The 120612-nt window shown below is 44.5% G+C and overlaps 5 protein-coding genes across 8 annotated transcripts; 2 read left to right on the top strand and 3 right to left on the bottom strand.

Moving 5' to 3' along the window:
* Positions 1-1737: 1737 nt before the first annotated feature.
* LOC141073557 (borealin-2-like) lies at positions 1738-6605 on the bottom strand. The gene is made up of 10 exons (XM_073560822.1): positions 6007-6605; positions 5003-5131; positions 3961-4004; positions 3818-3878; positions 3672-3748; positions 3157-3224; positions 2468-2551; positions 2262-2382; positions 1995-2081; positions 1738-1890 (listed from the first exon to the last, which is right to left on the bottom strand). The coding sequence occupies exons 1-10, from the start codon at positions 6272-6274 to the stop codon at positions 1831-1833; spliced, it is 999 nt and encodes a 332-aa protein (XP_073416923.1). The 5' UTR covers positions 6275-6605; the 3' UTR covers positions 1738-1830.
* Positions 6606-6742: 137 nt separating this feature from the next.
* GPT2 (glutamic--pyruvic transaminase 2) lies at positions 6743-19808 on the bottom strand. Its single transcript, XM_073560820.1, has 11 exons — positions 19559-19808; positions 14644-14733; positions 14451-14559; positions 13300-13433; positions 12869-13112; positions 12721-12800; positions 12383-12519; positions 11088-11262; positions 10856-11011; positions 10438-10550; positions 6743-9004 (listed from the first exon to the last, which is right to left on the bottom strand). The coding sequence occupies exons 1-11, from the start codon at positions 19751-19753 to the stop codon at positions 8914-8916; spliced, it is 1524 nt and encodes a 507-aa protein (XP_073416921.1). The 5' UTR covers positions 19754-19808; the 3' UTR covers positions 6743-8913.
* Positions 19809-22090: 2282 nt separating this feature from the next.
* CUNH16orf87 (chromosome unknown C16orf87 homolog) lies at positions 22091-35368 on the top strand. Of its 2 annotated transcripts, XM_073560825.1 has the most exons (5): positions 22091-22290; positions 32121-32217; positions 32388-32570; positions 33237-33350; positions 34878-35368. In XM_073560825.1, exons 1-5 carry the CDS (start codon positions 22225-22227, stop codon positions 34994-34996), a joined length of 579 nt encoding a protein of 192 aa, XP_073416926.1. In that variant the 5' UTR covers positions 22091-22224; the 3' UTR covers positions 34997-35368. The 2 variants fall into 2 exon arrangements, with proteins under 2 accessions (XP_073416926.1, XP_073416927.1); XM_073560826.1 differs by lacking the exon at positions 33237-33350 and having other exon boundaries at positions 22092-22290.
* A 7589-nt stretch (positions 35369-42957) lies between these two features.
* MYLK3 (myosin light chain kinase 3) lies at positions 42958-94187 on the top strand. Of its 2 annotated transcripts, none has more exons than XM_073560819.1 (13): positions 42958-43394; positions 76439-76529; positions 76667-77006; positions 77668-78020; positions 80749-80854; positions 84014-84107; positions 85848-85957; positions 86618-86759; positions 87169-87239; positions 87330-87458; positions 91631-91783; positions 92006-92138; positions 93614-94187. In XM_073560819.1, the coding sequence occupies exons 1-13, from the start codon at positions 43110-43112 to the stop codon at positions 93683-93685; spliced, it is 2079 nt and encodes a 692-aa protein (XP_073416920.1). In that variant the 5' UTR covers positions 42958-43109; the 3' UTR covers positions 93686-94187. The 2 variants fall into 2 exon arrangements, with proteins under 2 accessions (XP_073416920.1, XP_073416919.1); XM_073560818.1 differs by lacking the exon at positions 42958-43394 and adding an exon at positions 73945-74475.
* A 4254-nt stretch (positions 94188-98441) lies between these two features.
* Positions 98442-103130, bottom strand: ORC6 (origin recognition complex subunit 6). 2 transcript variants are annotated; one of them, XM_073560816.1, is made up of 7 exons: positions 102923-103130; positions 102180-102309; positions 101928-102091; positions 101526-101615; positions 101253-101365; positions 99254-99328; positions 98442-98854 (listed from the first exon to the last, which is right to left on the bottom strand). In XM_073560816.1, exons 1-7 carry the CDS (start codon positions 102985-102987, stop codon positions 98715-98717), a joined length of 777 nt encoding a protein of 258 aa, XP_073416917.1. In that variant the 5' UTR covers positions 102988-103130; the 3' UTR covers positions 98442-98714. The 2 variants fall into 2 exon arrangements, with proteins under 2 accessions (XP_073416917.1, XP_073416918.1); XM_073560817.1 differs by lacking the exon at positions 102923-103130 and adding an exon at positions 102485-102868.
* Between the last annotated feature and the right edge of the window lie 17482 nt (positions 103131-120612).

The raw sequence follows: 120612 nt of genomic DNA, 5'->3' as shown, positions 1-120612 counted from the left end.
AATAGTTTAGTAGACCGATGAGTAAAGAGATGCAACAGTCCAGATGAGAAGGAATGAGATTGACGGTTCGAAAAGGCCAAATCCTGGAGATGTTTGAAGTGCAGGTGATATGAGCGTACAGCTGTAGGGGCTGAAGTTAAGATCTGAGTCAAATGTGCCCCCCTCCTCCAAAGTCTGCTGCGGGTGAGTAACAGTGATATTGGGCTCAGGTAGGTTGAGGGAAGACATGTTAGAGACAGACAAGCCCTGGTATGCAAGATAATGCATGGGTGAGGGGCATAAGATGGTTTATAATTGGGTGTTATCAGCATGGAGATGGGACAGAAACCCAAATCTGCTCCATTAGTGGTTACACAGCACCAGCCCGAGCCATTTACTGCTGCATCAGAATGGAGAGCTCCTGAAAGCCGTATCTTAGCAAGCAGGCCCCGCACGTCTGGGAGAGTCATCAGCAGCACTAGTGATTACCTTTAGGGTGTGTGCACATGTTGCGGATCCTTCTGCCCAGAATCTGCAGGTCACAATGCTAGCTTTTTTTTTTTTTTTTTACACCTGTGGATTCTTAGAACAGAATCGGTGTAAAAATGCCACAGAATCTGCACAAAGAATTCAGATTTAGCAGTAAAAAAATGCTACTTTTCTGCAGCATGTGCACAGCAGTTTGTTTTCCATAAGATAACATGGTATTGTACACCTCGCGGAAAACTGCTGCAGATCAGCAACGTGTACCCTTAGTGTTCCCTGACACAGGAATGGGAGACTTCCCTGCTGCCCATGGAAATAACCAAGTGCTCAGAGAAAGTCCAATATGAGGCCAGAGTCATCATTCCTAACTAAGGGGGTCACACGCTAAGGGTTGTGTCTCCCAATTACCTGCAGAAGGGGTCAGACTACATTACCTCGTCCAATCTAGTTTGCATGCTGCTCTAGGATTTATTGGTAATTTCACCCTACAGTAAGTCTCCTTAATTCACCATTATGTTACAGGATGAGTAATGTATGTACACAGTGACTGCACCAGCAGAGTAGTGAGTGCAGCTCTGGGGTATAATACAGGATGTAACTCAGGATCAGTAATGTATGTACACAGTGACTGCACCAGCAGAATAGTGAGTGCAGCTCTGGGGTATAATACAGGATGTAACTCAGGATCAGTAATGTAATATATGTACACATTGACTACACCAGCAGAATAGTGAGTGCAGCTCTGGAGTATGATTGTTAACACTTGTTCCTTACCACCTCCTCCAGGTAGTAGCCCTCACACATGTGATAACACTCCGGGATCGCCTTTGCTGGGGTCAAAGGTCACGTGTGTTCAGCATGAAACTCAGGCGCAGAGCTGGGATTCGGGTATAACTGACCCTGGGTCAGGTTTATTAACGGTGAAAGCAATGCAAAAGGAAATAAAACAAATCCTTGCCAGTCCGGCACTAACTAAACAATGGACAACCTAACTACCAACTGGCGGGCTTCTCCCATCCAGCCAAACCACAGTTGCAGTGAGCACTGCTTCCACTCACGTGTGTCTCTCACACAGACAGGCTCTCTGTGTTCCCAGGCTGAGACACTCACACAACCACCTGGCATCCTTTTATATCCACCTCCCATTATTTATTAGTAAGCAGGTGCGATACTGACCAGACTAGGCCACATAGGAAAGGAATCTGGGCGAGATATACCTGCCCTCATCCACTATTCCCACATGATTCTCACACACAGATTAATGCTCAGTGATCAGATTAGTACATAGATTTATTAGAATTACAGAACTTGCATAAATAAGACATTTATAAAAATACTCTGAAGGACGCGGCTCTCCGGTCTCTATCACTCTTGGCCGCCCCCGAGATGCTGCGTGGCTTTGGCGCACAGGGTGGTGAGCTGACCCTGAGGAGACAAAGATGGAGATGGTGGAAGACACCTCACATTCCTCCTTGCAGCCAGTGGATGACTCCATGATCTCTGTCTAGTCCTCCATGTTTGCCTCTTACCACCAGTGTGTGTATGTGCTGCACTGTGTCTTGTCTCAGCAGCTCCACGTCCAGAGACTCCAGGTCGTCGTACGCCGATGACAACGTCTGCAGGGAAAGAATTACATGGTAAGAGGAGGCCAGGCAGACCCTGGAGGCTGCGCCACAAAGCACTTAGTCCGTGTCCCACGTTTTCATCCCACTTATGGGAACATACCAGGACGGCACCTTTAATGTTGGCAGGGGCATCAGAACACCCCCCCAGCCAGACCTGGTGTCCGCCATTACCTGCCCACCCACCAGTGGTATATGTACAAACGGAAGGCCTTCATGTAGCGTCGGGATGTCCGTCACCGATGAGCAGACGCGGCTTCTTGTGACGCGGGTAGGAGGAGGTGCCACCACATTTCTGCAAAAAAAAAAAAAAAGTTTGTTTCCACACAGTACTATAGCAAAGGGCAACCACATTGTGCAAGGCATAAAGTCAGCTGTACCTCGAGGCTCTGGATATAGTTCTGCAGGATGACGTGGACACCATCTTTTTAGGAGCTTTATTTAATGGCGTTGCCGATATGGACCTAAGTAATCAATGTCATTAATAACAAATCTCATGAAGCTTCCACCATTAAGATGTAATTAACCCTTTGCCCCCCACTAGGGGGAGCTCCCCACACAACCCCCATGAGCTGTACACAGTCAGCTCCCTCTAGTGGTGACTTCAGGAGCTGCTTCCTTCCACATACATCTGTATCTGGTTGGTTTAGTCCAAGAACTGGACTCCAAATAAGTGCTTGTTATTTTGCACATTTCCCCCCCACTATCCCTACAGCATCAGCATACTACAGCCAGGGGCACAACGATGGCAGAGCACACTCTTGAGGGGCCCGCCGACACGAGCTCAGGATGTCAGGACACATTCAGCTGAAGTTCATGTAGTCCAAATATTGCACTGTGCCCATCGGACTCTCGTTACACCACTGACTACAGCAGAGTACATCAAGATTCAGTCGCCCCTGTCCCCAATGGCAGGGGTAATAAACCATTACCATCATTGGAACATGATGGGGTCAGCAGCGTTTACCCCTCCGCTCCCTGGGGTTTAGGCCAATATTCCACAGTGGGGAAATAAGTATTAGATATTCTGCCAATGGTCACATTTCCACCCAGAGCCCCCACAAGTTACCTGGGTAAAGAGGCCGTTTTCTTCCCAGAATCATTAGTCAGAGAAACAAGAGATTTACTCTTCACAACCTGTGGGGAGAGAAAAGGTAGACGCAGGACGGGGCGCGGACGCAGGACGGGGCGCGGACGCAGGACGGGGCGCGGACGCAGGACGGGGCGCGGACGCAGGACGGGGCGCGGACGCAGGACGGGGCGCGGACGCAGGACGGGGCGCGGACGCAGGACGGGGCGCGGACGCAGGACGGGGCGCGGACGCAGGACGGGGCGCGGACGCAGGACGGGGCGCGGACTGTCCTGTTCCTCCAGCAGTTTGGCCACCACCATCCAGATGCCAGTAGGTCACCCTTGGACAGCACCCTCCTCTCTCTTCTTCCTTGACCCTAACAAGGACCCGTCACCGAGCGTCGCTCTGGAATTGTTCTGCTGTTCAGTGATATATTTATTGATTTAAACCACCAGATGGTTAAGATAAGAGCTACACCCCGGTGTCAGGTCCTCGGTGACCTCTGCGCTCACCTTCTGCACGGTCCGATTCTTCTGCGTCGTGGACATCACTTTAGGATCATGGGGTCCCTCAGTCGTGGTCACTTTAACTGAAGAGAGAATCTGCTGGTAACGCGACCATCACAGCGCGTGGCATCTAGCGCCAGACACACACTTACCCTTCTTGCTGTTCTTTCTTACTAGTTTGGCCTCTTGGAGTTCTTCATCCAGACTGTCAGCCTGCAACCGAGGAAGATGGAAAGTACAGAGCCATAAAGGAGCCAACACCAGAGAGAACTACAGGTATCAGCATGCCCCTCACCTTCACAAGGGAAGCAGAGTCCGCCTTGTTCAAGTCCATCAGCTCTAAAAACACAGATGAGAAGTGTGACTTCTCCTGGTGCAGTCACTGTGTACATACATTACATTACTGATCCTGAGTTACCTCCTGTATTATACCCCAGAGCTGCACTCACTATTCTGCTGGTGCAGTCACTGTGTACATACATTACATTACTGATCCTGAGTTATATCCTGTAATATACCCCAGAGCTGCACTCACTATTCTGCCGGTGCAGTCACTGTGTACATACATTACTGATCCTGAGTTACCTCCTGTATTATACTCCAGAGCTGCACTCACTATTCTGCCGGTGCAGTCACTGTGTACATACATTACATTACTGATCCTGAGTTACATCCTGTATTATACTCCAGAGCTGCACTCACTATTCTGCTGGTGCAGTCACTGTGTACATACATTACTGATCCTGAGTTACATCCTGTATTATACCCCAGAGCTGCACTCACTATTCTGCTGGTGCAGTCACTGTGTACATATATTACACTACTGATCCTGAGTTACCTCCTGCATTATCCTCCAGAGCTGCACTCACTATTCTGCTGGTGCAGTCACTGTGTACATACATTACTGATCCTGAGTTACATCTTGTATTATACTCTAGAGCTGCACTCACTATTCTGCTGGTGCAGTCACTGTGTACATACATTACATTACTGATCCTGAGTTACATCCTGTATTATACTCCAGAGCTGCACTCACTATTCTGCTGGTGTAGTCACTGTGTACATACATTACATTACTGATCCTGAGTTATCCTCCAGAGCTGCACTCACCATTTCACTTCCCAGGAGAGCTCTGAAGCACACAGAATTGTGAGTGCAGATAAACCAATTCTAGATCAGTACATAACAGTCTGTTACTCTCTCGTAAAGCTGGGAGACAACATACACGGCCTCCATACAGTCCGTCACAACCCCGCTCCCTTATAGGAGGAGGCATCAGCCAGTCAGGAGCTCCGCAGAGCTGGGTGTCCCCCATGTTACGCAGCATCACTACTCACTGTAATACTCGCCAACCTTCATCTGTCGTACGGACGTCGGCATCTTCAGGAGCTCCACCTCTAGGATCTGGTCCGGGAGCATGGACAGAACCTCCAGCTCCTTCTTCACCTCCGTCATGCGCTCCTTCTCTGCGTAAGACACGAAAATGGCAGCCATCACATCGGTGACCGAGGGCCCGGGACCCCTACCGACCTCTGCCCACCCCCTGCACAGACAGAGCGGCTGGGAGTAAAGGGCTGTCACACTAAGCGATATCGCTGTGTCTGATACCTCCGACCTCTCCCCCGCTGGTTATCGCTCATCGCGTGAGAACGTCCAGGACTGTTTCTCGTCGTCAGCTTCCTGTGGAGAGACGAGCGACGCGTGGAGCCGGGCGGGAGGACGCAGGATCGCCTGGTGTGACAGGTAAGTAGCGACCCCCGTCCCCAGCGATGTCGCTGGTGAGATCTGCCTGTGTGGCAGCTCACTAGCGACCACTTAGCGATGTACCAGCGATCCTGACCGCGTCATATCACTAGTCGGCATCGCTGGTGCATCGCTAAGTGTGACAGTACCTTTAGATACAATGTATCCAACCCACACAACTGAGTGGCCAGAGAGCCGCCGTGGGTGGGAATACACTGTAACAATCCCTCCGCCACAGTTGATCCATGATGACACTCAGGGTCCGGTCAGCGGGGGAACCCTTTACATCAGATATAACTACAGCTCCCACCATAGCCGGTGGCAGGGCACGCTCGGGGACGGTGGCAGGGGGGGGGCACGCTCGGGGACGGTGGCAGGGGGGGGGCACGCTCGGGGACGGTGGCAGGGGGGGGGCACGCTCGGGGACGGTGGCAGGGGGGGGGGCACGCTCGGGGACGGTGGCAGGGGGGGGGGCACGCTCGGGGACGGTGGCAGGGGGGGGGCACGCTCGGGGACGGTGGCAGGGGGGGGGCACGCTCGGGGACGGTGGCAGGGGGCACGCTCGGGGCCGTGCTCCCAGGCTGGGCTGGCCACTCACTTTGCTGGATGAAGTCCTGCATGAAGAGCCGGATCTTCTCATTCTTCTGTTCCTGCAGCGGATCTGCCATCCCCAGCCCGGAATCCCCACTCTCGCGGGACCCCAGCTTCTTCCTGGTCCTCTTTGGGGGCATAATTCCAAGCAGCAGCCACACACACCTGACACCTGCACAGACCTCCCCAAGAGCCGCCCTTATATAACGAGCAGGTGAGGCTGCAGCACCTGGCACAGGGGAGGAGCGCCCGTGCCAAACTACAACTCCCAGCATGCCTGGACGTCCTGTTAGGATCTCTGCTTGCTGTCAGTGTGCTCATGGCCAGTCGGCGTTTTATTCTGTAGATTACCTTAAAGATAGCGGTAGAATCATGGATTGTGATCCCTAGGATGACGCAGAACTTCTGCTCAACCCAGCATCTGTCCACCATGCTGGTCGAGTCTGCTAATAATGTGGTAATACCCCACTGCACAGCTAGGTGGCAGCAGAGAGACAGAGGCGATCACAACTGATTTGGGGGAGTTTTTCTCATTTTTTTTTCACCATTTTTGATTTTCATTGCATTATATGTTATTCCCGACTCTGCTACATCGGATCTTACAATGTGCGCGACTCACCATTCATTATAAGCCTCCCCGGCTGGGTCCGCACAACCGCCATCTCCGCCCACCACTGGCACGGTGGCATTTTCATTGTGTCACGGAGGCGATTGGTCAGTGAATGAATAACCCCTGCAGCCAATCAGAGTTCACCTTTTATTACTTAAAATTTTACTTTTAAGGCCCAGTTAGTACCAGTATGACCGTGTAAACATATGCAAAATGCATCCGGGGGATCAGAAGTCAGGAAATGCCCCCGTTACACTGCATCCGGGGGGGGGATCAAAAGTCAGGAAATGCCCCCGTTACACTGCAATCGGGGGGATCAGAAGTCAGGAAATGCCCCCGTTACACTGCATCCGGGGGGATCAGAAGTCAGGAAATGCTGTTACACTGCATCCGGGGGGATCAGAAGTCAGGAAATGCCCTCGTTACACTGCATCCGGGGGGATCAGAAGTCAGGAAATGCCCCCGTTACACTGCATCCGGGGGGATCAGAAGTCAGGGAATGCCCCCGTTACACTGCATCCGGGGGGATCAGAAGTCAGAAAATGCCCCCGTTACACTGCATCCGGGGGGATCAGAAGTCAAGAAATGCCCTCGTTACACTGCATCCGAGGGGATCAGAAGTCAAGAAATGCCCCGTTACACTGCATCCGGGGGGATCAGAAGTCAGGAAATGCTGTTACACTGCATCCGGGGGGATCAGAAGTCAGGAAATGCCCCCGTTACACTGCATCCGGGGGATCAGAAGTCAGGGAATGCCCCCGTTACACTGCATCCGGGGGGATCAGAAGTCAGAAAATGCCCCCGTTACACTGCATCCGGGGGGATCAGAAGTCAAGAAATGCCCTCGTTACACTGCATCCGAGGGGATCAGAAGTCAAGAAATGCCCCGTTACACTGCATCCGGGGGGATCAGAAGTCAAGAAATGCCCTCGTTACACTGCATCCGGGGGGATCAGAAGTCAGAAAATGCCCCCGTTACACTGCATCCGGGGGGATCAGAAGTCAGAAAATGCCCCCGTTACACTGCATCCGGGGGGATCAGAAGTCAGAAAATGCCCCCGTTACACTGCATCCGGGGAGATCAGAAGTCAGAAAATGCCCCCGTTACACTGCATCCGGGGGGATCAGAAGTCAGAAAATGCCCCCGTTACACTGCATCCGGGGGGATCAGAAGTCAGAAAATGCCCCCGTTACACTGCATCTGGGGGGATCAGAAGTCAGGAAATGCCGTTACACTGCATCCGGGGGGATCAGAAGTCAGGAAATGCCCCCGTTACACTGCATCCGGGGGGATCAGGAGTCAGGAAATGCCCCCGTTACACTGCATCCGGGGGGATCAGAAGTCAGGAAATGCCCTCGTTACACTGCATCCGGGGGGGGGGATCAGAAGTCAGGAAGTGCCCCCGTTACACTGCATCCGGGGGGATCAGAAGTCAGGAAATGCCCCCGTTACACTGCATCCGGGGGGATCAGAAGTCAGGAAATGCCCCCGTTACACTGCATCTGGGGGGATCAGAAGTCAGGAAATGCCCCCGTTACACTGCATCCGGGGGGATCAGAAGTCAGGAAATGCCCCCGTTACACTGCATCCGGGGGGATCAGAAGTCAGGAAATGCCCCCGTTACACTGCATCCGGGGGGAGAGCGTCAGCACAGGTAGCAGGTCTCATACAGTCCTGCAATCAGAGAGGGTTACAGGAAGCAATGAATGTTGCCTTAAAGGGGTAATTCCGCTGGGCTCACTTTGGCAGCGGCCGGGGCCTGAGTGTGATAGGAGCAGGATGGGAGCACCTGTAACTCGCGCCCCTTTAATTTCTTCCTGTGATAATCCGGCACGGATCGGGGGCCCCGGGGCCGGACTAGACGGGTTTAGAGGAGGGAATGGGGAACCGCTCACTTCTGCCTGTGGGAAGCGCACAATACTTATGCGTATGAGACCTGAGGACACGGCCGGAGCGTAATGATGGCGGGAGCGACCACTGGACTTACGCCATTTGGTGCCGGATTACCCCTTAATGAGTGTAGCAGGGTCCCGACTTCGCTCCCCCGGCACAGGCCGCTTGTCATCGTTACATATTATGGCTGAAAGATTCCAATGTTTTGTAAACAATTGTAACAAATAAGAAAAGTCTAAATACAAAGTAACAGTCCATCCACCGGAGGGCGCACCGTCCTCTGCAGACGACCCCCTCTGTCCTTGTGTTGCATCCCTGGACCCTCCACCAAAAAATAAATGCATTTTAACCCTTTCCCTGCTGTAAGGTGAATGCGGCGATTTCCATTCTCCGAGACTTTTTCCGGACGCTTAGGAGAAATCTTCCAGGAAACGAACGTGAAAATCCTTCACGCTCTGCAGTAAGAGCCGCAGCTTCTCCATCGGCGGAAGAATAGTCATCCTGTAAGAGAAAGGAGACGCCGTTATGGGGGAACGCGCCTGCAAGGAGATGCCGTTATGGGGGAACGCGCCTGCAAGGAGACGCCGTTATGGGGGAACGCACCTGCAAGGAGACGCCCTTATGGAGGAACGCGCCTGCAAGGAGACGCCGTTATGGAGGAATGCGCCTGCAAGGAGACGCCGTTATGGAGGAACGCGCCTGCAAGGAGATGCCGTTATGGGGGAATGCGCCTGCAAGGAGATGCCGTTATGGGGGAACGCGCCTGCAAGGAGATGCCGTTATGGGGGAACGCGCCTGCAAGGAGACGCCGTTATGGAGGAACGCGCCTGCAAGGAGATGCCGTTATGGAGGAACGCGCCTGCAAGGAGACGCCGTTATGGAGGAATGCGCCTGCAAGGAGACGCCGTTATGGAGGAACGCGCCTGCAAGGAGATGCCGTTATGGGGGAATGCGCCTGCAAGGAGATGCCGTTATGGGGGAACGCGCCTGCAAGGAGATGCCGTTATGGGGGAACGCGCCTGCAAGGAGACGCCGTTATGGAGGAACGCGCCTGCAAGGAGATGCCGTTATGGGGGAACGCGCCTGCAAGATGTCGTTATGGGGGAACACGCCTGCAAGGAGATGCCGTTATGGGGGAACGCGCCTGCAAGGAGACGCCCTTATGGAGGAACGCGCCTGCAAGGAGACGCCGTTATGGGGGAACGCGCCTGCAAGGAGATGCCGTTATGGAGGAACGCGCCTGCAAGATGCCGTTATGGAGGAACGCGCCTGCAAGGAGATGCCGTTATGGGGGAACGCGCCTGCAAGGAGATGCCGTTATGGGGGAACGCGCCTGCAAGGAGATGCCGTTATGGGGGAACATGCCTGCAAGGAGATGCCGTTATGGAGGAACGCGCCTGCAAGGAGATGCCGTTATGGGGGAACGCGCCTGCAAGGAGATGCCGTTATGGGGGAACATGCCTGCAAGGAGATGCCGTTATGGAGGAACGCGCCTGCAAGGAGATGTCGTTATGGGGGAACATGCCTGCAAGGAGATGCCGTTATGGGGGAACGCGCCTGCAAGGAGATGCCGTTATGGGGGAACGCGCCTGCAAGGAGATGCCGTTATGGGGGAACGCGCCTGCAAGGAGACGCCGTTATGGGGGAACGCGCCTGCAAGGAGATGCCGTTATGGGGGAACGCGCCTGCAAGGAGATGCCGTTATGGGGGAACGCACCTGCAAGGAGATGCCGTTATGGGGGAACGCACCTGCAAGGAGACACCCTTATGGAGGAACACGCCTGCACCATGCTCTATTGTTCCCTGCTATCAGCCAGCTGAGGAGACATTGACTGGAGCCCAGGAGACTTCAGGCTGCTGTTCTCTGTTATCAGCCATTTCTCCTGGACTTGGCTCTTTAAAGGCAATAATAAAAGTAAAAACTGAAACTTCACCTAAAGTGATACGTCCCCTCTCGCTGTCCGAATCCGCTACCAGGAACCACACAGATCCCGGTCTCCTCCAGTAACCGCATACAGTAAAACATGTCGGGGGCCATCTGCAATTCCTGGGGACATGGAAAATGCGCATTTATTCTTTACAGATCCATAAAACGCAGCCTCAAAGAATACAGCAAAGGAATTTACAGCATTTCCTTAAATGATGACGTTGTACAGTACAGACACATTTGTCACGCAGACAACAGCATGAAAAACCGGAAACACGATTTCCTTCTGTGAAGTTCCCTGCTGTGACCACCAGGTGGCGCACTGGGCACTGCCGGCTATGGCTCGTTGCAGCAGACACTTATTCCTCTGGATGATGAGAGTAGTAGTGCGGAGAACACATCAAGGCGCATTGTGTCACACTGACCTCGGCCTTATCCACGGCGCGAGGAGGGATGAAGATCCGGGGGAAGGCGTACATGGCCCCCTGCAGAGGATTACACTGAATGCCCGGAACCTGGTTAAACAATTCCTCCGTCAGCTTGGCCTTGTGAGCGAGGGTGGAGAGGACGGCCGCCTTCTCCTGTAAGGACACCATATGGTCAGGGGTCTTCATCTGCTCTATAATGAGCAGGTAGTGGGGGCTGCACTACACGTACCTGCATGAATTGCTGGTGGGACTCCTCGTCAGCCTGAGGGGGGTTCACCACGACATCCATGGCGGCCTGGCCGGACACCGGGGGGCACAGGCGCACAGACAGCATCTTCACCAGCTGCGCTTTAATGTCCGAGTGCAGGTTTACCACCTCCATGTACCCCCCGCGGTACCCACACCTGGAACACACGAGGGCACCGCTAAATAGAAGGGTGGTACCAGAAACACCTAGACCAGGGGTACTCACTGCGGACCACCACTAAGGGCAGACTGAGGTAAAGGGTCCGGTCTGGGGTCCCAGTGAGTCAGTTCAGGGGCCTGGTCTAGGGTCAGAGCAAGTTAGTTTAGGGGTCAAATATGGAGTCCCAGCGGGTTAGTTCAGGGGTCCAGTCTGGGGTCCAAGCATGTTAATTCACGAGTCCAGCCTGGCGTCCCAGTGAGTCAGTTCAGGGGTCCAGGAGTGTTAGTTTAGGGGTCCGGTCTGGCTTCCGAGCATGTAAGTTCAGTGGACCTGTCTTGTCTGGGGTTCCAGTGAGTCAGTTCATGGCGTCCGAGCGTGTTTGTTCAGGGGTCTGGTCTGGGATCTGAGTGTGTTAGTTCAGGGGTCCGATCTGGGATCTGAGTGTCTTAGTTCAGGCGTCCAGTCTGAGGTCTGAGTGTCTTAGTTCTGGGGTCCGGTCTGGGGTCCCAGTGTTTGCTCTGTAGTCCGTGCGTCTTTATTCAGGGGTCCGGTCTGGGGTCCCAGTGTTTGCTCTGTAGTCCGTGCGTCTTTGTTCAGGGGTCCGGTCTGGGGTCCCAGTGTTTGCTCTGTAGTCCGTGTGTCTTTGTTCAGGGGTCCGGTCTGGGGTCCCAGTGTTTGCTCTGTAGTCCGTGCGTCTTTGTTCAGGGGTCCGGTCTGGGGTCCCAGTGTTTGCTCTGTAGTCCGTGCGTCTTTGTTCAGGGGTCCGGTCTGGGGTCCCAGTGTTTGCTCTGTAGTCCGTGCGTCTTTGTTCAGGGGTCCGGTCTGGGGTCCCAGTGTTTGCTCTGTAGTCCGTGCGTCTTTGTTCAGGGGTCCGGTCTGGGGTCCCAGTGTTTGCTCTGTAGTCCGTGCGTTTTTGTTCAGGGGTCCGGTCTGGGGTCCCAGTGAGTTAGTCTTGTGCTCCAGCACAGTTAGACGTCCGATCTTAGGTCCAAGAGGATTTAAAAGTCTGAATTTTAGAGGTTCTTCCTATCTGGGGTCCACTCGAGTGTATGGGTCTGGTCGGAGGTCCGAGTGTGTTTAGGGTCTGCTCTGCCGTCCTTTGCTGGGGCCGCACTTACTCTCCCATGTACCCCTTGGACGTGGAGTGGAAGGAGGCGAGCTCCACCTGGCTGCTGTACTCTGGTCCCATCTCGTACAGGACTTTCTTGAAGGAATGGAACTGACAGTCCTCGGAGTAGACATTGTCCTGATAGACCTAGAAAGAGACAGAATATTCTAAAGACATACTAATATATAGAATTTAGATCGTGAGCCCCATCAGGGACAGTGATGATAATGTGAGCAAACTGTAAAGCGCTGCGGAATAGGTTAGTGCTATATAAAAATAAAGATTATTATTATCATGGCGGATGAGGGGTGCCCGGCGGAGCTTCTAATAAATGCAGTGTGTTCTCACCTCATCCGCCAGAAGAAACAGCCCCTCCTCCCAGGCGAAGTGAATGACGTCCTCTATGCAGCGGCGGCTTTGCACCTGTCCTGTACGAGCAGCGGTTTATTACCATATGATATGCACAGCAGAACCCCGGAGCCCCCCGAGCACTCACCTGTGGGGTTCCCTGGGTTTATAATGCACAGCACTTTGGGGTTGGAGTGCTCCCTGGCCTGGTATAGCGCCCTCTGCAGCTCAGTGACGTCCAGAGCCCAGCACTGCTCTTCGTCCAGGTAATAATTCACCTGCACCGCGTCCAGCTCAGATATGGCCGCCGAGTATAGAGGATACTGGGGGATAGGGATCATGACCCCCGTCCGGGACGTCCCCTCCCCCGACACCAGGATCTTCAGGATACTCTGGAACAGACACAGGGGACGGTCAGATGGTCCGCTCACGGCCGAGGAGCGGGGGGCCGCAGTGACAGTGGACAGGTCACATAGTGGAGACCCACGTGGATCTGCAGGGGCAGAAGCTGAACCAGCAGGAGATCCTCATACCACATCACATTGGGGTCCTGTATCCATCTACATCCGCAGAACTTACCGCGATGCCGTCACTGGCTCCAGTGGTGAGATATATATTGTCTGGATCTGCGGGGACCCCTCCGTCCCTCCGCTCGATATACCGGGCCACATCCTCCCGGATACAAGTGACCCCCTGACTGGCGCTGTAGGAACCTGGAAACGAGAGTGCAGTGGGTGAGAGGTGGCGGTCTGTAAGTGATCACCAGCGTGGGAGATCCACCATGACTGGGGGCTGAATGGAGAAGCAGTGTCATTTGTGCACCATCGCTCCCCTACATATGTCATCCCATCCCTGCGCGCGCCACCCCCTTCTGCGCGCGCCACCCCCTTCTGCGTGCGCCACCCCCTTCTGCGCGCGCCATCCCCTCCCTGCGCGCGCCATCCCCTCCCTGCGCGCGCCACCCCCTTCTGCGTGCGCCACCCCTTTCTGTGCGCGCCATCCCCTCCCTGCACGCGCCATCCCCTCCCGGGTGCGCTATCCCCTCCTTGCGTGCCATCCCCTCCCTGCGCGCGCCATCCCCTCCCGGGTGCGCTATCCCCTCCTTGCGTGCCATCCCCTCCCTGGTGCGCTATCCCCTTCTGCATGCGCCATCCCCTCCCTGGGCGCCATCCCCTCCCGGGTGCGCTATCCCCTCCCTGCGCGCCATCCCCTCCCGGGTGCGCTATCCCCTCCCGGGTGCACTATCCCCTCCTGCGTGCGCCACCCCTTTCTGTGCGCGCCATCCCCTCCCTGTGTGCGCTATCCCCTCCCTGCACACCATCCCCTCCCGGGTGCGCTATCCCCTTCTGCATGCTGCATCCCCTCCCTGCGTGCGGCATCCCCTCCCTGCGTGCGCCATCCCCTCCCTGTGTGCGCCATCCCCTCCTGCGTGCGCCATCCCCTCCCTGCGCGCCATCCCCTTCCGGGTGCGCCATCCCCTCCCTGGTGCGCCATCCCTTCCCTGCGTGCGCCATCCCCTCCCTGCATGCGCCATCCCCTCCCTGCGTGCCATCCCCTCCCGGGTGCGCTCTCCCCTCCCTGCGCGCCATCCCCTCCCGGGTGCGCCATCCCCTCCAGGGCGCGCTGTCCCCTTCTGCATGCGCCATTGCTAAGCGCTCCCTGCAGCTCCATGGCATTACAGTGCTGGGCTGTTGTTGCCGGATATATATATTTTAGTTCCCGCCACGCACCGAGGCTCTGTCCTCCGCATGACTCCAGGATGCGCCGAGCTCGGTCCTTGGCATCGTGTGGAAATCGCGGACTATCTAACAGATCCGGATATGTGCAGAGGGCGACGACCTGCAGAGCAAACACAAATAGAGACATTCAAGATGGATACGACGGCGCAAAAGTGGAAGTGGGGGGAGAAACGATGGCGTTTACCTGCCGGAGAAACGTGATTGGCTGCTGCCCCATGGCGTGCGCATCGCCGATGTTCGCCTTGATCACCTCGCTGAACGGTTTCTTGATCCCCTAAAAAAGAGAAAAAAAAAAAAGAGACCGAAAGAGAGACCGATCACTGTGACATATCTGAAGCAAGTATCGACCTAACCAGTGTTCATCCTGGGCCTCCTGGTTCATTGGTTCATGAATCTCAGCACCGGGCGTCTCTACCATTCAGAGTCTGTGGAAAGTTGGCTGACAACCTGAGCGGCCGCACTAATTACGATGGATACGGGTGTCAAGGCCTTGAGAAGGATAACCCCCATCCTCCACTTTTCCGTAGCCGCGAGGACGCAGGTGTTGCCGTGGTAACTGCCTCCCCCACAATGAGCCCTTTGTGAGCGGCAGAGATTTCCACAAATACTTCATTTCTCTAAAAATAAAATGTCTAAATCCTCTGAGAATGTCCCGAACCCGCAAAGGCCAAAATCCTGCAAAATCCTAGAAAATCCCGACCTTTATTCTCATTTAAAGCCGAAACATACAAGACGTCTTCTTGTTTTTGCACAAATTCCGAAGAGCGGCATGAGCGTCTTAAAGGGAAACGGTCACGTGCGATACCTGGCGGTGCGAATCACCTCTCTATTTTAGTGCGCTGTCTCTTTAAGTGTCAGTCTTCACTGCAGTTCTGGCCCTTGGAGGGGTCTCCACCATTCCAGTCCCTTGTCTACCAAGAGCGTCCCACGCTCTGGAGGACCCGTCGTGTCCTTACTTTACATGAACAGCCCATTCATTTCAATGAACCCAGTGCAATTCTTGCTCTCCCCTGCGGGGGAGCTATAGAGCTGACAGATGTTCCGCATGCGGCATTTTCAGGGGACAACTCTGGGCTTCTTTCCTTTCACTATGCCGGTATACGCTGTCTGAATGGGAGGTCACATGACACCGGGATGCCCGTTGTGCTCTGACATTCATTTAGGTGCAATCTTGACTTAAAGGGTTTTTTTCCCCATCTGTACATAAGGATATTGTAGGATAGAGCCGGCAAATACAAGCACTTTTCCAATTTACTGCCTGTTAAAATTTGCAGCCGTTCTTGAGATATTAACACTTTTCTTTTGGTTACAGCTCGTTGCCTAGGAGACCGACCACCGCTGCTGTCTAGCTTGTGAGCACTGCGCCGAAGCTAGCCGGGATTAAGAGGTAACGGCGCGCTCCTGAGATCTTCACCACCTTCAAAAGCAGCATTTCAAAGCTCAATAGAAAAGAGCCTGCAAGCGCTGCGCATGTTCTCCTGTTTAGCAACGGTGGTCGGTTTCCAAGGCAACAAGCTGTAAACAAAAGAAAAGTGTTAATAGCTCAAGAACGGCTGAGAATTTTGAGACGCAGTAAATTGCAAAATTGCTCTGATTTATAAGTACTATCCGACAAGCCCCATTTAGGAAGACCAGAAGACCTCCCCCCCTTTAACACTGCACACTGGCGGTTACTAGTGACGGGTTGGTGTTGTAGTGGGACGATCTGTGATTATTGTTCCATCCACAGTTACAGGAATGATTCGTGTCGGTATATATAGAATGAGGCGGAAGGCGTGCGATGAGACAAGAAACTGTCTGCAGCGCCAGAAATAGACCGCGGACAAGAGGCTACTCGTTCACCGAGAGGTTTACTTAACCCTCCCCTGAATTAAGAGGAAAAATGTCGTGCATGACAGAGTTCCAAGATGAAAACCACTGCTGAGCAATAAGAACATAAAGGCTCGTCTCAGTTTTGCCAGAAAACATCTTGATGACCCCCAAGACTTTTTGGAGAATACTCTATTGGCTGACGAGACAAAAGTTGAACTTTTTGGAAGGTTTTTGTTCCATTACATCTGGCGTAGAAGTAACACAGTATTTCAGAAAAGAAACATCATACCAACAGTAAAACATGGTGGTGGTAACGTGATGGTCTGGGGTTGTTTTGCTGCTTTAGGATCCAGAAGTCTTGCTGTGGTAAATGGAACCATGAATTCTGCCGTCTATCAAAAATTCCTGAAGGAGAACGTCCGGCCATCTGTTCGTGACCTCAAGCTGAAGCGCACTTGGGTTATGCAGCAGAGCAATGATCCAAAACACACCAGCAAGTCCACCTCTGAGTGGCTTAAGAACAAAATTAAGACTTTGGAGTGGCCTAGTCAAAGTCCTGACCTTAATACGATTGAGATGCTGTAATGACCTTAGAAAGACGGCTCATGCTCGGAAACCTCCAATGTGGCTGAATTACAACAATTCTGCAAAGATGAGCGGCCAAAATTCCTCCAGAGCATTGTAAAAGACTCATTACCAGTTATCACAAACGCTTGATTACAGTTGTTACTGCTAAGGGCGGTCCAACCAGTTATTAGGTTTAGGGAGCAATCACTTTTTCACGCAGGACCCTGTAGGTTTGGATTTCTTTTTCCTTTAAGGGGTTGTCCCCATCTCCAAGATCCTGTCCCAGTATGTAGTAGGTGTAATAATAATTGTATTAACAAATACCTCCAATTACAAATGTAGTGTAGTTCTCCTGATTCGCTACTTTTCTTTCCCTATGTGCAGGGCATTCTTAGGTATCCATGGTTACATCCACTGATATAGTGATAGTTAATTGCTAGTGGTCGTAAACATGGATACCTAAGGGGTCCTGCAATGCCCTGCACATAAGGAAAGAGACACAGTGAATCAGGAGAACTGAACTACTTTTCGAATTGGAGGTATTTGTTAATATTATTACACCTACTACATATTGGGATAAGATCTTGGAGACGGGAATATCCCTTTAATGAGAATCTGTCGCCCCCTTTAAGATACTGATCTACTACTATGGGCATACAGGTGACAGAATGGTTAAACAAGTATTACCGGTATGCGGTGTGGCTCCAGAGAAATGTTAGTGATTTCTTCCATGCTCCGGGGCATCAGAGGAGGAGGGGTATATATATTATTCCGGGGATCGCCCCATATTAACCCTGCGAGTGCTGCCAGCAGGTGTGAGACCCCCCCATGCCCTGTGTGACCCCATTAGGTGCAGTGTAAGCTGAGGTTGGGGGCAGTGGCAGCTTCAGGGGGTCTGTAGGGGGGGTGGGGGGCAGTGGCAGCTGGCGGGGGTCTGCAGGGGGCAGTGGCAGCTGTCGGGGGTCTGCAGGGGGCAGTGGCAGCTTCAGGGGGTCTGTAGGGGGGGTGGGGGGCAGTGGCAGCTGGCGGGGGTCTGCAGAGGGCAGTGGGATCTGTCGGGGGTCTGCCGGGGTTGGGGGGCAGTGGCAGCTGTTGGAGGTCTGCTGGGGGCAGTGGCATCTGTCGGAGGTCTGCAGGGGTTGGGGGGCAGTGGCATCTGTCGGGGGTCTGCAGGGGTCGGGGGGCAGTAGCAGCTGCTGATGGTCTGTACGGGGGTGGGGGGTCTGCAGGGGGGGTGGGGGCAGTGGCAGCTGTCGGGGGTCTGCAGGGGGCAGTGGCAGCTGTCGGGGGTCCGCAGGGGGCAGTGGCAGCTGTCGGGGGTCCGCAGGGGGCAGTGGCAGCTGTCGGGGGTCTGCAGGGGGCAGTGGCAGCTGTCGGGGGTCAGCAGGGGGCAGTGGCAGCTGTCGGGGGTCCGCAGGGGGCAGTGGCAGCTGTCGGGGGTCCGCAGGGGGCAGTGGCAGCTGTCGGGGGTCCGCAGGGGGCAGTGGCAGCTGTCGGGGGTCCGCAGGGGGCAGTGGCAGCTGTCGGGGGTCCGCAGGGGGCAGTGGCAGCTGTCGGGGGTCCGCAGGGGGCAGTGGCAGCTGTCGGGGGTCCGCAGGGGGCAGTGGCAGCTGTCGGGGGTCCGCAGGGGGCAGTGGCAGCTGTCGGGGGTCCGCAGGGGGCAGTGGCAGCTGTCGGGGGTCCGCAGGGGGCAGTGGCAGCTGTCGGGGGTCCGCAGGGGGCAGTGGCAGCTGTCGGGGGTCCGCAGGGGGCAGTGGCAGCTGTCGGGGGTCTGCAGGGGGCAGTGGCAGCTGTCGGGGGTCCGCAGGGGGCAGTGGCAGCTGTCGGGGGTCCGCAGGGGGCAGTGGCAGCTGTCGGGGGTCCGCAGGGGGCAGTGGCAGCTGTCGGGGGTCTGCAGGGGGCAGTGGCAGCTGTCGGGGGTCTGCAGGGGGCAGTGGCAGCTGTCGGGGGTCCGCAGGGGGCAGTGGCAGCTGTCGGGGGTCCGCAGGGGGCAGTGGCAGCTGTCGGGGGTCCGCAGGGGGCAGTGGCAGCTGTCGGGGGTCCGCAGGGGGCAGTGGCAGCTGTCGGGGGTCCGCAGGGGGCAGTGGCAGCTGTCGGGGGTCCGCAGGGGGCAGTGGCAGCTGTCGGGGGTCCGCAGGGGGCAGTGGCAGCTGTCGGGGGTCCGCAGGGGGCAGTGGCAGCTGTCGGGGGTCCGCAGGGGGCAGTGGCAGCTGTCGGGGGTCCGCAGGGGGCAGTGGCAGCTGTCGGGGGTCCGCAGGGGGCAGTGGCAGCTGTCGGGGGTCCGCAGGGGGCAGTGGCAGCTGTCGGGGGTCCGCAGGGGGCAGTGGCAGCTGTCGGGGGTCCGCAGGGGGCAGTGGCAGCTGTCGGGGGTCCTCAGGGGGCAGTGGCAGCTGTCGGGGGTCCGCAGGGGGCAGTGGCAGCTGTCGGGGGTCCGCAGGGGGCAGTGGCAGCTGTCGGGGGTCCGCAGGGGGCAGTGGCAGCTGTCGGGGGTCCGCAGGGGGCAGTGGCAGCTGTCGGGGGTCTGCAGGGGGCAGTGGCAGCTGTCGGGGGTCTGCAGGCGGCAGTGGCAGCTGTCGGGGGTCTGCAGGCGGCAGAGGATGATGCAGCAGAGCGGAGGCGGCCTCCCTGCACAGCTGGGCTCTGCTGCCCCCGTGTCCTCCCCCTGACGCCGGGTGCTCAGAGCCGCGCTGGGACCTGTAGTCCCCCCCGCGCCGTCTCACCTGCTGCAGCTCCTTCTCGATCTCCCCGGCTTTCAGCACGATGGGTCCCCGCACCGCGTACTCCACCGCCCGGACCTGCGGGTTCATGGACTGCAGGGTGAGGATCCTGGGCCGGGCCGGGCGGGCGGCGGGGGCCCCGGCGCTGCTGTGTGTGCGGCCCCGCAGGAGCTCCCGGAGCGCGGAGCGCAGCTTCATGGCAGCGCAGACGACTGCGGGGATCAGCAGTGCCACGCGATGACCCGGGCGCAGGCTCCGCCGCACCCTCTGCTGGTGACACGTGGGAACTGCAGGCAGTCACTGTCTGTGGCAGCCAATCACAGGCCAGCTTCATTGCGCCTCTTTGGGCGGTTGCTATGGGAACTGCTTCACTCAGTGTCTAGAACAGATGACTAAATAGAAATGTCACAATGAATGCGATATAAATATACTCAGCAAATGTAAATAACTCTAATATCCAAATATATAATATTATCATACATAAATAGTGGGGAAAATACTGGAAATGTCTCAGGTAAGAAGTGACATTACAGCTGGTAGAGAGTGATGCAGAATGTAATATCAGACTGTCAGCAGCGTGCCATCTCTCCTGCCAGCCTCCCATTGGGTCAGGATGGCGCGATTGGCAGCAGCGGTCACTGGAGAGGAGACCGGCAGCAGCGGTCCCGAGTGCCGGGTATTGAGACGCGAGACTCGTGCGAGTTTCTCCCAAGTGTGACCCCGGCCTCCTGCCGGATCCAGTGAAATGGCGCCCTCTGATGGAGCCACCCCTCAGCGCTCCTGACCACTGGCAGCCACCGCTCTGCTTCTAGGCCCCGTCAGTGATTGGTGGAAATGGCTCACGCGTCACTCCGGCCTTTCTTATAGTAGTGGATTCCTGTACGGTCGTCCTCATCCGTTCTCAGCGCCGCTCTTGTCGTCTTCTGCCGGATCCAGTGAAATGGCGCCCTCTGATGGAGCCACCCCTCAGCGCTCCTGACCACTGGCAGCCACCACTCTGCTTCTAGGCCCCGTCAGTGATTGGTGGAAATGGCTCACGCGTCACTCCGGCCTTTCTTATAGTAGTGGATTCCTGTACGGTCGTCCTCATCCGTTCTCAGCGCCGCTCTTGTCGTGTTCTGCCGGATCCAGTGAAATGGCGCCCTCTGATGGAGCCACCCCTCAGCGCTCCTGACCACTGGCAGCTGGCACCGCTCTGCTTATAGGCCCCGTCAGTGATTGGTGGAAATGGCTCACGCGTCACTCCGGCCTTTCTTATAGTAGTGGATTCCTGTACTGTCATCCTCATCCGTTCTCAGCGCCGCTCTTGTCGTCTTCTGCCGGATCCAGTGAAATGGCGCCCTCTGATGGAGCCACCCCTCAGCGCTCCTGACCACTGGCAGCCACCACTCTGCTTCTAGGCCCCGTCAGTGATTGGTGGAAATGGCTCACGCGTCACTCCGGCCTTTCTTATAGTAGTGGATTCCTGTACGGTCGTCCTCATCCGTTCTCAGCGCCGCTCTTGTCGTCTTCTGCCGGATCCAGTGAAATGGCGCCCTCTGATGGAGCCACCCCTCAGCGCTCCTGACCACTGGCAGCTGGCACCGCTCTGCTTATAGGCCCCGTCAATGATTGGTGGAAATGGCTCACGCGTCACTCTGGCCTTTCTTATAGTAGTGGATTCCTGTACGGTCATCCTCATCCGTTCTCAGCGCCGCTCTTGTCGTCTTCTGCGGGATCGCTGAAAACCCACAACTCAATACAAAAGTATGTGACCCCGGACGAGGCTCTCATAGACTTCCATTAGGAGCCGGGGACTTACGGTCAGTCACAACATGGCGGCGCAGAGCTGGAGCGGCGCTGGGAAGAGCGGAAGACGGCGACTGGTAAGTATAAGACAAGGGTCAGGGGACATAGAGTTACACGTCCGGATAGAGCGGTCAGCGCAAAATCACCGAGACCTGTCTGATATTGTTCCGATCAAAATCGTAAAGGGTCGCGTGAACAAAAAAAATCGAACGGCACTCAGATGGCATCCAAGCGAGTGACGTCCGGTTTACACACGCCGCTAGCTAGAAAAATAGATTTTTAATTTTTTTGTTTTGCTAAAACTGACGACACTCGGACCAAACTCTGAACAAAAAGATCTGTCCATTTTTCTGGTAGCTGGAAAACGCTGACGTGTGAATGAGCCCTTACGCACGGGTTTGTCAGGGTGCGCCGTGAAGGGGTTAAATCTGATTGGTAAAGTCGGTGTGGTTAGCAATGAAAATAGGCGAAAGCCGGATTTATTGGTTTGTGACTTAAAAAAAGAAAAAAAAAAGTCCCAATTCTCATCAATGAGTGATAAAAAGCCAGAGCCCTGAGAAAGTGTCAGTCAGGAGGTCACATGACTCCTCAGTGATACATTTGTAACGAAATGTATCAGCGCTTCTGATGCCAGCCAATCAGGTCCTGGCTAAGGAGGGTGTAAAAACAAAGCAGCAATCTGATTGGCTGCTGTGCCTACACTGAAACCCTGAAGGGCACACGCCCCCTCCATCCGCAGGACACGCCTATTCTACTTCGTCCTGAGCCAATGAGAGTTCGCCGTCCTACGTCCTCACAGAGGCGCGTCCACTAGCGGTGGGAGGCGCTGGCAGTTATGTAGTCGGGAACGAGCCTCGTGGACGCGCCCTGCGAGAGGGAGCATGTCCGCGGCCAGAGCCAAGAAAGTGAAGATGGCCACCAAGTCCTGCCCGCAGTGCGACCAACAGGTGAGGGGCGCGGAGGCCGGCGGGCACCCCTGGGAGCGGGCGCGGGTGGGCTGGCCCTGGGCTGTAGTGTGTGCTGTGTCACTGGCGGCAGGAGTGGGCGATACTATGTGTTATTACCCCGGGGGGGGGGGGATCTCCACATTGTTACCTGGCCCCAGGACTGAGGGACCGCCTTTATTTTGTCTTAACTAGAAACCAATTTTCTGGAGTATTTTTTTTTTTTTTTCCTTATGTGTTACTAATGGAAAATGCTATAAATGTTTCCTATATATAGATGGATCAGATGAGCTGCAGGAATGAGGGGGTTAATTATAGCAGGCGGTGAATGGGGGTACGGATTATGAGGGGTTAATGTGTGATATATATTGGGTTTTTTCTCTCCATATAATCTGTATTTTTGGTGACTTTCTCTGCTTTCCCCTCCGCGCTCCATGGTTGGGGGGTAATAAGTCCCGAGTCCATACGGCGACCGGGCACCGAGGGGTTAATGTGTGTAGAGGTATATGGCTGCTGATGGCCCACAGCGGTACTATAGATATATATCTCTTGTTCCCCTCTCCTCTGGGTCTTGGGTCTCCATAATATTTGTTTTTCAGTCCAGGTGATATTTTGTTTTCCCCTCTCCCAGACTCCAGTGCTGAGGGGGGGGCAGTAATTCCTGGGGTCCTGCCCCCTATACCTCCTGTGTGGTGTGGGGAGGGGGGCAGTAATTCCTGGGGTCCTGCCCCCTATACCTCCTGTGTGGTGTGGGGAGGGGGGCAGTAATTCCTGGGGTCCTGCCCCCTATACCTCCTGTGTGGTGTGGGGAGGGGGGCAGTAATTCCTGGGGTCCTGCCCCCTATACCTCCTGTGTGGTGTGGGGAGGGGGGCAGTAATTCCTGGGGTCCTGCCCCCTATACCTCCTGTGTGGTGTGGGGAGGGGGGGACAGTAATTCCTGGGGTCCTGCCCCCTATACCTCCTGTGTGGTGTGGGGAGGGGGGCAGTAATTCCTGGGGTCCTGCCCCCTATACCCCCTGTGTGGTGTGGGGAGGGGGGCAGTAATTCCTGGGGTCCTGCCCCCTATACCTCCTGTGTGGTGTGGGGAGGGGGGCAGTAATTCCTGGGGTCCTGCCCCCTATACCCCCTGTGTGGTGTGGGGAGGGGGGGACAGTAATTCCTGGGGTCCTGCCCCCTATACCTCCTGTGTGGTGTGGGGAGGGGGGCAGTAATTCCTGGGGTCCTGCCCCCTATACCCCCTGTGTGGTGTGGGGAGGGGGGGACAGTAATTCCTGGGGTCCTGCCCCCTATACCTCCTGTGTGGTGTGGGGAGGGGGGGACAGTAATTCCTGGGGTCCTGCCCCCTATACCTCCTGTGTGGTGTGGGGAGGGGGGGACAGTAATTCCTGGGGTCCTGCCCCCTATACCTCCTGTGTGGTGTGGGGAGGGGGGGACAGTAATTCCTGGGGTCCTGCCCCCTATACCTCCTGTGTGGTGTGGGGAGGGGGGGACAGTAATTCCTGGGGTCCTGCCCCCTATACCTCCTGTGTGGTGTGGGGAGGGGGGGGCAGTAATTCCTGGGGTCCTGCCCCCTATACCTCCTGTGTGGTGTGGGGAGGGGGGGGCAGTAATTCCTGGGGTCCTGCCCCCTATACCTCCTGTGTGGTGTGTGGGGGGGGGACAGTAATTCCTGGGGTCCTGCCCCCTATACCCCCTGTGTGGTGTGGGGAGGGGGAGGCAGTAATTCCTGGGGTCCTGCCCCCTATACCTCCTGTGTGGGGAGGGGGGGGCAGTAATTCCTGGGGTCCTGCCCCCTATACCTCCTGTGTGGTGTGTGGGGGGGGGACAGTAATTCCTGGGGTCCTGCCCCCTATACCTCCTGTGTGGTGTGGGGAGGGGGGGGCAGTAATTCCTGGGGTCCTGCCCCCTATACCTCCTGTGTGGTGTGGGGAGGGGGGGGCAGTAATTCCTGGGGTCCTGCCCCCTATACCTCCTGTGTGGTGTGTGGGGGGGGGACAGTAATTCCTGGGGTCCTGCCCCCTATACCCCCTGTGTGGTGTGGGGAGGGGGAGGCAGTAATTCCTGGGGTCCTGCCCCCTATACCTCCTGTGTGGGGAGGGGGGGGCAGTAATTCCTGGGGTCCTGCCCCCTATACCTCCTGTGTGGTGTGTGGGGGGGGGGACAGTAATTCCTGGGGTCCTGCCCCCTATACCTCCTGTGTGGTGTGGGGGGGGGGGGGGGCAGTAATTCCTGGGGTCCTGCCCCCTATACCTCCTGTGTGGGGAGGGGGGGCAGTAATTCCTGGGGTCCTGCCCCCTATACCTCCTGTGTGGTGTGTGGGGGGGGGACAGTAATTCCTGGGGTCCTGCCCCCTATACCCCCTGTGTGGTGTGGGGAGGGGGGGGCAGTAATTCCTGGGGTCCTGCCCCCTATACCTCCTGTGTGGTGTGGGGAGGGGGAGGCAGTAATTCCTGGGGTCCTGCCCCCTATACCTCCTGTGTGGTGTGTGGGGGGGGGGGCAGTAATTCCTGGGGTCCTGCCCCCTATACCTCCTGTGTGGTGTGTGGGGGGGGGGGCAGTAATTCCTGGGGTCCTGCCCCCTATACCTCCTGTGTGGTGTGGGGGGGGGGGGGGGCAGTAATTCCTGGGGTCCTGCCCCCTATACCTCCTGTGTGGGGAGGGGGGGCAGTAATTCCTGGGGTCCTGCCCCCTATACCTCCTGTGTGGTGTGTGTGGGGGGGGGCAGTAATTACTGGGGTCCTGCCCCCTATACCCCCTGTGTGGTGTGGGGAGGGGGGGGCAGTAATTCCTGGGGTCCTGCCCCCTATACCTCCTGTGTGGTGTGTGGGGGGGGGGGGGCAGTAATTACTGGGGTCCTGCCCCCTATACCTCCTGTGTGGTGTGTGGGGGGGGGGCAGTAATTACTGGGGTCCTGCCCCCTATACCTCCTGTGTGGTGTGGGGAGGGGGGGGCAGTAATTCCTGGGGTCCTGCCCCCTATACCTCCTGTGTGGTGTGGGGGGGCAGTAATTCCTGGGGTCCTGCCCCCTATACATCCTCCATGTGGTGTGTAGCTTGTGCTCAGGGTTCATGTCTTTGCACTGTGGTTATTTACTTCTGTTTTTTTTTTTTTTTGCTTGTTTTTGCCTGGAGGAGTCAGTCAGTGAAGAGGGGAAGTGAGAGCCCTGCAGGGAGGGAGGGGTTAACACGAGGCTCACATTGTGTTCAGCTGTTTGTAGGAGACACAAGTCTGGGCCTCATACTGTGCCCACCCATCAGAGGGGATATTAGAGGGTGGGTGGGTAAAGCTGCTTTTATTGCTATTTTTTTTTTCCTTTTGCAGTGTGAATATTCACTATAATATGTGTGTGTGTGTGTATATATATATATATATATATATATATATATATATACACACACACAGTGGGGCAAAAAAGTATTTAGTCAGTCAGCAATAGTGCAAGTTCCACCACTTAAAAAGATGAGAGGCGTCTGTAATTTACATCATAGGTAGACCTCAACTATGGGAGACAAACTGAGAAAAAAAAATCCAGAAAATCACATTGTCTATTTTTTTTTTCATTTTATTTGCATATTATGGTGGAAAATAAGTATTTGGTCAGAAACAAAATTTCATCTCAATACTTTGTGATATATCCTTTGTTGGCAATGACAGAGGTCAAACGTTTTCTGTAAGTCTTCACAAGGTTGCCACACACTGTTGTTGGTATGGCCCATTCCTCCATGCAGATCTCCTCTAGAGCAGTGATGTTTTTGGCTTTTCGCTTGGCAACACGGACTTTCAACTCCCTCCTAAGGTTTTATATAGGGTTGAGATCTGGAGACTGGCTAGGCCACTCCAGGACCTTGAAATGCTTCTTACGAAGCCACTCCTTCGTTGCCCTGGCGGTGTGCTTTGGATCATTGTCATGTTGAAAGACCCAGCCACGTTTCATCTTCAATGCCCTTGCTGATGGAAGGAGGTTTGCACTCAAAATCTCACGATACATGGCCCCATTCATTCTTTCATGTACCCGGATCAGTCGTCCTGGCCCCTTTGCAGAGAAACAGCCCCAAAACATGATGTTTCCACCACCATGCTTTACAGTAGGTATGGTGTTTGATGGATGCAACTCAGTATTCTTTTTCCTCCAAACACGACAAGTTGTGTTTCTACCAAACAGTTCCAGTTTGGTTTCATCAGACCATAGGACATTCTCCCAAAACTCCTCTGGATCATCCAAATGCTCTCTAGCAAACTTCAGACGGGCCCGGACATGTACAGGCTTAAGCAGTGGGACACGTCTGGCACTGCAGGATCTGAGTCCATGGTGGCGTAGTGTGTTACTTATGGTAGGCCTTGTTACATTGGTCCCAGCTCTCTGCAGTTCATTCACTAGGTCCCCCCGCGTGGTTCTGGGATTTTTGCTCACCGTTCTTGTGATCATTCTGACCCCACGGGGTGGGATTTTGCGTGGAGCACCAGATCGAGGGAGATTATCAGTGGTCTTGTATGTCTTCCATTTTCTAATTATTGCTCCCACAGTTGATTTCTTCACTCCAAGCTGGTTGGCTATTGCAGATTCAGTCTTCCCAGCCTGGTGCAGGGCTACAATTTTGTTTCTGGTGTCCTTTGACAGCTCTTTGGTCTTCACCATAGTGGAGTTTGGAGTCAGACTGTTTGAGGGTGTGCACAGGTGTCTTTTTATACTGATAACAAGTTTAAACAGGTGCCATTACTACAGGTAATGAGTGGAGGAAAGAGGAGACTCTTAAAGAAGAAGCTACAGGTCTGTGAGAGCCAGAAATCTTGATTGCTTGTTTCTGACCAAATACTTATTTTCCACCATAATATGCAAATAAAATGAAAAAAAAACAGACAATGTGATTTTCTGGATTTTTTTTTTCTCAGTTTGTCTCCCATAGTTGAGGTCTACCTATGATGTAAATTACAGACGCCTCTCATCTTTTTAAGTGGTGGAACTTGCACTATTGCTGACTGACTAAATACTTTTTTGCCCCACTGTGTGTGTGTATATGTGTGTGTGTATATATATATATATATATATATATATATATATATATATATATATATATATATATATATATATATATATATATATATATATATATATATATATTAGTGTAGTATTTATGTTTAAATATATTATATCTACACATGTACAGACAGGTTCCATCCTCCGTTCTTTTTTGCACATTTTTGCTTTTTTTTTTTTTTTATCCCTTGTGCTGTGAATATTATAGTGTATCCATTATTATATAAAGTGAATAATGTTTAATAATGGTTCTCATTGTCCTTTTCCCACCAGGAGAAGGTAGAATTCTGCCCAGAGCCGCAGATTGTATGATAATTCTGTATTTATGCTGTGCGCTCTGTTGTGCCCCCTGGACACATTTGGAATACTGGATGTCCAATTAAAGCAATGTGTCGTTCTCATCCACCTAATGGGCCACATATCTGATAAGGAGCCTAATGGGGAAAGTGTAGTGGATTCAGTGGATTCTCCTGGAGTATTGCACGTGGCTGACACAATGTAAGGCGCGGTGTCCACGTTGTTGCTGTTTGATCTGATCTGCCCACGTGACACATTATTCCTAATAAGTTTTTAAAACTTTTTAATTAAGGACTGAAAACTTCTATGTATGCAAATCCCATTCCGTATGTGTAATCCTTTATATCCTCACTAGGGGCAGAGTGCGGGTTCTGAATCCATAAATCTATTGTTTGGCTCCATTATGGCTGCAGGGAAATTTTCTGCTCTTGGTTTGTTGGAAATAATAGTTGAACCGGGAAACAAAGCGCGAGCTGTACTGTAATCACCGCTGGAATTTTGGACTCTGATCTCCTTAGGAATGGAAATCCCCCTGGAAGAGGTTGCACAAGTTCAGAAAAACATGGCTGCTGTAATGTATGTACAGTGACTGCACCAGCAGAATAGTGAGTGCAGCTCTGGAGTATAATACAGGCTGTAACTCAGGATCAGTAATGTAATGTATGTACACAGTGACTGCACCAGCAGAATAGTGAGTGCAGCTCTGGAGTATAATACAGGCTGTAACTCAGGATCAGTAATGTTATGTATGTACACAGTGACTGCACCAGCGGAATAGTGAGGGCAGCTCTGGGGTATAATACAGGATGTAACTCAGGATCATTATTGTAATGTATGTACACAGTGACTGCACCAGCAGAATAGTGAGTGCAGCTCTGGGGTATAATACAGGATGTAACTCAGGATCAGTAATGTAATGTATGTACACAGTGACTCCACCAGCAGATTAGTGAGTGCAGCTCTGGAGTATAAGGCTGGTTTCACATTAGCGCTTTTTAAGCGCATGCACGGCCGGGGGTAGCTCCGCCCCTTGCTTGTAGCGCCGCCTCCTAGCGCACAGCGGCGCCAGCGATCGGCGCACCCTATCTTTAGCATAGGGTGCGCAGGCCGTGCGCTAGTTGCGCTTTGACCTGCGCTGCGCACTTTTGACTGTGCGCCGTGCGCGCCAAAATCCGAAAAGTTTGATTTTGGCGCGCACGGCGCACCGTCAAAAGTGCGCAGCGCAGGTCAAAGCGCAACTAGCGCACGATCTGCGCACCCTATGCTAAAGATAGGGTGCGCCGATCGCAGACGCCGCTGTGCGCTAGGAGGCGGCGCTACAAGCAAGGGGCGGGCACGCCGGGCAGAGAGCCGGCTCGGGGGCAGAGCTACCCCCGGCCGTGCGTGCACTTAAAAAGCGCTAATGTGAAACCAGCCTTATACAGGATGTAACTCAGCATCAGTAATGTAATGTATGTATACAGTGACTGCATCAGCAGATTAGTGAGTGCAGCTCTGGAGTTTAATACAGGATGTAACTCAGGATCAGTAATGTAATGTATGTATACAGTGACTCCACCAGCAGAATAGTGAGTGCAGCTCTGGAGTATAATACAGGATGTAACTCAGGAGCAGTAATGTAATGTATGTACACAGTGACTGTACCAGCAGAATAGTGAGTGCAGCTCTGGAGGATAATACAGGAGGTAACTCAGGATCAGTAATGTATGTATACAGTGACTGCACCAGCAGAATAGTGAGTGCAGCTCTGGAGTATAATACAGGATGTAACTCCGGATCAGTAATGTAATGTATGTACACAGTGACAGCACCAGCAGAATAGTGAGTGCAGCTCTGGGGTATAATACAGGATGTAACTCAGGATCAGTAATGTAATGTATGTACACAGTGACTGCACCAGCAGAATAGTGAGTGCAGCTGTGGAGGATAATACAGGAGGTAACTCAGGATCAGTAATGTATGTACACAGTGACTGCACCAGCAGAATAGTGAGTGCAGATCTGGAGGATAATACAGGAGGTAACTCAGGATCAGTAATGTATGTACACAGTGACTGCACCAGCAGAATAGTGAGTGCAGCTCTGGAGTATAATACAGGATGTAACTTAGTTGCTAGTGATGTCTTATATAATCCTTAGTGCTGTCTGATTGCAGCATAATTAATGGCTACAGGCCACTGATGCTAATTCTTTCCTTGTCAGGGTTTGTTCACATTTTATAGTAAAGCTGCAATGTTTTTTTGCAGTTAATCAAAAGTGATCACAATTTCAACTTGACACAACTTATCTAAACCCAATCAGGAGGCCTCCGCCGGTGTACCGGTGATGTACTAGGACATTCCAGGTTACTAGCAGGAGGTCTCCTGGATCTGGTGAGGGGGGCGGTTTAGGGTCTTGTTCTCGCTGTGATCAGGCTGGTCTGGCGTCTGTCAGGATGGGGCGATACGGTGACTTGTGATGTGCGGCAGCAATTCTCAGACAAGTCGCACAACCAAAAACATTTGTGCAGTTTGTGTTCAGGCAACTACTTCAAAGTTGAGATAAAAACTCACCGCAGACAAGTTGCCGGCGCAGGTGACTTGCATTGAAGTCTATGGTAAGTGAGTTGTGTGCAACTAGAGACCAGAGGCAGAAAATGGAATGTTTTGAAAAAACGATTTGATGGTTGATTCCGCTGGTAATTTAGGTTCTCGCCGTAATGGGGGGCGCATGGCTGTCACGGCCGCGTCTCCTCCGGCTTCTCACCACGTTCCTGGCTCTTATGCAAGAACTTGTTCCATTTTTTTTTTTCCAGCTATGGAATATTTCCCGTCTGCTGTATTTGTTTTCCAGGATCTGTGTTTAGTCGTGATCCTCGGCCCACATTCCAAGAATTGAGGCCGAGCAAAATTACAGCAGGCGCCAGTCGCCGCAAAGTGAAGAGATTATCAGATACTTGCCATATACAAAAGTCGCAATATTTTTATTTTTTATTAAAAATAATAAAAAAATATATTTTATTTTCTTAAGCAGAAATCTGCCATTTATGTTGTGGATGATATATTCTGTGCTATGCTGGGAGTTGTAGTTCTCCAACCACTAAAATTGAGCATTGCAATTTCACTCTGTCTGCCAAGAATTTCCATTAATCCGGCATTTGAAAGTTTCTAAATCCCAATAAATCTGGGGCTTGTGCCGGATTTGTCAGAACTTCCGATAGTTTAAGAATTCTTTATATTCATTGCCTTTCAGGAACCTGAGAAAGCTGGGTGAGCAGTCAGGAGGGGGCTGCTGTGCCGGGTCCCAAAGCCAATCCCAGGTGACACCGCTCTGTCCTTGACTTATTTGGAGAAAGCCCCATTCTCTGCAGCGTCAGCCCCAGGGGGACGCAACGCCGTGAGCGCACAGGGTGCAATCGTTAGCAATCCTTGTGCGACGCTCAGCCCGGGCCTAGGGGGACGCTTCATCTTATTAATGCTGCCGTTTACTTAACCGTTCAGCTGCTGGGATGTGTGGCAATAATCACAGGTCATCTTGTGCTGCTTGTGAGTATAGTAATAGATTGGAGGCGTTACGGGGGTCTTTGAGGAATCGAGGGCACAGTCGCCCCTCTGAGAGCATATTTCAGCTTTTTTTTTTTTTTTCCTTAACCAGAAATGGGATCATGTGTGGAGAGGAGGAGAAACCTTCAGCTTCTTATTCCCTTGTCACATTTGCTAATTGCTCCTTTTAGGTGATGATACAATTGTCTCCTTTCAGATTGCATTGACAGTGGTGCCATCTAGTGGTCAGAAGCTGATATGGCGCCACGATAGAGAGAAACTCCAACCACATTGGACGTTTCCTATTTCATGTTTTTTGTTTAACACAAATGTTTGTAACTAACAAGTGTAAACCCTGGGGAAATAATAAATATTGAAATTATGGAAATGTATCCTGGTCATGTGAGTGATTCTCAGAGTTCACAGCCTTAGATACACTCGCTCAGCAGCCAGTATCACATATCAGGCTCAGACACAGCGCAGTGTTGCATGTCAAGCTTGGATACATCGGCTCAGCTCACGATAAGCTCCCAACACCTTGGCTTAGAAAGCAGGATCACATATGATGGGCGGCGATCCTGAGATGCAGCACACATGATGGGCTTAGATGCACGATGCTGAGTCTTAAGTCTATGTATCATAGGCTTAGATACATTGCCTTAGCAGCACACTGTCATATGATGAGTTTAAATACTCCCAACTCGGCATCACACACAAGCTTGGATACACTGGATCAGCAGCATACTGGCGCATGATGGGCTTAGATACATCGGTTTAGCAGTTGGTATCACATGCTTAGATACACTCTCAGCAGCCAATATCGCACGCCATAGTCTTGGATGCATTGGCGCAGCAGCACACTGTCATATGGTGGGCTTAGATACATTGGCTCCGCATGCAATATTGCACTTAATGTCTTGAGTTATGCTGGATCTTGTAGTTCTCCACGTTGCCCACTGCCTTTTTCTTGTGTCTTGCAGGTGCCCGTTGCCTGTAAGTCTTGTCCTTGTGGTTTTATCTTCATCAGCAGGAAACTTCTGCACGGGAGACAGACGGAGCGAGTGCCCCCCACCTCGGGTACGACAGGTTTTCGGCCGTCCTTGCCGTATCGTTCACCTTATCCGGCGTGTCCTCGGCGGAACTTGCTCCAATTTCCAGATGAGGCAGAAATTTAAATCTGCTTTATAATTTGGGGTCCCCCATGTAACACCCCCCCCCCCCCCCATTTGTTGACTCATTTCCTACAGAAAACCGCTCCGATCCCAAGAGGCGGCGGACAGAGAGGATTAAGAGGGAGCGGATAATCTCCACGGTCCGTAAAGACTTGGAAAACAGGAGACGCTCCCGATCCAACAGCCAGTCGGACCCCATCCGCCGCGGGAGGGGGCGGCCGAAGACTGCGGCCACCAAGAAACAGGAGGAAGAGAAAGGTAAATGGTTAAATTAAAGGAGCAAAATCTTAAAAAAAATAAATAAATAAATAAAAATAAAACTTTGCAGTTGAGAACTTTCACCACCATGGTCATGATGATTTTTTTTTTTGGTTTTTTTTCCAAATTTTTTTATTTTTTTTTATTTTATTTCTAGCATTAACTTTTTTGTAACTTTTAGGAAAAGTTTAGATGGGACTGGCAAAAATAATTTTCTCTTTTTTTTTTTTTTTTTTTTTTAAGTTGGGTTGATAAAGGCAACAACTCTCCATCAGTCCTCCATAATGAGCTCACTGAATGATTCCCAGTTAACTCATTCTGCACCAGCAATACAGTGCAGCACGGAGGCTGTAAAAAGCAGACGGTGCAACATTTTTAATAAAAACTTAATTACAAAAAAAAAATTGATTTTTAGCCAAAAATAAATACATCATAAAAAGCCCCCAAATGTGGAGAATCGCGTTAATGCCGCCTAACCATCGCTGTATCTAAATTGCGCCAATTCCTCCCCATGACCTTACCACCAGGGGGCACTATGCTTCCTCTTATCCCACCTTGATTTCCTCTTACGGCTCCCACCTTAGTCTAATTCCCGCCCCCCCATATCACCAACTACGCGCCCCCCCCCACGCAGCTTAACCCTAACCCATTAGTCTTGCTCGGCAGCATGGAGGAGCGGCAAGGACTCCGGAGCTGAAGGGATGGCGGCAAGATACAGTGAAGACGCGAGAGCGCAGCGGGTAGACCGCGGGAGCAGGAGGCAGCAGTGGATGGGAGAAGGTAATGTAACTGCTTGGGAGCAATTGTACTGGGGCGGCAATTGCTCGGGAAAGCATCAGTTGTTTTTTTTAATTATTTTCCTGATTATTTGTTTATGGTTCTCTAAAATTTAATGTTGATCTTAAGGGCTCTCCATATGCTACGCCACAGAAAAAAACTTGTACGGTGTGACAAATAGCTCCCTATATCTTAGCTTCCTGGGGACTGGGGATTTAGGGGTTCACTGAAGTCACTATTGATTTTTTTTTTTTTTTTTTTGGGGGGGGGGGGTGTGCAAGAGCAACTGAAGAATTCCCCCTGAAACGTACCGTCCCTTTAAATGTGCATCCTCTTGTAGCAGCGACGTTCACAGCCGTCCTCCTCCCCTTCGTGGCTGCGTTTTATCCATGTTTTGTGTTTTGCATAGAATCTTACATCTGTCTTATAAGATGTCCCTGTGCGTCACTTCTGTGTATGTCTTGGTCCGATAATAAATGTCGCCATATCATTCTGTGGCTGATTATATACAGTGGTTGGCGCAAAAAATCTGTAATTACTGCAGATTCTATAAGCGGCATCTTGTACTCTAGTCACATCCAGAGCTGCATTCAAAAATTCTGCTGCTTCCTTCTTAGAGAAGCTTAGAAATGAATATGCCCTTCACTGTCATGTGTCCTGACCACTAAGGGCAAAAATCAGAATTCGGCTGTGAATCACCTTATAGTCTGTCACCTACAGTATATATGTATTAACATAAATATAGTCTGTAGGTGACACAGACTACAAGGTGCTGATGGCGTCTGTATAAAGGGGTTTCAATATTATATATGTCTTGTGTTGTTACATCACTTTTTTTTTTTGTTTTCTTTTGACCATTTCCTTTTTAAATGGAGATTTCCAGGTCTGTAATATTGATGGCCCATCCTTAGGATATCAGGAGGGTGAAGTTCCAGCTCCAAGATCAGAGACATAAAGCGGGGCTGTGGTCTGGGGGCTGTGGGCTGGGGGCTGGGGGCTGTGGCTTTTGAATGAGCCTGAGCTGTAATACCAAGCGTGGCCAGTATAATATAAATGGCACTATTCCTGGCAAAAAAAAATATAAACAAAAAATCTGATCCTTCGAAGATGGTGGAGGTCCAACTGATATTGACAGGCCATCAATATTAAAACTTAGGAAAGTCCCCTTTTGTGTTGTATTTAACCCAGTTATAAAGTGGGAAACCCCATTTTAACTTTGCAGAATTATGATTGCTGCCTCGTATCAAATTTATTTTTGTGTGTTAAATTGGGGAAACTTGTTGCAATGCTGGGGAACTACATGGCCCCCACACTGCCTCCCAACTTTCCCAGACTTTTCAAAGTGTTACATCCCAGTGATAAGCTGCGTGACTGGAGGACTCGGCATTGCACGCACACCATTGATTTAATTAGGTTTCCTGTAATGCTTCATTTAACCTCTGGGGGTGCTTCAGGGAACATATACTGCTGGGTTTTTCTTTTGTCTTGGGTAACTGCATACTGAGTGGTCTCATTTCTTATATTTTGTAGAGAAACAGGAGAAGGAGGTGGACATGTACGCCAACCTCTCGGACGAAAAGGCTTTTGTGTTTTCAGTGGCGCTGGCAGAAATTAACAGAAAAATAATAAATCAGAGGCTGATACTATGACCAGAGGGAGTAAGAGACCGCCACCATCTATGTGACTGTCAGAACCAAAATCCAGACCTGTCTCCAGGAAATGATACAAGGACGACCTGCACTAAACAGTTTTATGTTTTGGTTGTTTTTTTTTGGTTTTTTTTTTAAAACAAATATTCTAAGATTTCACACCACAGCTGTTTTATGCTTCTTCAATATGTTGATTTTTGTTCATTATTTTTTATTTTTTTATTTTTAGAGGATGACTACCCTGTTAATAGCCAGAATACATATATGTAAATGCTTGATATAAATAAAGAAAATGTATATTGCGATTTTATAAATTAAGTGTCTGGCGAATGTACAGTTTATATACCCTTTATAAAACCGGTGCTCATCATAGCGAAGCCTCGAGTTTTATTTCTTGTCAAAGTTTGTACAAGAACACAACTACTATAATACTGCCCCCTATGTACAAGAATATAACTTCTATAATACTGCCCCTATATACAAGAATATAACTACTATAATACTGATCCTATGTACAAGAATATAACTACTATAATACTGCTCCTATGTACAAGAATATAACTACTATAATACTGCTCCTATGTACATGAATATAACTACTATAATACTGCCCCCTATGTACAAGAACACAACTACTATAATACTGCCCCCTATGTACAAGAATATAACTTCTATAATACTGCCCCTATATACAAGAATATAACTACTATAATACTGCTCCTATGTACAAGAATATAACTACTATAATATTGCCCCTATGTACAAGAATATAACTACTATAATACTGCTCCTATGTACAAGAATATAACTACTATAACACTGCTCCTATGTACAAGAATATAACTACTATAATACTACTCCTATGTACAAGAATATAACTACTATAACACTGCTCCTATGTACAAGAATATAACTACTATAATATTGCTCCTATGTACAAGAATATAACTACTATAATATTGCTCCTATGTACAAGAATATAACTACTATAATACTGCCCCCTATGTACAAGAATGTAACTACTATAATACTGCCCCATGTACAAGAATATAACTACTATAATACTGCCCCCTATGTACAAGAATATAACTTCTATAATACTGCCCCTATATACAAGAATATAACTACTATAATACTGCTCCTATATACAAGAATATAACTACTATAATACTGCTCCTATGTACAAGAATATAACTACTATAATACTGCTCCTATGTACAAGAATATAACTACTATAATACTGCCCCTATGTACAAGAATATAACTACTATAATACTGCCCCTATGTACAAGAATATAACTACTATAATACTGCCCCTATGTACAAGAATATAACTACTATAATACTGCTCCCTATGTACAAGAATATAACTACTATAATACTGCTCCTATGTACAAGAATATAACTACTATAATACTGCCCCTATGTACAAGAATATAACTACTATAATACTGCTCCTATGTACAAGAATATAACTACTATAATACTGCCCCTATGTACAAGAATATAACTACTATAATACTGCCCCCTATGTACAAGAATATAACTACTATAATACTGCTCCTATATACAAGAATATAACTACTATAATACTGCCCCCATGTACAAGAATATAACTACTATAATACTGCTCCTATATACAAGAATATACCTACTATAATACTGCCCCTATGTACAAGAATATAACTACTATAATACTGCCCCCTATGTACAAGAATATAACTACTATAATACTGCCCCTATGTATAAGAATATAACTACTATAATACTGCCCCCTATGTACAAGAATATAACTACTATAATACTGCCCCCTATGTACAAGAATATAACTACTATAATACTGCCCTCTATGTACAAGAATATAACTACTATAATACTGCCCCCCTATGTACAAGAATATAACTACTATAATACTGCCCCCTATGTACAAGAATATAACTACTATAATACTGCTCCTATATACAAGAATATAACTAATATAATACTGCCCCCTTGTACAAGAATATAACTACTATAATACTGCTCCTATGTACAAGAATATAACTACTATAATACTGCCCCCTATGTACAAGAATATAACTACTATAATACTGCCCCCTATGTACAAGAATATAACTACTATAATACTGCCCCCTATGTACAAGAATATAACTACTATAATACTGCCCCCTATGTACAAGAATATAACTACTATAATACTGCCCCCTATGTACAAGAATATAACTACTATAATACTGCCCCCTATGTACAAGAATATAACTACTATAATACTGCCCCCTATGTACAAGAATATAACTACTATAATACTGCCCCCTATGTACAAGAATATAACTACTATAATACTGCCCCCTATGTACAAGAATATAACTACTATAATACTGCCCCCTATGTACAAGAATATAACTACTATAATACTGCCCCCTATGTACAAGAATATAACTACTATAATACTGCCCCCTATGTACAAGAATATAACTACTATAATACTGCCCCCTATGTACAAGAATATAACTACTATAATACTGCCCCCTATGTACAAGAATATAACTACTATAATACTGCCCCCTATGTACAAGAATATAACTACTATAATACTGCCCCCTATGTACAAGAATATAACTACTATAATACTGCCCCCTATGTACAAGAATATAACTACTATAATACTGCCCCCTATGTACAAGAATACAACTACTATAATACTGCCCCCTATGTACAAGAATATAACTACTATAATACTGCCCCCTATGTACAAGAATATAACTACTATAATACTGCCCTCTATGTACAAGAATATAACTACTGTAGCAGTGCATAGCGTCACACAGTAACACTTCCATTTTTTCCCACTAGGTGGCACTGCTGTAATATGAACAGCTCTATCATAGTTTGCATGTCGCAGTGATAGATTTAGAGGCCATTGTGCTGTTTAACCCCTTCCTGCCATCCGACGTACTATCCCGTCCATGGGACCCGGGCCCCTATGCCCATGGACGGGATAGTACGTCTAGCGCGATCAACGGCGCCCACGTGGTGAGCGCCGCTGATCGCGGCCTGGTGTCAGCTGATTATCACAGCTGACACCCGGCACAATGTGTCCCCCGACACGTTAACCCCTTGCACACCGCGATCAAACATGATCGCGGTGTACCAGGGATTAAAGGGAAGCATCGGCAGGGAGGGGGCTCCCTCCGTGCTTCCCTGAGCCCCCCACGGCAGCGCAATGTGCAGCGCTGCTGCGGGGACTCCTTTCCTCCAGGCCCCCGGATCCAAGATGGCGACGGGGGCCTGAGGAAGCTGGCTTCCTCAGTGCCTGCAAAGCGCAGGCATGAGGAAGCCTGCAGTGCCTGTGTCAGATCGCTGATCTGTCACAGTGATCTGTGATGTGACAGATCAGCGATCTGTCACAGGACAGTGATGTCCCACCTGGGACTATTTAATAAAGTAAAAAAAAAATAAAAAGTGTTAAAATAATTAAGAAAAAATCGCCAAATAAATTAGGAAAAAAAAAAAAATATTCCCCCAATAAATCCATTTTTTGGAAATAATAAAAAAAACAAAACAATAAAAGTACACATATTTGGTATCGCCGCGTCCGTAACGACCCGCCCTATAAAACTGTCTCATTAGTTAACCCCTTTAGCGAACCCCTTAAAAAATAAAAATAAAAAACGAAGCAAAAAATGATTTATTATCATACCGCCAAACAAAAAGTGTAATAACGCGCGATCAAAAAGACGCATATAAATATCCATGGTACCACTGAAAACGTCATCTTGTCCCGCAAAAAACGAGCTGCCACACAGCATCATCAGCGAAAAAATAAAGTTATAGCTCGCTGAATAAAGCGATGCAAAAATAATTATTTTTTATATAAAATAGTTTTCATTGCATAAAACCGACAAAAACATAAAAAAACGACCTAAATGAGGTATCGCTGTAACCGTACTGACCCGAAGAATAAAACCGCTTTATCAATTTTACCGCACGCGGAACGGTGTAAACGCACTCCCCCAAAAGAAATTCATGAAACGCTGGTTTTTGTTCATTCTGTGTCCCAAAAATAGGAATAAAAAGCGATCAAAAAATGTCACGTGCCCAAAAATGGTACCAATAAAAACGTCAACTCGTCCCGCAAAAAATAAGACCTCACATGACTCGGTGGGCCAAAATACGGAAAAATTATAGCTCACAATATGTGGTGATGCAAAAACTATTTTTACAATAAAAAGCGTCTTTTAGCGTGCGACAGCTGCCAAAAATAAAAACCGCCATAAATAGTAAATCAAACCCCCCGTTATCACCCCCTTAGTTAGGGAAAAATAATAAAATAAAAAAAAAAGTATTTATTTCCATTTTCCCGTTAGGGCTAGGGTTAGGGCTAGGGTTAGGGCTCAGATTAGGGTTAGAGGTGTGTTGGGGTTCGGGTTGGAGTTAGAATTGGGGGTTTCCACTGTTTGGGCACATCAGGGGCTCTCCAAATGCATCATGGCGTCTGATCTCAATTCCAGCCAATTCTGAGTTGAAAAAGTCAAATGTTGCTCATTCCCTTCCAAGCTCTGCCATGCGCCCAAACAGTGTTTTACCCCCACATGTAGGGTATCAGCCTACTCAGGACAAATTACAAAACAATTTTTGGGGTCCAATTTCTCCTGTTACCCTTAGGAAAATAAAAAATTGGGGGCAAAAATATCATTTTTGTGGAAAAAAATGATTTTTTTATTTTCACGTACGAGCGTTATAAACTTCTGTGAAGCACTTGGGGGTTCAAAGTGGTCACCACACATCTAGATAAGTTCCTTGGGGGGTCTAGTGTCCAAAATGGGGTCACTTGTGGGGAGTTTCAATAGTTTAGGTACATCAGGGGCTCTCCAAACGCACATGACACCCGCAGACCATTCCATCAAAGTCTGCATTCCAAAACGTCACTGCTTCCCTTCCGAGCCCCGACGTGTGCCCATACAGTAGTTTTCTCCCACATATGGGGTGTCAGCGTACTCAGGCCAAATTGGACAACAACTTTTGGGGTCCAATTTCTCCTGTTACCCTTGGGAAAATGAAAAAATTGGGGACTAATTGATCATGTTTGTGGAAAAAATACGATTTTTTTATTTTCATGCCCTGGCATTATAAACTTCTGTGAAGCTCTTGGGGGTTCAAAGTGCTCACCACACATCTAGATAAGTTCCTTGGGGGGTCTAGTTTACAAAATGGTGTCATTTGTGGGGGGTTTCCACTGTTTAGGTACATTAGGGGCTCTCCAAAGGCAACATGACACCCGCAGACCATTCCATCAAAGTCTGCATTCCAAAACGTCACTACTTCCCTTCCGAGCCCCGACGTGTGCCCATACAGTAGTTTTCTCCCACATATGGGGTATCAGCATACTCAGGACAAATTGGACAACAACTTTTGGGGTCCAATTTCTCCTGGTACCCTTGGGAAAATAAAAAAATGGTGACTAAAAGATCATGTTTGTGGAAAAAATACGAATATTTTATTTTCGCGCCCGGGCATTATAAACTTCTGTGAAGCACTGGGGGGGTCAAAGTACTCACCACACATCTAGATAAGTTCCTTGGGGGGTCTAGTTTCCAAAATGGTGTCATTTGTGGGGGGTTTCCACTGTTTTGGTACATCAGGAGTTTTCCAAACGCGACATGGTGTCCGATCTCAATTCCAGCCAAAAACGTCAAATGGCGCTGCTTCCCTTCCGAGCTCTGCCATGCGCCCAAATAGTGGTTTACCCCCACATGTGGGGTGTCAGCGTACTCAGGACAAATTGCACAATAACTTTTACGGTCCTGTTACCCTTGGAAAAATAAGAATTGAGGGTGAAAAGATCATTTTTGTGGAAAAAATATGATTTTTTTAATTGTATGGCTTTATGTTATAAACTTCTGTGAAGCCCATGGGGGTTCAAAGTTCTCACCACACATCTAGATAAGTTCCTTAGGGGGTCTAGTTTCCAAAATGGTGTCATTTCTGGGGGGTTTCCACTGTTTTGGTACATCAGGGGTTTTCCAAACGCGACATGGTGTCCGATCTCAATTCCAGCCAAAAACGTCAAATGGCGCTGCTTCCCTTCCGAGCTCTGCCATGTGCCCAAATAGTGGTTTACCCCCACATGTGGGGTATCAGCGTACTCAGGACAAATTGCACAATAACTTTTAGGGTCCTGTTACCCTTGGAAAAATAAGAATTGAGGGTGAAAATATCATTTTTGTGGAAAAAATATGATTTTTTAATTGTATGGCTTTATGTTATAAACTTCTGTGAAGCCCATGGGGGTTCAAAGTTCTCACCACACATCTAGATAACTTCCTTGGGGGGTCTAGTTTCCAAAATGGTGTCATTTGTGGGGGGTTTCCACTGTTTTGGTACATCAGGGGTTTTCCAAACGCGACATGGTGTCCGATCTCAATTCCAGCCAAAAACGTCAAATGGCGCTGCTTCCCTTCCGAGCTCTGCCATGCGCCCAAATAGTGGTTTACCCCCACATGTGGGGTATCAGCGTACTCAGGACAAATTGCACAATAACTTTTAGGGTCCTGTTACCCTTGGGAAAATAAAAATTGGGGTGAAAAGATCATTTTTGTGGAAAAAATATGATTTTTTAATTGTACCGCTGTACGTTATAAACTTCTGTAAAGCCCTTGTGGGTTCAAAGTTCTCACCACATATCTAGATAGGTTCCTTGGGGGGTCTAGTTTCCAAAATGGGGTCACTTGTAGGGGGTTTCCACTGTTTAGGTACATCAGGGACTCTCCAAACGTGACATGGCGTCCAATCTGAATTCCAGCCAATTTTGCATTGAAAAAGTCAAACGGCGCTCCTTCCATTCTGAGCTCTGCCATGCACCGAAACAGTGGTTCCCCCCCACATATCAGGTATCTGCGTACTCAGGACAAATTGCACAATAACTTTTGCAGTCCAATTTCTCCTGTTACCCTTGGTAAAATAAACAAATTGAACCTGAAGTATTTTTTTTATGAAAAAATTTAGATGTTCATTTTTTTTTAAATATTCAAAAAAATTCCTGTGACGCACCTAAAGGGTTAATAAACTTCTTGAATGTGGTTTTGAGCACTTTAAGGGGTGCAGTTTTTAGAATGGTGTCACTTTTGGGTATTTTCTATCATATAGACCCCTCAAAGTGGCTTCAAATGTGATGTGGTCCTAAAAATAAAATGGTGTTGTAAAAATGAGAAATCGCTGGTCAACTTTTAACCCTTATAACTTCCTAAGAAAAAAAAATTTTTGTTCCAAAATTGTGCTGATGTAAAGTAAACATGTGGGAAATGTTAGTTATCAAGTTTTTTGTGTGCCGTATCTCTGTGATTTAAGGGCATAAAAATTCAAAGTTGGAAAATTGTGAAATTTTCAAAATTTTCGCCAAATTTCCGTTTTTCTCACAAATAAACGCAAGTTATTTGAATGAAATTTTACCACTAACATGAAGTACAATATGTCACGAGAAAACAATGTCAGAATCACCGGGATCCATGGAAGCGTTCCAGAGTTATGACCTCATAAAGGTACAGTGGTCAGAATTGTAAAAATTGGCCCGGTCATGAACGTGCAAACCACCCTTGGGGGTGAAGGGGTTAAATAGATCAGATCCATTGCTTTTCTCACGTGCCGTCTTCTAAAGTCGACCATTTTATATCTGCTTCCATTGAGAACCAGAAAACCTAAAGAGAGATCCTGGAATATGATCTGGCGTGTGTACAGTATGTAAGTGCGTATTCACACTGGCCATTGTAAAGAAAAAAAAAAACTCAAGATAAAAACATAAGTCAGTGCAACTATTGGTTCCATTTAGAAAAGGTTGTCTCGTCTTGAATACCCGTTTTTAGGGGGTTAGTGTGTGCATTGCTTTAATTTTCCTCTTGGAGGCGCTACAGGGAAACGATACTTAGCTCACAGCTGATTGGAGGGGGTGTACTTTTTTTTTTACTGCACTTCATAACTTGTTGAAAATCATCCAAAGTAGAGAACCAGATTAATAAACTTGTGACCTGACGGCCCGTGGTGATCTGGGCTCTGCTGTATGTGCGGTCGTACATGCTACAGACGATGGATGATGGCACCGGGTACCTGAAGTACCGGGATGATGCATCGGGTGGCGCTATGTTTATGCTATAGAGTTGATGTTGGCCGCAGCTGGCAGAGAATGACCTTTAATATTAATCTTGGCACAGGACCGTCTCCCAGAGATGCCCAATGGCTGACGCCTGCGGTTTCCATCACTGGAATTACTCTTCTATCCATGATCAATTCCAGATTTGTCCGATCCCGGCTGGACGCTCCGTCCTCTGTGGAAGATCCTCGCTGGAAACCTCTGATGCTGGTGTCAAACTCCAGACAAGTCTGTGGCTGGTGCCGAAGACCCAACGTAAGTGACGATGTGACGCCGGGGGGTTTATAGGGTTAATGTGATGACATTGTATTATATATCGCCGTCTTCCAGAGATCAGCTGTATATCAGGGAATAGGCGCGCTTATACCAAAATGCTGGAAATATCGATATGAGCTGTTCACAAAGACTGAATGTAGGTTATCCGCGATCTCACAGCGAGAAGGGTATGAAAACGGCAAGAATTGCTGCAAAGTACAGAGAAGATGGCAGAACTTGTCAGCATTGATTTATTAATTGGGCCGCGGGTGTGATAATTATCTTGTTTTTGAAATGGACTCTAGTATGTATAATTCATGATTAACGCTCAAAGACTTGACCCAAAGTGACGGTGCTCGGTTCTTCAGATTAACACAAAGCATTTATTAATAAGTATAACTGTAATAATACTGCCCCTATATACAAGAATATAACAACTATAATACTGCCCCTATGTACAAGAATATAACGACTATAATGCTGCCCTATGTACAAGAATATACCTACTATAATACTGCCCCCTATGTACAAGAATATAACTACTATAATACTGCCCCTATGTACAAGAATATAACTACTATAATACTGCTCCTATGTACAAGAATATAACTACTATAATACTGCCCCTATGTACAAGAATATAACTACTATAATACTGCCCCTATGTACAAGAATATAACTACTATAATACTGCCCCTATGTACAAGAATATAACTACTATAATACTGCCCCTATGTACAAGAATATAACTACTATAATACTGCCCCTATGTACAAGAATATAACTACTATAATACTGCCCCTATGTACAAGAATATAACTACTATAATACTGCTCCTATGTACAAGAATATAACTACTATAATACTGCTCCTATATACAAGAATATAACTACTATAATACTGCCCCTATGTACAAGAATATAACTACTATAATACTGCTCCTATGTACAAGAATATAACTACTATAATACTGCTCCTATATACAAGAATATAACTACTATAATACTGCCCCTATGTACAAGAATATAACTACTATAATACTGCCCCTATGTACAAGAATATAACTACTATAATACTGACCCTATGTACAAGAATATAACTACTATAATACTGCCCCTATGTACAAGAATATAACTACTATAATACTGCCCCTATGTACAGGAATATAACTACTATAATACTGCTCCTATGTATAAGAATATAACTACTATAATACTGCTCCTTTGTACAAGAATATAACTACTATAATACTGCCCCTATATACAAGAATATAGCTACTATAATACTGCCCCTATGTACAAGAATATAACTACTATAATACTGCCCCTATGTACAAGAATATAACTACTATAATACTGCCCCTATGTACAGGAATATAACTACTATAATACTGCTCCTATGTATAAGAATATAACTACTATAATACTGCTCCTTTGTACAAGAATATAACTACTATAATACTGCCCCTATATACAAGAATATAACTACTATAATGCTGCCCTATGTACAAGAATATAACTACTATAATACCGCCCCTATGTACAAGAATATAACTACTATAATACTGCCCCTATGTACAGGAATATAACTACTATAATACTGCTCCTATGTATCAGAATATAACTACTATAATACTGCCCCCTATGTACAAGAATATAACTACTATAATACTGCCCCTATATACAAGAATATAACTACTATAATACTGCCCCCTATGTACAAGAATATAACTACTATTATACTGCCCCTATGTACAAGAATATAACTACTATAATATTGCCCCTATGTGCAAGAATATAACTACTATAATACTGCCTCTATGTACAAGAATATAACTACTATAATACTGCCCCTATGTACAAGAATATAACTACTATAATACTGCCCCTATGTACAGGAATATAACTACTATAATACTGCTCCTATGTATCAGAATATAACTACTATAATACTGCCCCCTATGTACAAGAATATAACTACTATAATACTGCCCCTATATACAAGAATATAACTACTATAATACTGCCCCCTATGTACAAGAATATAACTACTATTATACTGCCCCTATGTACAAGAATATAACTACTATAATACTGCCCCTATGTGCAAGAATATAACTACTATAATACTGCCCCTATGTACAAGAATATAACTACTATAATACTGCTCCTATATACAAGAATATAATTACTATAATACTGTCCCTATGTACAAGAATATAACTACTATAATACTGCCCCTATGTGCAAGAATATAACTACTATAATACTGCCCCTATTTACAAGAATATAACTACTATAATACTGCCCCCTATGTACAAGAATATGACTACTATAATACTGCCCCTATGTACAAGAATATAACTACTATAATACTGCCCCTATGTACAAGAATATAACTACTATAATACTGCCCCTATGTACAAGAATATAACTACTATAATACTGCTCCTATGTACAAGAATATAACTACTATAATACTGCCCCTATGTACAAGAATATAACTACTATAATACTGCTCCTATGTACAAGAATATAACTACTATAATACTGCCCCTATATATAATACTGCTCCTATGTACAAGGATATAACTACTATAATACTGCCCCCTATGTACAAGAATATAACTACTATAATACTGCCCTTATGTACAAGAATATGACTACTATAATACTGCCCCTATGTACAAGAATATAACTACTATAATACTGCTCTTATGTACAAGAATATAACTACTATAATACTGCCCCTATGTAAAAGAACATAACTACTATAATACTGCCCCTATGTACAAGAATATAACTACTATAATACTGCCCCAATATGCAAGAATATAGCTACTATGATACTGCCCCTATGTACAAGAATATAAATACTATAATACTGCCCCTATGTATAAGAATTTAACTACTATAATCCTGCCCCTATGTACAAGACTATAGCTACAATAATCCTGCCCCTATGTACAAGACTATAGCTACTATAATACTGCCCCTATGTACAAGACTATAGCTACTATAATACTGCCCCTATGTACAAGACAATAGCTACTATAATACTGACCCTATGTACAAGAATATAGCTACTATAATGCTGCCCCCTTGCACAAGAATATAACTATTATAATACTGCCTCTATGTACAAGAATATAACTACTATAATACTGCTCCTATATACAAGAATATAACTACTATAATACTGTCCCTATGTACAAGACTATAACTACTATAATACTGCTCCTATGTACAAGGCTATAACTACTATAATACTGACCCTATGTACAAGAATATAACTACTATAATACTGACCCTATGTACAAGAATATAACTACTATAATACTGCTCCTATGTACAAGAATATATCTACTATAATACTGCTCCTATGTACAACAATATAACTACTATAATACTGCCGCTATGTACAAGAATATAACTAATACTGCCTCTATGTACATGAATATAACTACTATAATACTGCCTCTATGTACAAGAATATAACTACTATAATACTGCCCCTATGTACAAGACTATAGCTACTATAATACTGCCCCTATGTACAAGAATATAACTACTATAATACTCTCCCTATGTACAAGACTATAGCTACTATAATCCTGCCCCTATGTACAAGACTATAGCTACTGTACTATAATCCTGCCCCTATGTACAAGACTATAGCTACTGTACTATAATCCTGCCCCTATGTACAAGACTATAGCTACTATAATACTGCCCCTATGTACAAGACTATTAATAGCTACTATAATAATGCCTCCTTGTACAAGAATATAACTACTATAATACTGCCTCTATGTACAAGAGTATAACTACTATAATACTGCTCCTATGTACAAGACTATAACTACTATAATACTGCTCCTATGTACAAGAATATAACTACTATAATACTGTCCCTATGTGCAAGAATATAACTACTATAATACTGCTCCCTATGTACAAGAATATAACTACTATAATACTGCCCCTTATGTACAAGAATATAACTACTATAATACTGCCCCCTATGTACAAGAATATAACTACTATAATACTGCTCCTATGTACAAGAATATAACTACTATAATACTGCTCCTATGTACAAGAATATAACTACTATAATACTGCCCCTATGTACAAGAATATAACTACTATAATACTGCTCCTATGTACAAGAATATAACTACTATAATACTGTCCCTATGTGCAAGAATATAACTACTATAATACTGCTCCCTATGTACAAGAATATAACTACTATAATACTGCCCCTTATGTACAAGAATATAACTGCTATAATACTGCCCCTATGTACAAGAATATAACTACTATAATACTGCTCCTATGTACAAGAATATAACTACTATAATACTGCCCCTATGTACAAGAATATAACTACTATAATACTGCCCCTATGTACAAGAATATAACTACTATAATACTGCCCCTATGTACAAGAATATAACTACTATAATACTGCCCCTATGTACAAGAATATAACTACTATAACACTGCTCCTATGTACAAGAATATAACTACTATAATACTGCCCCTATGTACAAGAATATAACTACTATAATACTGCCCCTATGTACAAGAATATAACTACTATAATACTGCTCCTATGTACAAGAATATAACTACTATAATACTGCTCCTATGTACAAGAATATAACTACTATAATACTGCCCCTATGTACAAGAATATAACTACTATAATACTGCCCCCTATGTACAAGAATATAACTACTATAATACTGCCCCTATGCACAAGAATATAACTACTATAATACTGCCCCCTATGTACAAGAATATAACTACTATAATACTGCCCCCTATGTACAAGAATATAACTACTATAATACTGCCCCTATGCACAAGAATATAACTACTATAATACTGCCCCCTATGTACAAGAATGTAACTACTATAATACTGCTCCCCTATGTACAAGAATATAACTACTATAATACTGCTCCTATGTACAACAATATAACTACTATAATACTGCCGCTATGTACAAGAATATAACTAATACTGCCTCTATGTACATGAATATAACTACTATAATACTGCCTCTATGTACAAGAATATAACTACTATAATACTGCCCCTATGTACAAGACTATAGCTACTATAATACTGCCCCTATGTACAAGAATATAACTACTATAATACTGCCCCCTATGTGCAAGAATATAACTACTATAATACTGCCCCTATGCACAAGAATATAACTACTATAATACTGCCCCCTATGTACAAGAATATAACTACTATAATACTGCCCCCTATGTACAAGAATATAACTACTATAATACTGCCCCCTATGTACAAGAATATAACTACTATAATACTGCCCCCTATGTACAAGAATATAACTACTATAATACTGCCCCTATGTACAAGAATATAACTACTATAATACTGCCCCCTATGTACAAGAATATAACTACTATAATACTGCCCCTATGTACAAGAATATAACTACTATAATACTGCCCCTATGTACAAGAATATAACCACTATAATACTGCCCCCTATGTACAAGAATATAACTACTATAATACTGCTCCTATGTACAAGAATATAACTACTATAATACTGTCCCCTATGTACAAGAATATAACTACTATAATACTGCCCCTATGTACAAGAATATAACTACTATAATACTGCCCCTATGCACAAGAATATAACTACTATAATACTGCCCCCTATGTACAAGAATGTAACTACTATAATACTGCTCCCCTATGTACAAGAATATAACTACTATAATACTTCTTCTGTGGACTTGAATGCAGGTGTGAGTAGGCAGCACAGTTTCATATATTGCTGGAACTGGATTCATAAATGTCCTTCTCTTTAATGCAATGAATATATTATCTCAGTGTTTCTACAGTTGTGATTATTTTCTGTCCATTATAAGTGCAGCTTTTTTGGCTTTTTTATGCTTTGCCCCGCTGCCATGGTGTGGGCTGGATTAAGCCTTTCATGCTATCTTATAACACACTTGTATATAAAAGATTAGTGATAGAAATCGGATTATACGGTATTATTTATGTACCTGGATGTTAGTCAGTGTTGTAAATGCACTTATATGGCCATTGTACGTTTGTATAAAGCTGTTAACCATCGTACAATAGATCTCTGGCTGTGGTTACTCTTGTTTGGTATACTATGCTGAAACTTGTAGTTCTTCAACAACTGAGGATCCCCTTTTGTGTAAATGTGGCAAAGTTTTGGTAGTTCTCAATTTTTAGGATAAAAGATCCATGAATTTGGAGGCTCAGGATGAACACTAAAACATTTTTATTGCAGATAGTCCAACCTTAAGGGGACACAGACTGCAGTGAATATAAATGACAGGACGATTATTTGTAAATAAGACAAGTGGGCGTCATCCGAAGACAACGCCGTGTTCACAGTTAGGGGAGGTCCATAACATGGGAATAAGTGATCAGGGTATAGGGCACGTGTAAAAGTCCTATGCGTTTCATTAAATAGAGGGAGATTAAGTGAAACATCTATATAGATGGATGAATAGATTAAGAAAGATAGAAAGTAGAGTTCAGCAAAAACTTTCGAAAAACCTTGCTATGTCGTGGCCTCCATCTCCAATCTGAAGGTGTTTCTGGTGCCCCTGCTGATCAGGTGGTCCGGCTCTAATACTACTATTGGGTTGTCTTCCATGATTTGGCCGAAGGCCTTTAGTCCCAGTGAAGGAAAATCTTAATGCCTCGGTCTACCAAGTTATGTGGGACAATTGCAGCTTCCAACTTTGTGGAAATGATCTGGGGAAGGCCCTTTTCTGTTCCAGCATGACTGTGCCCCATTCATAAAGTGCACAAACCAAGGTCCATAAATGCACGGCCATGGGAGTCTGTTGACTGGCAGCCCCGAGGCCTGACCTCAACCTCACGCAACCCTTTCCATAGAAGCCAGTTTTCAGTTCCTTTCAGTGTCATTAGTCATTGTTATGGTGTGACACAAGCAGGATGTCACACTGGGGCTACCAACAGACAGGAGGAGGGTTGTATGGTTTCTGGTCCGGATGTTAGTGTCGCTCCTAGAGGTTACAATGTTGTTTGCAGAAGCTCCAGGGTCACTCACAGAGGTTACAGTGTTATTCACAGAGTCGAGTGTACTTCATACTGGTGATTCCAGATAATTTATCAAATGTTTACAAAAATTGTTTTGCAGAGAATAAGCAGTAATTGTTACCAGATGCTAGTGTCGTTCACAGAGGCTACAGTGTCATTTACAAAAGTTAGTATTGTCCTCAGATGTTAGTGTCTGTCACGGGGTCCTTCTCCGATACCACACAATCAACAGAGCGAGGGAAGGGTGAACAATCCCAAGACCTTTATTACAGGCAAAACTAGAAGGTCCATAAACAATCCACCACACTGAGGATACAATAGTCCAGAACAAGAATGTAGTCCAGTAACAGGATAAAATGTCCAGGGAGACGAGATTCCAAAACTCTAGCACCAGAGGATAAAATGGGTCCTTCTCTCTCTGAAGTGCAGTCTTTACAAGATCCACTCTACACAGGAACTGACTTGACCAGCTCCTGTTCTCCCCACTCCCTTCCTTGTGTCCAGGGGTAGTCAAACAGGTTGGGGCGGTCTCCAGGCATCCCAGAGGAGAACAAAGGAGCCTTGGGGATTAAAGAACTACAGGGGGTCATCAAGAGACAGATACAGTCAGGCTATAGACATACAAGAAAAACACTATGAAAATAAGTGAAATAGAAATATACACAAAATGATATCCACATAGCCTATCACACCATCACAGTGTCATTCACGAAATGTTTGATGAATCATCAACAATCTGAAATACGCAGATGATACAACATTGGTTACGAACAAGGGTAGATGGAAAGAATGACTTATTACGGAGCGTGAAGATGGGAAGCTCTGACATGAGACTACTACTCAACACAGAGATGACAAAGATATTGACCACTGCCAGGTAACACCGGGACAAACTGGAAGTTGTAAAGGACTTCAACCTACTCTGATCAAAGATCACTCAAGATGGAGCGACGACACCGGAAGTCAATAGGAGAATAGCTAGGGGCAAATCAACAATGAAGTCACTGGGCAAGGTCTTCAAATCGAGCAACATCTCACTGGTGATGAAGACGCGGCTCGTACATAGTCAGGTCTTTTCTGTGGTAACATACGGATCCGAAACCTGGACGATAAAGAAACAGGACAAAAGAAGAGTCAATGGCTTCAAAATGTGGTGTCCACTTTGCCGGACGCCGCCGGCTGACCCTCTCCTGAGATCTGTTATCCTCCGTCTTCTTTTCAGCTCATTGTAGATAAAATGTCACCAATATTTAGAAATGTAAATAGCATTCCCATTCCAGAATCTTCTGGGAGTGAGGGGATTGTTTGCTTGTCTGGACCCTCACGATGTTGTCCTGTTCTCTCCGCCGTGCCGGTATCTCCTCCGCAGGAAGCGATATTCCGCTTGTCAGGAGATAAGGCCATGACGGTGACGCCTGGAGCGCCGTCTGATAAAACCAAATTCCAGACACCAGATCCAATCGGACTGGAAGCTTCTGCGTTTTTTCCTCTTCTTCTTCCTCTTCATCTTCTTACCGTCGCAGAGAACTTTCCGCTACTCGATCGCTTCCCATATGGAGAGGATGGGAACGTTGTATCAGGACTCCACTCTCCACAGATCCATCCGGCTGGCCACGGGGGGATTCAGCGTCTCCGATTATATCAAGAAGTTTGCGGTAACGGTTCAGGTCTCTCGTCCGTTTCTGGGCTGCACTACAACTCCCAGCAGGCATTGATGTGGTTGGTGATGTTTCCGCGATGAGGACAGACGATGGATCTTTCTGTTTATCTTTTGGAGCTGATACGTTACTATTAGTACCCCTGGCTTTACACTAAGCTCTGGCCGGGGTTATGAAGGGGTCCTTCTCCGGGACAGAATACATTAGGGTCACTTATAGGGGCTTGTTCAGGGATTTGTAAAGGAGGCCTTGTGTGAGAAACTTCTGCAACTTACTAATGTGCTTTATGTTTAAATTCTTCACCAGTTTTAGGAAAATATCTACTTTCCAACTGACCCAGGCGCAGGGTTTGTTACAGTGTGTCAGTGCCGCCACTCATGGGATGAGAGGACGAGTGGAGAATAACAGGAAGCGATTTCTTACACTTCATATAAGCAGGGGATTCCACTCATTCCAGCAAGCAGAGATCTTGAAAAAAGTTTATTTGAACGTTTTGAAATAAACTTTCTTCTTTTTTATTTTGGTTTTCCCCCTTATAACACTAGAATGCATCCTGCAGGAACAACTATGGAGATGATGGCTAGAATTATTACCAGCTACATTACTATATATACGCTGTATAGCAGTATTATTACCAGCTATATTACTATATATACGCTGTATAGCAGTATTATTACCAGCTATATTACTATATATACGCTGTATAGCAGTATTACTACCAGCTATATTACTATATATACACTGTATAGCAGTATTATTACCAGCTATATTACTATATATACACTGTATAGCAGTATTATTACCAGCTATATTACTATATATACGCTGTATAGCAGTATTATTACCAGCTATATTACTATATATACACTGTATAGCAGTATTACTGCCAGCTATATTACTATATATACACTGTATAGCAGTATTATTACCAGCTATATTACTATATATACACTGTATAGCAGTATTATTACCAGCTATATTACTATATATACGCTGTATAGCAGTATTATTACCAGCTATATTACTATATATACACTGTATAGCAGTATTATTACCAGCTATATTACTATATATACGCTGTATAGCAGTATTATTACCAGCTATATTACTATATATACACTGTATAGCAGTATTATTACCAGCTATATTACTATATATACGCTGTATAGCAGTATTATTACCAGCTATATTACTATATATACGCTGTATAGCAGTATTACTACCAGCTATAATACTATATATGCACTGTATAGCAGTATTATTACCAGCTATATTACTATATATACGCTGTATAGCAGTATTATTACCAGCTATATTACTATATATACACTGTATAGCAGTATTATTACCAGCTATATTACTATATATACGCTGTATAGCAGTATTATTACCAGCTATATTACTATATATACACTGTATAGCAGTATTATTACCAGCTATATTACTATATATACGCTGTATAGCAGTATTATTACCAGCTATATTACTATATATACACTGTATAGCAGTATTATTACCAGCTATATTACTATATATACGCTGTATAGCAGTATTATTACCAGCTATATTACTATATACGCTGTATAGCAGTATTACTACCAGCTATATTACTATATATGCACTGTATAGCAGTATTATTACCAGCTATATTACTATATATACACTGTATAGCAGTATTATTACCAGCTATATTACTATATATACGCTGTATAGCAGTATTATTACCAGCTATATTACTATATATACACTGTATAGCAGTATTATTACCAGCTATATTACTATATATACGCTGTATAGCAGTATTATTACCAGCTATATTACTATATATACACTGTATAGCAGTATTATTACCTGCTATATTACTATATATGCACTGTATAGCAGTATTATTACCAGCTATATTACTATATATGCACTGTATAGCAGTATTATTACCTGCTATATTACTATATATACGCTGTATAGCAGTATTATTACCAGCTATATTACTATATATACACTGTATAGCAGTATTATTACCAGCTATATTACTATATATACACTGTATAGCAGTATTATTACCAGCTATATTATTATTATATATACGCTGTATAGCAGTATTATTACCAGCTATATTACTATATATACGCTGTATAGCAGTATTATTACCAGCTATATTACTATATATACGCTGTATAGCAGTATTATTACCAGCTATATTACTATATATACACTGTATAGCAGTATTATTACCAGCTATATTACTATATATACGCTGTATAGCAGTATTACTACCAGCTATATTACTATATACCCTGTATAGCAGTATTATTACCAGGTATATTACTATATATACACTGTATAGCAGTATTATTACCTGCTATATTACTATATATGTACTGTATAGCAGTATTATTACCAGCTATATTACTATATATGCACTGTATAGCAGTATTATTACCAGCTATATTACTATATATACACTGTATAGCAGTATTATTACCAGCTATATTACTATATATACACGCTGTATAGCAGTATTATTACCAGCTATATTACTATATATACACTGTATAGCAATATTATTACCAGCTATATTACTATATATACACGCTGTATAGCAGTATTATTACCAGCTATATTACTATATATACGCTGTATAGCAGTATTATTACCAGCTATATTACTATATATACGCTGTATAGCAGTATTATTACCTGCTATATTACTATATATGCACTGTATAGCAGTATTATTACCAGCTATATTACTATATATGCACTGTATAGCAGTATTATTACCAGCTATATTACTATATATACACTGTATAGCAGTATTATTACCAGCTATATTACTATATATACACGCTGTATAGCAGTATTATTACCAGCTATATTACTATATATATACTGTATAGCAGTATTATTACCAGCTATATTACTATATATACACGCTGTATAGCAGTATTATTACCAGCTATATTACTATATATACGCTGTATAGCAGTATTATTACCAGCTATATTACTATATATACGCTGTATAGCAGTATTATTACCAGCTATATTACTATATATACACTGTATAGCAGTATTATTACCAGCTATATTACTATATATACGCTCTATAGCAGTATTACTACCAGCTATATTACTATATATACACTGTATAGCAGTATTATTACCAGCTATATTACTATATATACGCTGTATAGCAGTATTATTACCAGCTATATTACTATATATACACTGTATAGCAGTATTATTACCTGCTATATTACTGTATATACGCTGTATAGCAGTATTATTACCAGCTATATTACTATATATACGCTGTATAGCAGTATTATTACCAGCTATATTACTATATATACACTGTATAGCAGTATTACTACCAGCTATATTACTATATATACGCTGTATAGCAGTATTATTACCAGCTATATTACTATATATACGCTGTATAGCAGTATTACTACCAGCTATATTACTATATATACCCTGTATAGCAGTATTACTACCAGCTATATTACTATATATACGCTGTATAGCAGTATTACCAGCTATATTACTATATATACGCTGTATAGCAGTATTATTACCAGCCATATTACTATATATACGCTGTATAGCAGTATTATTACCAGCTATATTACTATATATGCGCTGTATAGCAGTATTATTACCAGCTATATTACTATATATACGCTGTATAGCAGTATTACTACCAGCTATATTACTATATATACGCTGTATAGCAGTATTATTACCAGCTATATTACTATATATACACACTGTATAGCAGTATTATTACCAGCTATATTACTATATATACGCTCTATAGCAGTATTACTACCAGCTATATTACTATATATACACTGTATAGCAGTATTATTACCAGCTATATTACTATATATACGCTGTATAGCAGTATTACTACCAGCTATATTACTATATATACGCTGTATAGCAGTATTATTACCAGCTATATTACTATATATACGCTGTATAGCAGTATTATTACCAGCTATATTACTATATATACGCTGTATAGCAGTATTATTACCAGCTATATTACTATATATACGCTGTATAGCAGTATTATTACCAGCTATATTACTATATATGCGCTGTATAGCAGTATTATTACCAGCTATATTACTATATATACACTGTATAGCAGTATTATTACCAGCTATATTACTATATATACGCTGTATAGCAGTATTATTACCAGCTATATTACTATATATACACTGTATAGCAGTATTACTACCAGCTATATTACTATATATACGCTGTATAGCAGTATTATTACCAGCTATATTACTATATATACACTGTATAGCAATATTACTACCAGCTATATTACTATATATACGCTGTATAGCAGTATTATTACCAGCTATATTACTATATATACGCTGTATAGCAGTATTACTACCAGCTATATTTATATATACACTGTATAGCAGTATTATTACCAGCTATATTACTATATATACACTGTATAGCAGTATTATTACCAGCTATATTACTATATATACACTGTATAGCAGTATTACTACCAGCTATATTACTATATATGCACTGTATAGCAGTATTACTACCAGCTATATTACTATATATGCACTGTATAGCAGTATTATTACCAGCTATATTACTATATATACGCTGTATAGCAGTATTATTACCAGCTATATTACTATATATGCACTGTATAGCAGTATTATTACCAGCTATATTACTATATATATGCTGTATAGCAGTATTACTGCCAGCTATATTACTATATATACGCTGTATAGCAGTATTACTACCAGCTATAATACTATATATACACTGTATAGCAGTATTATTACCAGCTATATTACTATATATGCACTGTATAGCAGTATTATTACCAGCTATATTACTATATATACGCTGTATAGCACTATTATTACCAGCTATATTACTATATATACTGTACACTGTATAGCAGTATTATCACCAGCTATATTACTATATATACGCTATATAGCAGTATTATTACCAGCTATATTACAATATATGCACTGTATAGCAGTATTATTACCAGCTATATTACTATATATACGCTGTATAGCACTATTATTACCAGCTATATTACTATATATACTGTACACTGTATAGCAGTATTATCACCAGCTATATTACTATATATACGCTATATAGCAGTATTACTACCAGCCATATTACTATATATGCACTGTATAGCAGTATTATTACCAGCTATATTACTATATATACACTGTATAGCAGTATTACTACCAGCTATATTACTATATATACACTGTATAGCAGTATTACTACCAGCTATATTACTATATATATGCTGTATAGCAGTATTACTGCCAGCTATATTACTATATATACGCTGTATAGCAGTATTACTACCAGCTATATTACTATATATACACTGTATAGCAGTATTATTACCAGCTATATTACTATATATACGCTGAATAGCAGTATTACCAGCTATATTACTATATATGCCCTGTATAGCAGTATTACTACCAGCTATATTACTATATATACACTGTATAGCAGTATTATTACCAGCTATATTACTATATATACACGCTGTATAGCAGTATTATTACCAGCTATATTACTATATATAAACTGTATAGCAATATTATTACCAGCTATATTACTATATATACACGCTGTATAGCAGTATTATTACCAGCTATATTACTATATATACGCTGTATAGCAGTATTATTACCAGCTATATTACTATATATACGCTGTATAGCAGTATTATTACCTGCTATATTACTATATATGCACTGTATAGCAGTATTATTACCAGCTATATTACTATATATGCACTGTATAGCAGTATTATTACCAGCTATATTACTATATATACACTGTATAGCAGTATTATTACCAGCTATATTACTATATATACACGCTGTATAGCAGTATTATTACCAGCTATATTACTATATATATACTGTATAGCAGTATTATTACCAGCTATATTACTATATATACACGCTGTATAGCAGTATTATTACCAGCTATATTACTATATATACGCTGTATAGCAGTATTATTACCAGCTATATTACTATATATACGCTGTATAGCAGTATTATTACCAGCTATATTACTATATATACACTGTATAGCAGTATTATTACCAGCTATATTACTATATATACGCTCTATAGCAGTATTACTACCAGCTATATTACTATATATACACTGTATAGCAGTATTATTACCAGCTATATTACTATATATACGCTGTATAGCAGTATTATTACCAGCTATATTACTATATATACACTGTATAGCAGTATTATTACCTGCTATATTACTGTATATACGCTGTATAGCAGTATTATTACCAGCTATATTACTATATATACGCTGTATAGCAGTATTATTACCAGCTATATTACTATATATACACTGTATAGCAGTATTACTACCAGCTATATTACTATATATACGCTGTATAGCAGTATTATTACCAGCTATATTACTATATATACGCTGTATAGCAGTATTACTACCAGCTATATTACTATATATACCCTGTATAGCAGTATTACTACCAGCTATATTACTATATATACGCTGTATAGCAGTATTACCAGCTATATTACTATATATACGCTGTATAGCAGTATTATTACCAGCCATATTACTATATATACGCTGTATAGCAGTATTATTACCAGCTATATTACTATATATGCGCTGTATAGCAGTATTATTACCAGCTATATTACTATATATACGCTGTATAGCAGTATTACTACCAGCTATATTACTATATATACGCTGTATAGCAGTATTATTACCAGCTATATTACTATATATACACACTGTATAGCAGTATTATTACCAGCTATATTACTATATATACGCTCTATAGCAGTATTACTACCAGCTATATTACTATATATACACTGTATAGCAGTATTATTACCAGCTATATTACTATATATACGCTGTATAGCAGTATTACTACCAGCTATATTACTATATATACGCTGTATAGCAGTATTATTACCAGCTATATTACTATATATACGCTGTATAGCAGTATTATTACCAGCTATATTACTATATATACGCTGTATAGCAGTATTATTACCAGCTATATTACTATATATACGCTGTATAGCAGTATTATTACCAGCTATATTACTATATATGCGCTGTATAGCAGTATTATTACCAGCTATATTACTATATATACACTGTATAGCAGTATTATTACCAGCTATATTACTATATATACGCTGTATAGCAGTATTATTACCAGCTATATTACTATATATACACTGTATAGCAGTATTACTACCAGCTATATTACTATATATACGCTGTATAGCAGTATTATTACCAGCTATATTACTATATATACACTGTATAGCAATATTACTACCAGCTATATTACTATATATACGCTGTATAGCAGTATTATTACCAGCTATATTACTATATATACGCTGTATAGCAGTATTACTACCAGCTATATTTATATATACACTGTATAGCAGTATTATTACCAGCTATATTACTATATATACACTGTATAGCAGTATTATTACCAGCTATATTACTATATATACACTGTATAGCAGTATTACTACCAGCTATATTACTATATATGCACTGTATAGCAGTATTACTACCAGCTATATTACTATATATGCACTGTATAGCAGTATTATTACCAGCTATATTACTATATATACGCTGTATAGCAGTATTATTACCAGCTATATTACTATATATGCACTGTATAGCAGTATTATTACCAGCTATATTACTATATATATGCTGTATAGCAGTATTACTGCCAGCTATATTACTATATATACGCTGTATAGCAGTATTACTACCAGCTATAATACTATATATACACTGTATAGCAGTATTATTACCAGCTATATTACTATATATGCACTGTATAGCAGTATTATTACCAGCTATATTACTATATATACGCTGTATAGCACTATTATTACCAGCTATATTACTATATATACTGTACACTGTATAGCAGTATTATCACCAGCTATATTACTATATATACGCTATATAGCAGTATTATTACCAGCTATATTACAATATATGCACTGTATAGCAGTATTATTACCAGCTATATTACTATATATACGCTGTATAGCACTATTATTACCAGCTATATTACTATATATACTGTACACTGTATAGCAGTATTATCACCAGCTATATTACTATATATACGCTATATAGCAGTATTACTACCAGCCATATTACTATATATGCACTGTATAGCAGTATTATTACCAGCTATATTACTATATATACACTGTATAGCAGTATTACTACCAGCTATATTACTATATATACACTGTATAGCAGTATTACTACCAGCTATATTACTATATATATGCTGTATAGCAGTATTACTGCCAGCTATATTACTATATATACGCTGTATAGCAGTATTACTACCAGCTATATTACTATATATACACTGTATAGCAGTATTATTACCAGCTATATTACTATATATACGCTGAATAGCAGTATTACCAGCTATATTACTATATATGCCCTGTATAGCAGTATTACTACCAGCTATAATACTATATATGCACTGTATAGCAGTATTATTACCAGCTATATTACTATATATACACTGTATAGCAGTATTATTACCAGCTATATTACTATATATGCCCTGTATAGCAGTATTACTACCAGCTATATTACTATATATGCACTGTATAGCAGTATTATTACCAGCTATATTACTATATATACACTGTATAGCAGTATTACTACCAGCTATAATACTATATATACACTGTATAGCAGTATTATTACCAGCTATATTACTATATATGCACTGTATAGCAGTATTATTACCAGCTATATTACTATATATGCACTGTATAGCAGTATTATTACCAGCTATATTACTATATATGCACTGTATAGCAGTATTATTACCAGCTATATTACTATATATATGCTGTATAGCAGTATTACTGCCAGCTATATTACTATATATACGCTGTATTGCAGTATTACTACCAGCTATAATACTATATATACACTGTATAGCAGTATTATTACCAGCTATATTACTATATATGCACTGTATAGCAGTATTATTACCAGCTATATTACTATATATACACTGTATAGCAGTATTACTACCAGCTATAATACTATATATACACTGTATAGCAGTATTATTACCAGCTATATTACTATATATGCACTGTATAGCAGTATTATTACCAGCTATATTACTATATATGCACTGTATAGCAGTATTATTACCAGCTATATTACTATATATGCACTGTATAGCAGTATTATTACCAGCTATATTACTATATATACACTGTATAGCAGTATTATCACCAGCTATATTACTATATATACGCTGTATAGCAGTATTACTACCAGCTATATTACTATATATGCACTGTATAGCAGTATTACTACCAGCTATATTACTATATATACACTGTATAGCAGTATTACTACCAGCTATATTACTATATATATGCTGTATAGCAGTATTACTGCCAGCTATATTACTATATATACGCTGTATAGCAGTATTATTACCAGCTATATTACTATATATACACTGTATAGCAGTATTATTACCAGCTATATTACTATATATACGCTGTATAGCAGTATTACCAGCTATATTACTATATATGCCCTGTATAGCAGTATTACTACCAGCTATAATACTATATATGCACTGTATAGCAGTATTATTACCAGCTATATTACTATATATACACTGTATAGCAGTATTATTACCAGCTATATTACTATATATACACTGTATAGCAGTATTATTACCAGCTATATTACTATATATACGCTGTATAGCAGTATTATTACCAGCTATATTACTATGTACACTGTATAGCAGTATTATTACCAGCTATATTACTATATATACACTGTATAGCAGTATTATTACCAGCTATATTACTATATATACACTGTATAGCAGTATTATTACCAGCTATATTACTATATATACGCTGTATAGCAGTATTACCAGCTATATTACTATATATGCCCTGTATAGCAGTATTACTACCAGCTATAATACTATATATGCACTGTATAGCAGTATTACTACCAGCTATATTACTATATATACACTGTATAGCAGTATTATTACCAGCTATATTACTATATATACGCTGTATAGCAGTATTACCAGCTATATTACTATATATGCCCTGTATAGCAGTATTACTACCAGCTATAATACTATATATGCACTGTATAGCAGTATTATTACCAGCTATATTACTATATATACACTGTATAGCAGTATTATTACCAGCTATATTACTATATATGCCCTGTATAGCAGTATTACTACCAGCTATATCACTATATATGCACTGTATAGCAGTATTATTACCAGCTATATTACTATATATACACTGTATAGCAGTATTACTACCAGCTATAATACTATATATACACTGTATAGCAGTATTATTACCAGCTATATTACTATATATGCACTGTATAGCAGTATTATTACCAGCTATATTACTATATATGCACTGTATAGCAGTATTATTACCAGCTATATTACTATATATGCACTGTATAGCAGTATTATTACCAGCTATATTACTATATATATGCTGTATAGCAGTATTACTGCCAGCTATATTACTATATATACGCTGTATTGCAGTATTACTACCAGCTATAATACTATATATACACTGTATAGCAGTATTATTACCAGCTATATTACTATATATGCACTGTATAGCAGTATTATTACCAGCTATATTACTATATATGCACTGTATAGCAGTATTATTACCAGCTATATTACTATATATGCACTGTATAGCAGTATTATTACCAGCTATATTACTATATATACACTGTATAGCAGTATTATCACCAGCTATATTACTATATATACGCTGTATAGCAGTATTACTACCAGCTATATTACTATATATGCACTGTATAGCAGTATTACTACCAGCTATATTACTATATATACACTGTATAGCAGTATTACTACCAGCTATATTACTATATATATGCTGTATAGCAGTATTACTGCCAGCTATATTACTATATATACGCTGTATAGCAGTATTATTACCAGCTATATTACTATATATACACTGTATAGCAGTATTATTACCAGCTATATTACTATATATACGCTGTATAGCAGTATTACCAGCTATATTACTATATATGCCCTGTATAGCAGTATTACTACCAGCTATAATACTATATATGCACTGTATAGCAGTATTATTACCAGCTATATTACTATATATACACTGTATAGCAGTATTATTACCAGATATATTACTATATATGCCCTGTATAGCAGTATTATTACCAGCTATATTACTATATATGCACTGTATAGCAGTATTATTACCAGCTATATTACTATATATACACGCTGTATAGCAGTATTATTACCAGCTATATTACTATATATACACTGTATAGCAGTATTATTACCAGCTATATTACTATATATACGCTGTATAGCAGTATTATTACCAGCTATATTACTATGTACACTGTATAGCAGTATTATTACCAGCTATATTACTATATATACACTGTATAGCAGTATTATTACCAGCTATATTACTATATATACACCGTGTAGCAGTATTATTACCAGCTATATTACTATATAAACACTGTATAGCAGTATTATTACCAGCTATATTACTATATATGCACTGTATAGCAGTATTATTACCAGCTATATTACTACATATACACGCTGTATAGCAGTATTATTACCAGCTATATTACTATATATACACTGTATAGCAGTATTATTACCAGCTATATTACTATATATACGCTGTATAGCGGTATTATTACCAGCTATATTACTATGTACACTGTATAGCAGTATTATTACCAGCTATATTACTATATATACACTGTATAGCAGTATTATTACCAGCTATATTACTATATATACACTGTATAGCAGTATTATTAGCAGCTATATTACTATATATACACTGTATAGCAGTATTACTACCAGCTATATTACTATATATACGCTGTATAGCAGTATTACTACCAGCTATATTACTATATACACTGTATAGCAGTATTATTACCAGCTATATTACTATATATACACTGTATAGCAGTATTACCAGCTATATTACTATATATACACTGTATAGCAGTATTACTACCAGCTATATTACTATATATACACTGTATAGCAGTATTACAACCAGCTATATTACTATATATACGCTGTATAGCAGTATTATTACCAGCTATATTACTATATATATGCTGTATAGCAGTATTACTGCCAGCTATATTACTATATATACACTGTATAGCAGTATTATTACCAGCTATATTACTATATATACACTGTATAGCAGTATTATTACCAGCTATATTACTATATATACGCTGTATAGCAGTATTACCAGCTATATTACTATATATACACTGTATAGCAGTATTACTACCAGCTATATTACTATATATACACTGTATAGCAGTATTACTACCAGCTATATTACTATATATACGCTGTATAGCAGTATTATTACCAGCTATATTACTATATATGCTGTATAGCAGTATTACTGCCAGCTATATTACTATATATACACTGTATAGCAGTATTATTACCAGCTATATTACTATATATACACTGTATAGCAGTATTATTACCAGCTATATTACTATATATACCCTGTATAGCAGTATTATTACCAGCTATATTACTATATATGCGCTGTATAGCAGTATTATTACCAGCTATATTACTATATATATGCTGTATAGCAGTATTACTGCCAGCTATATTACTATATATACACTGTATAGCAGTATTATTACCAGCTATATTACTATATATACCCTGTATAGCAGTATTATTACCAGCTATATTACTATATATATGCTGTATAGCAGTATTACTGCCAGCTATATTACTATATATACACTGTATAGCAGTATTATTACCAGCTATATTACTATATATACCCTGTATAGCAGTATTATTACCAGCTATATTACTATATGTACGCTGTATAGCAATATTATTACCAGCTATATTACTATATACGCTGTATAGCAGTATTATTACCAGTTATATTACTATATATACACTGTATAGCAGTATTATTACCAGCTATATTACTATATATACACTGTATAGCAGTATTATTACCAGCTATATTACTATATATGCACTGTATAGCAGTATTATTACCAGCTATATTAATATATATATATGCTGTATAGCAGTATTACTGCCAGCTATATTACTATATATACACTGTATAGCAGTATTATTACCAGCTATATTACTATATATACCCTGTATAGCAGTATTATTACCAGCTATATTACTATATACCCTGTATAGCAGTATTATTACCAGCTATATTACTATATATACGCTGTATAGCAGTATTATTACCAGCTATATTACTATATATACCCTGTATAGCAGTATTATTACCAGCTATATTACTATATATACGCTGTATAGAAATATTATTACCAGCTATATTACTATATACGCTGTATAACAGTATTATTACCAGCTATATTACTATATATACACTGTATAGCAGTATTATTACCAGCTATATTACTATATATACACTGTATAGCAGTATTATTACCAGCTATATTACTATATATGCACTGTATAGCAGTATTATTACCAGCTATATTACTATATATATGCTGTATAGCAGTATTACTGCCAGCTATATTACTATATCTACACTGTATAGCAGTATTATTACCAGCTATATTACTATATATACCCTGTATAGCAGTATTATTACCAGCTATATTACTATATACCCTGTATAGCAGTATTATTACCAGCTATATTACTATATATACACCGTATAGCAGTATTATTACCAGCTATATTACTATGTACACTGTATAGCAGTATTATTACCAGCTATATTACTATATATATGCTGTATAGCAGTATTATTACCAGCTATATTACTATATATACACTGTATAGCAGTATTATTACCAGCTATATTACTATATATGCACTGTATAGCAGTATTATTACCAGCTATATTACTATATATACACTGTATAGCAGTATTATTACCAGCTATATTACTATATATGCACTGTATAGCAGTATTATTACCAGCTATATTACTATATATACACTGTATAGCAGTATTACTACCAGCTATATTACTATATATACGCTGTATAGCAGTATTATTACCAGCTATATTACTATATATACGCTGTATAGCAGTATTATTACCAGCTATATTACTATATATACCCTGTATAGCAGTATTATTACCAGCTATATTACTATATATACGCTGTATAGAAATATTATTACCAGCTATATTACTATATACGCTGTATAACAGTATTATTACCAGCTATATTACTATATATACACTGTATAGCAGTATTATTACCAGCTATATTACTATATATACACTGTATAGCAGTATTATTACCAGCTATATTACTATATATGCACTGTATAGCAGTATTATTACCAGCTATATTACTATATATATGCTGTATAGCAGTATTACTGCCAGCTATATTACTATATCTACACTGTATAGCAGTATTATTACCAGCTATATTACTATATATACCCTGTATAGCAGTATTATTACCAGCTATATTACTATATATACACCGTATAGCAGTATTATTACCAGCTATATTACTATGTACACTGTATAGCAGTATTATTACCAGCTATATTACTATATATATGCTGTATAGCAGTATTATTACCAGCTATATTACTATATATACACTGTATAGCAGTATTATTACCAGCTATATTACTATATATGCACTGTATAGCAGTATTATTACCAGCTATATTACTATATATACACTGTATAGCAGTATTATTACCAGCTATATTACTATATATGCACTGTATAGCAGTATTATTACCAGCTATATTACTATATATACACTGTATAGCAGTATTACTACCAGCTATATTACTATATATACACTGTATAGCAGTATTATTACCAGCTATATTACTATATATACGCTGTATAGCAGTATTATTACCAGCTATATTACTATATATACACTGTATAGCAGTATTATTACCAGCTATATTACTATATATACGCTGTATAGCAGTATTATTACCACCTATATTACTATATATACACTGTATAGCAGTATTATTACCAGCTATATTACTATATATACGCTGTATAGCAGTATTACTACCAGCTATATTACTATATACACTGTATAGCAGTATTATTACCAGCTATATTACTATATATACACTGTATAGCAGTATTATTACCAGCTATATTACTATATATACACTGTATAGCAGTATTATTACCAGCTATATTACTATATATACACTGTATAGCAGTATTATTACCAGCTATATTACTATATATACACTGTATAGCAGTATTATTACCAACTATATTACTATATATGCTCTGTATAGCAGTATTATTACCAGCTATATTACTATATATGCACTGTATAGCAGTATTATTACCAGCTACAGTATATTACTATATATACGCTGTATAGCAGTATTATTACCAGCTATATTACTATATATACACTGTATAGCAGTATTATTACCAGCTACAGTATATTACTATATATGCACTGTATAGCAGTATTATTACCAGCTATATTACTATATATACACGCTGTATAGCAGTATTATTACCAACTATATTACTATATATGCTCTGTATAGCAGTATTATTACCAGCTATATTACTATATATACACTGTATAGCAGTATTATTACCAGCTATATTACTATATATACACTGTATAGCAGTATTATTACCAACTATATTACTATATATGCTCTGTATAGCAGTATTATTACCAGCTATATTACTATATATGCACTGTATAGCAGTATTATTACCAGCTACAGTATATTACTATATATACGCTGTATAGCAGTATTATTACCAGCTATATTACTATATATACACTGTATAGCAGTATTACTACCAGCTATATTACTATATATACACTGTATAGCAGTATTACTACCAGCTATATTACTATATATATGCTGTATAGCAGTATTACTGCCAGCTATATTACTATATATACGCTGTATAGCAGTATTACTACCAGCTATATTACTATATATACACTGTATAGCAGTATTATTACCAGCTATATTACTATATATACGCTGAATAGCAGTATTACCAGCTATATTACTATATATGCCCTGTATAGCAGTATTACTACCAGCTATAATACTATATATGCACTGTATAGCAGTATTATTACCAGCTATATTACTATATATACACTGTATAGCAGTATTATTACCAGCTAAATTACTATATATGCCCTGTATAGCAGTATTACTACCAGCTATATTACTATATATGCACTGTATAGCAGTATTATTACCAGCTATATTACTATATATACACTGTATAGCAGTATTACTACCAGCTATAATACTATATATACACTGTATAGCAGTATTATTACCAGCTATATTACTATATATGCACTGTACAGCAGTATTATTACCAGCTATATTACTATATATGCACTGTATAGCAGTATTATTACCAGCTATATTACTATATATGCACTGTATAGCAGTATTATTACCAGCTATATTACTATATATGCACTGTATAGCAGTATTATTACCAGCTATATTACTATATATATGCTGTATAGCAGTATTACTGCCAGCTATATTACTATATATACGCTGTATTGCAGTATTACTACCAGCTATAATACTATATATACACTGTATAGCAGTATTATTACCAGCTATATTACTATATATGCACTGTATAGCAGTATTATTACCAGCTATATTACTATATATACACTGTATAGCAGTATTACTACCAGCTATAATACTATATATACACTGTATAGCAGTATTATTACCAGCTATATTACTATATATGCACTGTATAGCAGTATTATTACCAGCTATATTACTATATATGTACTGTATAGCAGTATTATTACCAGCTATATTACTATATATGCACTGTATAGCAGTATTATTACCAGCTATATTACTATATATACACTGTATAGCAGTATTATCACCAGCTATATTACTATATATACGCTGTATAGCAGTATTACTACCAGCTATATTACTATATATGCACTGTATAGCAGTATTACTACCAGCTATATTACTATATATACACTGTATAGCAGTATTACTACCAGCTATATTACTATATATATGCTGTATAGCAGTATTACTGCCAGCTATATTACTATATATACGCTGTATAGCAGTATTATTACCAGCTATATTACTATATATACACTGTATAGCAGTATTATTACCAGCTATATTACTATATATACGCTGTATAGCAGTATTACCAGCTATATTACTATATATGCCCTGTATAGCAGTATTACTACCAGCTATAATACTATATATGCACTGTATAGCAGTATTATTACCAGCTATATTACTATATATACACTGTATAGCAGTATTATTACCAGCTATATTACTATATATACCCTGTATAGCAGTATTACTACCAGCTATAATACTATATATGCACTGTATAGCAGTATTATTACCAGCTATATTACTATATATACACTGTATAGCAGTATTATTACCAGCTATATTACTATATATACACTGTATAGCAGTATTATTACCAGCTATATTACTATATATACGCTGTATAGCAGTATTATTACCAGCTATATTACTATGTACACTGTATAGCAGTATTATTACCAGCTATATTACTATATATACACTGTATAGCAGTATTATTACCAGCTATATTACTATATATACACTGTATAGCAGTATTATTACTAGCTATATTACTATATATACGCTGTATAGCAGTATTACCAGCTATATTACTATATATGCCCTGTATAGCAGTATTACTACCAGCTATATTACTATATATGCACTGTATAGCAGTATTATTACCAGCTATATTACTATATATACACGCTGTATAGCAGTATTATTACCAACTATATTACTATATATGCTCTGTATAGCAGTATTATTACCAGCTATATTACTATATATACACTGTATAGCAGTATTATTACCAGCTATATTACTATATATACACTGTATAGCAGTATTATTACCAACTATATTACTATATATGCTCTGTATAGCAGTATTATTACCAGCTATATTACTATATATGCACTGTATAGCAGTATTATTACCAGCTACAGTATATTACTATATATACGCTGTATAGCAGTATTATTACCAGCTATATTACTATATATACACTGTATAGCAGTATTATTACCAGCTACAGTATATTACTATATATGCACTGTATAGCAGTATTATCACCAGCTATATTACTACCGTATATATACGCTGTATAGCAGTATTATTACCAGCTATATTACTATATATACACCGTGTAGCAGTATTATCACCAGCTATATTACTATATACACGCTGTATAGCAGTATTATTACCAGCTATATTACTATATATACACCGTGTAGCAGTATTATCACCAGCTATATTACTATATATACACTGTATAGCAGTATTATTACCAGCTATATTACTATATATACACCGTGTAGCAGTATTATCACCAGCTATATTACTATATATACGCTGTATAGCAGTATTGTTACCAGCTATATTACTATATATATGCTGTATAGCAGTATTATTACCAGCTATATTACTATATATACGCTGTATAGCAGTATTATTACCAGCTATATTACTATATATACACCGTGTAGCAGTATTATCACCAGCTATATTACTATATATACGCTGTATAGCAGTATTGTTACCAGCTCTGTAGCGGTGGATGGGAAAATTAAAGCTCCATCTAGAAGCAGGTTATAAAGTTCTAGTTGTACAGTAAATGACGCCATGTGGGAGTCGGCCCCCCTAATGCGCTTTACCCTACACACACAGACGTGTATACAGGGGATGTAATAAGTACACGACCTGTGGGGCTGAGGAAAGGACAGAATTTTATAGAGCCTTCCCGGAATCACTGAGAGATGACACCTCGCCTCATTATCCCGCTCACATCTCTGGGACTTCAAAGAAAAAAGAGATAATAAATCTTTTGATCACAGTCAGTTTATAGATTATTTGATGGATTTCTTGTAAGTAGAAAATTGATGTCATTGTGAATAGCGGAGGCCGGGGACATTTAAAGGGAACCTCACATATAATCCACCTGTCAATCACACATGCCCCACCCCTTTGTCCAATTTCCGAGCCGCTCCCAGCCGCAGGGCACCCCTCCTGTCTCCTACTTCCTGATCGGTAACCTATGGGGCCGTGCAGTGGGGTAATCCCACCTATTAATTCTCAATAAGGGGTCCCAGGAGCAAACGATGGATAAAGTTCTTAATACTTGTATTAATCATAAAAAGAAATAAAAAAAATATTTATAGACATCTGTGTTGTTACATTCCTCTGCTATTCCTCCTGGAAATGTATGGCTACATTTACTTTCCTTCTTTCAAAGGGGTGTCAGCACTGATTAGACAGCGCCCCCTTGTGTAATGATGCTGTAACCCACAATTGTCCATTTAGTCATACATTTCCAGGAGGAATAACAGAGGGACTTTTTTTATTTATTATATAAATATTTACTAAAGGTTCTTTTTTTAACAAATCACAAAAACAAACTGGACATACACTGAGTTCTGGAAAACAGCGAGCCCTGATTGGGAGGAGTTGGCACCATGCTTCCTGGGCAGGAGATAAGTCTGTCCACACCTAGGGGTGTCACAGTGCTGATCCAGGGGTCAGGTACTGTCACATTCCATCCTATACAGCCAGTCCTCAGATGGTCTTCCTGGATGTGATCCTCGGGGGCAGCACTATTAGGACACCGCTCGGAGTAATGGCTTTTACCTTTACCAAGCTGTAAAGTTAGAAAAAAAATGGCTGCTTTCCTTCAAAAACAGCGCCACCCCTGTGCACAGGTCGTGTGTGGTATTGCAGCTCAGATCTTCATACTACAGCAGAGCTGCATACACGTCGCTGGTTTGGTTCTATAGTATCTAGACTTGGCCAAACGCTAAGGCCATGTGCACACAGAGTCTTTTCGATTAGTTTTCTGAGTGGATTATCAACGTCTTTGAGGATGTTTGATATTTGGAGAAGGATTTGAAGAGTTTCGGCTCAGTTTCTGCTCCAAAAACTCTTGAATTTTTTTTTTTTTTTTAGATTTTTGGACTAGATCCAGTTTAAAATCTTCCCCAAAGACACAGAAAACTCTTCCTATTTGATTCTATGGGAAATCCACTATGAAATTCCTGAGATTTTTTTTTTTTTTTAAAGCTTTTCTTTTTTCCAAGAGAGATTGTGGAAATCACATGCTGGATGAAAAGTCTGTGTGCAGACAGCTTTTTCAAGTGGAAACTGTTCCTTTTTTAGCCTAGTTTTTGAAGGAATTCTTATTTTCCTTAAGGGTGTGTTCACATTGAGTCTTTTGCTGAGTTTTTGGAGCGGAAACCAAACAGGAAAATCTCCAAAATCCTCCTTAAAAAGTCAAAACTCCTCCAAAACTTGGAGGTTCTGCTCGAAAACTCAGTAAAAACGCTCCAAAAGCCTAAGTATTCACAAAGTCTTTTTGATGAGTTTTCGGGGCGGAGCCTCCAAGTTTTTGGCGGAAGCTTTGGGGAGTTTTATAGACCTTTTATAATGGATGGTTATAACGTAGCAGAAACAGTTTTTGTGATGTTTTTCCCCCCCCCCCCCCCCCCCATACCAAGTACACTGGTCCTTGTATTAGAAAAGTTTTCTATGAGTTGAATTCTGATGGTCCGATGTCCCTCTTCTATTGTCAGACAGCAATCGTGATGACTTTTTTTGTTGATTTTTTTTTTTTAAGAAGTTTTGAGATTTGGAGAGTTTTTGCTAAGTTTCCACTCCAAATCTCCTCGGAAAACTCCATGTGTTCAAAACCAAACTTTTCCAAAACTTTTTCAAGTAAACAAAAACTTTTCCAAAACTTTTTCAAGTAAACAAAAACTTTTCCAAAACTTTTTCAGGTAAAAAAAAACTTTTCCAAAACTTTTTCAGGTAATCAAAAACTTTTCCAAAAACGAAACTTTTTTCAATATTTAAAAACAAAATCTATTAACTGGATCAAATGAATTGCCCTCTTTTATTTGTAGAGGGCCCCTCGTCAAATTCCCAGGTCTATGTGAGCTGTGTATACTTGTCATTGTTGTCTATTTATAGGCACAAGTCGCAGCCGAATTTTTCAGCTTTGTCACTCCTCGGTTGTGCCGTAGATCTTTTATAATGGCCTGTTATAATATTACAGATAACTTTTTGAGATGTTTTTCTGGTCCCCGTACCAAGTTCGGCGGTCCCTGTAGGATAAAAGTTTCATATAAGTTGGGTTCTGGCGGTCCGATGTTCTCCCTCTACTATTGTCAGGCAGGAGGACTGCCGATTCTTAACGCACTTATCCATCACCACCCTCTCAGGAAAGAATTTAAAATGTCCCTGTGACGTCAACGGGCCCCCGAAAAAAAAAAAAAAAAAAAAAAAAGTTCAGCGGCCAAGTTTAGACAGTTGTTTCGAGGCCTCACAATGAGAAGGCAGATAGCACCGGTTAAATCGGACGCTCATTCGGCCGGCTAATGTTACCGTCGCATAAACCTAAATCCTCCTCGTAGACAGAGAATTAGGAGAAGGATTACCTAGACACATCCAGATTAAGAGAGTTTGTCCATGGTCGGAAGAAAAAAATGAGCAAGCAGGATTCAATCGCATCTTGTTTGGCCAAAATGTACGAAAGCAAATTCGACCATTCTACCGGGTCGGGAAAATCCACGGTGAAGTCTACCGGAGGGGTTAACACCATGGACCGGAAACTGAGCCTACTCAATGAGAAGATGGATAAACTCTTAAACTTTCAGGAGGACGTCATGGGAAAACTGGAGATGGTTTATCACGGCATGGACTTGCTGGAGAGAGGAATGGACAGATTATCGGCTTCTCAAGGACTTTGTCTAAGGAAGGTGGAAGGACAGGGTGACGCCGAGGATGGTCAGGAGCAAGGTGGCTTCATTGAGTTAATCCGTTTACTGAAAGTGTTACATATGGATTCTGTCATCCAACAAGAAAAGATCGATGGGCTTCAGAAAGTGGTTTCCACCATGGACAAGGTGGTGGAATTCGTAGGGGACACATTGAGAAACTCTAAGATTGTGGACTTCATTCTGAAAGGTATAGTGCCCTGGAGGAAAGAGACACGTGAAGAGGTGGGTGGTTATTTTGTTTTTATTCATGAAGCCAAGGGTCCAAATCTAGCGAGGGTCCAAATCTAGCGAGCCAAGGGTCCAAATCTAGCGAGCCAAGGGTCCAAATCTAACGAGCCAAGGGTCCAAATCTAGTGAGCCAAGGGTCCAAATCTAGTGAGCCAAGGGTCTAAATCTAGTGCGTCAAGGGTCTAAATCTGGTGACATCAAGGGTTCAAATCTAGTGAGTCAAGGGTTCAAATCTAGTGAGTCAAGGGTTCAAATCTAGTGAGTCAAGGGTTCAAATCTAGTGAGTAAAGGATCGAAATCTAGTGAGTCAAGGGTCCAAGTCTAGTGAGGCAAGGGTTTAAATCTGATGGAGTCAAGGATCTAAATCTAGTGACAGCAAGGGTCCAAATCTAGTAAGTCAATGGTTCAAACCTAGTGAATCAAGGGTTTAAACCTGGTGGAATCCAAGGATCCAAATATGGTGAAATCAAGAACCCAAATCTAGTAAGTCAAGGGTCCAAATCTGATTAAATCAAAGTTCCAATTCTAGCTAAATCAAATGGCCAAATACAGTGAGTCACGGGTCCAAATCTGTAGTGTCAAGAGTCCAAAATTGGTGGAATCAAGGGTGCAGTCTGGTGGAGTCAAGGGCCCAAATCTCATGATATTATAGAGGACAACCAACCTAAAGCCCTGAAAATGTTTGAAGGGAAGGGGACAATTCTTCTGATATCTACGAGGGCCACCAAATAACTACGAAGGCAAGATCCCCAAACCTAATGCTTTGAATGTGTAAGATAGAAAGGCTCCGATTCTGGTCATCACTTTGGGCCACTAAACCGACATGAGCAGAATTTTATTGCTCTTAGGGACACCAAATATTTTTGGAGGCAAATCCACCAAACTTACATTCTTAAATATGGGACAATTTCAGGGTTCGCTTTATGTCTTGAATCTAATATTCATGCTGTAGGTTGTCAGCGCATGCTGGGAGTTGTAGTTTTATACCAGGTGGACCCTCCATTTTATGAGGTGAAGCTGGCGCTCTCCAGGACATCGGCAAGAAGGGCTGTAGATGCCTCGCTGTAGTGATGGAGGAGATCTGCAGATTCTTCCCGTGTCCTTCCGTCTCTGTGTAGCGGCTTTACAGCGCTCAATGCGATAAAGAATAGAGGCTGAATCGCTAGGGAAGAAGTCACTGCCGTCCGGACGGCATCAAGCTGCTGATCGCTAAGACTGATATGTTATCCCAATACACCACAAACCATAGACAAATGACATGAAATACACCCCGAGTACAGTTTCTTTCTCCATTTATGAGCCACTTCTCCCTCTCAAACTACTCATTCACTCTGAAGAACTGCTAAAATCCATCTGCCATCTCACTGAGAGATCAGATTACAGCTGCTTATTAAAGTCTATGGCAAGTAAAGACCATAAGGTGGGAGAGAGAAGCAGAGAGTTGGTGTGGCTGCTTTCTAGTAAGTGTTTTATCTCACCCTAGAGCTGGATTCACAGCTACACTGCTCAGTACTGTGGCTGCTTCTGAATTTGTGCTACATAAACACAGGAGAGCAGGAATCCTTCATGTCAGTGTGCATCAGAGTAGCTTGTCTCTCGCCCACCCGCTCAGAGACAACCGTGCATTAACTATAAAGAGGGTAAAAGTGATGAAAAATGCAGAATACAAGTCATTTAATGGGCAAAAAATAGTTATTCCTCATGTACATAACATAGTGATGAATGGAAACAATTATAAATCTGCAGAACTTTACTGCAGACAGGTTTACTATTGAGATCAATTAATTATCTGTATGCACTTAGCTCCCTCTAGTGGTGACTGTGGGAAGACGGGAAATGTTTCGCTTTATGCAGGGTGACTTGCAACTTTGTATAAAAAAAAAAACTACGTTATATAAAATGTATAAAATTCTTCCTATAGAGTAATGGGAAAAAATTTATTTACTTTTTTTTTAAGGCTAAAGAAAAATCTGAAGAAGGAGAGACAAAACCAAAGCATGTGCTCCCCAGCAGAGACTCTCAGGCTGAGATGCCGCGCTCCACAACAGGTAACCTCTATGGATGTGATTGAGTCCGTAGTTAGGGCCAAGGGATGACACAAACATGGATGCTCGGATGGATATAATGTAACCCATGATGATAATGGATGGAATTAACCCATGATGTCCTGATGTTGTCCCTATAGGTTCCCATAAAAGCAATTCTTTGGAAGAGAAAAAGCTCCCTGTAAAGACCCCACAGTACAGCAGCCCCCCGACCACAGCCGGGCAAACCCCTCTAGATACAGTCCGACGTCCGGAAACCTCTCCTACCCCCAAACCATGGGCTCAGAAAGTAGCAGGCGAAAAGCCTCAAGAGAAAAGGGTCCATGTCAAACCGGGTGTCCATCACAGGCCAACGGAGCAGCACCACAGGTTGGAGGAACCTGCGAAGATGCCAGAAGAACCTGGGGGGAATCAGAAAGCCCTCACCAGGGAATCCGTCCCCTTAATATCCCCACCATGTATCGAAATTCAGCTCCCAAGGTAAGGAAACTCATCCATCGGGGTTCATCATGGATGGGGTTAGACGGCAGCTTATGGTCGGCCAGAGACCTCCCAGAAATGTATGCCCCATGGAGAAGTCAACAAGGTCTCAGAGATAACATGGGCTTAGCTCCTGCACTAGGTGGCACTAGATAGTCTTCTTTCACTTTGGAAGAGAGCTAATTTGCATATTTGTTTCCCATGTAGCATTGCCAACACTACAAACACAGCTGATCTTCATAAGGAGAGCAACCACCCCCTCTCCTCAAAGCTTGGGCCCCAAAGAAATGAATGGAGCTATGAAAAAGAGAGACTACCCATACATTCTCCACCTCCCAGATTAGGAATAATTGGGATGTCTCAGATTGGGGACTATAGGGATGTCTCATATTAGGGACTGTTGGGTTGCCTCAGATTAGGGACTGTTGGGAAGCCCCAGATTTGGGACTATTGGGATGCCTCAGATCAAGGACTGTTGGGATGCCTCAGATCAAGGACTGTTGGGATGCCTCAGATTAGGAACTGTTGGGATTTCTCAGATTAGGGACTGTTGGGAAGCCCCAGATTTGGGACTATTGGGATGTCTCAACTATTTGGTGCCGGATTAAAGGGATTGTAATATTTTTCTTGTAGGACCCCTTTAATGATCTGTCATTTTCAGGGAATCATCTGAAATATGGGTGAAGGAAGAAGATCAGATTGTGGATGCAGAAACCAAGCTGAATGCTCAGACCCCGCAGACGAGCGGGCAAGAACCATCTCCGGGTGCGGAGGTTACCAGTAAGGACAAGACAGTAAAAGATCAAACGGGCGACCGTCTGGCAAAGAAGGGAACTGATGAGGACAAAGGACGAGAAAATGTGAGGAGTGAGACCACCCAGGGTGGCAAAATGGTGCTGAACCCCCCAAAAAAAGAAGACCATGGCAAAAAGTACGACGATGCCCCCCAGACGACAGATCGGACACCGGATGATGCCCCCATAGTGCCTGAAGCCCCTTCTCTGCATATAATCGGTGGGTTGATACTATGTAGTCACTCAGAGTCATGATAATGTTGCCACCCCCCAAAAAAACTGCTATACCCCAACACCCCATGCTGATCTGGATCCGGGAAAACCTAGGTATTGTGGCTACCTACTACAGTTCATTAACTAGGGAGAGATGTTATTCTTCTTCGTCTGTACGGAATTAGAGCATGACAGAAGCGCAGAGTATTTCAGGAGGAAGCAAAAGAGCAGCACAAAGTATTTAGAAAGAGAAATAATGTTTATTAGTTTTTTTTCCTTAATGAGGTTAATGAGGACAGGACTGTACATAACTGGGATATGATTGGAGGAGAGGGATGAAGACAAGCGGGAGGTGAAAGACAGAGAGGGATGAAGACAAGCGGGAGGTCACAGATGGAGAGGGGTGAAGACAAGCGGGAGGTCACAGATGGAGAGGGGTGAAGACAAGCGGGAGGTCAAAGACGGAGAGGGGTGAAGACAAGCGGGAGGTCAAAGACGGAGAGGGGTGAAGACAAGCGGAGGGTCACAGATGGAGAGGGATGAAGACAAGTGGGAGGTCACAGAAGGAGAGGGGTGAAGACAAGCGGGAGGTCAAAGACAGAGAGGGGTGAAGACAAGCGGGAGGTCACAGGCTGAGAGGGACGAAGACAAGCGGGATGGCACAGATAGAGAGGGATGAAGACATGCGGCAGCACAGACAGAGAGGGATGAAGACAAGCGGGAGGTCACAGGCTGAGAGGGATGAAGACATGTGGGAGGTCATAGACAGAGAGGGATGAAGACAAGCGGGAGGTCACAGGCTGAGAGGGATGAAGACATGTGGGAGGTCATAGACAGAGAGGGATGAAGACAAGCGGGAGGTCACAGGCAGAGTGGGATGAAAACAAGTGGGAGGTCACAGATGGAGAGGGGTGAAGACAAGCAGGAGGTCACAGATGGAGAGGGGTGAAGACAAGCGGGAGGTCACAGATGGAGAGGGGTGAAGACAAGCGGGAGGTCAAAGACGGAGAGGGGTGAAGACAAGCGGGAGGTCAAAGACGGAGAGGGGTGAAGACAAGCGGGAAGTCAAAGATGGAGAGGGGTGAAAACAAGCGGGAGGTCAAAGACGGAGAGGGGTGAAGACAAGCGGAGGGTCACAGATGGAGAGGGATGAAGACAAGTGGGAGGTCACAGACGGAGAGGGGTGAAGACAAGCGGGAGGTCAAAGACAGAGAGGGGTGAAGACAAGCGGGAGGTCACAGGCTGAGAGGGACGAAGACAAGCGGGATGGCACAGATAGAGAGGGATGAAGACATGCGGCAGCACAGACAGAGAGGGATGAAGACAAGCGGGAGGTCACAGGCTGAGAGGGATGAAGACATGTGGGAGGTCATAGACAGAGAGGGATGAAGACAAGCAGGAGGTCACAGGCTGAGAGGGATGAAGACATGTGGGAGGTCATAGACAGAGAGGGATGAAGACAAGCGGGAGGTCACAGGCCGAGTGGGATGAAAACAAGTGGGAGGTCACAGATGGAGAGGGGTGAAGACAAGCAGGAGGTCACAGATGGAGAGGGGTGAAGACATGCGGGAGGTCACAGACGGAGAGGGGTGAAGACAAGCGGGAGGTCAAAGATGGAGAGGGGTGAAGACAAGCGGGAGGTCACCGATGGAGAGGGGTGAAGACAAGCAGGAGGTCACAGATGGAGAGGGGTGAAGACATGCGGGAGGTCACAGACGGAGAGGGGTGAAGACAAGCGGGAGGTCACAGACGGAGAGGGGTGAAGACAAGCGGGAGGTTAAAGACGGAGAGGGGTGAAGGCAAGCGGGAGGTCACAGATGGAGAGGGGTGAAGACAAGCAGGAGGTCACAGATGGAGAGGGGTGAAGACATGCGGGAGGTCACAGACGGAGAGGGGTGAAGACAAGCGGGAGGTCACAGACGGAGAGGGGTGAAGACAAGCGGGAGGTCACAGACGGAGAGGGGTGAAGACAAGCGGGAGGTCACAGACGGAGAGGGGTGAAGACAAGCGGGAGGTTAAAGGCGGAGAGGGGTGAAGGCAAGCGGGAGGTCACAGACGGAGAGGGGTGAAGACAAGCGGGAGGTTAAAGACGGAGAGGGGTGAAGGCAAGTGGGAGGTCACAGGCTGAGAGGGATGAAAACAAGCGGGAGGTCACAGATGGAGAGGGGTGAAGACAAGCAGGAGGTCACAGATGGAGAGGGGTGAAAACAAGCGGGAGGTCACAGACGGAGAGGGGTGAAGACAAGCGGGAGGTCACAGACGGAGAGGGGTGAAGACAAGCGGGAGGTCACAGACGGAGAGGGGTGAAGACAAGCGGGAGGTTAAAGGCGGAGAGGGGTGAAGGCAAGCGGGAGGTCACAGACGGAGAGGGGTGAAGACAAGCGGGAGGTTAAAGGCGGAGAGGGGTGAAGGCAAGCGGGAGGTCACAGACAGAGAGGGGTGAAGACAAGTGGGAAGTCACAGACTGAGAGGGATGAAGACAAGCAGGAGGTCAAAGACGGAGAGAGATGAAGACAAGTGGGAGGTCACAGACGGAGAGGGGTGAAGACAAGTGGGAGGTCACAGGCTGAGGTGCAGAGTAACCCCTGCAGCACAGAGTATTTCAGGAGAAGAGTGTGGTGGCAGTGACCTGCTACCAATAACGGGACTGTACAGTGCTAATCACGTGAAACATATATCCACACGTGCTGACTGAGCCATCTCCGTCGTCAGACTTGTGTGTCGTTACCTTTCAGATGACTGTCCGCCCCCTCCTGCACCGTTTAACCACCGAATAGTCAGCATCAAGCAAGCCATCCTATCATCCTGCTACACCGTGTGCCAACATGAGGTCCTGGGAGGGTGAGTTGTGGAAACCAGGAATTAAAAAAAAAAAAAAAAAAAATCCTCTATGCTTTACACTGCAGGCTGCATCCTCAGAACAATAAACAAACAAAAGCAATGCAAAATAGAAACAAAGTTTACAACGTTCTGCCTTTCTTAAAACATATTTGGAGATAGTAAGAAAAAAAAATGTAACGAGGGTGTAGACGATACGGCAGAACGCTCGGCGCATTAATCACCGGCGGCATTTACAATTTGGACGCGAAATAGAGTTAGAAAACAGAAATGACTTTAATCCCAAAAACCGTCTGTTTAGAGACACCTACATCTTGTGTGTGTTGGCCGACGTATAAATGTCACCGAAACCCAGCGGGAGACAGCGGAACATGTAACCATTTAGTGTTCAGGACTGCCAGAAAGCATCACATTTAACCGCTATACAGTGCACTGCCTTTCCACACTATACAGACTTGTATCTCCAGAAAACATCATATCTACGGTAACTGCTATACAATGCACTGCCTTTCCACGCTATACAGACTTGTATCACCAGAAAACATCACATCTAACCACTATACAATGCACTGCCTTTCCACACTATACAGACTTGTATCACCAGAAAGCATCATATCTAACTGCTATACAATGCACTGCCTTTCCACACTATACAGACTTGTATCACCAGAAAACATCATATCTAACTGCTATACAATGCACTGCCTTTCCATGCTATACAGGCTTGTATCACCAGAAAACACCACATCTAGCCGCTATACAATGAACTGCCTTTCCACACTATACAGACTTGTATCACCAGAAAACATCACATCTACCTGCTATACAATGCACTGCCTTTCCATGCTTTACAGACTTGTATCACCAGAAAACATCACATCTAGCCGCTATACAATGAACTGCCTTTCCACACTATACAGACTTGTATCACCAGAAAACATCACATCTACCTGCTATACAATGCACTGCCTTTCCATGCTATACAGACTTGTATCACCAGAAAACATCACATCTACCTGCTATACAATGCACTGCCTTTCCACACTATACAGACTTGTATCACCAGAAAACATCACATCTACCTGCTATACAATGCGCTGCCTTCCCACACTATACAGACTTGTATCACCAAAAAACATCACATCTACCTGCTATACAATGCACTGCCTTCCATGCTATACAGACTTGTATCACCAGAAAACATCACATCTAGCCGCTATACAATGTACTGCCTTTCCACACTATACAGAATTACTTCAATGCAGACATTATAAGTTAAGAAATTAAAAAAAAAAAGTCTAGTGATTATTTTTTTTGCTATAAAATAGACTACCTTTCTATGGTACACAGACTTGTTTAGTTTCCTTTAAAAAAAAAAAATTAAGAAAAGACTATTCAAAAAATCAATCGGCTTCTATGTATCTACTATGCAACAAACTGCCTCTCTGTGGTATACAGATTTGTTCAGTTCACCCTAATGTTGGCTTCAAGAATTAAGAAATGACTGGTCATGAAATTATTTAGCATCCATTTATCTGCTATACGACAGACTGACTCTGTGGTGCACAGACTTGTTTAGTTCCCTTTAATTCAGGCTATGTGGATTACAAAACGACTGGTAAAAAGTTATGCCGCATTTATAAGCTATACAATAGACTGCCTCTCCATGTTGAGCAGGATTCTATAACCCACAATTATCATACCCTGAGGATGCAGACTAGCAAGGAAAGGGGGGAAATATGTGAAAAGTGCAATGCTGTGCTCTGTGTGTACTGAGGGGGTGGCTGGTAAGCTGGAAATGGATCCAGGCTGTGATACCTTACCACCATAACGTTCTTGTAAAGTTGTTTCTCCGCAGCGGATATATTTACACCCCGCGGCATGTGACCGTGGCATACACAAAGCGCTGTAACATTGCATTACACGGGTAACGGACAGCTGGCCCAGGGGCTAAGCCATTGTAAAGCGTGAGAAAGATGAGATTTATGCTTCTGGTCTTTCAATGGTGTTTACCATGTACCGGGGCTATTTATAATCAGCGATAACAACAGCACTTTGACAAACTCCCAAAACATCTCTGAAGTCTCGCCTTAAACATAGGGACAGCACACCGATTGTGTAACTTTTTCCATTCTGTTGTTCCTGCGGCAGAAAAGGGGTTAACTATTCCATCTTACATCTGACCCCCTCAGTGGATACAGATGATCTGGTGAAGTCTTATATGTTCGCGCTCATGTTTTTTGACTTTATATCTTTTTATAACGGGAAAGACACTGACTTAAAGGGGACATGTTATATATCATAAATATGTAATTTTTGACCTTGATGTAAATGCCGCTGTTCTCCTGAATCCAGCGCTGTTTTTCTTTTGTTCCTGCGCCTCTCTGTTCCTGAGATATGACCTTCTCTTGCCTGTAAATAAATGTAGTCTTCTTATTAAGTGGGCGTGGCCATCCACTCTGCTCTGTGGGCGTGTTTTTCATGACCACGCCCACTTAGGTAAGTAAGCTAGAATTATATACAGGGAAGAGAAGGCCATATCTCAGAAACAGAAAGGCGCAGGAAGAAAAGAAAAACAACGCCGGATTCTGGAGAACAGTGGCATTTACACCTGATAAAGAAAATTACATATTTTTCACAAGTCATAAGTCACCTTTAAGTCATTTTTTTAATGTATTTATTTATTTTCACTCAGTTTTATAGCACCATTAATTCCACATTGCTTTACAGACATTAGTTTCCTGGTTACAAAAAGAAACATTTATGTAAAATGTAATAAAGTCAAACACGTGACTGTGGATACACATATAAGATCCCACTACAATCCCTATAAGTATTTGCTACCATTCAAAGTGCTGATCATTGGGACAGTGGAAGAGTTGTCCAGCAGCTACTTTTCCCTGGGAATTCCCAATTGTCAGGGGCCATACTGACTTGTCCCAGGAACAATCCTGAAGTTTCCAAATTAATAAGGTGGAGTTTACCTTTAAGTGTTTTTCTTTATTATTTTGCTGTCACAGCAACAGCGCCATCTGGTGGTTAGAAAAAAAAAACAACTAAATACCCATTGTATGGCCTATAACAAGGGAGGGATGTGAATACTAATCCAAACTTTCTTATACCATGTATTTACTTTTCACATTTTCATATATTGGTCAATAGGGGGCGCTTTGGTCAAGTTCACAAATGTGTGGAGGTTGCATCTGGGCTCCGTCTGGCTGCAAAAATCATCAAAGTGAAAGTGCCCAAGGAAAGGGTAAGTGGAGGTGCAACTGATGTCATCAGTATGTATGTGATGGGAACTTGTCAAAAGGGTTTTCCAGCTTTCACAACTTTGCTTTAACTTTATATTTCCGCACCATTTCTAAGATCTCTGCTTACTCTGCTTGATTTTTTATTTCACCAGTTTTCCCTTCTGTAGAGTTTTTTTCCGATTTTCAGTTGTCTCTGAGCTGGTGGGTGTAGATTAGCTACTATAATGTCTCCCACGCAGAGCACATACAGACAAGGGATTCCTATCTTCATGTAACACATGTTCAGCAGCAGCATGTAGGACATTATACAGCAGTGCTGAGCAGGGTAGCTGCAAATCCAGCATTGGCGTGAGATAAAATATTAGAAAGCTGCAGCATGTAGGACATTTTACAACAGTGCTGAGCAGGGTAGGTTTGAATCCATTGCCAGAGTGAGATAAAACACTTACTAGAGAGATTCAGCATGGCGGACATTACAGAGCACGACTAAGCATAGTAGGTGTGAATCCAGCACTGTAGTGAGATCAAACACCTACTAGAAAGCTGCAGTATGGAGGATATTATACAGCAGTTGTAGCCCTGGCGTCCCTGCATGACTCCCAACCTTCTCTTCCATAGCAGGGATGCCAACGCACCGGAGCAAGATAAAACACTTACTAGAGAGCTGCAGCATGCAGGACATTAACAGCACTACTGAGCGCTGGAGTGAGATAAAACGCCTACGAGAAATGTGCAGCATGGAGGACATTATACAGCAGTACTGAGCAGAGTAGGTTCGAATCCATCACTAGAGTGAGATAAAACACTTACTGGAGAGCTAAAGTATGGAGTACATTAAACAGCAGTTAGGAGCAGTGTAGCTGTGAGTCCGCATTGACGTGCAATAAAATATTTACTAAATTGCTGAAAGATGGAGGACATTATACAGCAGTTCTGAGCAGTGTAGCCATGAATCTAGCTCTGGGTTGAGATAGAACACTTACTAGAAGTGTGCAATGTGTCTCTGTACCTCTCTTATGCTACTTCTTCTCTGCCCTCTCCATAGACTGCAATAAGCAGCTGTAATCTGACCCCTCAGTGAGCTGACAGCCTTGTGTAAGGCAAGAAGAATTTTGTGTGTTTTTCAAGGGAACAATGAGTTCAGGGAGCAGGGAGAGGAGAAGAGGCTCATAAGTGGAGAAAGAGTGGTTTTCTCTGATAACAAGTGTTATCATTTAGTTTAATCTTCGTTTGTACTATTGATTTATGCAGCGACAGAAAGTGATCACTTATTTCTATTCCTGCTCCCGTATGTAATGAATTTGGAGATGGAAATAGTATAAAGCTGCTTTTCCTTTGTTTCGAACAAGCACTAAAGTTTTGTTGTTTTTGGCCATTTTTCTTGAGTTATTGGGCATGTTAATATTTTGATGTGCCAGGGGAGAAGGCACTTGCCCTTTAGTGCAGGGGTGTATGGCAGGAGGCCAGGGGGCGCTGACAAGCTCATTTGCATATATTTTGCATATTCATGAGCCTCTTAGCGGGAGATGCTGTCAATGCTCCGCAGATGGGGGTCTAGTAAAGGGCACGACGGCGCTGCTGCTAGTCATCCGGGCGCCCGCCGGCCTCTAATTATCCGCTTCTTCACTCCTCCACAGACACCTGGATCTCCAGACCCCTCATCTCGTTACATGGAGGAGGGGAGACGTCAGTATTTGTATTTTATTTGGTGACTTGTTATTTTTCTCATTTATTCCTTCCAGGACGAGGTGAAGAATGAAATTAATGTCATGAACCAGTTAAATCACGTCAACCTGATCCAATTATACGACGCCTTCGAGTGCAAAAACGACCTGACATTAATCATGGAATAGTATGTATTCTCTAGGTGGGATTGGGGCAGGGGTCTGCATCACTAAAGGGTATTTCCCCTTTAAGAGAATATGAAAAAATTTTAATTTTTTGCTCCTTTGTTTTTTTTCTCTCTCTTTGTTCTAACATGTTTATGGATGAGTAGCAGTTTTGATTGACACCGTTCATGATCCACTAAAGTGTCAATCGAGATGGGGGGGAGGGTGTCAAAGTTCATTGGCGCCAAAATTTTGGAACTTTTAAAAAAGTTGCACTTGATGAATCGTCTGCAAAGATCTGCAAAAGAAAAACCACTTATCCCCCCCCCCTGCAAATTAACAGAAGAATTTGGCACAAATCAAACACCTTCTAAAAACACCAAAAACAAGATGCTAATGAGATAATGAATAATTTAATTTGGGCGCAGTTGAAACTAACGTTTGACATGTTAAAGGGTAAAGCCCCTTTTTTTGTTTTTTTTTGCTCTAAAAAGGTGAAAAATGGTATAAGAAAAAAAAAAAAAAGAGCATTCTGGCGCTCAGTGATTGTCTTGCTACTTAATCCCTCACTGAGCGCCAGAAATGCTTTTATTTTTCCTACCGGACGTTTCGCGATGGAGGCCATATTAGAAGTAAGATCTTTTCAGACGTATCAATGGGTTCTCTGTTCCGTTTCTCTCCAGTCTGGACGGAGGTGAATTATTCGACAGGATCACAGATGAGAGTTACCACCTCACAGAGCTGGACGCCATCATGTTTACCAAGCAGATCTGCGAAGGGATTTACTACCTGCACCAACAGTATATTCTACATCTGGATCTCAAGGTAATGCACTTGGCAAGACATCCCCTTTAATTCAACTTAAAGGGAATGTCCACTGTTGCAGCCATTTTTGGTATAGCAAAAAAAAAAAAAAAGAATAATTTTAATTCTTAAAGCCCCATCACCTACGCGGAGTTATGTGTCTACGTAGTAAAAGACTAAGACGGTGCGGTCAAGTGGTTCCTCTACTCCATTTCCTCCTTGATTTGCTGCACCCGCTCAATGCTTGGGGTGAGATCCGCACCAAATTTCCACTGTGACCTCTGCAGAGTCGCCGTCGATTTGCACCAGGAAAAAGTCTGAAGCGTGTGAAGCGACACATAGCTCTGCACTGGAGCTGCGTACACAAAACGGAATGACATTTTAAGATTAGTAAGAGCATCCCCTGACGCTGATGCTTTGTATCCTTCAGCCGGAGAATATTCTATGTGTCAGCCGCACGGGAAACCAGATAAAGATCATTGACTTTGGGCTGGCGAGGAGGTGAGTGGTCGCGCCGCCGTCGTGGTCTGATTGCCCGGTTGAGCTCCCAGTTACGACATTAACTATTTTTTTTCTTTTGGTGATTTCTAGGTACAAGCCACGAGAAAAGCTCAAAGTGAATTTTGGGACTCCGGAGTTCTTGGCTCCAGAAGTGGTGAATTACGATTTTGTGTCCTTCCCCACCGACATGTGGAGTGTGGGAGTCATCACCTACATGCTGTGAGTCATCTTCTGGCTTGGGAGTCACATACTCCACGGATTTTATACATCATCTGCACAGAACCTCTAGGTGGGAGACAAGGGGGGAAAGTGAAGAGGTGCATTGTATGGTGGGTGCTGGAGCACGTTAAAGGGATTGTCCAGACCAGAAAGCAACAGCTCCATACGCCATGTAGTGGCCAAACTTGTGTACTGCAGCTAAGTTCTCTTTGAAGTAAATGGGAGCTGAGCTGCAGTATCTGACTGTGCGGAGCTGCGACACTCCGGATCTACGTACTATAAACTTCCAGTGGTCACTGCTCCTATTAATAGCTGATTGGGAAAGGGTTCAGGGATCAGACCCCTACCGATCTGATATTGATGACCTGTCCTTAAGTATAGAACATCAATCTCTATCTTCTGGACAGCCGCTTTAAATGAGCTGTCCTTTATTAGAAAGAAGGGTTTTTCCGAAAATGGCAGAGACCAATTCTCTTTATTAGGGACAAACTGCAGTACCAGACACAGCCTTTAGCCAAGAGTGGCGATATTTTTGAGAGAGAGACTTTTTAAGGCGTATTCCAGTCTTAGACATTTGGGGCTCATACCCATCACTGTGAAAATAATGGACCGATTTCGGTAAAAAAAAAGTGGGACGCGTGTAATGCAAGTGTCGTGCGATTTTTATGAGAATACAATCCGATTTTTAACACGTAGCATCCAATTGCAATGTGATTTTAGCATGAACTTTTACATAGAGTAATTCTGTCACTCACACATCGTTCTCAAAGGAAATATTCTTCAGTGTGTGTGTATATATATATATATATATATATGTGTGTGTGTGTATCGTATTTTCCGGCGTGTAAGACGACTTTTTAACCCCTGAAAATCTGCTTAAAAGTCAGGGGTCGTCTTATACGCCGGGTGTCATCTTATACGACGAGTGCATATGGGGGGAGTGGTCCCGATGAACAAGGGAGGGTGTAAATGGTGTTATCATCCCCCTTTTACCTCATTGGTGGCAGCGGTGCGGCGGCTCCTCCTTCAGCAGTGTGGCGGCTCTGTGCTAGGGATCGGCGGCGGCTCCTCTTTGTTCAGCATGGGGGCGCTGTGCTGGGGGGCGGCTGCAGAGGCTCTCTCTGTTGTGCAGTTATATGTATGTATAATAGGTTCTATGTGAGATGCATGTCCCTAATGCATCAGTTCACAGGCTGCGCCCCTGGGCAGAGGGGACACGATATTCTCCTTTTGTCCGCCCTCCCCCCACCTTTGTAATTCCCACAGTAAACATCGGCAGGCTCCGGCTACCTGCGGCTTTTGTAATGCATGTCTGGCCTGCCGCTGTTCTATTGGCCTGCCCTCTGTATCTGTGTGATATATTCTGTGTCCTGTGAGTAAAGTGTTGTCAGACTGGAAATACGTGGAGAAGCAGTGATCTTTTATATGCGCCCATGTAACCAAGGAATTCCAGCCAGCGTCATTCATTCAGACTCCAACCAACGCAGAGCGGACCTCCGAAAAAACGGGGTGGTACTGAAAGAGGTACTCCAGCTTGGTAGACCCTGTTACAGCCCTCATTACTAACCCCATAGTGATAATGTATAAAAAATTAACACCCAAAATGAAGTCTTTTAATTGAAAAAATTACTTACTCCTTTAATGAATCTATATTTACCAAAAATACGTATAGTCACATCAACGCCCAATCCACTAAAGCCAATGTCTCCTGTACTAGAATTAAAATAATATTCCTCATCTGTCCGCCGAGAAGCTAATAATCCAATTGTCCCGTGACATATATAGCTCTGCTACATCTAGATGGCAGGCTGAATTGTTGCATGATGCGACTATACAGCCCACTATCCAGCAGAAACACTGAACTGCGCATGCGTGCTCAGCGCCCCGCGGTGAACTCCTTTCACCTCCCTGACGTCACCGTGAGGGTGAGAAAGTTCTCCTGCTCACGGTGCTGTCAGAAAGGTCCTGAGAGTTCATAGCTAATGAACTCAGTTCAACTCACTGATGTCAGCATGAGCGCCGTGGGAAATGTTGTGTTACAAGAGACATTGGCTTCAATGGACTGATTGATGATGGGTTTTTGGTAAATGTAGATTAATTAAAGGAGTCTGTGTCATTATTTCAATTAAAGGACTTTATTCTGGGTGTATGTTTTTTTTTTCTTTATACAATATCACTATGGGGTTAGTAATGGGGGCATCTCATAATATCAGCCTGCAGCTGTCTGCCTAGCCTTTGCTGGTTATTAATTATAGGGGAACCCTACATTAATTATAGGGGAACCCTACATCATTTTTTTAGGGTCCCCCATTTTACAGTAAATAATCAGGAAAGGCCAAGTACAGTTGTACTCAAAAGTTTCCATACCCCGACAGAAATTTTGCTTTCTTGGTCTTTTTTTCCGAGAATATGAATGATAACACCAAAGCTTTTTCTCCACTCATGGTTAGTGGTTGGGTGAAGCAATTTATTGTCAAACTACTGTGTTTTCTCTTTTTAAATCATAATGACAACCCAAAACATCCAAATGACCCTGATCAAAAGTTCACATACCCTGGTGATTTTGTCTTGATAACATGCACAGAAGTTGACACAAATGAGTTTGAATGGCTACTAAAAGTAACATCCACACCTGTGACAAATGGCAGAAAAAATTGTTCGGGATGCAAAGAAAAACCCAGAAATAACATCAGCTGAAATACTATGGCTGGTTCAAGATGCACAATAAGGAGGCACTTGACGAAAAATGGGCTGCATGGTTGAGTCGCAAGAAGAAAGCCATTACTGCGCAAGTGCCCCAAAGTATCTCGCCTACAATACGCAAAACAGCACAGAGACAAGCTTCAAAACATCTGGAACAAGGTAATTTGGAGTAATGAGACCAAAATTGAACTTTCTGGCCACAGCCATAAATGTTACATTTGGAGAGAGGTCAACAAGGCCTATGATGAAAGGAACACCATTCCTACTGTAAAGCATGGAGGTGGATCGCTGATGTTTTGGGGATTTGTGAGCTACAAAAGGTACAGGAAACTTGGTCAAAGTTGTAGGAGAGATGAATGCAGCACGTTATCAGCAAATACAGGAAATTAGCAATCATCAGCCCAGAAACTGCACATGGGACGTACAACAAATACTGGAGGCAAATTTACCCCGGAGCTGCGCATGGGACAGGAGCCCGGGAGCTGTGTATGGAACGTACTTGGAGGTTCCAACACGACAACGATCCAAAACACAAGGCCAATTCTACTTCTCATTGGCTACAGCAGAACAAAGTGAAGGTTCTGAAGTGGCCAACTCAGTCTCCTGACCTCAATATCATTGAGCCACTCTGGGGAGATCTCAAGCACGCAGTTCATGCTAGACAGCCCAGGAATTAACAGGAACTGGAGGCTTTTTGCCAAAAAGAGTGGGCAGCTTTACCATCTGAGAAAATAAAGAATCTCATCCACAACTACCGCAAAAGACTTCAAGCTATCATTGATGTTAGAGGGGGCAATACATAGTATTAAGAAATGGGGTATGTAAACTTGTGATCAGGGTCATTTGGATGTTTTGGGTTTTCATTATGATTTAAAAAGCGAAAACACAGTAGTTTGACAATAAATGTCTTCACCCAACCACTAACCATGAGTGGAGAAAAAATATTGGTGTTATCATTCATATTCTCTGAAAAAAGGCCAAGAGAGCAAAAATTCTGCCGGGGTGTGTAAACTTTTGAGCACAACTGTATACAGCTGTGAGCTGATATTAATAGCCTGGGAACCACCATTTGTATTACCCCCTTCCCAGGCTATAAACCTCTGCCCCCAGCTGTCTGCTTTCCCTCTGCTGGTTAATAAAATTTCCGGGGAGCCTACACCATTTTTTTTTTTCAGAAAATAATTTGTTCAGTAATAAAATACATGTACAGTAAACTACAAATCTCACTTAGGATCTTCATGAGACCCTTCATTCTGGAGGCATGTGGGACCCCCATCTATTGGACATTAATACCACATCTTGTCTAAGACAGAACTAGCCCTTTAAGGCTGAGTCCACAGTGCCATAGTCTAGTCATGCTGGGAGTAGTAGTTTTATAACAGCTAGAGAGACACAGCTTGGAGTAAAGTTTGGATTTACTGACTGTTTCCCAGTTACTTCCCCTGCACTCATGCCCGCATCTTTTGTAGCCTCAGCGGTTTGTCTCCGTTTTTGGGTGAAAGTGATGCCGAGACCATGAACTACATCGTGAACTGTAACTGGGACTTTGACTCCGAGACATTCGATCAAGTGTCGGAAGAAGCCAAAGATTTCATCTCCAGACTGTTAGTGAAAGAAAAAAGGTAAAGCTGCGATGACCCCAATCATCTGCTTAAAGGGGATGTACAGCCGTCGCTCAGGGACTACATTGTAATCAGTGTAGGAGGAGTCACACAGCATGGGGCGGAGCCAACAGGGACTGTGCCTCTCTATAAAGCCTGGGTGACTGTAAATGGACACCCAGCTCCCATCCCGCTACAAATGGCTTCTGTTTCTGAGGACTTTTTCTTTTTTTTGTCTTCTAGCTGCAGACTCAGCGCCGGTCAGTGCCTGAAGCACGAGTGGCTCGTCAACCTGCCTTTAAAAGCCCAAAAATACAAAGTGCGCCTTAAATCGCAGGTCCTGCTTGAGAGATACATGGCACAGAAGAAATGGAAAGTAAGTGGTTAATTGTTAAGGAATCTCTAGAGCAAGGGGGCACAAACTTTTACAGGTCAGCACCAATGCCAATGTGGACTTATTCAAGGAGGGTAACAATAAACCTCCCCATACACAGCGCCTGCCAGAGCCTCCTCCCCACACACAGCACCTGCCAGAGTCTCCTCCCCACACACAGCGCCTGCCAGAGCCTCCTCCCCATACACAACGCCTGCCAGAGACTCCTCCCCAAACACAGCGCCTGCCAGAGACTCCTCCCCGTACCCAGCGCCTGCCAGAGACTCCTCCCCGTACCCAGCGCCTGCCAGAGACTCCTCCCCGTACCCAGCGCCTGCCAGAGACTCCTCCCCATACCTAGCACCTGCCAGAGACTCCTCCCCGTACCCAGCACCTGCCAGAGACTCCTCCCCGTACCCAGCACCTGCCAGAGACTCCTCTCCATACACAGTGCCTGCCAGAGACTCCTCCCCGTACCCAGCACCTGCCAGAGACTCCTCCCCACACACAGCGCCTGCCAGAGACTCCTCCCCACACACAGCGCCTGCCAGAGACTCCTCCCCGTACCCAGTGCCTGCCAGAGACTCCTCCCCGTACCCAGCGCCTGCCAGACTCCTCCCCGTACCTAGCGCCTGCCAGAGACTCCTCCCCGTACCCAGCGCCTGCCAGAGACTCCTCCCCGTACCCAGCGCCTGCCAGAGACTCCTCCCCGTACCCAGCACCTGCCAGAGACTCCTCCCCACACAGCACCTACCAGAGACTCCTCCCCAGACACACCGCCTGCCGGAGACTCCTCCCCACACGCAGCGCCTGCCAGAGACTCCTCCCCATACACGGCGCCTGCCAGAGACTCCTCCCCATACACGGCGCCTGCCAGAGACTCCTCCCCATACACGGCGCCTGCCAGAGACTCCTCTCCATACACAGCACCAGCCAGAGACTCCTCCCCATACACAGCACCAGCCAGAGACTCCTCCCCACACACAGCGCCTACCAGAGACTCCTCCCCAGACAACGCCTGCCAGAGACTCCTCTCCATACACAGTGCCTGCCAGAGACTCCTCCCCACACACAGCGCCTGCCAGAGACTCCTCCCCATACACAGCACCAGCCAGAGACTCCTCCCCATACACAGCGCCTACCAAAGACTCCTCCCCACACACAGCGCCTACCAGAGACTCCTCCCCAGACACAGCGCCTGCCAGAGACTCCTCCCCACACACAGCGCCTGCCGGAGACTCCTCCCCACACACAGCGCCTACCGGAGACTCCTCCCCACACACAGCGCCTGCCGGAGACTCCTCCCCACACACAGCGCCTGCCAGGCTCCTCCCCACAGAGTGCCAGTTTCTGCATTACCTTGTATGGTTCTCTGTGTTCAGTGATGATCAGTAGGTAAGTTGGCTCCACACCTTCTATTAATGCCACTTTTCCCATCCTGGGGGAAGCCTAACCATAAATGTTGATGCTGCCTCCAGAAACATTTTTACGTGGTCACGGCGGCAAATCGTCTCAGGAAGTTCCAGCTTCTTTCCCTGAAGCCCTCGTAGAATAAGGATGGACGGGGGGGCTACACGAAAAACGGCCGACCGGTCACCGGATGCTGCGAGAGCTGCAGCCACACAAAGACACGGAGAGTTTGGCTCCTTTGCAGCTTCAGGAACACAGAACATATGTAGTCATTTTGGATCTAGTATCAGTAGACTTTACAAGCCAAACTCTGGACTTTCCAGTATGGACTGAGGACCCCGTGGTCAGCCCGTGGCGCAGGAGAAGCCGCCTTTGGGGAAATGCATGCACTTTAAAAATAAATAAGCCCCTGAAAAATGCATGAAATTTGCCTTTTTTATTGCATTAGTATGATTATTACTTGTAGTGGGGTCTTGGCCTGACCTCCAAGTCTCTGTTCACATTACATCGGAGGGCTACGTCAGAAGCCCCCATTGTACATTTCTTATTGTGAGGTTAATATTATATGAGGGCCATTGTCGTATGCCAGAGTTTTGGTCAAAAATCGATGTTCTTTGTAAATTAATAAACTGATGAAATAGACTGGAAAAGTGGTTTAATTTACCAAGGTTTTTATATATCCTATCAGGGGGTATTAATAGTGGGGTCCTCCATTCAGAATCCTGATGTAGAGCTCGGGAGGACTCATCCTGTATTGATGTGCATGGTGTAATTCCTCATTTCAGCAGCGGTGATGCTGCAGGGAAACTTAGCAGGTCTGGCCACAGATAATAGGTGATCGCTAGGGGATGTACACTCCCTAATACTAATACTTGAAGTCTTCTGTTAATTTTTGGCAGCATTTAGTGTTTTTGGGTCAGAGTCTATGCATGGAACATCTAGAATTGGTGATCTTTGCCTGCTCTTCCTTACAGTAGCTCCATATGTGAGATTGTGGGGGCATCTCCTGTGTACAGCTTCCTCTTCTGGTCACCCACAGATTTTCAGTTGGATTAAGATCTGGGCTTGGACCTTCCAGAACTGTGATCATCTTCCAGGGAAGCTGTTCTTTAGCCGATTTGGAGGTCGGTAAGGGGTGTTGTTATGCGGAAAGGTGAAATTCCTCTTCATCTTTTTAGCAGAAGCCTGAAGGTTCTGACTCAAAATTAACTGATTGTGAACAATAGCTTCCACCTTGACTAAAGCCCCAGTTGCAGCTGAGGATAACCAGACCCAAAACACAATTCTGCCTCCACCATGCCTCACGGTGGGGATGGGGATCTTCCAGTGATGCAGTGTTGGCTTTCCATCTTTTGGAATTATGGTAAAAAAAACAAAAACAAAAAAAAAAACAACCCTCTGTCTCAGACATAACACGTTCCCTACATGCTTCTGGCAGACTTCCTGTAGATTTTGGCAAAACATAGCTGGACTTTTTTTTTCTGTAGGAAAAGGCAGTTCACAACTAGGACTTGCCAAAAATTCCTGCAGCTCCTTTAATGTTGCTGTTAGCCTCTTGGCAGACTCCTGGACCAGTTTTCTTCAAATTTGTGTGAGGGCCGTCCGATTCTTGGTAATGGCACTGTTGGGCCAATTGAAGCTACTTCTTGATGACTTTTTTTTTAAATTCGTTTAAGTCATAAACAGATATATAGTATACATACAGGTATATAGTATTAAACATAATACAAAATATATATGTTCATATGACATTAAAGTATAAGACAATGTGCATACCAGATGTATACAGAATAAAGCGAAATATAACAATGGTCTTGTATTATTACTTGTGCAATGAGATCTGCCTAACTTTTAAGCCAAATCTACAAAAACATAAACCTAAACTATTCCACAGCATACTTTCACACTCTTAATCCTTTATTATTATGTGACATCTCCACTCTGCAAAGTGAGGTGAGAAGAATTCTACCTCTCCCAAATCTTTTCAAATTTACCTGGGAACCCTCTGTTTTGATCTAGTGTGCGTTCATATGGGATGATCGAGTTCGCTAAAGTAACCCAGGACCCAAGTGAGGGAGATGAGCCTCCCATCCATCGTAATGCCAGTACCTTTCGTGCCATAAACAACGTCTCCCGTAGAAAGATCCCAACATATTGATCCCATGTCTCCTCGTCCCAGACACCAAACAGACAGACCAGCGGTTCAAGGGGAACAGGAACCTGTACCAAGGATGTTAATAATGACGTCACCTCTCTCCAATATTGCACAACTACAGGACAGCACCAGATCATATGGATAAAATCTGCATCCATTGAATGACATCTCAAACATTCCGATGACTGGTATCGGCCCACCTTAAAGAGTCGATTTGGAGTCAAATATGATTGATTTATAATATATAATTGGATCATCCTATTAACAGATGGAGACACCTTAATTGAGGACTCCATTATTTCTTCCCAATCCTCTCCTTGCGCTTTCGGGATGAGTCTATAGCAGGTCCTGTCCCCACCGACAGCATATGTGTATAGCGAGAAGATGAGACCTTGGGGGCCTGAGACTTAAGGATCCCTATGAAGGGTAGAGACGAAATAACAATATCAATAGACCATATATGCGATTGAATAGCTGACCTCAGTTGTAGATACCGAAACAACTGGGATCTCGGGACTTTGCGATTAACTTTTTTAAAAGACAGAGTTCCGTGATCATATAGATCGCCTGTCATGCAAATATAATACTGAGTCCAAAACTCAGTAACGCTGGAAGGTAACCATTATCCCACAGAGGCATCTCAGCTATGATATCTTCAAACCCAACCACCCTTTTAATCTGCCTCCACACCAACCGTGCCAATCGAAGCAGGGGCAACAACCGTGGGACACTTACCCTCCTCACTTCCAAAAATCCCAGCGGGCAACCAACCTGTGCGGCATGAAGTAGATGATTCTCAGAATTAGGAAGGTGACCACCAGGCATCCATGTGTTCATGGCCAAATAGTACAAAAAGAAATCGGGTAGCGCCGCCCCCCCCCTCCCTCCTAGGTCTCTGCAAAGTGGATAATTTAAGTTTGGGCCTGGTCTTCCCCCATATGAAAGATGTGATCTGGGAATTCAGATTAGCGAAAAAGGATCTGGGCAGCACTATGTTGTAGAAAATAACTAAGCTTAGGGAGTAATATCATTTTGATTGAATTGTTGCATCCAGCTACAGACAACGGAAGTTTACCCCAGATCGCAAACTTGGCCCTAACCAACTCCAGCAGTGGATACACTAAGTCGCAGATCGAACTTACTGTCTTGGGAAATGTGGACACCTAAATACTTGAAACTGGTTACAATGGGCAAAGATGAGAGAGTTTCAAGTCGTGGCATTGGAGCATGGGAAAGAGGCATCAAAGCAGATTTCTCCCAATTTATATATAGGCCAGAATATTTACCGAATTTATTTACCATATTGATGACTTCTTTAGTGGTAGATCTAATGCCTTGGACAAAAAAATAGTGTTCTTCTCCTGACCAATAACTTTTAACAATAAGATCCCTTTGTTGTGTTGTCAGCTGTTAACGCACCTTGGATTGTGCTCTCAAATGCAACTACGAAAATGTAAGGAAAATCCTCCAAGAACAGAGAAACAGAATCCCTGTAAATGACGGTGGACTTGCACTGACAAATATATGTATGGGGACGGAATGCGGAACGTTCTGTCCCCATCATTCTTTGACAGACCACTTAAAGAACCCGATAAACAAGCCCCAAATTACTTAAACTGTATCTAACCATCTCAAATTGACTTGTGTAACTGTCTTCTAATTATTTTTCTGTAATGGTACAACATATTGGCATTTTGGGCCCCAGTTTGTCTAAAATCTGCCCTTTGCAAGTTGGGATTTTCCTAAATACTGCTCAAAAATAGGCGGCTACGGTCGACACAAAAATGTACAATGATAAAAATCTGGAGCAAGGAAAGGTTGAAGATACCCGCTGTAAGACTAGCGATTCTGCCGCCGTTAACTATACTGATGTTAACTCAGCCTCATCTTAGAAAAGACATATGCAATTTTTTTGTACCCCATATAAACGCCGCTGGTCCCCTGAATCCGGCGATGTTTTATTTTTGTTGCTGCGCCTCTGCGTTCCCGAGATACGGCCCCTTTTTCCATGTTAATAAATCTAGTCTTATTTGCCAAGTGGGCTGCAGAAGAGTGGAGTGCCACGCCCCCTTGGAAACCAGATTAAATTTATGTACCGAAAAAAAATGGCCATATCTCAGGAACGGAGAGGCGCAGGAACAAGAGAAAGACAATGCCGGATTCAGAACAGCGGCGTTTACGCCAGGTAACATATGTACTTGTGTGAATTGTTAGGTCCTCTTTAAAGGGATTTTTTTTTCCCCTTTTAAATCCCAGCATATAAAAAAAAAAAACCTTCCAAAGGTAAACTCCTTATAATTTCTGCCCTTCTTCAGTGAAAACGACTGCACATTTGCTGCCAGAGAAGGAAGCTTGACCCACAATTAAGCAGAACTCTAGAGATTTAATGTTTTTTTTTTATATAGACCAGGTTTATTTAACTTGCTACCGATAATGGCGTTTACACGACCCGTATCAATCACCGCGTCTGAGGGTGAACGAATACAGATTCTGTCTGATCAAGAGATATCCTGACACGAAGCTGGATTATGTCTCCGGCAATCCTCGCGCAGATCACGACCTTATCGTGAGAGGCGGCAGAACAAGGAGCCTTGGATACAGGACAGGAGAAAAACCAACAAAATATCTGCACAGGGTCCCAGGAATGAGGCCATTTATGGCATATCCTATCCACATGTCATACAGAGGGCAACCCCTGTAAGGAGACCATGAAGTGATTAAATTTCTAAACTTAAGAACTGTCACGATTAAAATTTTTTATTCTACACAAAAAAAAACAAACAAAAAAAAAAACAACTTGGCGATATCACAACTTAAAATGTTCGATTTGGGCACAAAAAAAAAAAAAAAAAGGGACCTCCGGGTTGTGACACGCGTCTGTTCTGCGGCGCGACGTTCCGTCTCCGTCAGAGAAGATTCACAGTATCTGCAGTGTTTCATCCGTGGCACAGATCGCGGGGACAGAAGGGAAACGCCCCTCATAGGTCAGGTCTCAGTAACATCCCCAGACTTGGCTATTTTGGTTTTGTAGCTCTGGCCGCATTTTCCAGTATCTTTCTCTTCCACTCCTCATAGTCCCTCTCCTTGTCTGCGGGGTCTACACGTGCCTGCTTACGTGGGATCTCCTCGTCATCTTCCTCCTCATCATCGGATGCTGTTCAGGGGAGAGAACACAACATGGGGATTAAATGGGACTACTGGTTTACAGGGGAGGAGGATATTTACACAGCAAGTTACATGATCCACCATTACTAATAGATGTCACAGCTCACCTCCTCCCCCTCCTGTACAATGACTGATAACACCTCTATATACAGTAGCTAACACAGGATCCACTATTCACAATAGGTGATGTCACATCTCACCTCCTCCCCTTCCTGTACAATGACTGATAACACCTCTATATACAGTAGATAACACAGGATCCACCATTCACAATAGGTGATGGCACAGCTCACCTCCTCCACCCCCTGCACAAAGGCCATTTCTCTTATGAGAGCATGCACATGAAATACAATTGCAGACATTGTGCAGTGACATTCCCGCCACTCACCTCGGTCTCGCTCTATACACTCCAGTAAGGTTCTCTGTTTCCTCCGCGGCTGCTGTGTGATTGCTGTGTTTTCCTCTAAATCATAAAAATAAGTGGAAGTCATTTATCACGGAGCCATAAATGGGCCGGCTCACCGCCCCGGCTATATGCTGTGCCCCGCAGACCAGTAATCACACCGGCTCACCGCCCCAGCTATAATCTGTGCACCCCAGACCAGTAATCACGCCGGCTCACCGCCCCAGCTATAATCTGTGCCCCACAGACCAGTAATCACATCGGCTCACCGTCCCGGCTATATTCTGTGCCCCACAGACCAGTAATCACACCGGTTCACCGTCCCGGCTATATTCTGTGCCCCACAGACCCGTAATCACATCGGCTCACCTCCCCAGCTATAATCTGTGCCCCGCAGACCCGTAATCACGCCGGCTCACCGCCCCAGCTATAATCTGTGCACCCCAGACCAGTAATCACGCCGGCTCACCGCCCCGGCTATAATCTGTGCACCCCAGACCAGTAATCACATCGGCTCACCGTCCCGGCTATATTCTGTGCCCCACAGACCAGTAATCACACCGGCTCACCGCCCCGGCTATATTCTGTGCCTCACAGACCCGTAACCACACCGGCTCACCGTCCCGGCTATATTCTGTGCCCCACAGACCCGTAATCACACCGGCTCACCGTCCCGGCTATATTCTGTGCCCCACAGACCCGTAATCACACCGGCTCACCGTCCCGGCTATATTCTGTGCCCCGCAGACCCGTAATCACACCGGCTCACCGTCCCGGCTATATTCTGTGCCTCGCAGACCAGTAATCACACCGGCTCACCGTCCCGGCTATATTCTGTGCCCCGCAGACCCGTAATCACACCGGTTCACCGTCCCGGCTATATTCTGTGCCCCGCAGACCCGTAATCACACCGGCTCACCGTCCCGGCTATATTCTGTGCCCCACAGACCCGTAATCACACCGGCTCACCGTCCCGGCTATATTCTGTGCCCCACAGACCCGTAATCACACCGGCTCACCGTCCCGGCTATATTCTGTGCCCCACAGACCCGTAATCACACCGGCTCACCGTCCCGGCTATATTCTGTGCCCCGCAGACCCGTAATCACACCGGCTCACCGTCCCGGCTATATTCTGTGCCCCGCAGACCCGTAATCACACCGGCTCACCGTCCCGGCTATATTCTGTGCCCCCCAGACCCGTAATCACACCGGCTCACCATCCCGGCTATATTCTGTGCCCCACAGACCCGTAATCACACCGGCTCACCGCCCCGGCTATATTCTGTGCCCCACAGACCCGTAATCACACCGGCTCACCGCCCCGGCTATATTCTGTGCCCCACAGACCCGTAATCACACCGGCTCACCGCCCCGGCTATATTCTGTGCCCCACAGACCCGTAATCACACCGGCTCACCGACCCGGCTATATTCTGTGCCCCACAGACCCGTAATCACACCAGCTCACCGTCCCGGCTATATTCTGTGCCCCACAGACCCGTAATCACACCAGCTCACCGCCCCGGCTATATTCTGTGCCCCACAGACCAGTAATCACACCGGCTCACCATCCCGGCTATATTCTGTGCCCCACAGACCCGTAATCACACCGGCTCACAGCCCCGGCTATATTCTGTCCACCCCAGACCCGTAATCACACCGGCTCACCGCCCCGGCTATATTCTGTGCCCCACAGACCTGTAATCACACCGGCTCACCGCCCCGGTTATATTCTGTGCCCCACAGACCTGCAATCACACCGGCTCACCGCCCCGGCTATATTCTGTGCCCCACAGACCTGCAATCACACCGGCTCACCGCCCCGGCTATATTCTGTGCCCCATAGACCTGCAATCACACCGGCTCACCGCCCCGGCTATATTCTGTGCACCACAGACCCGTAATCACACCGGCTCACCACCCCGGCTATATTCTGTGCCCCACAGACCCGTCATCACGTTTAGAAATTGCCACTGGACTTACGGCAGATCTGGGCTCCGATCTTCTCCAGCTGAACGCACAATCGCTCGAATATGTTTTTCCTCACTCCGGAGGCCGCCAGTAATTTGTTCTTCTCGGCTTTAAACTTCAGGCACCTGGGACACAAGTCACATCACTCCCATTAGTATAATAACGGCGAAGAGGCCGTGTAGGCCCATGCGCTTATCTCCAGCCATGATGGCTCTGTGGGCGGCAGAAAAGCCATGAAGAACTGTATGAAACCAGCCTGTGTGTGGTTAGATGAATCCTTCCCACCTGCAGGCGGCGTACAGGGCAGCCGTGATGAACAATGGTTTGGATAAATCAAGGTCTTCCTGCTGAGCCTGGGGAAGGCCGGACTCGTACCTGCACGGAGAACAAGGGCGGAAAGATCAGTGAGAAGTGTGCCGAATCGGGCCCGAACGAGGCGGCAAAAATCTCCAACCGAGCGTCTCCCTCCTTTAAAAAAGGACTGTTAAGGAGTAAAGGGGCACCCAGACGTCTGTGCAGATCGGAGCGCAACGCACGGACCGGCCGCAGCTCTCCCGGGACCTGTACGAGACCCGCAGCCGCTCCGTGCCTTGTGTCCTGATCTCGGACGTCTGGATGAGCCTGACCCGAACCTGCAGGATCAAGGATCCTGCTGCACAGAGAGGGCGACCGTCTGCATTTTCTGACCTACTGAGGATCTTGGACGCAGTGCTCACAGCCTCCAGGCAGCCGTGCTGGATCGCAAGGTCCCTGAGGCTCAGCCGTGCGTCCACCTCCAGCAGGCACTCGAACGACCTCAGACAGCTCAAGTAAACCTTCCTGTTCAGCCCGGACAGTCGAATCAGATAGTCCTAGAAGAGAAAAATGGCGACCAGCCGATCACCAGGAGATCCAGCACCGGAGCTGCGTAGTAATCTCTGAGACAGACGGTAACGGCACCTTGTCGATGGGATGATTCAGCGCGGCGGCTGCGAGCTGGAGACACATGACGGCGCTGCTGGTCGCTGTAGTCATGGCGGACAGTCCGCCGCACTTCACCTGCGACAGGCGCAGGAGCTCCTCCGCTTTCCTGAAACGGCAGCAGGATTCATGGTTAACGAGCGGCACATTGGAGGACATTTATCAAAGATTTATGGAGCAACTTGCACCCAAAAATGGCAGAAACGTCATTCACTGTGCTGGTGCCGAAAAGAGCAGACAAAATATGAACACGCTAGTCCTATAGACGCTGAAATGGTGCGCACCTGACGGCTGCTCCTCCAAGATCGCTCGCACTATATACTGCAATATCGCCGCTGTCATACGAAGCCCCGCCGCAGGTGTCCAAACATGGCCAACCCACCGAGCTTCATCAGGGGCTCCGGCGGCCTTGACAAAGCCTTCAGGGCCCTGCAATCATATGAGGGAGGGCACAAAGACATCCACCCACCATAGCCAACCTCAGTGAGCGAGGGATGGCAGCGGGCTGACACCAGAGAGCGACAGCTGATAACAGAGAGCAATAGCTTGCATTCAATTGAAAATAGATAAAACACACTCCATGTCCCTTTAAATGGCAGCAGATGCTTTACACTGCAGCACGCAGGATCACTACTGCCCCCATTAGACCGAATCACATTTAATTAATCAGTATGGCACTACAAGTGTCAGCATCCCCTCCCTATAATGGGGGCATCACGTACCCCAGGACGCTGGCGGAGGAGATCCCCAGTTTCGGGGCCAGCCTCTTCAGTGTCTCAGCCTCCATGATCAGCTTCTCCTGCTGGAGGTTTCGCGGGAAATCCTCGTCGCCTCAGCTGATTGGTCAGCGCTAGCCGTGCCCCCCGGAGATGATTGGCCAGCCGCCGGACAACGCATGGAACCTTGCGCAAGCAACGTTCGAAAAAGGAAGTGCCCGGCGTGCACTGCGGTCTATACATGTGATCACGTGATGTGCCAGAACCCGGAAGTGGCCGTCTGTGTGCAGAGACTGCGTTATAGCACAAGTAGAGGAGGAGCTGCTCTATAGTGGGGGCTGCTCTATAGTGGGGGCTGCTGTATAGTGGGGGCTGCTGTATAATGGGGGCTGCTGTATAGTGGGGGCTGCTGTATAATGGGGGCTGCTCTATAGTGGGGGCTGCTCTATAGTGGGGGCTGCTCTATAATGGGGGCTGCTGTATAGTGGGGGCTGCTCTATAATGGGGGCTGCTGTATAGTGGGGGCTGCTCTATAGTGGGGGCTGCTCTATAATGGGGGCTGCTCTATAGTGGGGGCTGCTCTATAGTGGGGGCTGCTCTATAATGGGGGCTGCTCTATAATGGGGGCTGCTGTATAGTGGGGGCTGCTCTATAATGGGGGCTGCTCCATAGTGGGAGCTGCTCTATAGTGGGGGCTGCTCTGTAGTGGGGGCTGCTCTGTAGTGGGAGCTGCTCTGTAGTGGGAGCTGCTCTATAGTGGGGGCTGCTCTATAGTGGGGGCTGCTCTATAGTGGGGGCTGCTCTATAGTGGGGGCTGCTCTATAGTGGGCGCTGCTCTATAGTGGGGGCTGCTCTATAGTGGGGGCTGCTCTATAGTGGGGGCTGCTCTGGGAGCTGCTGTATAGTGGGAGCTGCTGTATAGTGGGGGCTGCTCTATAATGGGGGCTGCTCTATAGTTGGGGCTGCTCTAGTGGGGGCTGCTCTGTAGTGGGGGCTGCTCTATAGTGGGGGCTGCTCTATAGTGGGGGCTGCTCTGTAATGGGGGCTGCTCTATAGTGGGGGGTGCTCTATAATGGGGGCTGCTCTGTAGTGGGGGCTGCTCTGTAGTGGGGGCTGCTCTGTAGTGGGGGCTGCTCTGTAGTGGGGGCTGCTCTGTAGTGGGGGCTGCTCTGTAGTGGGGGCTGCTCTATAGTGGGAGCTGCTCTATAGTGGGAGCTGCTCTATAGTGGGGGCTGCTCTATACTGGGCACTGCTCTATAGTGGGGGCTGCGCTATAATGGGAGCTGCTCTATAGTGGGGGCTACTCTGTAGTGTGGGCTGCTCTATAATGGGGGTTGCTCTATAGTGGGGGCTGCGCTATAATGGGGGCTGCTCTATAATGGGGGCTGCTCTGTAGTGGGGGCTGCTCTATAGTGGGGGCTGCTCTATAATAGGAGCTGCTCTATAATGGGAGCTGCTCTATAGTGGGGGCTGCTCTATAATGGCTGCTCTATAGTGGGGGCTCTCTATAATGGGGGCTACTCTGTAGTGGGAGCTGCTCTATAGTGGGGGCTGCTCTATAATGGGAGCTGCTCTATAATGGGGGCTGCTCTGTAATGGGGGCTGCTCTATAGTGGGGGCTGCTCTATAATGGGGGCTGCTCTATAATGGGAGCTGCTCTATAGTGGGGGCTGCTCTGTAGTGGGGGCTGCTCTGTAGTGGGAGCTGCTCTATAGTGGGGGCTGCTCTATAATGGGGGCTGCTCTATAATGGGGGCTGCTCTATAATGGGGGCTGCTCTATAATGGGGGCTGCTCTATAGCGGGAGCTGCTCTATAGCGGGGGCTGCTCTATAGCGGGGGCTGCTCTATAGCGGGGGCTGCTCTATAATGGAAGCTGCTCTATAGTGGGAGCTGCTCTATAGTGGGGGCTGCTCTATAGTGGGGGCTGCTCTATAGCGGGGGCTGCTCTATAATGGAAGCTGCTCTATAGTGGGAGCTGCTCTATAGTGGGGGCTGCTCTATAGTGGGGGCTGCTCTATAGTGGGGGCTGCTCTATAGTGGGAGCTGCTCTATAGTGGGGGCTGCTCTATAGTGGGGGCTGCTCTATAGTGGGGGCTGCTCTATAGTGGGGGCTGCTCTATAATGGGAGCTGCTCTATAGTGGGGGCTGCTCTATAGTGGGGGCTGCTCTACAGTGGGAGCTGCTCTATAGTGGGGGCTGCTCTATAGTGGGGGCTGCTCTATAGTGGGGGCTGCTCTATAGTGGGGGCTGCTCTATAGTGGGGGCTGCTCTATAGTGGGGGCTGCTCTATAGTGGGAGCTGCTCTATAGTGGGGGCTGCTCTATAGTGGGAGCTGCTGTATAGTGGGGGCTGCTGTATAGTGGGGGCTGCTGTATAGCGGGGGCTGCTGTATAGCGGGGGCTTCTGTATAGCGGGGGCTTCTCTATAGCGGGGGCTGCTCTATAGCGGGGGCTGCTCTATAGCGGGGGCTGCTCTATAATGGAGTCTGCTCTATAGTGGGGGCTGCTCTATAGTGGGGGCTGCTCTATAGTGGGGGCTGCTCTATAGTGGGGGCTGCTCTATACTGGGGGCTGCTCTATAATGGGGGCTGCTCTATAGTGGGGGCTGCTCTATAGTGGGAGCTGCTCTTTGTTGGGAGCTGCTCTATAGTGGGGGCTGCTCTATAGTGGGAGCTGCTCTATAGTGGGAGCTGCTCTATAGTGGGGGCTGCTCTATAATGGCGGCTGCTCTATAATGGCGGCTGCTCTATAGTGGGGGCTGCTCTATAGTGAGGGCTGCTCTATAGTGGGAGCTGCTCTATAGTGGGGGCTGCTCTATAGTGGGGGCTGCTCTATAGTGGGGGCTGCTCTATAGTGGGGGCTGCTCTATAGTGGGGGCTGCTCTATAATGGGGCTGCTCTATAGTGGGGGCTGCTCTATAGTGGGGGCTGCTCTATAGTGGGGGCTGCTCTATAGTGGGGGCTGCTCTATAGTGGGAGCTGCTGTATAGTGGGGGCTGCTGTATAGTGGGGGCTGCTGTATAGTGGGGGCTGCTTTATAGTGGGGGCTGCTCTATAATGGGTGCTGCTCTATAGTGGGGGCTGCTCTATAGTGGGGGCTGCTCTATAATGGGAGCTGCTCTATAGTGGGGGCTGCTCTATAGTGGGAGCTGCTCTATAGTGGGGGCTGCTCTATAGTGGGGGCTGCTCTATAGTGGGGGCTGCTCTGTAGTGGGGGCTGCTCTGTAGTGGGAGCTGCTCTGTAGTGGGGGCTGCTCTATAATGGGGGCTGCTGTATAGTGGGGGCTGCTGTATAGTGGGGGCTGCTCTATAATGGGTGCTGCTCTATAGTGGGTGCTGCTCTATAGTGGGTGCTGCTCTATAGTGGGGGCTTCTCTATAGTGGGGGCTGCTCTATAATGGGGGCTGCTCTATAGTGGGAGCTGCTCTATAGTGGGAGCTGCTCTATAGTGGGGGCTGCTCTATAATGGGGGCTGCTCTATAGCGGGGGCTGCTCTATAGCGGGGGCTGCTCTATAGCGGGGTCTGCTCTATAGCGGGGTCTGCTCTATAGCGGGGTCTGCTCTATAGCGGGGTCTGCTCTATAGCGGGAGCTGCTCTATAGTGGGGGCTGGTCTATAGTGGGGGCTGGTCTATAGTGGGGCTGGTCTATAGTGGGGGCTGCTCTATAGCGGGAGCTGCTCTATAGCGGGGGCTGCTCTATAGCGGGGGCTGCTCTATAGCGGGGGCTGCTCTATAGCGGGGGCTGCTCTATAATGGAGTCTGCTCTATAGTGGGGGCTGCTGTATAGTGGGGGCTGCTCTATAATGGGATCTGCTCTATAATGGGGGCTGCTCTATAATGGAGGCTGCTCTATAGTGGGAGCTGCTCTATAATGGGGGCTGCTCTATAATGGGGGCTGCTCTATAGTGGGAGCTGCTCTATAGTGGGGGCTGCTCTGTAATGGGGGCTGCTCTGTAATGGGGGCTGCTCTGTAATGGGGGCTGCTCTATAGTGGGGGCTGCTCTATAGTGGGGGATGCTCTATAGCGGGGCTGCTCTATAGCGGGGGCTGCTCTATAGCGGGGGCTGCTCTATAATGGAGTCTGCTCTATAGTGGGGGCTGCTGTATAGTGGGGGCTGCTCTATAATGGGATCTGCTCTATAATGGGGGCTGCTCTATAATGGAGGCTGCTCTATAGTGGGAGCTGCTCTATAATGGGGGCTGCTCTATAATGGGGGCTGCTCTATAGTGGGAGCTGCTCTATAGTGGGGGCTGCTCTGTAATGGGGGCTGCTCTGTAATGGGGGCTGCTCTATAATGGGGGCTGCTCTATAGTGGGGGCTGCTCTATAGTGGGGGCTGCTCTATAGTGGGGGCTGCTCTATAGTGGGGGATGCTCTATAATGGGAGCTGCTCTATAATGGGGGCTGCTCTATAGTGGGGGCTGCTCTATAGTGGGGGCTGCTCTATAGTGGGAGCTGCTCTATAGTGGGGGCTGCTCTATAGTGGGGGCTGCTCTATAGTGGGGGCTGCTCTATAGTGGGGGCTGCTCTATAGTGGGGGCTGCTCTGTAATGGGGGCTGCTCTGTAATGGGGGCTGCTCTGTAGTGGGGGCTGCTCTGTAATGGGGGCTGCTCTGTAATGGGGGCTGCTCTGTAATGGGGGCTGCTCTGTAATGGGGGCTGCTCTGTAATGGGAGCTGCTCTGTAGTGGGGGCTGATCTGTAGTGGGGGCTGCTCTGTAATTGGGGCTGCTTTGTAATGGGGGCTGCTCTGTAGTGGGGGCTGCTCTGTAGTGGGGGCTGCTCTGTAGTGGGGGCTGCTCTGTAGTGGGGGCTTCTCTGTAATGGGGGCTGCTCTGTAATGGGAGCTGCTCTGTAATGGGGGCTGCTCTGTAATGGGGGCTGCTCTGTAATGGGGGCTGCTCTGTAATGGGGGCTGCTCTGTAATGGGAGCTGCTCTATAGTGGGGGCTGCTCTGTAATGGGGGCTGCTCTGTAGTGGGGGCTGCTCTGTAGTGGGGGCTGCTCTGTAGTGGGGGCTGCTCTGTAGTGGGGGCTGCTCTGTAGTGGGGGCTGCTCTGTAATGGGGGCTGCTCTGTAGTGGGGGCTGCTCTGTAGTGGCTGCTCTGTAGTGGGGGCTGCTCTGTAGTGGGGGCTGCTTTGTAATGGGGGCTGCTTTGTAATGGGGGCTGCTCTGTAGTGGGGGCTGCTCTGTAGTGGGGCTGCTCTGTAGTGGGGGCTGCTCTGTAGTGGGGGCTGCTCTGTAGCGGGGGCTGCTCTGTAGCGGGGGCTGCTCTGTAGCGGGGGCTGCTCTGTAGCGGGGGCTGCTCTATAGCGGGGGCTGCTCTATAGCGGGGGCTGCTCTATAGCGGGGTCTGCTCTATAGCGGGGTCTGCTCTATAGCGGGAGCTGCTCTATAGTGGGAGCTGCTCTATAGTGGGGGCTGGTCTATAGTGGGGGCTGGTCTATAGTGGGGCTGCTCTATAGTGGGAGCTGCTCTATAGTGGGGGCTGCTCTATAGCGGGAGCTGCTCTATAGCGGGAGCTGCTCTATAGCGGGAGCTGCTCTATAGCGGGGGCTGCTCTATAGCGGGGGCTGCTCTATAGCGGGGGCTGCTCTATAGCGGGGGCTGCTCTATAATGGAGTCTGCTGTATAGTGGGGGCTGCTGTATAGTGGGGGCTGCTCTATAGTGGGTGCTGCTCTATAATGGGATCTGCTCTATAATGGGGGCTGCTCTATAATGGAGGCTGCTCTATAGTGGGAGCTGCTCTATAATGGGGGCTGCTCTATAATGGGGGCTGCTCTATAGTGGGAGCTGCTCTATAGTGGGGGCTGCTCTGTAATGGGGGCTGCTCTGTAATGGGGGCTGCTCTATAGTGGGGGCTGCTCTATAGTGGGGGCTGCTCTATAGTGGGGGCTGCTCTATAATGGGGGCTGCTCTGTAATGGGGGCTGCTCTATAGTGGGGGCTGCTCTATAGTGGGGGCTGCTCTATAGTGGGGGCTGCTCTACTCCCTTGTGATTGCTGACAAGGAGATTGTAAGTGGAAACAGATTTTTTTTTCTCACCAAAAGTTTCACCTTTAAGTTCTGGCACAATTCAGCACCAGCCCTGGCCCCCCACACAAGCCCCTCTCCAGACCCCTGCACCTCATCGTAGACGCATTTTCGGATAACTTTGTGAGACTTAATTTTCCAGTATTTTTACGATTTCTTTTTGCAGTCGCTGGATGAAACCTTAGGTATTTTTTCCCCCTCAAAACTAAAGCTTTGTCCCCATTGTATCCAGACTAGACAGTCGTCTGTGAGCAAATCTCTCCTGAACGACAAACACGTGGACGGTGCCATCATGTCTGGAAAACTCCGATCTCTCGAGATAATTACTGAAACCGGCAAAATGAGTAAAAAAGAAAAATAAGCGAATATCCAGAATTGACTTTTTTCAGTCGCTGCATTTTCCCCCCAAAACTTCAATCATTGAAAATGCCGTCTTGGCGCAAAACGCACAACTTCACCCGGCTACATAGACGGAAAAGCAAGAAAACCATTCTAAGCCGGTCATGGAGGGGTTATCTGTGGGCTGCAGGCCGCCCGCCAAAGGCTAGCTTGTGGCTGATGGAGATCTCCCTGTATTCAGCAGCGACGACGGTGGGACAGGCGCAGAGGAGCGCTCATCAGCTCCTGACGGGCAGCAGTGCAGAGTGGGGACAGTAGAGCTGTGGGTCCAAAGGGGGACAGCATTCAGATGTGGGAGCGTGGTGGGACAGTATGGAATGTGGGGAGCATGGATGGACCATATAGATTGGGGGGACAGCATGGAGTGGTTGGAGCGTGGAAGGCCAGTATGGAGTGGTTGGAGCGTGGACAGACAGTATCCAGTGGTTAGAGTCTGGTGGGACAGTATGGAGTAGTGGGAAGATGGGGGACAGTATGGAGTGGTGGGAGTGTTGGGGAGCAGTATGGAGTGGTGGGAGTGTTTTTGGGGACAGCAGGTAGTGATGGTACTGTGGGGGACAGCATGAAGTGGTCGGAGAAAGGGGGACAGTATGGAGTAGTGGGAAGATGGGGGACAGTATGGAGTGTTGGGGAGCAGTATGGAGTGATGGTACTGTGGGGGACAGTATGGAGTAGTGGGAGCGTGGAGGAACAATATTGAATTGTGGGAACATGGGGGGAACAATTTGGAGTTGTGGGAGTGTGGTGGGACATTATGGAGTGGTGGGAGCCTGGAGGACAGCATGGAATGGAGTAGTGGGAGCCTTGGGGGGACAGTATGGAGTGGTGGGAGCGTGTGGGACAGTATGGAGTGATGGGAGTGTGAGGGGACAGGATGGAGTTTTTCCAGTGTGGTGGGACAGTATGAGTAGTGGGAGCATGGGGAGGCTGCATGGACCAGTGGGATCGTGGGTGGACAGCATGGTGTGGTGGGAACATAAAGAGTATGGAGTGGTGGGAGCATAGGGGACAGTATGGAGTGCTGGGAGTGTGAGGGAACAGCATGGATTTTTTTGGAGTGTGGTGGGACAGTATTGGGTAGTGGGAGTGAGGGGTTCAGCATGGAGTGGTGGGAGCATTGGGGTAGAGTATTGAGTGGTGTGAGCTTTGGGGACAGTATGGAGTGATGGGAATATGGGGGGCAGCATGTTGAGGCCATAGTGTGAGAGGGGCATTATGATCCTTTTTTTTTTTTTTTTTAAGGGCACTCTGTCAGGACGTGTGACAGAAGCCAGGATAAGATGGAAGTCTGTAGAGGCGAAGTCTGAGCGAGAAATCTCATCATAGCGTCTTTACTACATGGAGACAAACATGATGGAAATGACTCCAAAGAGGGAAGAGGTCGCCTATAAGGTGCCCGGATGTGAATGTTTACTTGTGATTCTGCCTGCGTTTCACCGGTATTGTGATTCCTGTATGGTTCACAGTCTCATCATGACTGGTACTAACAACTCCCAGCATCTCATTACTATTATTGAAGACATACTGGGAGTTGTAGATTCAAGCAATATAATTACATATGGGGCTGATCTGGCAGTACATTTGGTGACACATTCATGGTTCTACCAATACTGGTATCTGTCATCGCTTTCTGGCGCCATTTTCTTGAAGACAGCCCAGCAAGACCCCGTGGCAACACCAGATCGGTGTGTCGGAGATCGTGGTATGCGTGCAGTACTTACGCATACCGCCATCTCCTGGGCCACCCTCATCACCGGGTGCGTTACTCTGTCCAGACTGCGCAGGCGCGTCGTGCTTGAGCAGTCTATAAAGGCTTCAGACAGAGTGACGCTCCCACCGTTATATTATAGATTCCAAATATAACTAAAATTCAAATTGTGCCTCTTCTGTTCCGAGCCCTGTCGTGTGTCCAAACATAACTTTTAGACTACATGTGGGGTATTGTTACACCCGCTCCCCGTGCTGGCTCTGTGTCCCGGTCTGCTGCTGCACCCTGTTCTGGCCACTCACCTCCTGTGCTGCACGCTGTCCCTGTGCAGCAGCGAGCTCCCTGTCTGTCTCATGCTGCTCCTCGGCATCCTACTCTCTCCCCCATCTCCTGGCATCCTGTCAGCAGGTCTTCAGGCAAAGCTATTAGAGCACGCGTGCGTGCTCCCCTGGCTTCTTAAAGGGACAGTGTGCATTTTTAAAATTTGGTAACTATCAAATGGCAGCGCACTGGCTGCAATTTCTGGCCTCTCCATAGGGAGAGCGTCGGAGCAACGAGTATCTATCATTGCTACATCCGGTTCTGTTCCTGAGCTGTCTGCACTGCGTTAGCAGTCTCTGTGCATTCTCTCATGCGATCTGTCTCCACAGATTATCTGTATCCTGCTAACCCTGGCAATCTCTGCAAACATCTGTGCAAATGCCATCCCGCTCCGCCAAAGGCCATCTGTGTCCATGGACTGTGACAAGGTTCCGGGAGCCTGCTAGGTACCAACTACCCGGGACCAGAACCTCAGCTGTGTGTCTACTTCTCCACGGACTCTGCTATTGTATCTGTTACCCCTTTTGGTCCCGCTGGGACAGCTGCCACGTGTCCCGGGTCTAACTGGAGGTAGCACCTGTGTCCTCTGGGTATTCAATTCTGGTCCTGTCTGAGGGGCTTTACTACGGGTACCCGGGGCTCACTAGGTACGCCCCCTTCAGAGCCCCCCGGACCGTGGTCCCAAGGTTCCACTTTAAAATTAAAAAACGAATGTGAACTTCACCATCTCTGCCTCCGCTTCCATTCGTTACAGGTATTGACATACTCAGAAGTATGTGGGTAGCAAACTGTGGGTACACTTTTTGGTATTATCTCTTGCTAAAGTGAGAAATTTGGGGCTAAATCAAGATTTTTGTGAAAAAATGAACATTTTTAATATGACAACCTACTGTCATCAAATTCTGTGTAGTTGCTGTGGGATCAAAATGCTCACTAGACCCCTGGATAAAATCCATGAGGGGTGTAGTTTCCAAAATGGGGTCAATTGTTTGGAGTTTCTGCTGTTTAGGGGCCTTGCAACTACGAAATGGTGCTCGCCATCTCTTTCGTCCAAATTTGTTTTCCAAAATTCAAAAATTGCTCCTTCCATTCCGAGCTCTGCTGTTTGTCTAAACAGAACTTTCTGATTACATGTGGGATATCGTCAAGCTCGAAAGAACATGGGTAACAAACTTTAAGGGCCACCTTTTGGTGTTATCCTTGCAAAAGTGAGAAATTTGGGGTTAAAACAAGATTTGTGTACAAATTCTGTGTAGTACCTGTGGCTTCAAAATGCTCACTAATACCCCTGAATAAAATCCTTCAGAGGTAATCTGCCTCAAGGATTGACTTAGTCATAACAGACATTTTTTCCCTCACTAAGATCACAAAAGTTTCCATTGGTCACAGATCAATCTCAGACCATTCCCCGGTCTTTGGAGAATATCCCTAGGTCTCCCCTTAAAAAGAGCTGGTCTGTGGAAATGCAGTTCATATGTATTACACGACCCCATCAACAAAGCCACCTTGAAAACTGCTATCGAAATTTTTTTTGCTGAGAACAAATCTGAAGCCATAAATCCAGCCCTAAATTGGTGCGCCCATAAGGCGGTCATCAGAGGCGTTCTTATTGGTATGTCCTCCAAACTGAAAAAGGAAAAGAGGGGAAAAATAGCGAAACTCCAATCTTCCATTCGCAATTTAGAGAACTCCATATTAGGTCTGGCACTCCCTTCCCCCCCAAAACAGTCAGAACTAACCCAACTAAGACAAGAGTTGAGATCCATCCTTTACTCCCCATACGAGGCAGCATTGAGTTCCTCGAAATACAAATTATACGCTTCTATAAATAAACCGACACGGTACATGGTAAATCGTATCAGACACAGAAGAATCTACAATAAAATAAACAGAATTACAACTCTCGATGGTGCTTCTAAACTCTCCCATACACAGGAGATAGCAAATGAGTTTGCCAAATATTACAACAAACTCTACAACTTGAAATCTGCCCCTTCTTCCCTACCGCTTAATCCTAATGATGTTAACAAATACCTTTCAGAAATAAACTTACCCTCTTTGAATGAAGATGACCTTACGAATATGTCAGCACCATTTACCCCCTTAGAAATAGTTGGAGCCATAAAAGAGCTAAATATTCACAAATCCCCGAGACCGGATGGGTTCACCAACGCCTACTATAACGCTTTTGGTGACACCCTGTCACAACACTTGGCCGAGGCATTCAATTACACCTCAAAAAAAGGCTACTTCCCCCCCCAGAGATGCTAGAGGCGGCAATTACGCTCATTCCGTAGCAAAAAGGAGATCCCGAATCCTTAGACATTTTCCACCCTATATCATTCCTGAATACAGACATTAAATTATTCGCTAAGATCCTGGCCAACAGGCTTAGCCCTCTACTACCAAAACTAATAAAAAACGACCAAATGGGCTTTACGAAAGGGAGACAGCCGGCTGATGCCACCAGGAGGTTGATTGGCTCTATCAATCTATCCAATATGTCAAAAACGCCGACCGTTCTGATATCAGTAGACGCTGAGAAAGCGTTTGACTGCTTGAACTGGTGCTACCTAAAGTATACTCTAAAAAAAATTTGGCTTCAATGAAGCTTTAACCACTACCTTTATGGCTCTCTATTCAGGCCCTTAAGCAAAAATTATATGTAACGACCATATTTCAGAGACTTTTACGATCTCCAATGGCACTCGGCAAGGCTGCCCCCTTTCTCCCTTACTATTCAACATGGCCATGGAGCCATTAGCAGAACATCTACGACAAAATCCCAACATAACAGGTCTTACCACCCATACCCGCCAACATAAATTAAGTTTATTTGCTGATGATTTAATACTCTCACAAGGCCAGAGCTCTCTACCCCTGAAGCCCTCAGAGAAATTGATAGATTTTCAACTCTCTCCAACTTCAAAATAAATCATCAAAAATCAAACATTCTTCCACTGCATGTGCAAATCTCAACCATCAAAACGTTAACCTCATTGAATTGGTGTGAAAAAGAATTCACCTACTTAGGTGTGATCATTAATAAAGACCTATCGGAAACAGTCAAATCCAACATTAGAAAAATGGAGGAATTAGAACTTAAAGACAGCAGAACCTTCAAAGACAAAGATTTGACCTGGTGGGGGAGGAATCTTGCGGTAAAATCATTTACTTTACCAAAAATTCTGTACATTTTAAGATGTCTACCTCTGCCCATTCCCACCATACATCTCACGAACATTCAATCTCAAATAAACTCAATTATTTTGGGAAATAAACGACCAAGGACCGACACCAGGTCCTTATATAGGAAAAAATCTCACGGGGGAATCAGCTTCCCCAACCTCAATGCGCATTACCTCACCCTCCTACTTAAGCACAGTTTGTCTTGGCTTTCTAATTCTCTCGACCCAGCTTGGCTTGACCTCGAAACTGCTATTAATAACACAAAACCCCCCAAATTCTTAATATTGGGCAATATAATCCGTAAGAACCAGATCCAACATAAGTATCCTGTCTTCCAAGCAATAACTACTGCCTGGCAAAAAATCTCAAAACCAGCAAATGAAATTTTAAAAACAATACTGCAAAAAATCCCTTTATCTCTATCATATTCAATAACTGGCCATACAATCCCCCCTATTTGGGCGGATTTGAATATCAACAAGTTAGAAGATATCTTCAACGGAAAAGACTTCTTTAGTTTTAGCTCCCTCAAAAGTAAGCACAATATCCCTTCGTCACTGTTTATGGACTTCCTGATTTTAAAAAACAACTTAAAGCTGTTTCTGAATAGGAAACCCACCCTCTCTGAGACCTCTTTGAAACTGTTATATAACTGCGGACATCCAAGATTTTGGAGTCATAGTTTTTTATATGACAGTTTCAATTGCGACTCAACTTTAAGAAAAACCCCTTACATGCTCAACTGGGAAAAAACTCTCAATCGCACATTTCCCACAGAAGACTGGGAAGATTCCTTCTCTCTAAGGCCGGAGTCACACTGGCGAGGAATACGGGAGAGTGACAGGCGCTAAAAGCACGCATTAGACACGGACCAATGATTCTCTATGGGGTCCCTCGCACCGGGCGTATATTTCTCCTCCGTATCCTCCGCTCCGTGCCACTTGCAGCATGCTGCGATTGTCAGCGTACTACGCCCGTAATACGCCAATGCAAGTCTATGGGTGCGCAAAAAATACGGATTACACACGGAACACACGTGTGACTTGCGAGAAATACGCACCAAGTGTCTTTTAGAAATGCCAGGAATTCAGTGCGCTATACAGTAAACTCACACTGACAGTTTTAATAAAGAAACGAAAGAATAGATATAGACACATAGAATATATATATATGCATTCTATGTGTCTATATCTATTTAGTTTCTGATAGAAACCCTGTCATAGGGCTCCATTATATGTCCATTTTGCAAGGCTGCGAGAAAATCTCATCATACGGATGCTGACATGCGCAAAATACGCGATCACACCTTGATTACGGTTGACATACGGAGCACTATTTAGGGGCCATTCATCCGTATTACGCATGTAAAATACTGACCGTATTTTGCGTCGGTTAGTGTGACCCCGGCCTAAGAGGTAAATCCACTTTATCCACGTCACTGCAGGAGGCGCACTATAAGGTGTCCTCCCGCTGGTATTATACTCTGGCTAGATTGGCCCACTTTGGCTCATCAAACTCCGCACAGTGCTGGAGAAACTGTGGACAAAAAGGAGACATATTCCACATATTTTGGAGTTGCCCAATAGCACACTCCTTCTGGACTCAGATCTTCTCCATTTTACGTAAACTTGTCGGCACAATTATGAATCTGCACTTCTTTCCTTAGATACCGAAGGATGGGAGCCCTCTTTAAGATCACTGTTTCTTCACATCTGCATGGTAGCAAAGAACTCTATTGCTTACCATTGGAAAGGGCCTACACTTCCTAACTCAAATGATATTGTGCAATTAATATCTCGCCACCGCTCACATGAACTAAAGTTCGCTCTGTCTAACAATCCGTTCAAATCATTTTATAATAAATGGCAAAAATGGGACCAAGTCTTCTCACCCCCCATCACTTAAACATTACCACACTAGGCTTCAAACCTATCTGCTTACTTGATTTAACTCTCTCCAAAGACATGTCAGTGCCACATTGTAGGGTCTATTTTATTTCATGGTCATTTAATCTAAACTCAATGACTTGCTACTGTGTTTTATCTTGTAATATTATTATTCTCTTACTGTGGTTCACTCCGCTATGCTTTATTATTTACCCTTGTATTATAATCTAGATTATAAGGTTGGCTATGTTTATTATTCAAGGGTTGCATCCCTTGTCAACTGATACTTATTCCCCAATCTCTTGTTATCTCCTGCCCCCCCCATACCTCTCCTGTTCAAAGTTTAAAACAATAAAATCTTTGGAAAAGAAAATCTTTCAGAGGTGAAGTTTCCAACGTAGGGTGACTTGGAATGATTTCTGCTGTTTAGACACCTTGGGAGTATGCGAACAAGATCATCTACAGACTTGTGAGGAATAATTACGTGTAAACATATAACCCCTTAAAAACAATTTTATTTTAATTATAGCATTAAAAGACATCTACCCAGTGTAAACAATTGGTCAAAAAAACAAATCAATGTGAACGTAGACTAAATTGAAAACAAGTATCTACAGAACCCTACAGTAGTCCTAATTGACTCCTATCTAGCGGTGGAGGTTGGCACCCTAAGAGCTCGATTTTTTTGGCGCCTCCACTCAATGAGGACTATCCCTTACTTCCCTAGATGTCCCTACCAATAGACAGGTGGGAAAACATATAGATAAGAGATACGAGATGGAAAAATGGAAAAATTCTGAGGGAAAAAATTGGCTTATATATAGATGCAATCCACAATAGGTACTCTGTGGGTCATACAGATTCAATAATGATAGCTAATCTGAATACTGATTAACCCCTTTACCCCCAAGGGTGGTTTGCACGTTAATGACCGCGCCAATTTTTACAATTCTGACCACTGTCCTTTTATGAGGTCATAACTCTGGAACGCTTCAATGGATCCCGGTGATTCTGACAATGTTTTCTCGTGATATATTGTACTTCATGTTAGTGGTAAAATTTCTTTGATATGACTTGCATTTATTTGTGAAAAAAAACGGAAATTTGGTGAAAATTTTGAAAATTGTGCAATTTTCCAAATTTGAATTTTTATGCCCTTTAAACAGAGAAATATGGCACACAAAATAGTTAATAAATAACATTTCCCACATGTTTACTTTACATCAGCACAATTTTGGAATAAAATTTTTTTGTTTTGTTAGGAAGTTATAAGGGTTAAAAGTTAAATAGCGATTTCTCATTTTTAAAAACACCATTTTTTTTAGGGACCACATCACATTTGAAGTCACTTTGAGGGGTCTATATGATAGAAAATACTCAAAAGTGACACCATTCTAAAAACTGCACCCCTCAAGGTGCCCAAAACCACATTTAAGAAGTTTATTAACCCTTCAAGTGCTTCACAGGAATTTTTGGAATGTTTAAAAAAAAAATGAACATTTAACTTTTTTTCACAAAAAAATTACTTCAGATCCTATTTGTTTTATTTGACCAAGGGTATCAGGAGAGATTGAATCCCAAAAGTTGTTGTACAATTTGTCCTGAGTACGCCAATACCGCATATGTGGGGGGGAACCACTGTTTGGGTGCATGGCAGAAACAGGAAGGGAAGGAGCGCTGTTTTGACTTTTTCAACACAGAATTGGCTGAAATTTAGATCAGATGCCATGTTGCATTTGTAGAGCCCCTGATGTGCCTAAACAGTGGAAACCCCCAATTCTAACTCCAACACTAACCCCAACACACCCCTAACCCTAATTCCAACCATAAGCCTAACCACAAACCTAACCCTAACACAACCCTAACCCTAATTCCAACCCTAACCCTAATCCTAACCCTAACTTTAGCCCTAACTCTAACTTTAGCCCCAACACTAACCCTAACGGGGAAATGGAAATAAATACATTTTTTTATTTTATTATTTTCCCTAACTAAGGGGGTGATAACGGGGGGTTTGATTTACTATTTATGGCAGTTTTTATGTTTGGCAGCTGTCACACACTAAAAGAAGCCTTTTATTGCAAAAAATAGTTTTTGCACCACCACATTTTAAGAGCCATAAATTTTTCCATATTTTGGCCCACAGAGTCATGTGAGGTCTTGTTGTTTGCGGGACAAGTTGACGTTTTTATTGGTACCATTTTCGGGCACATGACATTTTTGGTAAATAATGGTATATGGTATAGACGCTGTCAGAGCTGCAGCTTCTGTACACTGACCTGTGAGACTTCCTGACATGAACTGCGCATGGCAGGAAGTCTCTCAGGCCTGGAGACTCGGATGTCCTCATGACGATATTGGGTCTCCATGGCAGCGATCGGGACCCCGTGTTATGCCACGGTGTCTCCGATCCAAAGGCAGAGGGGCTCATGTTTAATCGCAGTGTTCGGGGGATAAAGTACCGGAAGCGGTCCGTGACCGCTCCTAGCACTTCGTACTGGGTGTCAGTTGTGAGAATCAGCTCACACCCGGCCGCGATAAGCCGCGCTCCCCCCGACCTCGACAGACCTCACACGGACAGCGCTCGGATCAATGTTATTCTATGGAGCTGTTCGGATAACACCATTCTCTTCGGTATTTCGGATGAGACTCACCTACTCAAGCCTATGGGTGTGCAAAAAAATCGTTATATCATATGTATGTTTTACATCCAATTTTTAAGGACACATTGGTCTTGGAAAGTTTATTTACTGGTGAATAATAACACAGAAGCCATACGGATGGAACAAAGTCCGCACAGACCTCATAAGGATAATAAACAGGGATATGACAAAAAGGATAAAAATTATAACAATGAATATGAAATTTACTAGAAAGGTTAATGGCATCATCACAGAATTCTTAGACATTCCAGTCTCTATAACTAACAATGAAATCATCACTAAAAACTGCAGAAAACTCCTTTCTTTACAGTAAGACAGTGCTCATCCTCCACATGTAAGAAATCCAATCCGTACAGTCAATTCTTGTGTAGACGATGTACAAATAATATTATGGAAAACTTCACAGAACAGGAGACGGAATTAAAAGAAAAATTAACAAAAAGAGGGCACCCAAAAAAATGAAGTCCCAGAACCTCTGAAGATACGAAGCCCCAGCGACCTGCCCGATTCTAAAGAGGAAGAAAGAAGAATAGAAAGTCCGTTCGCTTTTCTTCTAAGCACAGTCCTTTATCTGCAGCTATAAAATCAGCCGTTTATAACAAAAAATTGTCATATAATTGATAATTATCCAGATTTTATATTAGAAACGCAATCACAATAAAAAAAAAGATAGTTCAGTGTGGAGCCGCTTTAGTGATAGGAAAACCACCTGGGTAGAAAATCCCACACCAAAAGGAAATTAGATGCGGCAATTGCCCAATCTGTACTGACGTCATGATAGAGTCGGGCCTGAAGAAGCGTCACAGAGCGAAACATCGGTGGCCACATAATGTTTCCTGCCTGCACGTCCCATCTACCGCTGCATAGAAATAATGTATGCGGGCATTTCACTTCCAGATGAGATCATGTCCAGCAATTTTGCATATTGAATAAAGAAATATTTGTTTATTTCTTTGGTTATTAATCTTTGTATTTGTTGCTGCATCAGTTCTTGTTTTTTTCTAGTGTTCACAGTTTTTTAAATAGTTAGATGCAAAGGGACCTTGAGTAGGATCTTGACATATGCTAAGTATGTTACTATGAAAAACTAAACTTTTCTTATACTAGGTTATCTGACTATGTCAAACTTAGTCCTGCAGCAGCCGATGATAACATCGCTTACACTCTGGCTGATGATGTCACAATGGTGATGATGTCACATTGGTGATGATGTCACAATACTAGGTGTCTAGTAGGTTGGGGATTCCGATGTCACTGTTCTTACTTTACCTTCAGCTGTTGGAGAGTGAAGACTACTTTTGTGCACTTAGCAATTTCATTATTATTGATATTAACTTATCATGGGACGAAAAAGGAAGTGTGGTGAAAAGAATAAGAGGAATGCTAAAAGGAGATGCATGGAAGAGAATTTTTCCCAGAGAGGAGAAACTTCTCAGGCCATTGTGCAGGATGTACCTGTTGAGAAGACAGATGATCCCTGTACATCATCTTCTAGAC

The sequence above is a fragment of the Dendrobates tinctorius genome, unplaced genomic scaffold (genome assembly GCF_039654945.1).
Source record: "Dendrobates tinctorius isolate UK_male_01 unplaced genomic scaffold, ASM3965494v1 ptg000307l, whole genome shotgun sequence".
NCBI lineage: Eukaryota > Metazoa > Chordata > Amphibia > Anura > Dendrobatidae > Dendrobates > Dendrobates tinctorius.
Note: the sequence above shows the minus strand (reverse complement) of the source record. Positions and strands in the feature narration are given on the sequence as shown.

Bases quoted from the DNA above. Each gene is read 5' to 3' on its own strand.
- MYLK3 (XM_073560818.1), top strand. From the start codon at position 73,960: ATGAGCAAGCAGGATTCAATCGCATCTTGTTTGGCCAAAATGTACGAA. The intron at 76,530-76,666 runs GTAACCTCTATG...TTGTCCCTATAG, and splicing joins GATGCCGCGCTCCACAACAG to GTTCCCATAAAAGCAATTCT. The intron at 78,021-80,748 runs GTGGGTTGATAC...GTTACCTTTCAG, and splicing joins CCCTTCTCTGCATATAATCG to ATGACTGTCCGCCCCCTCCT.
- CUNH16orf87 (XM_073560825.1), top strand. From the start codon at position 22,225: ATGTCCGCGGCCAGAGCCAAGAAAGTGAAGATGGCCACCAAGTCCTGC. The intron at 22,291-32,120 runs GTGAGGGGCGCG...TGTGTCTTGCAG, and splicing joins GCCCGCAGTGCGACCAACAG to GTGCCCGTTGCCTGTAAGTC. The intron at 33,351-34,877 runs GTAATGTAACTG...TATATTTTGTAG, and splicing joins GCAGCAGTGGATGGGAGAAG to AGAAACAGGAGAAGGAGGTG.
- ORC6 (XM_073560816.1), bottom strand. From the start codon at position 102,987: ATGGAGGCTGAGACACTGAAGAGGCTGGCCCCGAAACTGGGGATCTCC. The intron at 102,092-102,179 runs GTGCCGTTACCG...TTTCTCTTCTAG, and splicing joins TGAATCATCCCATCGACAAG to GACTATCTGATTCGACTGTC. The intron at 101,366-101,525 runs GTGGGAAGGATT...CTTGTGTCCCAG, and splicing joins GCCCTGTACGCCGCCTGCAG to GTGCCTGAAGTTTAAAGCCG.
- LOC141073557 (XM_073560822.1), bottom strand. From the start codon at position 6,274: ATGCTGGGAGTTGTAGTTTGGCACGGGCGCTCCTCCCCTGTGCCAGGT. The intron at 3,749-3,817 runs GTAAGTGTGTGT...TTCTCTCTTCAG, and splicing joins AAGAAAGAACAGCAAGAAGG to TTAAAGTGACCACGACTGAG. The intron at 2,552-3,156 runs GTAACTTGTGGG...TTGATTACTTAG, and splicing joins AAAACGGCCTCTTTACCCAG to GTCCATATCGGCAACGCCAT.
- GPT2 (XM_073560820.1), bottom strand. From the start codon at position 19,753: ATGAAGCTGCGCTCCGCGCTCCGGGAGCTCCTGCGGGGCCGCACACAC. The intron at 12,801-12,868 runs GTGAGTGCTCGG...CTGCTCGTACAG, and splicing joins AAACCCAGGGAACCCCACAG to GACAGGTGCAAAGCCGCCGC. The intron at 9,005-10,437 runs GTGAAGTTTCAG...TTTCTCTTACAG, and splicing joins GAGGGGACGTATCACTTTAG to GATGACTATTCTTCCGCCGA.